Source organism: Rhinoderma darwinii, chromosome 1 (genome assembly GCF_050947455.1).
Source record: "Rhinoderma darwinii isolate aRhiDar2 chromosome 1, aRhiDar2.hap1, whole genome shotgun sequence".
Taxonomy (NCBI): Eukaryota; Metazoa; Chordata; class Amphibia; order Anura; family Rhinodermatidae; genus Rhinoderma; species Rhinoderma darwinii.
Genome location: NC_134687.1, coordinates 422,964,600 through 423,080,263, shown reverse-complemented (window position 1 = coordinate 423,080,263; position 115,664 = coordinate 422,964,600). Strand labels below are relative to the sequence as shown.

Sequence of the window (115,664 nt, the reverse complement as noted above, 5' to 3'; positions counted from 1 at the left end):
CATAGGGCAACATGATCTCCTTACGTATTTTTATATATTCAAACTGATCCATGATCCCTTGTATGCGACAAATATGCCCAACACCATGGTATGAGTAACATCCCCATATCATGATTTTTGCAGCACCACGTTTTACGGCTGTCAAAGTATACGGTCATTTGAATTCAGTGCTCGGGGGTTGTCTGACATACCGTCTGCGACAACTAGACCCAAAAAGAACAATTTTGTTTTCATCAGTCCACAAAATGTTGCGTCATTTCTCTTTGGGCCAGTCAATGCGTTCCTTGGCAAATTTTAATCTATTCTGGACATGTCTTTTTTTCAACAACGGGACTTTGTGGGGAGTTCTTGCAGGTAACTTGGCTTCACGTAATTGAACTTCTGATTGTAGCAGTACTCCCTGGTAACTTCAGATCTTCTTTGATCTTTCTGGAGGTGATTATTGGCTGATCCTTTGCCATTTTGGCAATTCTTCAATCCATTTGAACAGTAGTTTCCCTCTTCCTTCCGTGTCTTTCAGGTTTTGGTTGCCACTTCAAGGCATTTGAGATCAGTTTAGATGAGCAGCCTATAATTTGCTGCATTTCTCTATATGCTTTTTCCCTCTCCAGTCAACTTTTTATTCAAAGTCCGTTTTTCATCAGAACCATGTCTGTAACTACCCATTTTCCCCATTATTTCAGCAGGAAATGCACTATAACCAACATGTGCAACATTTGCCACCCTCCTACCTCAAATAAGGGCCACAATTGACAGCTGTTATTCCACAGAATGAAGGACTTCACCAATTTAACTCCTCACTGCTGTTATTTTGAACAAGAACCTTTCAATTATTCAATTCCTCAGAATGAGCGGCATGCATGTCCTAATTGTTGGTCTGCTTTTTTCTACTACACTTACAAGTAAATTATTTGCTATGTAGAAATATCACTTCAACCAAAAACATTGACTTATCAGGTTAATGATGTTGGACTTTTTTTTTTAACTACTGTATATATTTATTGTCTGATTTACTTATTTAACTTTTTGGCGGGATACCACATATAGTACTACTATTAGCAGTGATCTGAATACAGAATGCTGGTAGGACACAAATCATGTTCTCACAGCAGCCTCCTCTCCCATGTAACAGTTGGAGGCCCGATATATCATTGTAGCATCACAGGTTTTGATGGCAACGGCCCGAATGCAGGAAGGAGGCTTATTGCATTCGGTTTTCAGAACTAAACACTTGTGCGGTGTTTAGTGCTTTTTGTGAGAGGGAGCCCGTCACCTAAGGAGACTTGGATTGACAGTGTGAGCCCAATATCTTACAGTGCGATCTGCCATTAAAATTAAGACTGTAGATATAGGCCCTAGCGGCACGGCACATCGGCTAGGATGTAGATCTACTAACTGGCGGTGGGAAGAGTTTAAAGCTGGCCATATGCTTAAGAGAATTGTCCCTGACAATCTAAGGGCCTGTTCACATCAGCGTTGCCTTTACATTGAAGGGTTCCGTCTGAGGTTTCCATCGGGTTAACCCCCTCAACTGAAAGGCAAACGGAAACCTTAGCTTCCGTTTGCACCACTATTGATCTCTAAGGTGACGGAAACGGGGTTGAGGGGTTAACCCGACTGAAACCTCCGAAGGAACCCCTATAAGAAAAGGCAACGCTGATGTGAACACAGTCGAAGGCTAGGTCATACAACAATTTTGCTCCACAGTTGAGACATGCAGCTTATTTTTTGTTTTTTTTTCTGTGTACTGCAAAAAAACCATACTGCTATAACGCGATACAACTGGATGCCTATACAGTTGGATCCTGTTTACATATACGTCTGGATGTGGTTTTTGACCGGACAGAAAATGTAGCAGGCTGCACTTTTCGGTCTTGTCAAAAACGCAAGTCAGTTCATGTAGTGTTGCATGCTTCCAGAGCTATGGACCCCACAAAACCTGAAGATTGTCTACTATTTTATGTTAATAGGTGTTCCCAGGCACACTTTGGTGTCTTGAGGGATAATAAGAACAGCCAATCATTTCGTTTCTGGTTTCTAGATTTCTAGACATGCATTGGGTGCTTACCACTGGTATAGAAAATAGTAGAAATTGAAAAGACATACAAACATTAAAAGAACACTGCGATTCATAAATAAACCTCAAAAAGGTTACTCTGCAAAATTTGAAGGCTTTATTGCTCAAAAGGCAATAGTCTACAGTCAACAAGCAGCAGTTCCTTATAAAAATGCAATGTTAGGATGGTATCATCCCTTTATTCCTCTTCCGATCTGCCATGTCCCTGCGGTTGTGATTTGCTCGGGCTCCTTTATTGGCTTCTTTCTTTCTGCGCTCTTGTACCGTTTCGCGGCTTTGTCCCTGGCCCCGGGTTGTTCCAGTAGCAGCTGTACTGTTATGTCGGATGCTGGGGGGAAAAAAAAAACCCATTAAAAAAAAAAAAGTCTACACTACTACTTGATCCCATGGGCGCTTGTGAGGACTTGAAGTGATGGAGCAGTTAATTTTTTTTGTTAAAGGTGAGCTAGCCATCATGTTGACCCCCACCCTTGCCTTAGTTTATCTCCCGAACTCAGGTCAGGTCGTTTTTCTAAAGAGGGCCTAAACTTCTATCTGGGCCACACTTTTCTACCTGTCCATTCCATAGAATTCACAGGACCCTCCATGACCACCAGCCGGTGAATGCAGTTATTCTCTACACCTCACAATCCTACTCTAAAACAGATTACTTCGGTTTACTTCTAACTGGGAGGTTCTGTGACTGCTGGTGGTCTCGGGCTGCTATATCACGTCCAGATGTATTATGGCTTCAATTAAGGTATTAAGTTGGAATGTCAGAGGGCTCAATTCCAAATTTAAGAGAGCTCTTGTCTTTAACATTGTGAATAAACATTCTCCACAAATTATGTTTGCAGGAGACTCATTTGACCGGCGAAAAGGTCCCGGCTCTTAAACGTGCTTGGAAAGCGAGGGGATATCACTCCTCTTACTCTAATTATTCTCGTGGTGTATCACTCCTCACAGCCAAAAATCTGCGTCTGGAGGTGCTGCAAGTGGCCTGTGATTTTGGTCGTTACATTATTATGCATTGTTTAATACATGGGTCAGTTTTCAACATTATAAACTTATATGTCCCTCCACCTCTGGATCTTGCACTATTGGATTTGGTGGCTAGTGAATTATCAGAGTTTCCGGTGTGCCCGGTTTTGTGTGTGGGTGACTTTAATGCAGTGCCGGATGCCTCGGTGGATCGCATGGGGGGGGGGGGGCTTCGGATCAGGCATCTACCTCTCTCAATGCCTGGTCCTCAGCACTGCATCTCACTGATGTTTGGAGATGGAAATTTCCAACAGATAAAATGTATTCCTATTACTCCTCTGCTCATAAATCATTTTCTAGGATTGGTCTGGCTTTGACCTCGGGGGATTTCTTGCCTGCAGTGCCTTCCGTTACCCTCACACCCAGGGGTATATCCGATCATTCAGCTCTCCTTTTGACTGGACCCACCCATTGACTCTAAGGTCTGGAGGTTACATCCGGCATGGCTTACCTCTCCTGAGGTCGCATCGGAGGTCTCAGCCTCTCATGAGCTATATTGGGAGCATAACTCCACACATCCAGACCTGTTAATTGTGTGGGATGCCTACAAGGCTACAGTGAGGGGTGCATTTGCAGCTGGGGTGGAAAAATGTAGGAAGGTAGTCTAGGGAGGAGATTTTCCTAACAGGCGAGGTAATAAGGGCAGAGTAAGAATATATTGTGAATCCCCAGCCTGACTCCAAGAGCCGGTGGGCCGGGGCACAGAGGGAGCTGCTTCTATTGCATACTACACAGACTAAAAAGCATATGCTGGCTACCGAGGCATCCATATTTGAGTGTGGTGATAAGAATGGTAAACTCATGGATTATTTGTCGAGGTCGGAGCGTCCCTGTGTGTCTATTCCATCAGTTTTCTCTTCAGAGGGTACTTTGTGTACTGCCCCAAAGGACATAAATAAGGTATTTTGTGACTTTTATTTAGCACTGTATAGTTCAAAATGTTGTGTTTCATCTTCTATTATGGAGCAATTTTTACAATCACTTCCCTTATGGCGTCTGTCTGCCGTGCAGAAACTTGAGTTGGATGGTCAAATTATAGATGAGGAAATACAAACTGCTATTCATTCATTGCCGTCTGGGAAAACTCCTGGTCTTGATGGGTTGGGGGGTGAGTGGTATAGTACCAATTGTGATAGGCTGGCACCGAGACTTCGAGACGTATATTCTGGGGCTCTTGAGTTGGGCACTTTGCAGGCCTCCATGGCACTTATAGTGGTATTGTTGAAGCCAGGGAGGGACCCTGCTTTACAGGACTCGTATCGTCCTATATCGCTTATTAACTCGGACGTTAAGATACTGGCCAAAATTCTTGCCCACTGATTAAAAAAAGATTATTTCATCCTTAGTTGACACGGATCAGGCTTCATGCCTGGGAAAGGTACGGACATTGACTTACATAGACTGTTTTTGAATATTGATGCAGCACGCCATGACATGTCTCCGAGGTTCGTTCTCTCTCTGGATACATACAAGGCTTTTGACTCGGTTGAGTGGCATTACCTTTGGTCCGAGATCTTTGGCTCTTGTTAGTCTCTTATATGAAGGGCCTTGTGCTAAGGGGAGAACGAATCTGGATAGATCTAACTCCTTTTCATTGAAGCGTGGTATGCCCACTATACTCATTATTTGCCATTGCAATAGAACCCCTGGCAGTGGCTATACGCCAATCTACTGACATACATGATATCACTAGAGGCCACATAACGGAAAAAATCTCTCTTTATGCCAATGACACACTGGTATACTTGGCTGATGATGGTCCCTCCCTGGCTTCTTTGTTTGAACGGATTGCTGTATTTGGTAGCTTCTCTGGCTTATCGGTGAATTGGGCTAAATCCGTTTTGTTTTCCCCTTACTCCTGGCTATTGATCCCGACAGAACCTCCCTGTACCGTTGCAAATAGTCTCCCAATTTACATACCTGGGATTAGGGTCTCCCTTAATGTATCATGGTATGGTGAACGTAATCTTGACCCATTGGTTCTGGCAGCTGAACTCATGGAAGAACCTCCCGTTGTCACTGTATGGCAGAATTAACTTATTTAAAATGATCTATTTACCTAAATTTTTATATCTCTTTCGTGCCTGTCCTGTTGTGTTGTCCAAAAGATTCTTTAAACAACTTGATAGTATTCTCCATTCTTTTTATTGGCAGGTTGGCGTTCCTAGGTTCAGTCTTAGTCTGCTGCAGGCCCTTAAATGGATCGGAGGAATGGCGGCGCCAAATCTTTATATGTACTACTTGGCCTCCCAACTGGTGATTGCATGCTGGTGGATAGATATAGATCTGAGTAATGCAGCCACTGCACTGGCGGGTGCACTTACGACTTCTTATGAAAGTCTTACAAATTTGTTATATAGATTAAAATCCCCAGGTTGCATTCCGCTGCCTCTTCGGTGGCTCTGGCATGGAAAGCAGCTCATGCTCTGTTGGGGGTCCCTACGGTACCTGTATACTCACCTAGGACTCCATTATGGAATTATCTTTGGTTGTCCCATCTTGTGGCACTGCCGGGAGTGGTGATGTGGTCGGGGGTCAAATTCCTGGGTCAGGTGTTTACTGTTGACTCTGGCTTTGTATCCTTTTCAGATCTTCAGGAGAGGTTTAATATTTCGGGGACAGTTTTTTTTTTCATTACCCCCAGCTACGACATGCTTGGTGTGCCCAATTTGGTTCGCTGTCACCTCAGGTGAGTTTCTCTAGGTTGGAGGACCTTCTTGGTGCTCCAGATCTTTCAAAAGGTCCTCACCCAGGTAAACATCTTAATGACATCCCTTGGACATAGACCGTTTGATAAAGCATTTATACGATGGAGGGGGGATGTCCCTGACTTAGCAGAGGAGGACTGGAAGGAGGTGGAACTTTCCTTTTTTGATTCAGTGGTCACTGCTAGAGATTTTCTGATACAGTCTCGGTTTTTACATAGGATCTATTACACGCCAGTCAGACTTCAGAGGATGGGAGCATTGACTTCAGATAGTTGTTTTTGCTGCCAATCAGATGTTGGTACGTATATACATTGTTTGTGGGTGTGTCCCAGAGTTGCCCCCTTTTGGTCGGAGGTAGTGGAGTTCCTTCATACACACTTTGAATTTCCACGACTTGTTACCCCTCAGTTGTGCCTCTTGGGCATTTTGAATGAAGTTATACAGAGCCATTACAAGATATTTTTGTGCTTTGTTCTTTTCTGTGGCAGAAAGATTGCGATTATGGCCTGGAAGGATACGTAGGGTCCGAGCTTGTCTCATTGGAAGCAATACGTGAACCAATATATACCCATGTATCAAAAACAATATCTCAGCAGAAGATGCCCAGATAAATTTGGTCACGGTGGTTAGAGACTATAGAAACTGCGGTCTAATTGTTACTTATTTGAATGACAGTGGTTTGGGGGGTGGGAGGGTCAGGGCACTAGGATGAATGTGAGTGGATGTTAGTTTGTTTCAGTCAGGCATTACTGACTATATTTTTTTTTTATGTCCTGTGTATGCAATTTATCTGCTTTGAATTTATGTTTATTCACAGTGATAATGCCTTTCTGAATGTCTCGATGGTATTTACTGTATATTGTACGTGTTTTGTACAACAAAAGTTTTGAAAATAAAGCCTTTTTTAAAAAAATAAAAAAATTACTTCCTCCTGAGCCACAATTGTTCTATTTTGATGCCACGTCTATTGAAAATGCCTTCTCAGACCACGCTCTCATCTCCATCTTACTACTGACTGTGCCTCCCCAAATAAATGACTCACGTCTACATGACCCTCAAGAAAAATTTTCACCACCAATGTCAAATTGAGTTTTGAAATGGGAAACTCTTAAGTACTATATACGGGGTTCCTTTATTAATGCCTTAATAAGGAACATTCATTCCAAATAGTTACGTGCTCTCTTACATTCATACACTGTAACAAACACAGAAATCTCTTGCTGGATCTAAAGGGGAGAGCAGGGCCAGTTAAAGGAAAAAGTGCACTCTTTATTCTTTTAAAGGCTAAGACTACTCTGGCAAGGTTAAGCAGACACTTTGGCTTTGTTTGCTGCTAAACTCAAAAGGACTACAGGAGCGAACAACTACATTCTCCACATTTCCTTCTCTCCCTGGGTCACCACTATCTCACCTCCCACATTAAATCAAAGCTTTTTGATCTATTTACCAGTCGATCTCTAACCTCGCTCACCTCTCCTCAGCCTTGGCTAGAGCTGCTTGCCTCACCGCTATATATACGTACCAGCTATCCTAGATCACAAGATCTCTTCAAGTACTCGAATCATCCATTACTGAGAAGGAACGGTCAATTGCTCTTAAAGAGGCTCTGTCACCAGATTATAAGTGCCCTATCTCCTACATAATGTGATCGGCACTGTAATGTAGAGAACAGGGGTTTTTATTTGGAAAAACGATCATTTTTGAGCAAGTTATGAGCAATTTTAGATTTATGCAAATTCGTTTCTTAATAGACAACTGGGCGTTTTTTAACTTTTGACCAAGTGGGCGTTGTAAAGAGAAGTGTATGACGCTGACCAATCAGCGTCATTACACCTCTCCATTCATACTCAGCACAGCGTGATCTCGCGAGATCACGCTGTGCTGTCACATACACCCACATTAACGTTACTGAAGTGTCTTGAGAGTAAATAGACATCTCCAGCCAGGACGCGATGTCTATTCACACTCCCGACACTTCGGTCAAGTTTTTGTGGGACTTACTCACGCAGCGTGATCTCACTCACAGCGTGATCTCGTGCTGTGATTAAGTCCCACACAAACATTACCGACGTGTCATTAGTGTGAATAGACATCGCGTCCTGGCTGGAGGTGATATCTATTCACTCTCAAGACACTGCAGTAAAGTTAATGTGGGTGTATGTGACAGCACAGCGTGATCTCGCGAGATCACGCTGTGCGGAGCACAAATGGACATGAATGGAGAGAAGTGTATGACATTGATTGGTCAACGTCACACACTGCTCTTCACAACACCCACTTGGTCAAAAGTTAAAAAACGCCCAGTTGTCTATTAAGAAACGAATTAGCATAAATCTAAAATTGCTCATAACTTGCTAAAAAATGATCATTTTTCAAAATAAAAACTACTGTTATCTACATTACAGCACCAATCACATTATGTAGGAAATAGGGCACTTATAATGTGGTGACAGAGCCTCTTTAAAGTCTCAAACTGGCAAAGCCCTGGAAACCTGATGGTCTGCCCATATCGTATTACAAAGTGTTCTGAAGAACCCTGTCACTCCACTTTGACAGCATTTAACTCTCTATCTACTTTATTGTTGTTCTTTGTCTGGAACCCCTTTTGAGCAATGTTCAAACAAATCCTAATATCACTGGGGTTACCTTAAAAAGTAATTTGCGTAAGGTTACAGCTACTACTTTTCATCATTACTATTCACTTACTAAGGGGAGTAGACTGGTGCAGACGTAAGGAGATCAATAGGTAGCAGTAGAACAGACATTCATTCCCACTCCAAGCAACACAACGGCTTGGCAAACAAACTCTGGCGTCTCTTCTCTACCCTACTATAGGATCCAACTTAAAGGGAACCGGTCACCAGCATTTCACCTATTAAACCATCAATACCTGGTGGTAGTGGGTGAAAAATCATGTATATGTAACCTATAATTATCTTCTTAGTGGGCTCTGTACCTTTAGTATTCAGTTTTACAGTGTTCCTGCGCCGTATGCTAATGAGCATAAGAGAGTCCTATCGGCGTTTTAAGAGTCAGATCTTCATTCCTCAAGCATTTCAGAGTAACCCCGCCTCCTTACTTTTGATTGGCAGCTTACTTTTGATTGACAGCATTCAGGGTGGGTCAGTTTTCGGCAGTGGGCGGGCATAAGAAGAGGAACTAATGAGACTGCCGGATTATTACCATAAAAGGCGCAAAATGTTTGGAGACCGTTATTTATAGTCGGAGGAGGTGTTTAGGAGAGGGGGTGAACTTTTTACAGCACCGGCCAGCCAGGGGTGAGTAGAGTTCAATAGGTGAAATGCTGGTGACAGGTTCCCTTTAAAAGGTAGCCTCCACTGTCTTTCCCAGAACGGATGTTTGCCCCTCCCCATTGTATCCTGTACTGGGAACCCTTCTTTCCCTCCAATCCATTCCCGAAGCTGGGTGTCAAATACCAGACACAGCTTTTCCTGCATGATAGGAACTGGATATCCACTCATACCCTATCGATTAGTTTAGATCCGCAGCCTGTAGAAAGCTGATAAATTCTGACACTTCCTGGTCTCTCCATTACCTCCGTCAGAATACTCTCGCACTAAAACTCCATTTGAGCAACTTTGCGAATGGTCTGGTTTCATTTGTCATTTCCTTTGCTGCATCTACAGATTTTAAGCTCTCCAACTAACTCCCCATTTCCAATTCATTTGCTCAATTGGAAGTTAGTACTCTTCTCGGATTTCATCGTCAGAAATACGTTTGGTTTAGGGTTTTAATTGTTATGGCTTGCGAGACAATTAGTTCTGATTTATTTGTTCCTATTTACCTTTTAAAAAAGGTAAAGAATTTTAAAAAATAAACTACGCATTTTGACTTTTTAAAAGGGGTTGTCTCGACAGGACAACCCCCTTTCAGAATGCAGCCAACCCAGCGATCAGCTTATTACCTTGGGTCCAGCTGCTGAAAACTTCTGCGATCAGCTGAGATCACTATAGAAAGATGCAGGAAGCCACACAATTCAGGCTGCTGCAGGCAAAATGTAGTATAAAATGTCCCCCAATCAGAAGAGTCCTCCAGACCTGGAGCTGCTCATTAAAGAGGCTGTCCCCTCTGGCTTATAGAAAGTGATCCTGAGCAAGGGACTCCCTTCTATAACATCCATATGTCCTAAAAGGGCACATGGACAGGACTTGTTCTAATGGGACCACTCTTAAGTATTTAGCTCAAACTAGTACACAGCTGTTTCGCCATGACAAGGCCTAGGAGACAATAACACAATCTTCAACGCTTACCCTTTTCTTGCACAGTAACTTGCTCTTCTTGCCTCAGCCCGTTCTCGCAGTACTGCAGGATCCTGCACAAAGTGATCAGGCTGTTGGGAAAAACAGTGCTAGTTACATAGTCCGAAGGTGCAGAACATGGGTTCAAAACAATAAGGTAAAAAAGTTATTAAAATAATTAAGAGCTGAAGTCAAAGTATCAAAAGGTGGTCACACCGTATAAAAGTATCATAGATGGTAAATAAAAATCATCCTTCCCTCAAAAAAATTACATACATAAAGAGTTTCATTTGAAAGATCCATCTTTATGAGCTAGCCAAAGTCTTGTGCACATAACGAATATGTGATGGCTTATAAGTGGTCCCTTCATATACATAGGGCCTTACTGGTGTGCTTCATCCCACATATCATTTGTATTGTTATACAAGACGACTAAATATTCAGACTCATGTCCATGGTGTCTGCAGCACAGTTCAGATATAGATCTACAATACTGGTAGAATTCATCCGAGGAGGCCTACACGAATGTTGTAACTGCGGCTATTACTATGTAATGCAGATTTGCCAAGATTATAATTTGTATATAGCAAATTTCATCCACTTAGAAATACCCTAACAGTTTCCTCTTCGATCTCATCGTCTACAAGCACTTCTCGATCTTCTCGCTCTCGGGTCCTGAGCACTAGAGGTATAGTAAAGGGCCTGAGGAATAAAATATGCAGAAAAGTATAAACATAATGCTGTTATGAAGGGAGGCTTAGTATGTAGCACAATCACAAGAAAATCTACAGAAAAGCGAGATGGTCGAATATGTAGAGACACATTAGAAGGTTAATTTATACAGTTAACAGTACGGACCTGCGGCTAATGAGTTCATCATCAGAGTCGGCATCATTTGCTCCAACCTGGTTCCCATCATACGTATCATCATACTCATCATCATAATCCGCATCCACAGGGAGTTCTTCAGAGACCATGCTATAATTGGCATAGCGCTCTTTCTGTGCTAGTATTTCACTCTTATCGGACAGTATCTGTGCTGCCGATTCTGGTTTCCTGCAGAGAGGTAAAGGAACAGTTATTTTTAAGTGCTTGTTTCATCAATTCTGACAGCTGTCATGTCAAACTCTGATGCTGCTGCTCCCATGAGTATATAAAATACTACAAGTACTAACAGACACTTAAGATCACATTTTCAACTATTTCTCTTATGCTACATTAATGAAGAGTGATAGCCAGAGTTTGGGCAGTATGCTTCTTTTGGGATCCATATCACTCAAATCTCGAATAGACTGTCATTACATTACAAGTGGAGCTATGCATACTACCATGGTGGAAAATGCATGCAGGGTCTGCAATAATAATAATTTAAAAAAAATACATATTGCAGCATGCGCCATCGAATGCCAGTGCTTCAAGAAAATCTCGATCTGTGAAACAGAACCTCACTCAAGACCAAGCGGTTGTAATATGGTGGGCTAAGATAGTTTTGCACGACACATAAGCCAAAATGCACACGCACGGCTCTACAGAAAAAGACACGAAGTGTAGCCGTTGGTTGGCACTTTTAAATTAACTGCAAAAAAAAGACAAAATGTCAATGGGTCAGATTTACTAAGACTGGCATTTCATACGCCAGTCTTAAACAGTAGAGTGTTGGAGTAAAATGCGCAAAAATGTATTAATGGGCGCACGCCACTTAATAAATTTAGTGCATCTAAAAGACAGACATTAAAGTTTACACCTACGATGACCAGGCATAGATTTGTGCTATAATTTACACCAATTTCTGGCGCAAATTATGGTTTGTCTGTTGGACTGACAGAGCCCCACCACCTCACGCCTAACCCCGCCCACTTTTCTCAACACTTTTCAAAAGTGGAGAGAAAAGTAAAAAGTTGCACATTTTAGCGCAGATCTGACATTCACCAAAATTTGCTACTTTTCACCGCCGGATAACTGGCGTAACTTGTTAAAGAGGCTCTGTCACCAGATTATCAAACCCCTATCTCCTATTGCATGTGATCGGCGCTGCAATGTAGATAACAGTAACGTTTTGTTTTTTTAAAAAACGATCATTTTTGGCCAAGTTATGAGGCAATTTTATATTTTACGTGTTTACTTGTTTTACTAGCTGGGCGTTGTGAATAGAAGTGGATGATGCTGACATATGATGCTGACATATGATGCTGACATATGATGCTGACATATGATGCTGACATATGATGCTGACAAACACTTCTATTCACAACGCCCAGCTCGTAAAACAAGTAAACGCGCCCAGATGTTACAAACACAATACACGCCCAGTTGGAAATAAGAGAAAACACACTCCCAGTTGTCCATTAGAAAGGCTCATTTGCATAAATATAAAATTGCTCATAACTTGGCCAAAAATTATCGTTTTAAAAAACAAACAAAAAAAAACACGTTACTGTTATCTACATTGCAGCGCCGATCGCATGCAATAGGAGATAGGGATTTGGTAATCTGGTGACAGAGCCTCTTTAAATAAATTCCCCCAATTCTGTAAGTAAAAGAAACAGATTTACTAAACTTTGACTAACCAGTCTAACGAATATAAAGTAATTTATACATTTTGGTTAGAATTTAACAACATATAACATTGTCACATTTTGGATAAAATTAATTAACCCCTTCCCTTCGCAGCCAATTATCGTTTTTTAATTTTCGCTTTTTCCTGCCCACCTTCCAAAAGCCATACGTTTTTTATTTTTCCGTATGAGGGCTTTTATTTTGCGGGACGAGTTGCAGTTTTTCACAGCACCATTTATTGTACCATATAATGTACTGGGAAAATGTAAAAAAATTCTTTGTAGGCTGGAATGGAAGAAAAAAAGTGATTCCTCCATGGTTTTGGGTTTAGGTCGGTCACTATGTGGTAAAAACAACATGTGAACTCTATTCTGCGGGTCTTTTTTTAGGTTTTACTACTTTTGCAAGGAAATTGTTAAAAATAACATTTGTTTTGTGTCGCCATATTCTGAGAGCCATAACTTTATTTTTCCGTCGATTGAGCGGTGTGAGGGCTTGTTTTTTGTGGGGTGAGCTGTCGTTTTTGATCACTGTTTGGTCACTTTTTGTAGATGAGGTGACTAAAAGAACAGCAATTCTGGTGTTCAATTTCCTTTTTTTTTTTTACTGCGCTTAGTGTGGGGGCCCAATAATGTTATAATGCGGTAGTTTGGACTTTTACAAATGCAGCGTTACCAATTATGAAAATGTTGGTGTTTTTTGTTTTGTTTTTTACATAGCTTTTGGGGGGGGGGGAAAGGAAAAGGTGTTTTTTTTGTTTTTTTTAACTGTCAATATTTTTATTTTTTATATATAAAGAACTTAAAAAAAAAAACAACTTTATTTAACTGTATTTAACTTTTATTTTATTTGTCCCCCTAGGGGACTTGAACCAGCGATTGTTGGATCGCTTGCACGACATACTGCAATACTAATGTATTGCAGTATATCGTGATTTTTCCAGGCTCCTATTAAGCCCTGCCTCCAATATTGGGCTGCATCCAGATACCAGGTGTTCCAAATGTCCTGAGAAACATGCTGACCTACTACACATGCTATGGGCATATCCTGCTTTGCAAGAAGCTCTGGGGGGCGGTGTTTTGATTTACTCTCTTTAGTATTCCAAACTACTATGCACATAACTCTGTTAGTAGGAGTATTGGGATATGCGGAAGATCTTCCATGGTTAAACTTTACAAATTGGCAGCCCAAAAAAATCTTATCAGGTCAACAAACTTATAGCAGCTAACTGGTTATATCCAAGTTCTCTGAAATACAGAGAATTCATAAATCACCTTGATCAAGGTGTTCGTATGGAAAAGGATATATACTAGTCCTTCTCTATGAATTAGAATATCATCAAAACGTTAATCTCAGTAATTAAATCCAAAAAATGAAACTCATATTATATATTTAGTATGGTTGAAAAAAGACACATCACCATCAAGTTCAACCAAGGGATGGGAAAAGGGAAGGGAGAAATTATCTAAGCCTTTAACCCCTTAAGGACGCATCCTAGTTTTGGCCTTAAAGAGGCTCTGTCACCAGATTATAAGTGCTCTATCTCCTACATGATGTGATCGGCGCTGTAATGTAGATAACAGCAGTGGTTTTTATTTTGAAAAACGATCATTTTTGAGCAAGTTATGAGCAATTTTAGATTTAGTTTCTCAATAGACAACTGGGCGTGTTTTTACTTTTGACCAAGTGGGTGTTGTAAAGAAGTGTATGAGGCTGACCAATCAGCCTCCTACACTTCTCATTGTTCCAGCATGATCCACAGCACAGTGTGATTGTGCAGTGAAAGAAGCTGGACTGGAACAATGAGAAGTATGATGCTGAATGGTCACTGATTGGTCAGCGTCATGCACTTCTTTACAACACCCACTTGGTCAAAAGTAAAAACACGCCCAGTTGTCTATTGAGAAACTAAATCTAAAATTGCTCATAACTTGCTCAAAAATGATCGTTTTTCAAAATAAAAACCACTGCTGTTATCTACATTACAGCGCCGATCACATCATGTAGGAGATAGAGCACTTATAATCTGGTGACAGAGCCTCTTTAAGGCTCAGAGCCCATTTTTCAAATCGGACACATTTCACTTTATGTGGTATTAACTTCGGAATGCTTAAACCTATTCAAGCGATTCTGAGATTGTTTTCTCATGACACATTGGGCTTTATGTTAGTAGTAAAATTTGGTCGATATATTCAATGTTTATTTGTGGAAAATGGCAAAATTGAGAAAACTTGAAAAAAATTAAAATTTTCTGAATTTAAATGCATCTGCTTGTAAGAGTTATACCACCCAAAATAGTTACTAGTTCACATTTCCCATATGTCTACTATATGTTGGCATCATTTTTTTGAACATTCTTTTTTTTTTTGTATAGGAGAACATAAGCAGCAATTTCTCATATTTTGAATAAAATTTCAAAAGCCTCTTTTTTAGGTACCAGTTCAGTTCTGAAGTGGCTTTGAGGGGCCTATATATATTAGAAACCTTCATCAAACACCCCATTTTAGAAACTAGACCCCTCAAAGTATTCAAAACAGCATTTAGAAAGTTTATTAAGCCTTTAGGTGTTTCACAGGAATTTAATACAAAGTAGAGGTAAAATTTACATATTTCTTTTTTTTGTCAGAAAATCCTTGATATTCCATTTTTTTTCTGTAAAACAGAAGGTTTTACCAGAGAAACGCAACTCAATATTTATTGCCCAGATTCTGCAGTTTTAAGAAATATCCCACATGTGGCCCTAGTATGCTACTGGACTGAAGCACCGGCCTCCGAAGCAAAGGAGCACCTAGTTGATTTTGAGGCCTCCTTTTTATTAGGCACCATGTCAGGTGTGAAGAGGTCTTGTGGTGCCAAAATAGTGGAAGCCCCCCAAAAGTGACCGTATTTGGCAAACTACACCCCTCAAGGAACTTATCGATGGGTATAGTGGCCATTTAGATCCTACAGGTTTTTTTGCTGCATTTTGTGGAATTAGGCTGTGCAATTGAAAATCACATTTTTCCAATAAAAAGGTACGAATTTTTAATTTTCACAAGGAATAAAGGAGAAAAAGCACCCCAACATTTGTGAAGCAATTACTCCCGATTACGGCAATACCCCATATGTGGTCATAAACTGCTGGTTGGACTAACGGCAGGGCTCAGAAAGGCAGGAGCGCTATTTGGCATGTAGATTTTGCTAGATTGGTTTCTGGGCGCCATGTCGCATTTGCAGAGCTTCTGAGGTACCAGTACAGGGGAAACCCCTTAAAAGTGACCATTTTGGAAACTAGACCCCTTGAGGAATTCATTGTAGTTTTCATGGGGTGCATGCAACTTCTTGATCAGTTTTTATTCTATTTTTAAGAGGCGTGGTGACTAAAAAACACCAATTCTACTTGTTTTTTATTCTATATTATTAAAGCGTTCACCGTGCGCTATAAAATGACACATTCACTTTATTTTGCGGGGCGATACGATTCCCGCGATAACATGTATAGTTTTTTTTTCGTGGCTTTTGCGCAATAAAATATTTTTTATAAAAAATTATTTACTTTTTGTGTTGCCTTATTCTAAGAGCCAGAACTTTTTTATTTTTCTATCAAGAATGCTGTGACGGATTGTTTTTTGAGTAACGAACTGTAGTTTCGATCAGTACCATTTTTAGGTACATGCGACTTTTTAATCTCTTTTTATTCCATTTTTGGGGAGGTGAAGTGACGAAAAAATTGTGATTCTGGTATGGTTTATTATTATTTTCTTTTATGGCGCGGGATAGATAACGAAATACTTTTGTAGTTCAGGCCGTTACGGACGGAATTATGTATAGTTTGTTTATTTATTTTTATTAATAATAAAGGACTGATCAGGGAAAAAGTGGGATTTTTACTTTTTATTACTTTTAAAACTTTTTATTTTTACCCAACTTTTTTTTAACTTTGTCCCACTAGGGGACTTGAGGGCAGGAGGCCATGATCGCAATTCTAATACACTGCACTACATGTGTAGTGCAGCGTATTAGAGCTGTCAGCTACTCGCTGACAGCAAGCATAGAGGGTCCTGACTTTGTCCGGACCCACTAGGCTTCCGTAGATGGCATAGCCGGAGGTCATTATTAGGCATCCGGTTGCCATAGCAACCATCGCCACCCGCTATCATGTAGCGAGCCGCCGATGGTGGAGCCGCGACCGGTATTGAACGCGGCTTCTAAGGGTTTAATCAGCAGGGACACCGCGATCAGTCCCTGCTGAAGGAGCTGCGGAAACTGCTGTACGAGACAGCAGTTGTCACAGCTCCTGTATGTGTATGAGGACGGCCGAAATGGCCGTTGCTCCCGCGACGTACTATTCCGTCATGGAGCGCGAACGATGTGCTTACCATGACGGAATAGTACGCCAAGGAGCGAGAAGGGGTTAAAGCCATCTACTGTAGCTACTTTGACCAGCTTCCCGCGGTGGACTATTCCATAGATTCACAGTTCTCACAGTAAAGAATGTCTTTGAAAAGTCCAAAAACACTACATCCACAGCGGCCCCTCTGTCTAGGCTTCTACTCACCTCTTCATAAAAACAAATTCAGGTTGGTTTGACAACTTCGGTCCTTAGTAAAACCGTGCTGGCTGTTACTTATGATACTATTTTTTGTCACATAATCCTGTATATAGGCCCTCTATAGCCACTCAAACTTTTTCCCCACGATGGATGTTAAGCGAACTGGTCTATAATTACCCGGGGAAGACCTAGAGCCCTTTTTGAAAATAGGCACCACATTTGCCCTGCCCAGTCCCTTGGCACTATACCAGTCACTAGCGAATCTCTAAATATTATGAAGAAGGGGACAGAAATAACTGAACTAAGCCCTTTAAGAACTCTAGGGTGTAACCCATCTGGTCCCGGGGCCTTGTGCAAATTTATTTTATTTTATTTAGCTTGGACCATCTCTACATTCAGCTAATTCAGTATATCAACTGATATATTAACAACACTGACACCGGCTACATCAGCTGCTCTTTCTTCTGTTGTATAAACAGAGCTGAAGAACCCATTTAGTAACTCTGATCCCCTGTGACCAACTCCCCATTACCACTATCTAGGGGTCCTATATGTTCAGATCTTGGCTTTTTTGCATTTATATACTTGAAGAATCTTTTGTGATTTGTTTTACTATCCTTGGCCACCTGCCTTTCATTTTGTATTTTTGCTGATTTTATTACTCTGTTTATACAGCCGACCTATCTCCTCAGTTATATTGGGGGATCTTTAGATTACACCAAAAGTCATATTTTCAGTGTTTACCTCCCTTTCTAGTTCCACCCTCATTCTCCTCACAGTCTTCACCCACTGTTGTCTCTTTCACACTCACCTTCATATCACTTCTCACATATAGACATACACCACCTCCTTTCCTATTTGTCCCGAAACAGTATAAAACCCTGTAGATTTACAGCCCAGTCGTGTGAAGTCTAGTCAAGTTTCAGCAACACCAACTATATCTATATTTCCCCTCAGTAGCAAGGCCTTTCGCTCCCCCATTTTGCTTGCTAGACTTCTGGCATTTGTGAACATACTTTAACTTGCCTTTCAATTTTTCACTTTCAGTATCAGAAATGTGATTTGACATTATTTGGCCATTTTTATTTTCATTGCCGTTTTGTAACAAAAGGATCTCCTTATCCTGTTGTGTAGTCCTCTCCCCACAGTCTATTTATCCACCCACCAATATAGTCTCACCCCTCTAACCTAACTACCCCTTTCTTTTCTACATTGACCTCCCTTCTCAGCCCTAGTTTAAATACTCCACCACCCCAGCAAGAATGCTCTCCCCAAGCACAGTGGACCCCCTTCCATTTAGGTGCAAATCTGCAGAATACAGTTTGTACCCCAATGAAAAGTCAGCCCAGGGCTCTATGAACCCAAAGCCTTCTCCTCTACACCAAGACTTCAGCCATGCATTTAACTCCCTGAGCTCCCGCTGTCTTTCCTGTGATGCGCATGGCACAGGTAGTATTCCTGAGAATACTACATTGCAGGTCCTTCCCTTCAGCTTGTAGCCTAGTTCTTTAAAATTATTCTTACGGCTCCTCCACCTACCATTTATTCGGTCGTTGGTTCCCACATGGACCATGACAGCTGGATCATCCCCAGCCCCTCCCAGCAATTTGTCCACCCGTTCCACCACATGCCGAACCCTGGCACCAGGGATTGCAAACCATTCAGTATCGTCGGTCTTGGCGACAAATTATTCTATCCGTCTTCCCGATTATAGAATCCCCTACAACTACCAATTGTCTTGCCTTACCTGCATTACCATCCCACCAACTACTAGCTGGGCTTTTCTCACGGCTGTTCGGGAGATCGGTATCCACTAGGGCTGCAATTTCGGAGACCGACACCCTCGCATCATTACCCAACTTGGCAATTTTGCTTGGAATATCAGAAACAGGATTGGCCTTCCTTTTCTTGGACCCCTTTGTACTGCTCCTAACTACATTAATCCAGCTACTTGCCTGATCCTGCTGACCTATGTCTTCACCCTCCAGTTCTACCCCACTAACTGCTTGCTCAGTGAGCAGCATGCTCCGCTCAAGATGGTCTTTCCTCCTCCAGATCTCTAACGCGAGCTTCCAGGTGACCAACATGCTCACATCTGCCACAGAGGTATTCACCCTGCAACTCAGGCTCCAGTTGTGCATACATATGGCAAACTGTGCACTGAAGAAAACCTCCAATCTTGCTATCCATTATCCCAATTACAAAAAAAAGCAGGGAACAATTGAAAAATGTAAAGAAAAGAGGAGTACTTACAGGGACTTAGATTCATTACACACAGAGTGATCTATTTCCAGCATTTTTTTCTTTTAATGTTGATGATTATGGCTAACAGTTAATGAAAACCCAAAATTTTGTGTCTCAGAAAATTAGATTATATAAGCCCAATTTCAAAAATGATTTTTAATACTGAAATGTTGGCCTACTGAGTTGTACAGTATATGCCCTCAATACTTGGTCGGGGCTCCTTTTGCATGAATTACTGCATCGATGCGGCGTCGCATGCAGGTGATCAGCCTTTGGCACTGCGGAGGTGTAAAGGAAACCCAGGTTGCTTTGATAGCTGCCTTCAGCTCGTCTGCATTGTTGGGTCTGGTGTCTCATCTTCCTCTCGACAATACCCCATAGATTCTCTATGGGGTTTAGGTCAGACGAGTTTGCTGACCAATCAAGCGCACTGATACTGTGGTTATTAAACCAGGCATTGGTACTTTTGGCAGTGTGGGCAGGTGCCGAGTCCTGCTGGAAGAATGAAGTGCTCTAAAATTTCCTGGTAGACGGCTGCACTGACTCTGGACTTGATATAACACGGTGGATGTCAACACCAGAAGATGACATGGCCCCCAAACCATCACCAACTGTGGAAACTTTACACTGGACCGCAAGCAACTTGGATTGATGCCTCTCCACTCTTCCTCCAGACTCTGGGACCGAGATTTCCAAATGAAATGCAAAATTTACATTTATCTGAAAACAGGACTATGGGCCACTGAGCAACAGACCAATCCTTTTAAAGGCTTAGGAAACCTTTGCAGGTGTTTTGTGTTGATTCGCTGATTAGAGTGTCACACCATGAGTCTACAGTCTTCAACTTTTACCCAACTTTTACCCAATATTCTAATTTTCTGAGACACTAAATTTGGGGTTTTCATTAACTGTTGGAAATAGATCACTCTGTGTGTAATGAATCTATAGAATATATGAGTTTGACTTTTTGAATTAAATTACTGAAATAAAATTTACTTTTTGATGATATTCCAATTTATTGAGAAGGACTAATATATATATTAATAATAAAAGAATTTAACAAATTCGAGGGACGGTGGGCTCCAAAGCGACCCAAGGACTACCCTTATTCAGATCTGTTAAAAGAGGTTACGCTGCTTCCTCAATGCGCTTTACATTGAGTATAATTGCGGTTTCATTCTGACCACAGGAGTTGTTATAATGACTTGAAACTTATTTTTACCTGTATATGTCGATACTCTTTGCCTTTAGTGTTGGAGTGGGAAGGAGGGGAGGGACTGTATGTTTTGTGTATTGTCTGTTTGTATTATGAAAAACATCAATAAAAACTATTTGATTAAAATAAAATTTATAATATAAATTTAATACAAATATAAATTTTTACCTTCTTCCTTTCCAGATCCTTGAAGTGTCCACAACATCTCGACTGAAAACATCAAATTCGTCATCTGCAAAAACATTTGACCTCGAGGCGACAAGGGGACAGGGATTTACCTGCTCTTGTCTACAAAGTAAAGAACATAGATCATCTGGAGCTTGTAATGCAACATAAATGACTGACAACCACAGTGTTTACAATCCTTCATACAGATAATTCAACCGTCAACTGGCAGTGCCCATTTGCCCTAACAGTCTGTCCGCCAATTTATATGGCCAGCTTTAAAGAAAAACAATACAGAGCTACAGGACCTGATGGGATTCCTATTGAAATCTATGACAATTATAGAAGTATACTGTTGCCTCAGTTAATATCAGTGTTTAATTCTGCATTAGAGTTTCCTAGATCAATGTCTGAATCTATTCTAACTCAATCTTAAACCAGGGAAAGATGCGATGGCAGTGGACTCTTATAGACCGATTGCATTGTTGAACTCAGATAAAGTTTTGGCAAAAATAATGGCGAATCGATTATCAATAAGTGAAAAAAAATTGTGACTCCAGACCAGTCAGGATATATGTAGAATGAAACAAATTCTACTAATATAAGAAGGTTGTTTTTAAATATCCAAGCGAAAATGGATACTGCTGGTAATAGGGCACTGCTATCAATTGACGCAACAAAACCTTTGACTGTGTGGAACGGCCTTTTTTATTTGCTATTCTGGAAGAACCCCGTTTTGTACTGCAATTATTAACGGATTCGCATTTTATATAAAAGTCAACGTGCCTCCATCTTCTTTAACCAGGAAACAGAGCGATATAGACTAAGGGCCCTTTTACACCAGCCAATTATCGGGCAATTCATAAAACACTCGTTCCCGATCATTGCCCTGTGTAAAAAGGGCAATGATCCTTTATTATGAGGACACAATTTTTCTGTATGTTTTTGTAACGGTTTGTATTAAAACCAATAAAACTTTGAATTTGAAAAAAAAAGGACAATGATCAGCCGAATGAATGAGAAAAACACTCGTTCATCGGTTGATCGTATCGTTTCTGCAGGAGAAAACATTATCTTTGTTGGCAGCACATCTCCCTGTGTAAACATGATAGAAATGTATGGGGACGAGCGATCGTACATTACTGATCATAGCTCCTTGTGAAAGGAGCAAACGAGCGCAGATCAACAAGCAGTCTCGTTGATCGGCGCACGTCGTTTTACACCAAAACGGGCCGGTGTAAAAGGACCCCAAATAGGAAGAACCAGACAGGGGTGTCCACTGTCACCTGTTTGCCCTTATTGTCGAACCGCTAGAAACAATGATAATATGACTTTAACTATGGGACTAGGACTGAGAAAATAATCCTACATGCGGATGATTTTCTAATATTTCTTGGAGATACTAATAAATTGTTAAGTGCTATTGAAGCGTTAACCGCTAGAGGCTTTTCAGGAATTCGGTGAACTATGAGAAAGCTTGTTAATTACCTTTGGACCTTTCTCAACCAGTTAATTTTCTATTCTGTGTCAATATGGTTTTGAATATTTAAGAATTATGTATCAAGAGATGTGTCTGATCTTTTTTTAACTTTAATATAAATCCATTGTTAATTTTTGTTTTGGGGAAAAACTCGGGTCCAGGCTAAATTTGGATGTAGTGGAGACTAATAGCATTGATTACAATGGTTCTCCTACCAGAACTATTGTATAATTATGGTAATTCCCCAACTATAATCAGAGTATCCATAATAGTTTTGAAAAAAAGAAATTGTGATATCACGTGGAGAAATAAGACACTTAGCCCTAATGAACATGACCGTGTGTGCTGTCTGAGTCCCGTCCGTGGAGATAGGACATGTCCTATCTTTTCACGGATCGGTGAGTTGGGTCCGTTTTCACAGACCTGATTCCCCCACTAAAGTGAATAGATTTGTGAAAACTATCGGGTGCCACTGGGATGCTTTGAAAAACGGCCCCAGTGGCAATCGATTGTGTGCAAGAGGGCTTAGAATCTATAAAAGGAAAAACGCAAGGGCGGTTCTGAAGTTCCCATTCTCAAAAATTATTTTAATCGCTACTCAATTTAATATTTGCGACGTTGGGCTAAGGCCCAGGATCTAGTCCAGAATATGCCGCTTCGTTATGGCGATCGGTGGGGGTCCCCACCCTTCAAAACTTCTGACATGTCACTATAGAAGTTTTCTGAAAGTTTAGTTACCCTTTAATTATTCTTCTACCCATAGTGAATGCAGTAACACTGTATTGGATATATGTAAATTAATTATTAGCAGCTAGTAGGACATTTTCACAGTTTTGTATCTTTCACAAGATACCACACAATGGTTGACTCATTTGGGCAAAATTGCCTAAATTTAAAATATAGTATTTTGCCTGTCTGAATAACATGGACAAATAAGGGCATGCTGAATCATATGGCTGTGCCAGCCTTGGGGGGAGAGGGGAAAGCAAAATGTATATGTATGTGATTATTGAAGGGTTATTCCCAACTCACACATTTATGGCATATCCACAGCATGCGCAGCCCACTCTCCACCTCCGTTCTTGATATAGGTGCGGGTTACTTTTTGAGATACATCTACTCTGTATCCTGTATACAGAGCAGCTGTATCTTATGCTGAATCCTGTACCCGTCAGGTCAGTGGCAACGACAGGTCCAGTGACAGCAGGTCCTGCGTGATCATGCAGTTATCGATCACATCGAAGTTCATAACTTAGATGTGATCGATAACAGGTGGATCCTGCATGTCAGAGACACACAAGACCCGCTGTCACTGAACCAGTCAGTCCCGCTGACCTGACGGATACATTTTTCAGCGGTAGATACAGTTGCTCTGTATACAGGATACAAAGCAGCTGTATCTCAAAAAGTAAAAATAATTTTTAATAAAGTAATTAGAAAGTTGCACCAAACACCCCGATACATTTTTTTTTTACATTTTTTACTAAGAAAGTTTTCAAAGGTGTACATAGCTTTTAAACTCTTTTTCTTGTACACCAATTTTTGGGCAGTTACCGTACCAAAAAACATGACACTTTTGTTGGAACTCAACTTAATACAGTACCTGGGCATGAAACGATCTAGTTCCTGCAGATGTGGCGACAAGTTTTCCTCCAGCAGGTGGTTGATGACACATTCAGGATTGTGTCCATATTCTTCAAGACATCTTAAGATAAAGCCCTCACCTAGATCAGGAAGCAAATCTTTCACCTGTGACACTAAAGAGTCCAGCTCAACACCGGTACGAAATGAAGCCGCTGAAGCACCTGCACACTGAGTGAAAACAGTCTATTAATTCACATAAGATACCAGAGAACCTACACAAAAAGAGCATATTGTGGGGAGATGAAGGTAGTAGGAGGTGCGTTGAAAGTCAGCATGCTCACTTCAGGTTCTTCTGGGTAAGAAGAGTTTCGTTCACTGCTTGCACATGCCCCTTCTATGGTTCTGTCAGGAGTAGTCTGAGCTGGTGGCACAGAATTCGGCCGGTGTCTCTGAGCTTCTGCCCTTGCACTCTGCACGCCATTTAACAAGTACCTGGTGCGAGTTTCGTCACTGATAAAAAGTTAAGGACAACTCAGAAAGAAAGAGCGCATATGCTTTTTTTACTATTCTAAGAGTGCCGAAAGGATACATAGAAGGGGAGACTTGTTGTAGCAAGTGGATTTCATCTGCTACTGGAAACCGCTCATCATAGTCACATAAAAACCTTAATATAAAATAGATTACAAATTTGTTATAAATAGTGTAAGTAACTCAACTGGTATAGCGACACTACAACAAATCTTAAAATATTTTAATGTAAGAAAACTATGCAAAACAGACTTAAAAATTGAGAATTCCATGAAAACATTTGGCAAAAGCTATACAGATTTATGCTGATTGACACGCTGAAGACTCTGTCAGACGTGGATTCCATACCGAAATCAGAATTCGCTAACATTCCGCAGGTAATTCATTTGAATTGGGTATTTTATACCCTAATTCACACACTGAGGAAAATATCCGCTCGGAACAATGAACACATTTATATTATAATCCCCCACATGTTCACTGTTGCTGCAAATTCCCTGCTGAAAAGCCGAAGATTAGTGTAAATTAATTACAATGGAGCTAATCAACTCATGGATTTGCCCACGGAAAATCCATGCTGTGTGAACATGGCCTTATAGCCTAGATGGTGTAGACCTTTTCCAAATCTTTTTTTTTTTAATATATATCTAGACTTTGTCATGGAACAATCAGGGCAGTAGGTCTCTGTGATCATTGTGAGCAGGACAGCACCGGTCTCTGCAAAAACAGTGTATACACGAATAGTAATTAAAGGTAGCCTGAATGGTTTGTTGAGTGCTCTATGAATATTTCATGTGAGTGTCAGAATATACAAATAATTAATTAAAAAAGAAGAATGTGCCCATATCAAACCATTATAGAGCTCCTTCTACTACGTATCATATTGTTGTACTACATACAGAATGACTTTCACTATTCCACTTGTGACATCACAGTAAAACCCAGACCAGCGCCATTTAGACAAATTCATCACAATAGAACACAGACCAAAATCATTGTGACATAATCACAATATAATCCAGACAAGTTTCATTGTGACATTTTCACATGAGAAACCAGTTTAGGAACACAGACCAGCACCTCTATGACATCATAAAAGAAGCCAAAACGGCAGCATTGTGACATTATCACAGTAAAACCCAAATCAGAACTATTGTAATATCCCAGAAGAACCCAGCAGTAGGAACATAAACTAGAACCATTGTGACCTCTTCACAGAATAATCCAGCCTAGCAACACAACACCATTGTGACATCATCACAGTAGAATCCAGACCATTATTAGCATTGCAACATTATAAAAGTAGAACTCAGACAAGCACCATTGTGACAAAATCACAGTAGAACCCAAACCAGTTCCGATGAGACATCACCACAGTATAACCATAACTATAGTGACATCACCACAGTAAAACCATAACCAGCACTATAGTGGCATCACAGTAAAACTCTGCCTAGGAAACAAGATAAAAATTGATGTGACATTGTCACAGTGAAACCCAGACCAGCACCATTGTGCCCTCATCACAGTAGAATCCAAGCAAGCACCACTAGGACAACACTATTGTGACATCTTTCCACTGCAGGTTAAAAAAAATAAATTAGAATATGCTAATATTTCAGAAACCCTGAAGTTCAAAGTTTATTCCTTGCCAAGCTCAAAATCTAAAGTTTGCCTCCATCTGCCCATTCTTCAAATTTCCCACTGCCTTCCCTCTGTAGGTGGCCTGACTTTACTTCCGTGCTCCAGTTAGGCTGTAAAGGAACATGTCATGTGTGACACACTCGTTATGCCTTCCTTGGGCACCAGTGGAAGTGGCACCGGCTCAAGCTGCCTGCTGAAGGAACTTTTCACATTTTGGTAAGATAATAGTAAAGCTAGGGTCATACAGAATAGTTGTGGTATACATGTTTTCTTATATTTTTTTTTTTTTATCAAAAACGAATATTGGATCTATAAAAAAAAAAAAGAAAAAAGGAGGATAAAAAAAAAAAAAAAAAATGACTGAAAAAAATAGAATAAATCTAACCTTCCACCGTACAAATTAACTATGTTCTATTATTTATTTTTTTACACCGAATATATCCTTACCTTCTCTCTGGAAGTAAATTTGTTAATATTTGTAGAAATTCTTCCACGTAAGGTTGAATATTTTCTGCTCTGAAAAAAAAAAACAACAGATACTCAGGCTTGATATTGGGCCACAGTAGAGGAATGAAGGCAGGTGGAGGCACAAAAGGGGTTACATCTACCTGTGCTCAAGGATGGGCTGCAGACATGTATTGCTGATAATGATATGAGAGATTTCTAACAACTTCTTCAGTGAGTGAGATAGTCTCTTCCAGAGATCAAGCTGTATGCTGGCAAAACAAAGAAAAATCCACATCTAAGGGCTGTTTTATTTGGCAAATCGACGCATCCTCAAACTATGTGAGTCTATGAACAGATATTTTGGCATAGGTTTAGGCTTGCAGTATCACCTCAGTGACTGATTATTTCTGGTTTTAATATCCCATGAGATGTGTCATTATTTAGGTGGTATGTTAATGTTAGCCAAGTCCCAGGACTAGAACGACACGACCATTTGTAACTCCCATAGGGGAAATCTTAGCCTGCATTCCAACAGTGGTTTCCTAGTTGTGCATACATTCTTACACCTGACAATTAGACCATGGTATGAGTTAATACCTACGCCTAATTATTATGTAGCGCTACGATTTATAATGCTGATGACAAATGATCAGATGGCCAATTTCAATAATGCTGCTCGACTTCTCATTTTTTATTTTCAATTTAGCCAGTCTCTTAATGTAAAGGATATTATACAGTGAACTGATTATTTTTTTTTTTAAAGGCTATGGAAACCATTGAAGACTTATTTATTTTTTATTTTTTTTTTCAAATATATTTTTATTCAAAGCCAGAACAGTTACAAGTATGCAATGTGTGTCACACATACAATAATACGTACATCAGATAATAATGTGTTCCAGCTTCAAAATTATTTTCCATTTTCCTTGTCATCATTAAGTTACAAAGTAATTAATAATACAAAACACATCCAACAATTCCCTTCCCTCCCCCCAACTTCTCCCCCATCTCGGTGAACATTTTCTCAACTAGCCACCAGAATGCCTAGCGTGCCCTGGATACTCTGTGAACTATACCATGATGTGTGTCGAAATGTGCGCATGAACACCCCTATCTCTGCTGTGGGATAATGTTGCTCGATGAATGTACGCCAAGTTTTAAAAAATTGCTCTGTAGACCTTTCTTTGTGTCTTTCTAGGTCCGTTCTATCATATCCTATTAAAGTCTTGAGAGTGGTCACGACCTCCGCAATTTCCGGTACCGATGCCTGTAACCAGTGGCGCAAGATGCACTTCTTGATAGCCAATAATGCCATATGTACTCCTTTCCGGGCCACTATAGGTGGTCCCTCCCCCCATGGATCCAAAGGGATATAGTGAAACAACACTGCCTGTGGGTTTGCGTGGACCTCCTCCCCCCAGGTGTCTTTAATGAATTGTAGAGCCCGATCCCAAAACGTGCGAATTTGTGGGCACAACCACATCCCATGAAGTAAATTAGCTTTGTGTAAGTCGCATTTAGGACAACTACGCAGATAGTGTGCTGGAGCGTCCCTATAGGAAAAATTAAAGGCGTATGTCGCTCTGTGCATAAGCCGGAAGTGCATCTCCCGCCACTGTTCATTTACCATGACCTTCCTCACCCTCTCCCATCCATCTCGAATTTTGCTGGAGATTTCTGGATCCTCCAGCTCTACCTCCCACGTTTTAAAGCAAGAAGTACTAAAGGAATCAAGATGAGCATTCCGAAGTTTACCATATAAACTTGCAAGGCTTCTCCCCGTACCACCCTGCGGCACCAACCCATCAAATGCTCCCCGCATCTCCACTGCCTCAATATTGCAGACTTTGGTTTTACATAACCCTGTTACTTGAGCATATTGCAAATACTGGTTTCCCCTCAAATTATATTTGCTAGAAACCTCCTGCCACGTAAGCCATCTCCCCTCCTCAACATTCATGAGTTGGCCCAGGACATTGATCCCTTCATCTCTCCACTGCAAAAACAATTTATTCTGACTCCCCTGTGGGAACATGGGGTTATCCCACAACGGCCAGAATTTAGAGAGACCATACGGAAGACCAAAAAGCTTCCGCACCGCCTTCCAGGCACCGATTGTATCTTTCAGCAACAGACTTGACTTAACATTATTAGGCAGTTGAGCATACGGCAGATGTAGCAGGGCCTGCAGCGGAACCGATCCCGCCAAATCCTGCTCCAGCTGAACATTGGAGTACATATTAGTGTTATGTATCCAGTCCCCTATATGCCTGCAGATGGCCGCTAAATTGTAATATCGTATAAGTGGCAGCTGAATGCCTCCATCCACTTTGGGTAGAGCCAATTTTTTATATGCAATCCTAGGTCTCTTTTGCCACAAGAATTGTAAAAATGCTGTCTAATTTCTGGTTATCTAGATGCTTTATCAATATGGGTATGGTTTGCATTGGATATAACAGGCGAGCAAAGCTTATCATTTTTAAAAGAGCAGCTCTCCCAAACAACGACAATGGCAATGACGCCCATCGATTTAGTTCCTTATGAATTTTTTCAAACAAGGGCGAATAATTTAGCTTATAGAGGGAAGAGGGAAATTTACCTATCTTAATCCCCAGGTATGTGATATAAGATCTGGCTATTTCCACCGTACCCTGCAAGGGTGGTCTTGCCCCTGATTCCTTCAAGTAAAGTAGTTGACTCTTTTGCGCATTGACTTTATAGCCTGAGAATGACCCAAAGTATTTTAGCTTCTCCAGCACTCCCCCCAAATGATCCCCAGGCGATCTCAGAAACAACAGAAGATCGTCAGCAAAGCATGTTAGTTTGACCTCCTGACTGCCAACCATAATCCCTTCAAAATCCCTAGAGGACAAAAGATGTCTCGCTAGCGGTTCCAAAGCCAAGTCGAACAGCAATGGAGACAGGGGGCATCCCTGCCTTGTTCCCTTCTGTAAATGTATTGGTGCTGACAAAAATCCTGCAGTGAACACCCTAGCTAGCGGTTCTGAATATAATGCTTCCAAGTAATTCCTAAACAATCCTTGTACCCCAAATCTATCTAGAACTAACCTCAGCCACTCCCAGTGGACATTATCGAAGGCCTTTTCGGCATCTAGCGTTAAAAGTGCTGGCGAATCATGTCCCTCCATGTTAGAAGTCCTCATTGCGTCTTGTACCGCCAAAACCGTGCGTATGTTTTTGACCGCCGACCTCCCCTTAACAAACCCCACCTGGTGTGGCCCAATCAAATTCGGGAGAAACATAGCCAACCTGTCTGCCAGTATCGACAATATTTTAACATCCTGATTTATCAAAGAGATTGGTCGATAGGACCCCGGGTTAGCCGGGTCTTTCCCTTCCTTATACAAGACTTTGATATAAGCTACATTTCCCGATTTCAAGAATTCCTTATTCAACAGTATACGATTATACACCGGCAATAAAATGGGCGTGACTTCCTCCCTCATAAGTTTGTAAAAACCGCTAGAAAATCCATCTGGCCCTGGCGCTTTGTTATTCGTCAGTGATTTAATGGTCGATATGACCTCTTGTTCCGTGATCAATGACCTCTTGTTCCGTGATCAATGCATTTAATGCTTCTCTATCAGAGTCCGAGAGAGACGGTAACGTTAAGGAATCCAGAAACTCCCTCCCCTCAGCCCTCTCCGAGTTGTCCTGTGCATATAGCGCAGTATAATAATCTCCCAGTATATCATTGACGATCTTTGGATCCTTCTGTATTTCCCCGTTCCCATCTCTCAACCCCCCTATGTGAGTCGGGCGAAATTGTCCTTTCGCCATTTTGGCCAGCAGGGAGCCTGATTTGTTCCCATATCTGAAAAAATGCGCAGTTGTTTGTTCTCTCTGGAACCTTTCTTTTTTGTCCAGCCACCTTTCAAACTGTGCCTTAGCCGTGAGCCATTCCCCCCTAAGCGCTAGTGTCGAATTTGCCAAGTACGCTGTGTATTTCATGCGAAGATTCCTACCAGACTCGTTGTAATGCTTGTTGGTTTTTCGTTTAAGCGACGCCACATAAGAAATTATCCTCCCCCTCAGCACTGCCTTGGCTGTGTCCCAAAACAAGTGACTGTTCTCTCCATGAGCTTGATTTTCCTGACTATATTCCCCTAACCACCCCTTCAAGCATGATTGAAAGGATTCATCAGTGGCCAGAAACGACGGAAATTTCCACAATATATCCGACCCCCTTTTAAATGTATCTGCCAAGATCAGAGAAACCGGTGAATGATCTGAAATCACCAAGTCCTCTATTCGAGCACTAAGGATCCTAGAGAGGAGCACCGGAGAAGCCATAAAATAGTCAATACGCGACCATGCGGTATGCACATGAGAAAAATGAGTGAACTCTCTACCTAATGGAAATTGTGTTCTCCATACATCTACCATGCCCGTGGAAGACATTAATGGGGCCAAGACTTTATCGTGTGTTCTTTCAACCAACACCCTACCATCTCCCCTTCTCCTATCCTCTGTTGTGCATAAGACTGAGTTAAGGTCCCCTCCCAGCAGAATCTGAGGTTCTTTATCCACTAGCAGTTTTCCTTCCAGAAATTTAAAAAATACCCGATTGTTGTCATTTGGTGCATATATACAGTACAAACTCACTCTCCCCATGGCGCCCTCTAAGATCACATGCAAATATCTGCCCCCCTCATCCCGCTCATAAGTAATCACAGAACATTCAATTCTTTTGTGTATGAGCAGTAAGACGCCTGCCTTGCCATTAACTGCTGGAGAACCCATTACTGTGCCCACCCATAATTTACGCATTCTCTGGAAATCATGTTCCAATAGATGGGTTTCCTGTAAAATCGCTATATCCGCTTTCAGCTTTTTCAGGTGGCGAAGAACCATCATGCGTTTATGTGGGGACTGCAGCCCCTTCACATTCCATGTTATTACCTTAGGCATCTCACAGTAATGGCAAAGCAAACCTCATCCACCGAGACAGTTTCCCCCCCTCCTTCCCCCTCCCTAAACATAAAACAGAATTGAACCCCCAACAACAGATCATTACTAATTTCAGACTTCACTTTTTTCGCACATTTTAGCGTGAAATCTCTGTACATTCCACCACTAGAAACCCCTTGGTATACCATGACCTCCCTGTATACCCGGAAAGTATCAACAGCGCCTTACACTCCCACCCGACTCCTTGCAAAAATTTCCTCAAGCCTCCCTCAACTGGGCCCTCTCCTACCATTAACATCAGTAAACCTCAACCTCCGATGCACCGATAGGTATAACAATTTTGTCTCAAACAATGTGGGACTTAAAATAACATGAGTCTCCTTCCATCACCGCCTGGGCAGTTCCCTTCAATCCGGGGAAGAAGAGGTGAGACCCCTCCTGATACTCCTGTTTCTGGAACGTCCCCTGCGAGGCAGTCCGCCCCTGTGTGTCTGGCTATCACCATTGTTGTCTTTGGACAAGCTTTCCACAAACTTAGCCGCCTCCCCTGGAGAAGAAAACGATTCCATCCCACCACCGGGTTCGAAGATCCTGAGAATGGCGGGAAACATCAAAGAGAACCGAATGCGTTTCTGGACCAGTAGAGAGCACACCGTGCTAAAAGCCCGCCGCTTACGTGTAACCTCAGCCGAGTAATCTCCAAACATTAAGATTCTGCTGCCTCGCACTCTCACTTGTGCCGCTGACCTTCGGTAGGCCTGTAACACATTCGTTTTATCCACATAGTCCAGGTACTTCACAATGACTGGTCGCGGTCGTGCTGGGGCGCCATCTTGGGTCACACTTCGCACCGGTCCCACTCTATGAGCTCTCTCCGCTCTCAGCGGGGCTGGCAACCCCAGCGCCTGAGGCAACTCCACCGCACACAACTTTAGCAGCTGGCCTGCTGGTATAGACTCTGGGAGCCCAATAATACGTAAATTGCTCCTCCTCGAGCGATTCTCCAAGTCATCCACTTTATCAACCAGCTGTAGATTGCAAGCTATCACCTTCTTCACCTCCTCCTGTGTTCCCGCTAGCTCATCCTCCAATAAACTGAACCGTTGTTCCAAATCGTTAAGTCTTTCCGCCTGAGCTGAGACATCCGACTGAATTTGGTGCAATAATTTCGACACCGTCGCCTCCAGAGAAGCTGTGATATCTGGGGCTATAAGTTTCGCTACTTCCCTGGCCAAGACTCGACATGAAATGTCCATATTGTGAAACATAGTCTCAGGCTCACCTTCTTCCCCATCTGGCTGCACCAGAGGAGGTTGTGATGCCGAGCGCGAGCTCGTACTCCTCGTGTTCCTGGCCGGCTCAGGCGCCATTTTCCCCAGCGGCAGCATGTCGTCAGTCTGCAGGGCCTGTGTTTTTAATCCTGGGGTCCCGGTTTTCACCAGATATCTCTCCATACGCCGGAGAGAAGCCTGTACGTAGGGTTGTCGGCCAGCAGCCTCAGGTCAGGTATCAAAGCCTCGGGACCCCGGTTTTTGAGTCGGGTTAACGGAGCTCTCCTTACTCGCGTCTACTCATGTGCGCGCCGGAACTGGAAGTCGACTTATTTATTTTTTACACTAAAACAATGTATTATAGTGTTTAGCGCAACTTGTAAATTTGTTTTTATTTTTGAGATACAACGTCTATGTCTCCTGGATACATGGAAGCTGTATCCTGGGCTAAAACCCAAATCTGTCAGATCAGCGGGACTTACAAGCCTCTGACACGCAGGATCCACCTCTTAATAACTTAGATGCGATCAATAACAGGTGGATCCTGCGTGTCAGAGACACAGGACCCGCTGTCACTAGGGCTGGGCGATTTTTTTTCCAACAATTTGGCCAATTTTCGATTTATATCTCGATTCTCCTATTTTTTCTCTTTATTTAACAGTAATAGCAGGAGATATCTTAATAAATCATTTTCTTTATATACAATATATATTCCGGCAGGGAACAGGTTAACAGAATCTATAATCAATTATGCACTGCGTGCACCAACATCTCTCTCGGCCCGTCACCACCTCAGTTTTTCATGTCGATTTTGCATCAGTGTCTCAAAATTCTCATCCATTTCCCGTCCATTCGTTTTTAATGACCATTAAAAAAAAAAAAAAAAAAAAAAAAAAAAAAAAAAAAAAAAAGGGATGGATTTCATTAATCAGGGTTTTTTGTCCTAATCCCCTGAAAAAGCCAGTGTGCCCATGTAGATAGTGCCCACATATAGTGACAGTGCCTACATATAGTAACAGTGCCACATAGTGAGTGCCCACATTGTGCCACCCCCCAATTTAGTTCCACACCCCCTTGTAGATAGCACCCCAACCCTCCATATAGCTCGTACCCCACACCCCATTTCTCGTAGATAGCACCCCTACATGTACATCACACCTTCACCCCCCCTCCTTTGTAGATTACACCCCCCCCATGTAGATCGCACCCCCACTTGTAGTTCGCACCACCCCCTCCCTTGTAAACCGCACCCCCATCTTACCTTGTAGATCGTAGCACCTGCGATCTGCAAGGGGGGGTGGTGGTGTGATCTGCAGGGGTGTTGTCTACAGCGGGGCGGTATCTATAGGGTGGTGTGGCTATATACTAGGAGCCCCTGGTTCCCCACGGAACTGCGGTTCCATATTGTATCATTTTGTTCAGTACAGAACAGGAATTCCATGGGGAAGCAGGGACAGAACAAGGCACAGCTTGTCAGAAGGGGCGGACCAGGTGATGGTGTGAAGCTTCCTCCTGCAGCACGGCGTGACGGTGCCACTAAAGAACCAATTCAACGATTCTGTTAAATAACCGAACCGTGGGAGCCCTTGAGGGTGAATTAATCAAATGAATTTGATTAATCGCCCAGCCCTAATGGTCACTGAAGCTGTAAGTCCTGCTGACCTGACTGATTCGGATTTCAGTGCAAGATACAGTTTCTGTATCCAGGATACATAGAAGCTGCATCTCAAAAAGTAAAAAAAAATAAATAAATAAAAAACAAATTCAAAGTTGAACCAAACACTATAATAAATATTATTTTTTTTAAAATATAAAACAGTCTTCAAAAGGTTTCCATAGCTTTTAACCAGTTCAGGACCGGGCTATTTTGCGCCTTCAGGACCAGACACCGTTTAGCCCTTTTTAGCACGTGTTAGGTAAATGGCTATAACTTTTTTTATTTGTTGGGCTAACGACGTGATTTTTGCGAAGTTTTTTCCGTAGACAATGCAGGTTTCTTTTTTTATCGCTTTTAAACACATCCTTTTTGCCATGTTAGAATTTTTATTCTTAATGATTGAAAATAGTAAAAAAAATAAGCTTTTTTACTTTCAGCTATTTTTTTTGGTAATAACATAGTTTTACCCTAAAATAGACCTTTTATTTGTGATCGTCATTGTCTACCATAAATTTTAATATGACATGTTTATATTAGGGTAATTGGGTCAGCGCTAGCGTTACAACAATGATTGGTGGGGGGGGGGAGGGAGACGTTTCTTTTTGGGGTGGGTATATTATGTGTATTTATTTTTTTTTAAATTTTGCACTTTACTTTACTATTATTACTATGGTCTGTCCCTCAAAAGGTCAAAAAAGACCTTTGGGGAACTTTATATATTTTTTTCTTTCTTTTACACCATGTTTTACACCATGCACAGCAGCCCCAGTTACAGGGGAAATCAGCCCTCTCATAGTGACGATTGTCACTAATAGGGCTGTGCTGGGTCTAGTTAGACCCAGCAGCAGTCTCTCAGTAACGGCACCCGGCGATCATGTGACCAGTCACATGAACACCGGGAGGAATAGAGGCAGCGGCGCGGCCGCTGCCCCTATTCCTATACACAGCGTTCATTTAGCGCTGTGTACAAGTGATCAGAAAAGACAGAAGCAGCGAAAGCTGCTTCTATCCTCTCCTCAGGGCCCCCGGCAGTCACTGACAGCCGGAGACCCGACATTCAGCTGCCCGATCGCGCGGGCAGGAAGTTAAAACCCGAGCCGGAACAATGTATTTATGCTTTTTGTACATTTACTGTTGGATTATGTACTTCATATGTGCAATGCTTTGTTTTATGTACCCTTTATGTTATAAAATGGACCTCTTGGGTCAACAAAATAAAGAATTAAAAAAAAAAAACCCGAGCCGTAAAAAGTCTATGGCACTGGTTTTAAGGACCCTGACCGCCGGCCGTAAATACACAGCCAGCCGTCGGGAACCTGTTAAAGCATACAACTCTTTGATGCCTCTTTGGATAACTGTATAGTACATCTTTTGTCAAAAAGTCATTCTAAGGCTTCGTTCACACATCCGTCAGGAATCAATAGCGTCGTCGACGACGGTATAGATTCCGTCAAAACGACGGAACCCTTGCACAACGGAGACAAACGGAAGCCAATGGCACCGGATCTGTCACCATTGAAATCAATGGTGATGGAAACGGAAACCATATGTGTGTCAGGGCTCCGTTCCGACGGAAAGCTCAGACGGAACGGAGCCCTGACGCAGCCTTACATTCTTACTTTTTGATTTATATATAAAACGGTTTTCCAAATTATGTTACAAAGAAAACAAAACATAATTTAATACTTCAGATAAGAATATGATATATGTAATGATAAATCCCCCAATAATACAATGAAAATGGGAAACCCTGATTATAATGTTTATTTTACAGAAGAATAACTTGCATTTTCCGTTATTGATAGGTAGCATCTGAATAGGTTCAGCTTGCTGTCTAGCAATGTGGATGACATAGCTGGATCTCCAGGCTCCTGTGAAGTAAAGTAGCAGGATGGGGGGGACCAGTAGGAGACTATTGGGGCACATTTAACAGTAATCTTTTATATTCTTTAATACACTATTCTGGTGCGTTATGCTCAATAACCGTGCCCCATTGACTTCATGACAGAGGGTTTTTTCAAGTGCAAAGTCATCTTATATGTACCTCTTATCTTGAAATTTTCGTTTTATTATTGCAGATTCAAGCTCTGAGCAGCACAGCTCATAAAAGGAGCACAAACTGAAAAGCAAAGAACAAGACAAAATGCCAGTTATTATCCAGCAGTTTCAGTTTATGCCATCATAAAAAAAAAAAATGGTATATGTACACAAAAATTACGCATCATACACTTAACCTCATTCTGATAGCTGAATCCTACTGGTATGTTTTCTTGGCAGAATCAGTGATATTCTTTACATAAATTTGGTATTTAGGACTCGAGTCATTGATCTACACCTCATCATGTTGGTAAAATTGTTTGACAAGTGTTTTTGCTTTTCGTTGCGTGTTCTGCCTAGCAACAGTTGAGTATTCAGAGCAAGAGGGAGACCAAGTGGAGGGCGGTGATACAATAAGCAATGAAGTGAAGCATCAAATAAAGTGCTTAACAATCATTTATGGTACACATTTATGGAACATCACCTTTAGAGACAAGTATTTTTAGAAACATTTTTACCATTTACATCTTTGCTTCCTTGTACAATGATTGTTTGGTGGTAACATTTGCTTCTATATATATTTGACATCTGTATCGGTTTCAAACAAACACTTTACTTGAGGCTATGACTATCAGTTACTTGGTTTAAATGTTTTCCTTCGCATATCTGTTATAGGTGGCTCAATTTTAGAGAACATTGTAAAAAAAAAATCACCCATTCCATAGTTTTATGTTTAAAGGGGTTTTCCACAGGATAGGTCATCAGTTTATGATCGGTGGGGGTCCGACACCTAGACCGATCAACTGCTCCGGCTGCCTCCGGGCGCTGGATATTTTGAATGGTATGCAGTAGTTGGAGTCGGAAGCAGATGGCTCCGGTCACGGAATAGCGGTTGAGCAGCAGTACATTATAATATATCATATTAGAAAATGCCTCTTTCTGCTCAAATCTGGCTGTTTCCTGCTCCCCCTTCCTCTGTTAAGCGGACACTCACTCTGAAAATTCAGCTCTATCCGTCTGGAGTCGGACTGCAGCACACATGTATCAGATTACACATGCCTATGAAAGCCTATGGAAAGGAGAAGAATGAGCAGGAAGTGCAGTAGAGAAGAGCAGAACGACAGGCATATAAACTTTCTATCACAACCAAAGCACTTTATTCACAGGTCAATTCTTCTCTACATATGTCCTGATGATCCTGGGGCTGTTTCTGAGTGAGAGAGAAGGTTATGGGGAAGATTCTCCTCTTCTTACTGTGTGTAGTGTGTGGCTGCCAGTATCCACCACCCAGCTCAGAGATAAAGGCAAACAGATATAGCATGCAAAGAGGAAAACCACTAAAAATTGCAAAGTCATATAAATGGCCAGAAATAGTGCTGCTCCTCATGTACACACATATGACAGCTTATCCTGAAAAGTCAAATGAAACTAAAAGGTTTCCTTTAAGTGATTTTAATTTTGTTAATTGGAATTACGGCTATCTAGTTAAAGATTATTTTCCTATATACTTACTCATGTTAGGATCTTCTGCTGCTTTTTGGTGTAGGGCAATGTCTTATACTAAAAGTAATAGCTTAAAGGAAGTGAAGTTCCCCTGTCAACCTATATTCCCATACCTGCTGAGAAAGCGGTGTTTCTGGAGAGTGTCAGAAGCCATTGGAAAAATGTCAAGAAAAGCCCAAATTGTGCTAGAAGTGTCACAGAGATAAATAACCGCATCCTGCAGCTCCTGTAAATGGGAAATGTATAGAAACTGTAATGGTGTTTACACTGCATATGTCCGAAAAGAGCAGCATATAATGCGTCTTTCTTCACCTGTTCTGGCATATCCAGGGGTGTTGCCAGTTTCTGTTCTTCCAGCTTCAGGGGTTCTTTACAGTCCTCTTGCTGAAGCCCACAAACCTTCATAATAGAACTGAAAACCTTACGAAGATGGAGTGAAAGAAAATATTCAGCTTAAGTGAACATTTGATGGTTCGGGGCTGAAAAAACATGATTGGTGAAGGTCAACAAAGAATCTGATTATGCCAACAAATATGCCACATGAATAGCCAGATATAGCCCAATTACCAATTTGTCAAATACCATCCTTATCTAGTTCCAGACATGGCTATTTTAAAGGGGTTGTCCAGGATTAGAAAAACATGGTTGCTTTGTTACAGAAAGAGTTCCACACTTTGTCCATGGGTTGTATCTGGTATTGCAGCTCAGCTCTTAAGAAGTGAACGGGGCAGAGTTGCAATGCCACTCACAACCTGTCAACAGGTGTGGCAGTGTTCTGGAAAAAAAGCATCCATGTTTTTCTAATCTTAGACAACCCCTGTTAAAGAGGCTCTGTCACCACATTATAAGTGGCCTATCTTGTACATGATGTGATCGGCGCTGTAATGTAGAGAACACCGGAGTTTTCTTTATTTAGAAAAACGATCATTTTTGACGGAGTTATGACCTCTATTAGCTTTATGCTAATGAGTTTCTCAATAGACAACTGGGCGTGTTTTACTATATGACCAAGTGGACGTTGTACAGAGGAGTGTATGACGCTGACCAATCAGCGTCATACACTTCTCTCCATTCATTTACACAGCACAGTGTTCTTACTAGATCACTATGTGTAGCCACATACACACATTAACGTTACTCAAGTGTCCTGACAATGAATAGACATCACTACCAGCCAGGACGTGATGTGTATTCACAATCCTGACACTTTGGTAACGTTTTTGTGAGATTTACAGCAAGACAGACACACAGACACACACACACACATTCTGAAAGGTAATCAAAAGAACCGCCATAACAGGGGTGCAACAGCAATATCTAGACACAGGAGCGAGTTAAAAAAAAATAATTCCAATTGAATTGTTGTGTTTTGTGTGATCTAACAGAGAAATGTAACCTATAATTGTGGGACAACCCGTTTAAAGAGGTTCTGTCACCACATTATAAGTGGCCTATCTTGTACATAATGTGCTCGGCGCTGTAATGTAGATTACAGCAGTATTTTTTATTTAGAAAAACGATCAATTTTGACTGAGTTAGGACCTATTTTAGATTTATGCAAATTACTTTCTTAATAGACACCTGGACGTGTATTACTTTTTGACCAAGTGGGCGTTGTACAGAGGAGTGTATGACGCCGACCAATCAGTGACCAATCAGCGTCATACACCTCTCTCCATTCATTTACTCAGCACATAGCGATCTTGCGAGATCACGATGTGCTGTCACTTACTCACACATTAATGTTACTGAAGTGTCTTGAGAGTGAATAGACACCTCCAGCCAGGACGCGATGTCTATTCATAATCCCGACACTTCAGTAACATTTGTGTGGGACTTACAGCACAGCAAGCGGTCATACACTTCTCTCCACAACGCCCACTTGGTCAAAAAGTAAAAACACGCCCAGTTGTCTATTAAGAAAGTCATTAGCATAAAGCTACAATTGGTCATAACTCCGTCAAAATTGATTGTTTTCCTAAATAAAAAAACACTGCTGTAATCTACATTACAGCACCGATCACATTATGTAGAAGATAGGCCACTTATAATGTGGTGACAGAGTCTCTTTAAAGGGAATGTGTCAGGAACTAAACCTTTTTTTTCTTTTTTTTTTTTTTTTTTAAGTAAGTTACCTATTTCTATTATATTTTTTGCTGTATTATTTTTTCTTCCACATGGTGGAAAGTATCAAAAATGAAATAATAATTTGACATGTTTTCCTATGTTGGCCACCAGAGGGAGCACTTCCCAGAATTACAGCAAGGTGAATAACGCAAAGCATCCTGACTCAAAAGTGCCGTAAACGTGGGAGGGAATCTCACCCCCCCCCCCCCCCTACATGCCAGGAAAAGGTGTCTTCAAATTGCTAAGCAGTGTCCGGCTGCCGTTTTGGGTGCGATTTTTGAAATGCAGCTCGCAGAAGCTATAGGCTACACCAAAAGGCTAAGGGTATGTTCACACGCTTACTAAACAAAGGGAAAACAGCTCCTGATTTTCAGCCATTTTTTAATCAAACTCGCGCTTTTGGTGGCCGTTTTTGGAGCGGTTTTTCTATAGAGTCAATGAAAAACGACTCCAAAAACGTCCCAAGAAGTGACATGCACTTCTTTTTGGCGGGCGTCTTTTTACGTGCCGTTTTTGGAAAATGGCCGCGTAAAAAAACGCCCCGTCAGAACAGAACGCCGTATTTCCCATTGAAACCAATGGGCAGATGTTTGGAGGCGTACTGTTTCCGATTTTTCAGCAGTTTTTCGGGACGTTTAGGCCCGAAAAACGGCTGAAAACACTGCGTGTGAACCTACCCTTAGAATGATTAAAGTGAAGTGAATGACTTTTCAGTTGATAGGTTTTTGCGCATTTTACATGCCTCTCCTGCTAAATATTTTTATCCGTCCATCCTGCTGACAGTCTCCTCCAGGATCACCACCCAATACTGCTGACAGTCTCCTCCACAGTAGAGGAGACTGTCACACCATTCTGTGATAGGAATAACCGTCTGCTGCTGACAGACTCCTCCTTGACCTGATGGATACCTCACCTCCTCACCCGATCACAGTCCGCACACACTGACAATACATCTCACACTCAGCACTGCTACATACATACACACACTCCGCTCTACTACACAGGCACACACACACAGCTCTACTACACAGACACACACACACTCAGCTCTAATACATCTGACAAGCTTAGCTCCGCACACCGTCCACACTGAGACTACATCTAGCGGCAAGGGGGGGGGGGTGCGCGTCGGGGGTCACAAGAGCGGGGGTTTGTGAGAGAGAGGGACAGCCAGAGACACACACCTTACCTGCAGTGCAGCTAGTCTTCATAATGGCGCCTGCTATCTCCCTACAAACCGGCTTCTCTGCTGTGTGACTCTGACCTGCGTCTGCGCAGTCCAGAGCCAGAGAGCACAAGCAGTGAATGGCTCACGTTCATTGTGCCCTATGCACTGTAGCTGCCGTATTCCATCTGTGTATATGTCGTTAATCGACACATACAGAGATGAAAAAAAAATGGCAGCCCCCATAGAGAAGTAAAAGTATTAATACATTAACCCCTTAACGACCAAGGACGAAAATGAACGTCATGGTCGGCTGCTAGTTCCCGCACCATGACGTTCATTTTCGTCCGCATTTCAAACTGTCACTCTGTGTAAACACAGAGTGACAGACCCGCGCTGACAGTTGTCCCCGACAGCTGAGACATCAGTCTTGCCGGACAGCGGACCATCGCCGCTGCTTTCGGCAGTTAACCCCTTAAGTGCGGCGACGGATTGCCGTCGCCGCATTTAAGTGGTTTGAAGCACATCAGCAGCCCCCACGAAGTGATCGTGGGGGCTACCGATGCTTGTCACGGCAATCGGAGGTCAGATAATGACCTCCGGGTTGCCATGCACGGAAGCCTCGGAGGAACAGCCTCCGGCCGTTCCTCTGCTTCCTGTCAGTGTGACAGTCACGTCACAATGACAGTTAGAGTACATTACACTACGTGTGTAGTGTAATGTACTCTAGCAGCGATCAAAGCTGCAAGACTAAGTGTCCCCTAGTGGGACAAGTAAAAAAAGTAAAAAAAAGTAATAAAAATGTTTTAAAAAAAGTGTAAAAATAAAAGCTATAAACACAATGCTTTTTTTCCTATAAGACGACTTTTATTATAGAAAAAAAATGAACACGTTAAAAAAGTACACATATCTGGTATCACCGCGTTCGTAACGACCCCAACTATAAAACTGTAATGTTATTTTTCCCGCACGATGAACACCCCAAAAAAAAATCAATAAAAAACGACGACAGAATCTCAATTTTTTGGGTCACCACCGCTCCCTAAATAAAGAATAAAAAGTGATCAAAAAGTCGCATGTTCCCAAAAATAGTACCAATAAAAACTTCTATCCGCCCCGCAAAAAACAAGACCTTACACAGCTTTTTTGACTAAAAAATTAAAAAATTATGGCTCTCAGAATATGGTGACACAGAAATTTTTTTTTTTATAAATAAGTCATTTTATTGCGCAAACGCTAAAAAAAAGGACCAAACCTATATACATATGGTATCGCCGTAATCATACCAACCCGCAGAATAAAGTAAAAATGTCATTTATAGCGTACGGTGAGCGCCGCAAAAAAAAAAACTAAAAAACGGTGTCAGAATTCCTGTTTTTTGCTCAGGATTGCAAAAAAATTGAATAAAAAGTGATTAAAAAAAAAAAAAAAAAAAAAAAAAAAAAATCGCATGTACCCCAAAATGGTACCAATGAAAACTACAGATTGTCCCGCAACAAATAAGCCTTCACACCACTCTATTGATGGAAAAATAAAAAAGTTATGGCTCTTGGAAAGCGGGGAGTGAAAATCTAAAATATGAAAGCAAAAAATGGATCAGTCCTGAAAGGGTTAATTCATTTCTAATGAAAAAACGTATGACAACATGTGGGGTATTTCCGTACTCGGGAGAAATTGCTTTATAAAAAAATGGTTGTTTTTTTCCTCCTTTATCCCTTGTGAAAATGAGAAAATGCAACATTTTAGTGGAAAAAATGTTGATATTAATTTTCGCGCCCTAATTCTAATAAACTCTGCAAAAGACCCGTGGGGTGTAAATGCGCACTATACCCCTAGAAAAATTCCTTGAAGGTTTTTCCAAAATGGGGTCACTTTTGGTGGGTTTCCACTGTTTTGGTCCCTCCAGTGCATTGCAAATGCGACATGGCACCGAAAACCATTCCAGCAAAATCATAAATCCAAATGGCGCTCCTTCCCTTCTGAGCCCTGCTGTGGGTCCAAACAGCAGTTTATTACCACATATGGGGTATTGTCGTAATCGGGAGACATTGCTTTACAAATGTTGGGGTGCATTTTCTTCGTTATTCCTTGTAAATAATAAAAATTTCTATGTTGTTTCAGAAAAAAAGTACATTTTAATTCTTACAGACTAATTTCAATATATTTAGCGAAAAACCTGTGTGGTCAAAATGCTAACTATACCCCTAGATAAATACCTTAAGGGGTCTAGTTTTCGAAATGGGGTAGTTTATGGGGAGCTTCTATCGTTCTGGCAGCTCAAAGCCTCTCCAAATGTACAGTGGGGCCTAAAACATTTTCAAGCAAAATATGAGTCCTGAAAGCCTCCGGGCGTTCCCTTCCTTTGGGGCCCTGCCGTGTGTCCAAACAACGCATTAGGGCCACAATGTGGGTATTTTTGAAAACAGGAGAAAGAGGGTGATAGATTTTGGGGTGTGTTTCTTCGTTTTCATGGTCGCTTTACAAAGAAATCGGTCTTCAAACAAATACTTTTATGAAAAAAGTGAAATTATTATTTTTTTCACCTGATATGCATTAAATTTAGCAAAGAACTGTGGGGTCAAAATAATTACTATACCCCTAAATAAATACCTTATGGGGTCTAGTTTTCTAAATGGAGTCGTTTATGGGGAGTTTCTATCGTTCTGGCAGCTCAAAGCCTCTCCAAATGTACAGTGGGGCCTAAAACATTTTCAAGCAAAATATGAGTCCTGAAAGCCTCCGGGTGCTCCCTTCCTTTTGGGTCCTGCCGTGTGTCCAGGCAGCGCATTAGGGCCACAATGTTGGTATTTTTGAAAACAGGAGAAACAGGGTGATAGATTTTGTGGTGTGTTTCTTCATTCTCATGGTCGCTTTACAAAGAAATTGGTCTTCAAACTGATACTTTTATGAAAAAAAGTGAAATTATTTTTTTTTTCACCTGCTATGTATTCAATTTAGCAAAAAACTGTGGGGTCAAAATACTTACTATACCCTTAGGTAAATACCTTAAGGGGTCTAGTTTTCTAAATGGGGTCATTTGTGGGGGTTTCCACCATTCTGACACCTATGAGCCTCTGAAAACCTGGCTTGGTGCAGGAAAACAAAATGTACTTCAAAATTTATAAAATTATTATTCAATTTGTAAGTCCTCTAAATTGCTGAAAATTTATTTTATTTTTAAAAGTGCTGCCAAAATGGAGTAAAGAGATAGAAATATATATTGAATTAAAAAAATTGTACAGTATGTGTGTACATATGTGACATATTGCAGTTAAAAATAGGGGAAAATGGTAATTTTTACAAAATTTCTTCCATTTTTCTATTTTTTAATTAATTTCCGCAAATCGTATCAGTCTACTTTTACCACTAAAATAAAGTACAACATGTGACGAAAAAACAATGTCAGAATTACTTGGATATTCAAAACTTTCACAGAGTTATTCTCTGATAAAGTCAGACATACCAGATTTGACAAATCTGGCTTGGTCATTAAGGTACAAACATGCCCGGTCATTAAGGGGTTAAAAAGTAGAAAGTGACAACACAAATAAATAAATTTTTTGTTTACATTATATTAAAAGCAATATAATAAAAAAATCATGACATCTTCCCTTTAAAGCTTAGTCCTTCACGGACTGTTCTCCTTTGGCTTGCTCTACCTCTCGCCATGTGTAAAGCCAGACTTAAAACACCAGTGTATATGTAAAGGGAAAAGAATATGGTATTGCTTACTTGTTGTAATGTAGGCACAATGTCATCCAGATCCTGGTAATAGCTGGGTTGTTGCTGGAAAATATTACCTGTTAATACACACAGAAAAAAAAAACAGAAGCAAAACATAAGGGTAAAATATAACCAAGATGCTTTGGAAATAATTAATGATGCCAAGATGAGGCAATATTACATGAAAATGAATGCAGAGTGGGAACTAACATGCAAAATGATAGGTCATATTCACACACAGCTGTTTTGGTGCAATACTTCTTTTTGCTCGCTTTATAAACCCAGTTTTAGATCAGAAGGAAAAAAAAATAAAAAAAACAAGTTCGTCTCTGCTCACCAATCATCTTCTGCAGGAGGGTAGAGTTTCCTTTCCCAAAGAGAACACATATATCCAGAAGTTTTGGGATGTCAAAAAGGAAATTGTTGTACAAAATTTCACCAAACAGCGATGGATTGATATAATGATCCTGTAGGGAAAAAAAAAAAAAGCTGAGGTGAAGATATAAATTTTAAAGCCGATGTCACTGAAGCAATTTAGGCTGGGTTCACACAACCTATTTTCAGACGTAAACGAGGTGTATTATGCCTCGTTTTACGCCTGAAAATAGGGCTACAATAGGTCGGCAAACATCTGCCCATTCATTTGAATGGGTTTGACGACGTACTGTACAGACAACCTGTAATTTACGCGTCGTCGTTTGACAGCTGTCAAACGACGACGCGTAAAAATACAGCCTCGGCAAAAGAAGTGCAGGACACTTCTTTCAGACGTAATTTGAGCCGTTCTTCATTGAACTCAATGAAGAGCAGCTCAAAATTTACGGTTGTCAGAGAAGCCTCGCAAAATGCGAGGAGGAGCATTTACGTCTGAAACGAGGCAGCTGTTTTCTCCTGAAAACAGTCTGTCTTTTCAGACATAAAAGCCTGCTACCGTGTGCACATACCCTTACTGTGTCACCACTAGAATGGTTGGGTTTTTATTGAAGTGGAGTTCTCAAGTCAAAATGTATTGACTGTAAATACAAGGAAATTGTATGTGGCAGGGGTCAGCTAGGGTCAGATTTATAGTGTCATTTGAATCTCTGTGCAATCTTTACTTAAAATCCCTATTTGATGGAAAGTTGCATGCAGGCGGTTGAGAGTGTACATTTGTTGATTGTTTTTTTATAGACAGGATTTTGTGTGCTTTTTATAAAATGTTGATTGTGTTAGTACAGTAACGGTTTGACGTGTCCAACAAGAGAGCCGGAATACGGCAGCCAGCTCCTAAAAAAAGTGTCCGAATACATGGAATGGAGGCACCCCATTGTGGTCTTGCAGCGCTAGGAAGGAAGAAAAAAAAAAAAAAAGAGTGGCGCCCGACGCAGAAGCACAGTGAGGGGAGATTTGCCAGTGGAACGCCAGGTGCACGGTTCACTTGCAACAGCGGGGGGGGGGGGGGGGGATAGGTTATAATCACTTTTCTTGGAGTCTAGTTTACCAAACATTCAAAACAAGCAGGGAAGTCCTTCCGTGTGCCAGTGAGAAACAGCTCTTAGGCTGGTGAGCCACAGAGGAGCATGCGCTCTGGTCTTCAGTGTGGTTAGCGGACAACAGTGTGTGGGAACAGCTGAGAACCCGGCAAATGTTAGGGAAAGTAGGGGGAAGGCAACGCCACTGTTTCCCTGCTGGAAGGACGATGTCTGCATCCTACGGAGGCTAAGATAAGATTGACTAGCTCAGTGCCTGTAGGAGGGGCCAACACTTATTTTAAGCCACGGTCTGTGTCCCCCAATGAGATGAACAAGCAATTCCCCATGTCTAAGTCTGGTTCCACATAGTATGTTGTTTTTTCTCTCCCATATTCTCGGTTTAGTGCTGCCGAGGCGTGATTGTGGTGGAGGTGTCTACATTCCCTAAACTGTTTACAGGCTGCGGAAAACAATTGAAACCAACAACAGAGTTTGGAGTTTGACCTTCAGAGACCGGTGGCCAGTAGTGAAGGAGATTAGGAGCATTGGTTGCAAACACCAAAACGGGCTGAAGACAGGAAGATTGTGTAAACGTGGACCACACGTAATAGCGAAATCTATGCAAACTGACTATTCACATTCCATTGTTTGTAACTGCATAACTGATACCTTGGACTCTTTGTGTGTAGACATCCTCAAAAATGCGAGAAAAACATGGCGATGGAGTTGAGCTTGTACATGCTGCACAACAGGTGGGAAAGGGATGTGACGATCATATCTACGAGGTGCAAGGCTCAAAAAAGAGTCCAAGCATTTTTGCAGGGACTCGTCATATATTACCTGGAGAGACAAGCCAGAGAATAGATATTTGATAAAAAATAATGATAGCAATAAAATTGTAAAGGCAACTGTACATTAAAGAGGCTCTGTCACCAGATTTTGCAACCCCTATCTTCTATTGCAGCAGATCGGCGCTGCAATGGAGATAACAGTAACGTTTTAGTTTTTTTTTTAAACGAGCATTTTTGGCCAAGTTATGGCCATTTTTATATTTATGTAAATTAGGCTTTCTTAAGTCCAACAGGGCGTGTTTAAAGTAAAAGTCCAACTGGGCGTGTATTATGTGTGTTACATCTGGGCGTGTTTACTACTTTTACTAGCTGGGCGTTGTGTATAGAAGTATCATCCACTTCTCTTCAGAACGCCCAGCTTCTGGCAGTGCAGACACAGCCGTGTTCTCGAGAGATCACGCTGTGTCGTCACTCACTTCCTGCCCCAGGTCCTGCATCGTGTCGGCACCAGAGGCTACAGTTGATTCTGCAGCAGCATCAGCGTTTGCAGGTAAGTAGCTACATCGACTTACCTGCAAACGCCGATGCTGCTGCAGAATCAAATGTAGCCTCTGGTGCCGATATGTCCTCGCTCGTCCGACACGATGCAGGACCTGGGGCAGGAAGTGACGTCACAGCGTGATCTCTCGAGAACACGCTGTGTCTCTGCACTGCCAGAAGCTGGGTGGTAACGAAGAGAAGTGGATGATGCTGATTCGTCAGAACGCCCAGCTAGTAAAAGAAGTAAAAACGCCCCGATGTACACACATAATACACGCCCAGTTGTACTTTTGCAAGCCTCATTTGCATAAATACAAAAATGGTCATAACTTGGCCAAAAATGCTTGTTTTTTAAAAATAAAAACGTTACTGTAATCTACATTGCAGCGCCGATCTGCTGCAATAGCAGATAGGGGATGCAAAATCTGGTGACAGAGCCTCTTTAACAAAAGTACATAGTGATGGAGGAAAAAACACAAAATTTCCTCACCTGACACCAGAAAAGATCATGAGGCAGTGCCAACAGCCACTTTAGGTCCTTCAGAATAAAGTCTACCCTTTCCAAAAACTCCTCCAGGAGAGCAGGAGCACAGGACTCTGGCGGAGGAGTATATACTACAAAGTGTCTGGCTGTAACGCGGCTTGGATGCTAAAGTGTTTAAAAGGAAAAATAATAAAATTAGGTTGACCGAATAAAATGGTCGCCGTTGGGTCTTATTCACACGGACGTGTCAGTTTTGCGCCCCGTTCATTAACATAGGTCCGTGAGACGCACGTGAAAATCACGCGCGTATCATGGAGGTATAACACGTTCGTGTGAATAAGGCCTTAAAGAAATGAAGCCTACGTAAAGCAGGCTGCTTTACAGTACAACTACTTTTTACTCATGGAGCTAACATTAGCAGTACCACCTTTTTTTCTGCCATTACCATACCACGGGCAGTTGTTTAAAGGGGGTGTTGACCTTCCGCCAACATGGCAAAGGTAAACTACCTTGTCACTGTAGAGTTATATTTCTGTACTGTTGTGTGCAAACCAATCTAAGGGCCCATGCACACGAACGTGCTTTTGCGGCCGCAATTCCCCCGAAAATCCACGGGAGAATTGCGGCCCCATTCATTCCTATGGGGCCATGCACACGGGCGTGTTCTGCGGTCCAGGCTCATAGCAAATAATGGCCGCGGCCATGTGCAAGGCCCGCGATTTGCGGGCGACACTCCGCCCCCGGCCGACCCAAAAATCACGGCCGTGCACATGGCTACGGTCGTGTGCATGAGGCCTAACACAACTCAAGGAAAAAAAAAACAACAACTTAATCTTACCAGAGCAGGTATTTTACTTATCTTCCCAGTCCTCGGATCTTTGTGGGTCACTTGTAGCTCATCCAGCGGTAGGCTTGGCATGCTGAGGAGAAATGACACTGGTAACCATCCACAAGTACACACCTGAATGACTGGCTGCCACATTTCTAAATGAACAGGCCGATTGCAATATACCAAACTACCAAAAACGCAACTGCATTGAAAAACGCATCGAATAGCGTTAAAAACCCCATGCGGTTTTTGGCTGCATCGTCTGAATACACACTTAGGCCTGATTCAGACAAACTTGTTCGTTTTGCATCCACAAAAAACAGTGTACTTCATGCATTTCAGTTCCGTGTGGTATCAGTGTTCCCGTTTTTTCCCCCTCATCATTTCTTAAAGAGGCTCGGTCACCAGATTCTCAAATCCCTATCTCCTATTGCATGTGATCGGCGCTGCAATGTAGAGAACAGTAACGTTTTTGTTTTTTTAAAAACGTTCATTTTTGGCCAAGTTATGAGCTATTTTATATTTATGCAAATGAGCTTTGAAATGGACAACTGGGCGTTTTTTTTTTCGTTATGTCCAACTGGGAGTGTATTGTGTTTTTAACTGGGCGTGTATTGTGTTTTTAACTGGGCGTGTTTACGTGTATGACGCTGACCAATCAGTGACCAGTCAGCGTCATACACTCCTCTCCATTCATTTACACAGCAGCGATGTGCAGCCACATAAACAGAGATTAACGTTAATCAAGTGTCCTGATAATGAATACACATGAAATCCAGCCTGGACGTCATGTGTACTCAGAATCCTGACACTTCTGAATCTTTTCTGTGAGATTCCAGCAAGGGAAACTAAATCTCATTTACCTCCGTAATCTCGCAAGATTTCGTATCCGTTGCTGGAATCTCACAGAAAAGAGTCAGAAGTGTCAGGATTCTGAGTACACATGACGTCCAGGCTGGATTTCATGTGTATTCATTATCAGGACACTTGATTAATGTTAATCTCTGTATGTGGCTGCACATCGCTGCTGTGTAAATGAATGTAGAGGAGTGTATGACGCTGACTGGTCACTGATTGGTCAGCGTCATACACGTAAACACGCCCAGTTAAAAACACAATACACGCCCAGTTGGACATAACGGAAAAAAAACGCCCAGTTGTCCATTTCAAACCTCATTTGCATAAATATCAAATTGCTCATAACTTAGCCAAAAATAATCGTTTTTAAAAAAAAACTAAACGTTACTGTTCTCTACATTGCAGCGCCGATCACATGCAATAGGAGATAGGGGTTTGAGAATCTGGTGACAGAGCCTCTTTAAGCAAATGGTACATGAAAAACACGTACAGCACACAGATGTCGTCCATGGGCTGTCCGTGGTTTTCACGCACCCATTGACTTAAATTGGAGACGTGGTCCGCAAAACGCACCAATATAGGACATGCAGGGAGATTCAAAGGACACACGCTGCGTGGAAAACCACGGACGTGTGTGTGAATAGCCTCATTGAATTGCATAGGTCCGTGTGTGGTCCGTTTTTTTTTCGTACAATGGACAGCACGCGGACGTATAATATGCTCATCTGAATAAAGCCTTAGGAACACTGATGTGTGGAAGGAAGCACGCTGGTACAATAAAATACCAGAAATATATTTCACCTGGTATCTGGAGGTCTTTTGGCTTTAATTTGTACACATTACCCTTGAGCAAGTAGTGTGCGCGCGCTGCTGTGGCGTCACGCATGGCTTTGCTGGAACTCTGGTGAACTATTAACCCCATGAAACAAGTAGAGTTATCCCAGTGAGATCAGTGCACGTCAATACTGGCGCGTGCAGCCTCACATGTAGACTTTCTGCGGATTTTATGGGTGGCATCATGACGGTTTTCTACTGCATGAGGAGACCAGGGACCCCCACCCTGCTGGTGAGGCGGCCGCTGCATCCAGGCAGAGAATTAATGGAGAGGTGGCTTCGCTTGCTCGGCGGTTTCTGGAATACCTATAGAACTGAACCAAGAGGGCCCACACATGCACATAGCCACCTCTCCTTCATTCTCCGCCTCACCCTGCGGGATGAATGGGGGTCATGGGATCCCTGTCCTCCACATGTGTGCGGGTCTTGAGACCCGCACCTATTACACATATATGGCATGTGCCACGGATAGATCACAAATGTGTGAGTTGGGAATACCTCTAAGTTTTGTTGTGGCCACAAGCCCCAAAAACTTAGCTCAGTTTACAGCTCTTGAAAGGTGTTCTCCAATTAAAATAGTGTATATATATATAAAAATTCTAAAGATGAAACATGTAATGGTTATTTATCCAAAGAGAAGAACTTAGCATCAGTGATTCACAAGAAATCCACACGCGTAATGTTACATAGGCAGAAGAACGTTAGTGCTGTGTGTGACCACTGACATGCCAGTGACCGTCACACATGTCATGCGGTTTTTCCGGACAACACGTAGAAGTGACTCAACTAGGGCAGAGGAATAACGAACAGCGGGGACAACCGGTACCTGTCTCCTGGAACTTGCCAACAGCCGCACAGCACACCGAGACCAGAAGTGACGTGTGACCGTGACGCCACCGCCGTTCGCTAGAGGAATCACTTTCTTTGAGTCTTCTCACAGCCGCCATTTTACCGTAGCCAGTCGCCTTGGACTCTGATACAATGGCTGCCAAGCCTGTCTCAGGACTGTAGATGAGCTCGAGGAGCTAGAGCGGGGTCACACAATCTTTACAATAGACAACAGGCATGCAGGGCATCCCATTACTACCGTAGCGTCCACTGTTCCCTCTTTTCTCTCAGTGAGCTGGACATACATTTCCTTTTTTTCTTTATATATTATACATTATATAGAATATTGTTCTTTAATGTTTTTGGTAGAGGCACTAAGTTGCTGCGTCATTTTTTATTCTTCGCCAAGGACAAAGCTTATTTTTGTTTTTTCCTTCCTGCATTACAAGAGCCATAACTTTTTTCGCCATTGACATGAGTGCTTGTTTTTTTGCAGGGAGGAGTTGTATTTTTAATGGCATTATTTACTGCACTCTAATATGTACGGAGAAACTTTTTGTAATTGATTTTGTGCAGTAGAATGGAAAAAAATTAAGCAATTTCTCCTTTCGTTTTTTTGGGTTTCGTTTTAACGACGTTCACTGTGCAGTATAAATTTCATATTAACTTTATTCTGCGGGTCTACAAATACGGTGATATCAAATTTATATAGTTTTTTATATGTTTTACTATTCTTGCAAAATAAAAATGGTTTTGTGTCGCCATATTCTGAGACATAACTTTATTTTTCTGTTCATGGAGACGTGTGAGGTCTTGTTTTTTGCGGGACAAGCTGTAGGTATCGTTACTAATTTGAGGTATATCGAACTTTTTAATCACTTTTTTTCCATTTTTTGGGCAGCGAGGTGACCAAAAAACAGCAGTTCTGGCATTGTACTTTTTTTTGGACGCGACAATGCTTATTTTTTTATTGTTTACATTTTTTATCGTTCACTTTTAATGAAACTTTTTTTTCCTTTTTTTTCACACAGATGTTTTTTATTTTATTTGATTCCATGCAAATCCATCCGGAAAAGAAAAACTTCTGTCATGCCACTTTTGGATGTTTTTTTTTATTTTTCCTTTTTGTAGTACATTTACATCAAGAAAAAGTAAAGGAGGGGACTTCTATCAAAAAAGATCCCGCTTTATCTCTTCTGTCATTGGAATGGATGACCTTCCACATGATTTTAGACGTCTGGTGGGCCACGTGCTTCTTAGGGTATGTTCACACGGCCTATTTACGGACGTAATTCGGGCGTTTTTTCCCCGAATTACGTCCGAAAATAGCGCCTCAATAGCGTTGACAAACATCTGCCCATTGAAAGCAATGGGCAGACGTTTGTCTGTTCACACGAGGCGTCATTTACGCGCCGCTGTCAAAAGACGGCGCGTAAATAGACGCCCGCGTCAAAGAAGTGACCTGTCACTTCTTTGGTCGTAATTGGAGCCGTTATTCATTGACTCCAATGAATAGCAGCGCCAATTACGTCCATAATTGACGCGGCGTTCAAGCGCCTGCACATGCCGTTACGGCTGAAATGACGGGGATGTTTTCAGGCTGAAACATCCCCGTAATTTCAGCCGTTACGGACGCCCTCGTGTGAACATACCCTTACAACTAAGCTTCTGATTGCCAAAGCTTGGAAATCCTCCATGTTTCCTTCCTGTAGTGAAGTGATAGGAAGGGTGTCTAACCATTGTACCTATGAACGCCTATTTTATCTAAGAAATCATAGATATGTTTTCTTTTCTAATGTATGGAGCCCATGGTTACGTCGTTTTGTGGACTGTAGAGACCAATTGCGTATGTCAACCTGATTTTCTCCCCCCCCCCCCCCCTTCCTTCCCCTCCTTTACCTTTTGATAAGAAAGAATATGTTTGATATTTATCACTTGACTAACTGTACATTTATTGGATATCACGCTGTTCGGTCTCTGTGCATTGTGTATGACTGATGATGTACTATATGATGTTGAAAATTCAATAAAAATGTATGGTTTAAAAAACAAAGAAAAAGTAAAGGAATACATTCATTTTGAAGGGTTGTAAAAAGATGCCACAACGTTATCAGTCTGTATATAATATAATTAAATTTTATGGGGAAAAAATGCTGCATATTCAGGCCCCATGTGGAACCTAAATAGTCGAAACCCCCCCAAAGTGACTCCATTTTGGAAACTACACCCCTCAAGGCATTTTTCTAGGGGTATAGTTAGCATATTGACCCCACAGTTTTTTTGCAGAATTTAGTGGAATTAGTCTGTGAAGATGAAAATCACCTATTTTTCTGTGGAAACATAGAATTTTTTCATTTTTACAAGGAATAAAGGAGAAAAAGCACCCCAAAATGTGTAAAGCAATTTCTCCCGATTACGGCAATACCTCATATGTGGTCGTAAACTGATGTTTGGACCCACAGCAGGGCTCAGAAGGGAGGGAGCGCCTTTTGGATTTTGGAGCGCAGATTTTGCTGGATTGGTTTTCAGTGCCATGTCGGGTTTGCAACGCCCCGGAGGGACCAAAACAGTGGAAACCCCCCAAAAGTGACCCCATTTTGGAATCTACACCCCTCAAGGAATTTTTCTAGGGGTATAGTGAGCATTTTGGCCCCTCAGGATCTTTTTTAGAGCTAAGGTGACCAAAAAACAGCGATTTTGGCGCTTTAAATTCTTTATTTATTACAGCGTTCACCGTGCGCAATAAATTACGTTTTAATTTATTCTGCTGGTCGGTACGATTACGCCGATACCATATGTGCATAGATTTTTTAAAGTTTTGCAGCGTTTGCACTATAAAATTAAGTTTCTATAAAATAATTTATTTTCTGGGACACGCTATTTTGAGCCGTAACGTTTTTATTTTTTCGTCAAAAAAGCTGTGGGAGGTCTTGTTTTTTGCGGGACGGGTTGTAGTTTTTAATGGTACCATTTTGGGGTAAATGCGACTTTTTGATCACTTTTTATTCTCTATCTTGGGAGGGGTGGTGACCAAAAAATAGCGATGCTGACAGTTTTCCATTTATTTTGTTTGCGGCGTTCACCGTGCGGAAAAATTAACATTATAGTTTCATAGATTGGGTCGTTACGAACGCGGCGATACCAAATATGTGTACTTTTTTTTTAACGTTTTCATTTTTTTCCCTATAATAAATGACTTATTATAGGAAAACAAAACCTTTTATTTTTACTTTTATAAAACATTTTTATTAACTTTTTTTTACTTTTTACACTTTATATTTTTGTTTATTAACTTTTTTTTTTACTTTTTACACTTTCTTTTTTGACCTGCAGCTCTGATCGCTGCTAGAATACATTACACTACCTAGGTAGTGTAATGTATTCCAACTGTCAGTGTGACGTCACAGTCACTCTGACAGTTGGTCTACGAGGATCAGCAGAGGCTGATCCTCATAGGCTGACATACATGGCAGACTTAGGGGCCGTTGTCTGGCCCCCGGGTGCCATCACAAGCATCAGAAGCCCCCACGATTGCATGGGGGCTGCTGATGCGCTACAAACCCGCTACATGCGGAGATCGCAATCGAGCCCCGCATGTAACGGGTTAATTGCCGAAATCAGCGGCGATGAGCCGCTGATCGGCAACACTGGAGAGTGTCAGCTGTCGGGGACAGCTGATCTCCAAGTTCCCGATGCACACTGTCGCCGACAGTGTGCATCGGGAACGGCACAGTGACTTTCTGTCACTCTGACAGGAAGCCTATCAGGACCAGCCGAAGGTTGGTCCTGATGGGCTTCCGTCCATGGCAGACCCGGAAGCCATTGTTTGGCTTCCGTTTGCCATACTAACTATCGGCAGACCCCGCAATTTCGGACGGGGGTCTGCCGATATGTTAGAAACCCCTAAAATTTGGCGATTGCACCCGATCGCCGAATTTAAGGGGTTAATGCGCCGAAATCAGCGGCAAAGGACCGCTGGCCGGCAAGAGGGGAGTGTCAGCTGTCGGCGACAGCTGACCTCCCGATTCCCGGTGCACACTGTCACCGACAGTGTGCACCGGGATTAACTCAGTAACTGTACGTCCTCGTGCGGGAAGTAACCTCCCGCAACGACGGACAGTTACGTCCTGGTGCGGATAGGGGTTAAAGGGGTATTCCACTTCACCTCAGCCGCAAGACTATATATGCGTAGCATATATATGTATGTATGTGTATTGCTGGATTATCTACACCACGCTTTTCTATTAAGACATAAAAACCATGTATAGCCCCCTGATGTTATTTTGATACACTTGGCACTTGTTGTAGATAGTTCCCACACAGCACTATAAATGTACGGCACAGGGATGGTGCGGGCTCAGGAGCTGAGCCCGTGCCATCAACAGAGGGTGTCAGCAGTAACATAAATCTTGACACCCTACTGAAATGGCCGAGATTGGTGCTAACACCGATCCCGGCCATTTAACCCCTTAGACCGTGGAACCTTAATCTGTAAATCCATTTGCAATGCAACCGCGAGTGCCACAGGACCTAATAGACTGCCTGTCAGTATAACACTGACAGACATGATACACTGCAATACTGAAGTATTATAGTGTATTATCAATTCCCATAATGGGACTAAATAATTATAAAACTAAAAAAATTAAATGTAAAAATAATAAAAAACTACATATAATTGGTATTGCCGCATCTGTAAGGACCCAAGACTATAAACATATCAAGTTATTTATCCTGCACGGTAAGCGCATAAACAAAGAAAACATACTGCTGTGTTTTGTTTATCTTGCTTTCCATAAAGAGGAATTGGGAGTGACCAAAAAGTCATATGTACCCCAAAAGTCAATGAAAAAATAAAAAAAAATGTTTTTACTTTACAAAAGTAGTAAAACATAAAAAAATATATACATTTGGTATCGTCGTAATTGTATCGAGCCACAGAATAAAGTTATCATGTTGTTTTTACCGCGAGGTGAACACTGTAAAAACAACACCCAAAAAACAATGGAGTTGCTGTTTACAATACATTATATAAATCTCAAGATGGTGCCATTAAAAAAATACAACTTGTCCAACAAAAAACAAGCCCTCATATGGCTACATCGATGAACAAATAAAAAATTTAAGGCTTTTGGAATGCAAAGATGAAAAAGCTAAAAGAAAACAAAAACTTTTTCCTTAACCCCTTCCCGACATTTGTCATATGGATATGTCATGGAAAGCCAGTGCTTCCCGCAATTTGACAAATGCCATCATCCCCGGGTGTCAGGCACAGTTGACACCCTGCTGTAATGGTAGGGACCGAAGTTAGCTCCGATCCCCGCCATTTAGCCCCTTAAATGCAACTCCTATAGTAGTGAATGGCAGTTACGGAAGCAGCGTAGCATGCAAGCTACGCTGTTTCCGTAACTACCATTCAGTACTCTGGGACTTACAGAAACAGCGTAGCTCAGCAAGCTACGCTGTTTACGTAACTCACGACCATATAACCTTTTCATGGTCGGAATTCAACTCATTCAGCTGCAACACAGAGCAGCTCAACAGGGTCTAGGGGGCCCTGTTCTGGAGATAGGTGCAGGTCCCAGAGGTGGGACCTGCATCTATCTGACATTTATGACATATCCTGTGGATTTGTCATAAATGTCTCTTATGGGAAAACCCCTTTAAGGTGTTTGCGGCTAATCGCCACCCAGGCAACGAAATCATCGGGGTGTCGGTGGCTGCAATGGGAATCGGAGGCCTAATACTGGCTTCCCGGTCTGCCTGGTACGGAAGCCTTCTAGGCCCCGTCCTCAACAGACCTAAAAGGCTTCCGTAGCCGATGGCAACACCCTCCTGTAAAACGGCAGGAACCGTAGCTAGCCCTGATTCCTGCCATTAACCCGTTAGATGTAGCGAATACTGCCTCATATCGGTTGATAGCAAATCGGCAGCCCTGCATGCGATCGCAGGGCTGCCGACTGCTGCTATGGCAACAGGAGGCCTAACAATGGCCTCCTGGTCTGCCATTATTGAAGCTGATTAGGCCCCGCACGGGGACGGAGCCTTATCGGCTTGCTGTAAGTTAATGACTGACAGATCTAATACATTGCACTATATAGGTAGTGCAATGTATTAGAAAATAAATCACACTGTTGGACCTTCAAGTCCCCTAGTGGCACTAATAAAAAGTGTTAAAAAAGTGTCAAAAAAAGCTGTCAAAAATATAATAAAAGTTTCAAGTAATAAAATAAAACAAAATCGCCCTTTTGTGCTTTTTCAATAATAAAGGTCTCCCTGTAGTTAGTGCCACAGTCCCCTCTGTAGATAATACCACAATGCCCTTTTTAGATAATACCACAATGCCCTCTGTAGATAGTGCCACCCCCCTGTAGATGATGCCACACACAACCCCTGTAGATGATGCCACACAGCCCCCTGTAGATGATGCCACACCCCCTGTAGGTGATGCCACACAGACCCCCTGTAGATGATGCCACACAGACTCCCTGTAGATGATGCCACACAGATCCCCTGTAGAATATGCCACACCCCCTGTAGATAGTGCCACACACAGCCCCCCTGTAGATAGTGCAACACATCTCCCCTGTAGATAGTGCCACACACAGCCCCCCTGCAGATAGTGCCACACAAATCTCCCCTGTAGATAGTGCCACATACACCCCCTGTAGATAGTGCCACATAATCCCCCTTTCAGATAGTGCCACATACTCCCCATGTATATAGTGCCACATACTCCTTGTAGATAGTGCCACATGCTCCCCTTGTAGATAGTGCCACATGCTCTTCCTGTATATAGTGCCACATACTCCCCCTGTAGATAGTGCCACATACTCCCCCTGTAGATAATGCCACATACTTCCCCTGTAGATAGTGCCACATACTCCCCCTGTATATACTGCCACGTACACACCCTGTAGGTAGTGTCACATACTTCCCCTGTAGATAGTGCCACATACTCCCCTATAGAGGAGGAACGCCTGATTTCATTGTCCATATATGAACAGTGACGTCGTCAGTGGCCCCCTCTGTGAGCGGAATCCCCGGCTAGGTGTCGGCAATGCTCTGGCCGGTGATTCCGCTACAGGAGGTGCCCCTGATGTCACTGCCCTTATATGGACAGTGAAGTCATGGGTTACTCCTGGAGCTCCAGCGTTTTGAAATTTTCTTAAAAATGTGAGAAATTGCTGCTTAAGTTCTAAGCCTTGTAACGTCCTAGAAAAATAAAAGGATGTTCAAAAAACGATGCCAATCTAAATTAGACGTATGGGGATGTTAATTAGCAACTATTTTGTGTGATATTACTATCTGTTTTACAGCAACAACCTAAAGAAATGGAGTCAGAACAATACTATTGCTGATACAATTGTCATTTTTATTAATACATAACATAAAAAAACTCACATATTAAAATCAAAGATGACTACCACAGTGTGGAAAAATGGAAGCCAGACAACTGTAAGTAATTGGATATCTCCTAGCATGAACATTGAGTGTATTATACAAAAATAAATAGATGAATAAGTGACACCTGGAACAACTTCAGAAAGTATTCAATGTTCTATATAGTATATGAGATCCCAGGCCAATGTATACGATTATAAATAATAACGCAACTAAACACCTATCCCACACAAATCATTGTGTGAGAAGATGCCAATAGCTGTGTATTAGCAACTTACCCATGGTGTGTAGCACTGCTGTCTGGCGTCACACCCGACGCGCGTTTTGTTTTACAAGCAGATACATTTAAATTGAGAAAAATGCTAATTTTTGAAAAAAAACAAAACGCTAAACTTTGGTGTTTTTCACAATTAAATATTCAATGTATCGACCAAATTTTACCACTAACTTAATGTACAATGTGTCACGAGAAAACAATCTCAGAATCGCTGGGATAGGTGAAAGCATTCCGGAGTTATTACCACATAAAGTGACACGTTAGATTTGAAAAATGAGGCTCTGTCAGGAAGGTCAAAAGTGGCCAAAGAGGGAAGGGGTTAAGGCCCAAAATAGCTGTGTCATTAAGGGGTTAAATAACTTTCCAATTTTTTTTTAAAGGAAAACACCATTTGCCACCATCTACTACCTGCACAGCTATATTCAAACGAATTGGAGCCTATGCAAGTTACGTGAAACATGTTATTCCTCATTTGGCAGTCACATTCACGCAAACATCCTGTTGCCCACTGGATGTGCTCAGGATCTGCCATGCAGCTCATCTCACTACCTCAGCTTTCCAGGACCCAAGCAAAGGTATGGCATAAAAAAAAACCTTCAAATTGAAATCTTTCAATTGTATCATATTGTGCATGAAGCTATAATTCAGTGAAAATGCAAATTGCACTACATTTATCAAAATAAATTAGGCACAACTTGCGAGAAATGTTCCATACTTTTATCAAAAATAAAATATTTAAATGTAAGGCACGACCATTACAAGACACTGTCAACAGCTGAATTTATAAACTGACTGCGAAACAGGTATTGCAGGTGCAGTGTCTCTTTAAATGGTTTGTTTAGGTCTTAGAAAGACACGCTCACTTTAGCTCCACCCACAACCCGGAATAATGACAGTTCCAGGTAGAAGTCACAACTCCCTAAACTCCGCCTGCTAGGGACACACCCACCCCAGCGTCGCTGAGATTCGGTACAGTTGCGTCTACAAGAGAAGGGGCGTGTCCGCGCGTTCCCGCGTCTCCTTGTCAGTGGGTGTGTCCGCGTGCGTGAGAGTGTCCGCGCCCGTAACGGTCCACACACTCCGCTTCCAGGCCTTCAATACGTGCCCGCGCTTCCGCCATGTTGTTGTGGTTGTGAGGAGGAAGGAAGAACCCAGAGCTCGGACTGACAGCAACCGACAACGGGGAGGGGGGGACGAGACAGCTGACACCGGGGACTTCATTCCTCAGCGCCGCACGGTAACGAGACGGCCTGTTTATAGCGTGTCATCAGCTCGTGCATGTATAATAGCAATACACTGGGTTCTCTGGAGCGGTCAGCTGCTACTGGTTTAGTTTATGTCTTAGTATTTACCAAAATAGATACACGGTGTGTGTGTTGTGTAAACTAATCACATGATCAAACGCTTTGCCATAGTTCTTGAATGGTAATGGGGAATTGTACATTCATTTTTAATTCATTTTATGTTCAGTCCTAGTTAAATCATATATGTTCGCTTCGTTTAGTTTCTTTGTTACCCCCAGACTATGTAATCGGTCCATTGCTGACATTTTAGATAGTAAAATCTATAATTATGGTCAGTAACCCTGGTTATTATAGATGACCGGCCATGAGCACTGTCAGTGAGGTGTGTGTGTGTGTGTGTATATATATATATATATATATATATATATATATATATGTGTGTGTGTATATATAATGCGCATTTGTCCATCTATTTCCTTTAACACTTGCGTTTTAGACTTTTGTAACTTCACAGTCTACAAAACCCACATAGTATATGACAAACAATAAAATATTCCCTATGTGTTTGCCATGAAACACGCCGGTATCTTCTCCTGGTATACGTCTTCTGTGGTGTTTTGTATACCTTCTGTAATCCTAGTTTTGTGTTTGTTGTCGCAGGGAGTTTGCATTGCCTTCGTATTGTGAAATTCATCCACTTGTGTGTTGTATTTATATAGTGCCACAAATGCACACAGTATTATAGCATGAGCAAATAGCACTGTGGGCTTAACTCTTACTGCGCTGGTAACTCTGCCGCTTCAGTGGTTATCGGTATTATATATTCTATGTCCCGTAGTATTAAGAGGATGTTTGCAGCATAACCTATAGAGTATATATGTTACAGAATATGGCCGCAGTGTCCGCTGTAGAGGAGTTCAGAAACACTTCCTCAAATGCTGCTTGTAAGTCACCGCGACCTGTGCGGAAATCTGTAGCATATAAAACTGAATGAGTGGTAGTCAGGGCTTCAACCCTCTAGTGGTATTATAAAGGTGTCTGTCCCAAGGAGCAAATCACGATGGGGGCACTTCTTTACCAGTGTATATTGTAAAGCCTCGTCCACGCAGCCATAGGCTGTATTATATCGCCCTGTTGTAGCTGTATATTTAGGGTTAAGGACGGGATCAGATCCTGATCAAGAAAGCTCTACCCATAGAAGGGATGCGTCAATATCTGGCCATGTGCAGAAGTTTACGCTCAGCCCATGTGAGGTCTAAATATTTTTGGGGACGATACGGGAGGGGATCTTAATAAAAGGTGGGAAAAGATGTCATCAGAGGAAAGAAAAGCATTTTCTGCTTTTCACTGGGGTTTACAGTCTTCCCATGAACAGAAAATCTGGCTGTGTGACTGTGCCCTAATACATATTATACTTCTAAGCTATACATTGTATTCTTTTGATATTGTTAAATATTTTGCTGGTATACTACAAACACAACATAAGCTTTCTGTGTGTTTACTGGATCCTGTTCTGTGTGTTTAAAACTGGACTATAGGTCCCTTTAATAGCAAACTCCATTAGTTTAGTAAGTAGTCATGTGACTGAGAGGTGAGATGCAAAATCCGAATTCCGACAGGGTGAAGCACGCACTCTCTGGCACATCTCCTTACTGTGTCATACTCTGTGGAGTGAAATAAATGCCTTCTCTGTCTGGAATGTTCGCCATAGTCATTTTTTTCCCCTGCAGTTTAGTGTTCCAGTACCTGCCTAGTGCCATTGTTATGCCCCTGAGCATTCAACACTTGTCATTATTAAAATGCTAAGGAGTACGCTACATGTTAAATTACCATTAACTGGGTCATCGATGGAAATGACACAAATGTCATATCTTGTATTGTGACTGGTTGGGAACCAGATTTCTAAGAACGGAAGTTAAGAATCCACAACTTTTTTTTTTAGATGAATTGTTTATACGCGTCAGGTAGGTATAGACGGGTAAAGATCAACCTATGAGTACAGTGCCGCCCATAAATCTCAGGAGAACACGGTCTCTGTGGACTCTCCTTCTCATCCACCCTATTTTATTATATAGTACAAAGAGCAATCTGCTAGATATTCACCTCTATCAATCCATTAAAGTCCGACTGATAAAAATTGTAACCTATTGGATCATTTGCCTTTTAGTTCATGCTAAACTGTGGATCACATTTTATAAATAACAAACTCCATAACTTCCTTATCTTTGCCATTCTTATATGTATGATTGTAGAGGGTCTGTTTCTGTGTAGAATAGAGGGAGAGACTGAGCTCAGGAATATATAATTTCTTCGTTTTTTCATAAAAATACTGAATTAACCCCTTAAGGACACGGCCAATTTTAGCCTTGAGGACAGAGCAATTTTTTTTACATTTCCCTCTTTGCATCCCGACGCTCATAACGCTTTTATTTTTTTGTACGACGTAGTTGTATGAGACTTTGTTTTTTGCGGGACGAGTTGTACTTTATGTAGGTACCATTTTTTGGTACAAATACATTATCGTTTAATTTCTATACATTTTTAATTAGATTAAAATGCAGAAAAAAAGCAGTTGCGCAGCAGTTTTAATATTTTTTTTTTTTTACACCATACACCGATCATAATAAATAATGTTATACATTTGTTGTACAGGTTGTTACGGTCGTGGCGATACCAAATATGTCTATATTATTTCATGTTTTGGGACTTATATTTTAAAAAGTTGATTTATTATAAAAAATGTGTGTTTCTGTGTATTTTATTTACTTTTTATTTATTTATTTACCATTATTTTTTTTTTACATTCATTTAACTTTTTTTTTTAATCCCATAATTGGATTTATCATTTTGATTTTTATTTTGTAACTGTAATGTACTGGCATAGATCTATATGCCAGTACATTAGCCTGTTACTGATCGTACACAGGCAGTTGTTAGGGCATAACAGGATGCCCTAACAGGAAATATGTTCAGACAGCCCTGGGGTCCTTCACTGGACCCTGGGCTGTCTGGCCATATGAGTTGTTGGCTTTGATCGCGTCAGTTATTTTCTGTGACGCGATCAATGTGCAGTCCCCTCTCCTTGAACGCCGCGATCAGCTGTCATCGCGGCGTTCAAAGGGTTAACAGCGGAGAGAAGATGTTTCTCTCCTCTCCGCTGTCAGAGCGGGACCGTGGCTGTGTATTACAGCCGTTGCCCCGCTCTCGATCGCACACACAGAGACGGCAGGGACGGCTGTCACACAGGACGAGTATGCTCGTCCTAATGCGCGAAGTGCTCGCCGCTCAGGACGAGCATACTCGTCCTGTGTCGGCAACCAGTTAAACCAGTTTTAATTGCTGTCAGGACTCATAGAGTCTTTAAATTCTGCTTTCTCTTCCACCTACAGCACATTTGCTGTATGGGTTTATATATGAGAAGAGCTGTCTAACACACCCCTGTGTGGACAGTGAGGAGCAGGACCAAGAGCTGATATGGCTGACAGTAGATGTCAGCTAGCTACTTCCTGTCCCAGTGACTGAAGGCAGGAGGTTTCTGTAGCACAAACTGCTGAGCCTATAACAGATAGACACTCCACACAGTTATCATACATAGGGATTTGGGAGAACAGGCAAGTTTTAATTCTTTCTTGAAGGTACAGGTTAAACATGATATCAACCAGATCATTCTCTCTATGTACTTCCTATTATTTATAATGTGCCAACATTCTATTCTGCCGCACTTCTAATTACTCACATGATGACTGGTGACCACTGTATCTCTCATATGTCTTCTAGTACTGTTCAAATTAACATATTCCCACATTTCGCTAAAATCGCCAGAATCGGACTAGCCTACCAAAGTAGCAGAGGATCCAGCGGTGTGCGTAGGCCCTGACAATGTTGTACTACTAATCAAGCAGAAGACTTTCTTGGCATTGCTCACACTTTACATTGCATAATGTTAGTTGACTTCAGGTAACATAATAGAGAACAATAACCTATCAATAAACTACATGGCTTATGCTCTGCTCCCTGTTGCCATTCCTCTGTGTACTTGCTGCCATAATAAGTTATGGTCCGTGGAGATGTCATGTGACTGGCGGCCTATGCCAGCCTGCTGAGGTGACATCACTATGAATAATTTTTCAAAGGGGCGAGCCTTTGTTTTATTTTATTATTTTATATGACCATAAAACCCCTTTTAATCTAAATATTGAGCATTGATAAATATGTTCAATATATTCATAATTTAATAAGAAAAAATTACTTATTTTCCAGCTCTGCATGCAGCGCGGTGGCTCAGTGGTTAGCGCTGTTACTTTGCAGCACTGCAGGGAGTTCGTATGTTCTCCGTGTTTGCGTGGGTTCCTCACAGGTATGCCGGTTTCCTCCCACGCTCTAGAAACTTAGGGAATTTAGATTGAGCCCCTTGGGGACAGTGAGTGACGACGTATACAGCGCCACAGAATAGCTATTGGTTTCGTGATAAAAACGGAAACCTTACGGAACAGAGACTGTCTGCGATGGAAGCGTTACCATTGAAATCAATGGTAATGCGAACGGAAGCTCTGGTTTTCATTTGCCTTTCTACTGATGGGTTCCTCCGACAGAAAAGGTCTGGCGGAACCCATCAACGGAACATAGCGCTGATGTGAACGCACCCTAAGCAACAGAAATAAACCATTCAGAAGTGGTGAGAAAATGTTGATCCCTAACAAATGAAAATGTGTTTTCTATAGCTGTTATCTTGTCAAAGCCAGTGATAGAAACCTTTTTCTTTTTTGCAAGTATGATGCATAGTCTTATGATGGGAAATTCAGCTGATGCAAGCGTCCCATCATGCTCGTCCTTGAGACCGTCTAGGTTATGTGTAGCTAGACCCAGCTATTTGGTGCTTCGATCAATATTTACAATATGCCAGCCTGCTTCCGTCTGACTGGTGAGATAGATGTTTACAGACATGGGTGTCCGTGTAAACATTTTTAAGTAAGGCCCTATTCACATCAGCGTTGCCCTTCCATTGAGGGTTTCCGTCGGGTTAACCCTTCAACAGAAAGGCAAACGGAAACCTTAGCTACCTTTGCGTCACCATTGATCTCAATGGTGACGGAAACCTAGCTAATGGCTTCCGTCTGTCACCGTAGTAAACGGGTTACGTTGTTTTGATGGGATCGATATCCTAGTCGACTGCGCTATTGGTTCCGTCAAGAACAACGGAACCCTGTCACAACGGTGACAGACGGAAGCCATTAGCTAGGTTTCCGTCACCATTGATATCAATGGTGAGGGAAATGGAAGCTTAGGTTTCAGTTTGCCTTTCCGTTGAGGGGTTAACTTCGATGGACACTTCTGACGGAACCCCTCAACGGAAGGGCAACGGTGACGTGAACAGGCCCTTAGATTTTCTTGGGGTTTTTAGAGCTGTTGTCTGTGAAAATTGCAGTAGTCGTATAATGGAATAATGTCCGGATATGAAAAATATTAAAGGGGTTTCCGGAACCAATTAACTAATTTCTATTTCACTGCACATAAAAAAACAATGTTATTTGTAATATACTTACGTTTTTGATTTCGCTTTCTAGCACCCAATTCCAGCACCGGTCACATGATCAGTCTCCACTAGCAGAATCTATACTTCCGGCGCTACTCCGTACATGATCTTTGACTTCTGTTTTCCGGCCTGCTCTATGTACGGGAACGTCATTCCTGACGTCACTGCACACTGAGGGAAGGGGTGGACCGGATATTCTTTCTCCGAGCATGTGCGTTTGACCTGCCTTGCTCCTGGCGCATGGCATGCTGGGAGCGGACCGGAAGCTGTCATAGGAGGCATGTAAACACAGTGCGGAATGTAAAGAGAACATTTACAGCACGGAAAGAAACAAAACTTCAAAAAGTTATTTAGGTGGGTGTATTTAGAGCTAAAAAAAAACATCAGACTATTAAGAAAAATATTTTTTCAGATCCCGGAAAACTCCTTTAATGATGGACAAAATGTAGTACATTAGAGAAACGCGTTATTTTTGGTAAGTATTTTTTTGGGGTCCGGAACCTTCCATAATAAATCATCTGTGTCAAATATACTACAGATACAATAATGTCAGGCATTCACTTTACCTTTTCACCAAAATATTCTCTTCCTCCTGAACTTTCTAGATCCTTTCTGCCCCCCCCCCCCCCGGTGAGAATGAAAACTGAAGCAGGCTCTATGCCGAAACAGATACACAAATATACAGGCATGCAATGTTTGTGCGTTAAAGTGGAACACGGTGACTTATAAATGGCCACTGGCGCACATGTAGAACGCGACTCATTTGTCATACCTATAAGGTACATCGAGTGCCCTGATAACCAAGCTTTGTTACGACCCCTCACTTGAATTTAGGTTTTGTTTTTAGGAAAAAAACCAAAACTTTTTCATTTGTGCACCCCTGCAAACCCGAGTGTCTGCAAGGTCGACGCTTTGTGATGGTCCCACGCTGTTACGTATTCAGTGTTAATAGTCTTGTGATTTCACATCATTACACATGGAATGTTATTTACACATCTCCCCGGGATTACAATGATATCTATCTTCTGAACCATTTCACATGTCTGAATGGAAAAGTGGGCATTTCTGTCTCTGTGCCAGGTTCCGTGGCCTCGCTGGTTTTGTTTTGCTGATATCAGCCATCGGTTTTCTTTGATGGGATTAGACTGCACATTGTTCTCACCCATGTTTACGCTATCCCCTTTATGCACACTGTCTGTGTAAATTGAACACATCAGCTTGTCAACAGGAGCCTCCAGTGTTCTTTTCATTCATATATAGATTATTTTTGCATGCTCTTCTGCATCACTACAGTAGAGGCGGTTTATACAGGTGTTATCCCTATTTTCACATTGCTGTTTGATCCCTATCACAAGATCCCCCCCACTGCTATCCTTTATACTCCTCAGGGGCAGATATATTAAGATGTGTAGTTCAGCAGTACTCCAGTGTGTAAAATTGGTGCATTTCCCAGAAGGCATTGCACACATTGCTGTATTATGGCTGTTTTTACATGTTTATCATCACCTTATGCAACTGGGAGGTCATGCCTACTTTCCCCAGCACAAACAAAAGCTGTCATTTGTATCAGAAAAAATGTCGGGGCGCACAGAATGGCGTAATTGCATTGGTACATCTCCTCTTTTCGATGACTATTGTAGCTGTATGCAATCCCTTACCGTAATCTTCGTTACTGTGGCTGCCTGAGACTATACCTTCTAGTAATATTCACCCGGTTGTTTGTGTGGGTGTTTTTTGGCACCACTATATCCAGCTGTTGATGGTGCTCCTGTATTATGTATCTCCGGAACATTGGCGTTATGAGTGGTGGAAAATTAAGAAAACTTCATTATCTTTCTAGAATCGCGAGTACCAACTTTTTGCCATGAGGAAACCCTGTAAACCATATATCAAAACTGGTGCAAAGGAAAAGTGGAGTAATTACCAATGGCGATCTATCAGATTCCACCTCTTGTTTTGGACAATCAAAGCGGCAACCCGATTGGTTGCCATGGTTAACTACGCCACTTTTCCTTTGCACCAGTTTTAATATATCTCCTCCAGTGTGAGAGCAATATAAATATTAAATGGCTCACACTTGTTGAATGTATTGTCCACCTCAGGAAAATCCTCTTTGAATTAACCTGAAGATCAACCCACAATTCATTGCACCCAGAGAAGCTTTCTGCCAGGGGACTTCTGACTAGGTTCCACCGAACCTTGGTGGCGAAACACTGCTCTAGAAATATTTGCTATATCGGATGCCAACTGCAAATGTGGGATTTCCATGTTGGGCCACAGTCTTATTCACATTTGAGCTTGAAATCTGATATTTTTTTATTTTTCTTCAAAACAATGCTATGGTCTATACGGTTTTGCTGCAGTTTTTTTTCCAATTGAAGTACAGCATTGAAAACCACAAAAAAAACGTATGTGGCTTTCCCTCCACGGATGTTGAGCACAAGACTTTGCTTAGGGACACATTCACATTTTGAAGTTAGTGTGGCTTTGCAATCCCTCACAACAGAGGGGAAAATGGATGGCAAAACCTATTAGAGCTCTAGATTATACATATTTATATACAGTATTAGCTGGATGCTGCAGTTTTTCTCCAAAAAATAAATGTCAAGAATCGCAGCAAACCACTCTGTGAACTTGATGGGAAGATTCAGCCGACTATGCATTTGTTGTGCTACATGGCAGCCCTTCAGATGAATGAGCTCTATGACATCCATGTACCCTAATACTGCATATGAACCGAGGTTCACCTGATAGGACAACCCCTTTTTAAAGAGAATCTGTCGGGTCTCTTTTAGTAAATACCTGTATTTTCCATAAAATAAGGAATTCTGGGGCAGCTTTTCTTTTAGTTGATGATTTTTGATAAGTTGCACAGACAACTTGCATACATATAAGTTTTTTTTTCTGATGGTGATGTTAACACCAATCAGATCACTCATTTTCCAACCTGCATTTTAAGAGTTGATGCTGAGATTTACAGTACTTTGCACAAGTTGCAAAAGTGATCAAAATTCGTATGTACCACAAAATGGTACAAAATAAACTACAGCTCGTCCCAAAAAAAAAGCCCTCACCCCGCTCAATCGACGGAAAAATAAAAAAGTTATGGCTCTCAGAATTTTTTTGTTAACAAATTGTTGTTTTTCTGTGTAAAAGTAGTAAACAATAAAAAAACAATGTGTAAAAAAAAACAATATAAATTTGGTATCCCTAGAATCGTATTAAGGCACAGACTAAAGTTCAGTTTGTTTTTACCACGTGGTGAAGGCTGTAAAAACAATGGAGGAATTTTAGTTTTTTTCCAATTCCACCCCACAATTTTTTTTTTTTTTTTTTTCAGTTTCCCAGTACATTATATGGTACTTTTAAATGGTGCAAATCGAAGCTACAGCTCCTCATGCAAAAAATAAGCCGCCTTACCACTCCATTGACTGAAAAATAAAAATGTTATGGCGGGGAGTGAAAAAGTAAAACGGAAAATGGCTGGGTCGTTAAAGGGCTAATGACTATTTCATGAAAATGATGATCATTATGATCTGTTTGGTATAATTGTTTGTTCATACACCTGACTATAATCCTACAAAATCTGTGACTTTGCAAGTCTACATGGAAGAATTTGTTTTGAAGGCAAAGGGAGGTCACACCAAGTATTGCTTTTATTTAGATCTCTACTGTTCGCTTTGTATTTTGTTAATTGATTAAAAAAAGTAACTTATTTTGAAAGCATTCTTACTTTTCAGCATATTTCTACAACGACCTAAAACTTTTGCACAGTACTTTAGTTTTTCCTGCACTGTGCTTTTTTTTATGTTCATGAGGCCCACCCTGATAGGTTTATCAATGTGCTTTGACAATTTTTTTTAAAATATTTGCATTGATAAAGTGTTCTGCACAAGTGTCACATTTATCAATCTCTCCCCACTACTTTTGTGAAACAGATACTTTATGTACTGTGTTCTTGCTACACTGCAATTACTGGTGCAACGGGGAATACCACTATTGGTAAGGATGGCACCTTTTCAGCATAACATAGGCATAGTTCAAGGAGTCATGTGATTTTAAGACGACGTAAAGATGACTTTTTTTTTTTTTTGGTTCTCCTTAGTTGAAATAAGAGTCCAGAAGGAGTGGCTTGTTTTAACTCAGACGTGTGTGTGTGTGTGTGTTGGCAGTTACATGTGTGTTGTGATACCTGATCTGTTTGGCATGGCAGTCACATGTCCTTCTGTAGCTTGGTCTGTGTACAGGCTGATAGCATGACCGTATGGAGCAATAGTAACAGGCTTGACTTATCAGTCAGTACCAGCTGTCAACACCAGAGAAGCTTCTTGATGCTGTTTGTCTAGACGTAGGTAATAAAGTCTGAATTCTTGCACAGACCAGTAGCTCTGCAATGCAACCTATGATTTACCTGGTTTTGTTCCTCCCCAAGTGTATTATTAACCTTTTCTCTAAGAGTGATGATTAAAAGGCCTTCCCTTGTTACTTATCTTTCACGTTTCAAGATCTGTCCTAGTAAGCACATTATCACCCGGTTGGTAGGACTTTGAGCTATCCCTGTCACATGTTGTTAAACGGTCTCTGTTTTATCTTTACACTGCAGCAATGGGGAAGGTTTATCGCCGTTTAGAACTTGACTAAGCGGGTGCTCATAAGTAGAAAAAGTCCTGCATTGTCACAGCATTGATGACTCTGCCACATTGTCATGCTAATCTTCATGTCTGTGTCTTTACAGGCGTTTTCTGATCTAGCACAGAGATGCATTTCCAGCTAAAGCTAGTAGAGTTTTACTACCAGGCTACATCCGCCTTCTGGGATGTTAAATGATTCATTCTTTAGCCATCTGATGATGAATACCTGTCATTGTTTACTACCTGCGCTGTCTTTCTGTGTGTTGCGTCACTCCAGGTGTGACAGTCACCTGCTCTACTTGTGAGCTTGTCTTTTTGCTGTCAGCTGATTGTGTTAATCTTAAAACAATGTACATATTTGTTATCTTATTAGACCTATAAACGGGCTTACTGTTCTTTAAAATGATGGTATTTATCATATAAAACACAAGTCAAGGTTTATATTTAGTACATCTGACTAAACAGCATGTAAAATATGTATGTGTATATATATGTGTGTGTGTGTGTGTGTATATATTAGTCCTTCTCAATGAATTAGAATATCATGAAAATATATATATTTTTTCAGTAATTCAATTCAAAAAGTGAATCTCATATTATACAGATTCATTACACACAGAGTGATCTATTTACAGCATTTTCTTTCTTTTAACCCCTTCCCGACATGCGCCGTACATGTACGGCGCTGTCGGGAGGTGCTTCCCGCAAAGCGCCGTACATGTACGGCGCAGTGATTGTGCGGGCTCAGAAGCAGAGCCGGCACCATCACCGCGGGGTGACAGCTGTATTATACAGCTGGCACCCTCCTGTAACTGCCAGGACCGGAGCTATTCTCCGATCCGGTAGATTAACCCCTCAGATGCTGCGCTCAATAGGTTTTCACCCGATCGGCAACCCAGTGATGCAATCGCTGGGTTGCTGTGGCAATCGGACGCCAGAAAATGGCGTCCGAGTCTGCCTTGTACGGGAGCCCATGAGGACCCGCCTTCGGCGTGTCCTCATAGGCTTGCTGTCAGTGAATAACTGACAGCGCTAATACACTGCACTACGTATGTAGTGCAGTGTATTAGAGTAGCGATCGGGGCATCAGGCCCTCATGTCCCCTAGTGGGACAAGTAAGAAAAGTAAAAAAAAGTTAATAAAAATGTGGTAAAACAATAAAAACACACACATTTCAAATAAAAATAAAGCTAAACTGACTTTTTTCCCATAGTTAGTCTTTTATTATGGGGAAAAACCGTAAAAATTAAAAAAACTATACATAATTGGTATCGCCGCGTCCGTAACGACCCAAACTACAAAACTATTATGTAATTTATCCCGCACGGTGAACGCCGTAAAAAAAAACCATGAAAAACAACGCCAGAATCTTTGTTTTTAGGTCACATCTCCTTCCAAAAAATGCTATAAAAAGTGATCAAAAAGTCACATTTACTCCAAAATAGTACTAATTAAAACGGCAATCCGCCCCGCAAAAAATAATCCTTGACACCGCTTAGTGCACGCAAAAATAAAAAAGTTATGGGTCTTAGAACATGGCGACACAGAAAACAAATGATTTTATAAAAAGTGATTTTATTGTGCAAAAGCCGCAATACATAAAAAAAACTATATAAATTTGGTATCGCCGTAATCGTATCGACCCGCAGAATAAAGCTAACATGTAATTTAGGGCGCACTGTGGATGCCGATAAAAAAACCAATAAAAAACTATTCCAGAATTGCTTGTTTTTGGTAATTTCCTTTACCAAAAAATGAAATAAAAAGTGATCAAAAAGTCGTATGTGTTCTAAAATGGTACCAATAAAATCTACAGCCCGTCTCGCAAAAAACAAGCCCGCACACCGCTCAATCAACTGAAAAACAAAAAAGTTACGGCACTAGTAATGCGGTGATGAAAAAACATCTCAATGCGCAGGCCGGAGGGGAACATTCCTGCAGTTTCAGAGCCCTAGTATTTAGGAACTAGGAAAGGGAAGGGACATCCGCTGGAAGCGAGGGCGCCCGTATTATACCAGCGCAAAACTTTCCCAGTAATATTTCCCAAACTACGAAGGAGAAAAAGTCCCCGAAAGGTGCAGAGCGTTACAAAAGGGGGATAAGAGAGAAAACCGTTTATCAGTGCGACACCGGCCTGTGCATAACGGATCGCTTCACAGCGTAACACACATCTATGGATAATTGTATTATTTATCCCATTATTATACCCTCTTATTATATACCCTGATATCCTCCGCACAGATTACATATACCCTGATGTACTCTGCGCAGCTTACATATACCCTGATGTACTCCGCACATATTACATATACCCCTGATGTACTCCGCACAGATTACATATACCCTGATGTACTCCGCACAGATTACATACGCCACCACATTATAAACTGAAATACCAGCAAAACCCCAAACAGAACTATTACCAAGCAAAATCCATGCTCAAAATGGCGGTCTATTCCTTCTTAGCCCTACAGTGTGCCCAAACGGCAATTTATGTTCACAAGTAAGGCATTACCATACCCGGGAGAACCCGCTTAACAATTTATGGGGTAAGATTCTCTAGGGGCACAACATCTTGTGCGGTGAATGGGCAGATCAGTGGAAAAATTGCAATTTTCACTTTGCACCATCCACTGCGTATTCATTTCTGAAAAACACCTGTGATGTCTAAATTCTCACTACACCCCTTGATAAATGCCTTTAGGGGTGTAGTTTCTAAAACGGGGTTACTTTTGTTTGGTACATCAGGGGTTTTGCAAATGCAACATGGCGTCCGCAAACCATTCCAGCAAAATCTACGCTCCAAAAGATAAATACCGCTCCTTTTCTTCTGAATGCTCCCATATACGTAAATAGCTGATTATAACCACATATGGGGTGTTACCGTACTCGGGAGAAATTACTTTACAAATGTTGGGGTGCTTTTTCTTCTCTATTCCTTGTAAAAATGAAAAATGTTGATCTAAAACTACATCTTGTTGGAAAAAAAAAATATTTTTCATTTTCATAGCTTAATTCTAATTAATTTAGCAAAAAACCTTTTGGGATCAAAATTTTCACTATACCCCTAGATGATTCCTCAGGGGGTAGAGTTTCCCAAATGGAGTCACTTTTGGGGTGTTTCCACTGTACTAGTACTACAGGCAAATGTGACATGGCGCCCAGACACTATCCAAAATCCAAATGGTGCTAGTTCCATTCTGAGCCCTACCGTGTGTCCAAACAGCCGTTTATGACCACATGTGGGGTATTGTTTTACTCGGGAGAAGTTGCTTTACTAATTTTACGGTGATTTTTCTCCTTTAGTCCTTGTGGAAATGAAAAAAAATTAGCTAAACCTACATTTTATTTGAACAAAAATGTAGATTTTCATTTTCATGGCCTAGTTCCAAAACTTTTTGCAAAAAAACTGGCCGGTCAAAATGCTTGCTACACCCCTAGATAAATTCCTCGAGGGGTATAGTTTCCAAAATGGGTTCACTTGTTGGGGGTTTCCACTGTTTTGTCCCCTAGGGGGCTTTGCAAATGCGACATGGCCTCCGCAAACCATTCCTGCTAAATTTGAGCTCCAAGAGCCAAATGGCGCTCTTTCCATTCTAAGCCCTGCCGTGTGTCTAAATAACCGTTTATTACCACATGTGGGGTATTGTTTTACTCTGGAGAAATTGCTCTACAAATGTTCTGGAGCTTTTTCTACTTTAGTTCTTTTGGAAATGAAAAAAAATTAGCTAAACCTACATTTTTTTTGAACAAAAATGTAGATTTTCATTTTCATGGCCTAGTTCCAAAAATTTTTGCAAAAAAACTGGCCTGTCAAAATGCTTGCTACACCCCTAGATAAATTCCTCGAGGGGTGTAGTTTCCCAAATGGGGTCACTTTTGGGGGGTTTCCACTGTTTTAGTTCCACAAGACCTGTTCAAAGCTGACATGGTGCCTAAAATATATTCTAATAAAAAGGAGACCCAAAATCCACTAGGTGCTCCTTTGCTTCTGAGGCCGGTGCTTCAGTCCAGTAGCACACTAGGGCCATATGTGGGATATTTCCTAAAACTGCAGAACATGGGCAATAAATATTGAGTTGCAATTCTTGGGTAAAACATTCTGTGGTACAAAAAAATGGATTCAAAATGAATTTCTGGAAAAAAATAATGAACTTTGTAAATTTCACCTCTACATTGCCTTAATTCCTGTGCAATGTCTAAAGGGTTAAGAAACTTTCTAAATGCTGTTTTGAATACTTTGAGGGGTGCAGTTTTTAAAATGGGGTGACTTATTGGGGGTTTCTAATATATAAGGACCTCAAAGCCACTTCACAACTGAACTGGCCCCTGTAAAAATAGCATTTTGAAATTTTCTTGAAAATGTGAGAAATTGCTGCTAAAGTTCTAAGCCTTGTAACGTCCTAGAAAAATAAAATGATGTTCAAAAAACGATGCCAATCTAAAGTAGACATATGGGTGATGTTAATTAGCAACATTTTTGTGTGGTATAACTGCCTGTCTTACAAGCAGATACATTTAAATTGAGAAAAATGCAAATTTTTGCAATTTTTCGCTAAATTTTGGTGTTTTTCACAATTAAATACTGAATGTATCGGGCAAATTTTGCCAGTAACATAAAGTCCAATGTGTCACGAGAAAACAATCTCAGAATCACTTGGATAGGTAAAAGCATTCCGGAGTTATTACCATATAAAGTGAAACATGTCAGATTTGAAAAATGAGGCTGTCAGGAAGGTCAAAAGCGGCCAAAGAGGGAAGGGGTTAATGTTGAGGATTATGGCTAGCAGTTCATGAAAACCCAAAATTCAGTGTCTCAGAAAATGTGAATATTATATAAGCTCCATTTCCAAAAATATTTTTAATACTGAAACATATGTACAGTATATGCCCTCAATACTTGGTTGGGGCTCCTTTTGCATGAATTACTGCATCAGTGCGGCGTGGCATGGAGGCGATCAGCCTGTGGCACTGCTGAGGTGTAAGAGAAGCCCAGGTTGCTTTGATATCGGCCTTCAGCTCGTCTGCATTGTTGGGTCTGGTGTCTCATCTTCCTTTTGACAATACCCTATAGATTCTCTATGGGGGTTTAGGTCGGGCGAGTTTGCTGGCCAATCAAGCGCAGTGATACTGTGGTTATTAAACCAGGTATTGGCACTTTTGGCAGTGTGTGCAGGTGCCAAGTCCTGATGGAAAATGACATCAGCATCTCCATAAAGCTTGTCAGCAGAGGGAAGCATGAAGTGCTCGAAAATTTCCTGCTAGACGACTGCGTTGACTCTGGATTTGATATAGCACAGTACATGTTATACTATACACTCTATGGACAAAAGTATTGGGACACCTACATGACCGCTTATTCTATGTCCATAGGCATTAATATGGAGTTTGTTCCCCCTTTGCAGTTAAAACTGCTTCCACTTGTCTGGGAAGGCTTTCTACAAGATTTTGGAGTGTGTCTGTGGGATTTTTTTTGCCTTTTCTTCCAGAAGAACAATTGTGAGTTAAAGAGGCTCTATCACCAGATTTTGCAACCCCTATCTGCTATTGCAGCAGATAGGCGCTGCAATGTAGATTACAGTAACGTTTTTATTTTAAAAAAACGAGCATTTTTGGCCAAGTTATGACCATTTTTGTAGTTATGCAAATGAGGCTTGCAAAAGTACAACTGGGCGTGTTGAAAAGTCCAAGTGGGCGTGTATTATGTGCGTACATCGGGGCGTTTTTAATACTTTTAGTAGCTGGGCGTTGTGTATAGAAGTATCATCCACTTCTCTACACAACGCCCAGCTTCTGGCAGATCACGCTGTGACGTCACTCACAGGTCCTGCATCGTGTCAGATGAGCGAGGACACATCGGCAACAGAGGCTACAGTTGATTCTGCAGCAGCATCAGCGTTTGCAGGTAAGTCGCTACATCGACTTACCTGCTAACGCCGATGCTGCTGCAGAATCAACTGAAGCCTCTGGTGCCGATGTGTCCGACACGATGCAGGACCTGTGAGTGACGTCACAGATCTGCACTGCCAGAAGCTGGGCGTTCTGAAGAGAAGTCGATGTACGCACATAATACACGCCCACTTGGACTTTTACTTTTAAACACACCCACTTGGACTTTTGCAAGCCTCATTTGCATAACTACAAAAATGGTCATAACTTGGCCAAAAATGCTCGTTTTTTAAAAATAAAAACGTTACTGTAATCTACATTGCAGCGCCGATCTGCTGCAATAGCAGATAGGGGTTGCAAAATCTGGTGACAGCCTCTTTAAGAGAGCTTTGCTTGTAATCTTCATTCTAGTTCGTCTCAATGGGTTAAGGTCAGGGCTCTGTGCGGGCCAGTCAAGTTGTTCTAAACCGAACTTGCCCAACCATGTCTTTATGGACCTTTCTTTGTGTACTGGGGCACAGTCATGCTGAAACAGAAAAAGGCCTTCTCCAAACTGTTCCCACAGAGTTAGAAGCATACAATTGTCCAAAAAGTCTTGGTATGCTGAAGAATTAACATTTCCATTCTCAGGAACTTTGTGGCCTAGGCCGACCCTTGAAAAACAACTCAAGACTATAGAAAAAAAAACCATAGCATTATCCCTCTTTAACCAGACTTAACAGTTGGCACCATTCAGTGAGGCAGGTAACGTTCTGTCATTTGTCAAACCCAAACACTTCCATTAGACTGCCAGGTAGAGAAGCCTGATTCGCCACTTTACAGAACCACTTCTCGAGTCCAGTGGCAGCGTGCTTTATACCACTCTATCCGACGCTTGGCTTTGTGATGTAAGGCTTGCATGCATCTGTTTAGCCATGGAAACTTTTTATTTTTTGTGGATGTAAATACCTGAGGATGTTTGGAACTCTGTCGTTAAGTCAGCAGAGCGTTGGAGACTTAAATGCACTATGCGCCTTCGCACTCGGCGACCCCACAAAGTATCTTCACGTGGCTGAGTTGCTGCAGTTCTTAAATACTTCCACTTTTCAATAATACCACTCATGGTTGATCGTGGAATGTTTAGAAGGGAAGAAATTGTGCGAACTAACATGTTGCAACTGTGGCATTCTATTATAGTACCACACTCTAATTCAGTTACCTCTAAAGTATTCCCCATTCTTTCACAAATGCTTCTAAAGGCAGACTGCAGGGCTAGAAGCTTGATACTATACACCTGTGGCAATGAGACTGAATGAAACATATCAATTCAATGATTAAGGCCCCGTGCACACACAATACGGTCCGCAATTACGGACCCGCCCGATTCTATTGGCCGCGGACACCTTTCCGTATCACTACGGATGGGTGTCGGTGCGGTAGAACCGTGCCGGGAATTATGGAGCGTGTCCTACTTCTCTATTTTTACGGGCCGTGCTCCCATACAGTCGGCAGCTGGCCGCGCTCAATCATGGGTCGTGATTACTGGCACGGCTGTGTAGGGATGTCACGATACCAGAATTTGGACTTCGATACGATACTTAGTTTAGTATTGCGATTTCGATACCAATTTAGATACTTTGCCAACAGTAATAAAAAAAAAGTTCTTCCGTTTTCTGATGAGGCGCGAGGTGTGATGAATTTTGAATGTGCCTCACATTAATAGTAATTAATCCCATGTTTCTCGGTCATGGGTTAATGTATGAGGTACATGATGGGGTTAATTACTATTAATGTGAAGAACATGGAGGTTAAATTCATCACACCTCGCGCCTCACATTAATAAGTGAAATAAACCAGTGTTTATTTTTTTACAGCGTACACATCATAAATGATGCAAAAAAATTGTTGTGCAGGTTATTACGGCAGCGCCAATACTGAACGTGTGAATATTTTATGTATTGAGACTTATTGTAATGTTTATTGTAAAAAAAGGTGTTTTTTTTTTTGTTTTATTTAACATGACTTTGTTTTTACTTTATTTTTAAACTTTAATGTACTGACATATATCAGATATGTGCCAGTACATTAGCCTGTGTACGGATAGTACACAGGCAGTTGTTAGGACATAACTCAGTATGCCCTAACAGGAAATATGGTAAGACAGCCCTGGGGTCCATCAATAGACCCTGAGCTGTCTGCCTATATATGGTATGGCCCTCGATTGCGTCACAGGAATTCCCTGTGACGCGATCCATGGGCATCCCCCTTCTCATTTTCTCCTGAATGCTGCAGTCCGCTTTGATGGCAGCATTCAGGGGAATAACGGCGGAGATGAGAGGTCTCTCTGATCTCCGCCGTTAGAGTGGGGCTGCGGCTGTGTAATACAGCCATTGTCCCGCTCCTGACAGGAAGTGCGTGCGCGGTCAGCATGAGGTGATGCGTCCAGCACTGCACTAATGAGCGGCGGTTCAGGCACTGAAGACAGAACATGGGGGTGTTTTGTAGAGTGCCCGCCATGTTCTGTCTTCAGTGCCGCCACTCATTAGTGCAGCGCCGGCCGCATCTCATCATCCTGACAGCGCGCACTTGTTATCAGGACTCAGGAGCACGGCAATGGCTGAATTACACAGCCGCAGCCTCGCTATCATACATTCATGTATTACTATACTTAGCTGTGCGGCTACGCAGCTAAGTATCGAAATACAGGAAATAGCGGTATCGAACCGTTTGGGGATGCAGAGTATCGAAACAGTATCGAAGTTTCGATGCATCATGCATCCCTATGGCTTTGGGCATCCCAATACTTTTGGGATTCTCTAACCCCTTAACGTCAGCCGACAAACTATTACGTTGCTGTCGTTAAGGACCTAACACAACGTAACTGTACGTTGTGTTTAAGGTACGGGCTTAGAAGTTGAGCCTGCACCACCACCATAGCGGGTTTCCGCTGTAGATTACAGCTGAAATTCTGCTGCCAGGACTGGAGCTAGCCTCCGATCCGGCCGATTAATCCCTTTAAATGCAGCGCTCAATAGCGAGCGCTGCATCTGTGGGGTTACAAGCAGATCGGCACCCCGCGATGTGATCGCGGGGTTACCGATGGCTACGTTGGCGGATTGGAGGCCAAACAATGCCTGCCAAGTACAGAAGCCTGTTAGTCCTTGCCCAGAGGTGGGGCCTAAAAGGCTTCCGGCCGCGAAAAGATGGAGCAGGCTCAGGAGCTGGGCCTGCGCCATCAGCTGCGGGTGTCTGCTGTGTGTCACAGCTGACACCCTGCTGCAATGGCAGGGAACAGAGCTAGCTCAGATCCCTGACATTAACCCCCTAGATGCATCAATTAAAAGCGATCGCCTAATCTTCATGTTAAAATATTGGCATTGCCGCAATGCGATCGCCGGGGTGCCGATGGTTGCTATGGCCAAAAGGCGGAGGCTAATAGGCTTGATGTCAAGTGAATGACTGACCAGGTTAATGCATTGCTCTATATGGGTAGTGCAACTTATTAGAATAAAGATCAGGGGTGCAGATCTTCAAGTCCCCTTGTGGGACAAAAAAAGTGAAAAAAAGGTTTAATAAAAATGTCCTACAGAAGTGTAAAAATAAAAGTTTTAAGTTAAAAAGAAAAAAACCTGAAAACTGACACACTAATAAGTCTTTTACAATAGGAAAAAGAGTAAGTTAAAATATGTACACATTTGCTATAGCCGCGCTCTTTAACGACCCAAACTGTTATTTTCCCCGCATGGTGGACACGGAAAAACAAAATAAATTAAAAACCAATGCCAAAATCGTAAAATAAAGTAATTTACTTTATAGGCCATGGTGTAAAAAAATCCAAAAACCCGCATGTACCCCAAAGTGGTACCAATGAAAACCACAGATTGTCCCGCAACAAATAAGCACTCACACAGCTCCATTGGAGAAAAAATAAAGTTATGGCTCTCAGAACATGGGGACGCAAAATGTGTAGTGTGTTCCAAAAGCGGATAAGATTGGGCACCATTTATCAGCGCGACACTGGCCACACGTCTGACGATTTTATTTATTTACCGCATTTACACCATCTTATTATGCCCGGAAGCACTCTGCCCAGCTTACATATGCCCCCACACAATAAAGTCAAATACCAGCAAAACCCCAAACTACTACCAAGCAAACTCCAAATGGCGTGTCATACCCGGGAGAACACGTTTAACCGTTTGAGATGTCTAAAGTGGCACTAACTGGGCACAACATATTGTGCACTAAAATGGCATTTCAGTGGAATATTGCAATTTTCGCTTTACACCATCCCTTGCTCATTAATTTCTAACAAAAAAACCCCAACACCAGTAGGGACAAAATGCTCACTACACCCCTTAAAATGCCTTAAGGGGTGTCGTTTTCAAATAAGGGTCACTACTTGGAGGTTTGTTTTACTATTTGACCTCTGGGTCCTGCAATTGTGGACCAATGGTGTGAAAATCACCAAATAAGGCCTCAAATGCGCATGGTGCTTTTCACATCTGAGCCCGGTCATACGTCAAGGCAAATGATAAATGCCTTGAAGGGTGTAGTTTACAAAATGGTGTCACTTCTTGGGGGCTTCCACTGTACCCCTGTACCTCAGGGGTTTTGAAAATGCAACTTGGTGCCTGAACACCAATTCTTTAAAATCTTTATGCCAAAAAGCACTCCTGCCTTTCTGAGCCTCACAGTGTGTCCAAACAGCAGTTTATTACCACATGAGATATTGCCGTACTCAGAAGAGTTTTCTTTACAAATCTTGGGGCGCTTTTTCTCATCTATTGTGAAAAAATTGAAAAAAAGCCGAGCTAAAACTACATTTTATTACTAAAAACTTAGATTTTCAATTTCACGGCCTAATTCCTCTAAATTCCACAAACTGTGGTCAAAATGCTTCCTCAATAAATTTCTTGAGGGGTGTCGTTTCCCAAATGGTCAGAAGGCGATACTCTTCAGCCTGGCGCCGGTACCCGTAATTACACTGCATTTTTTTTCTTCTCACCTTTTGACTCTTACCATGTCCCAGGTACTAAGGATTTAGCACCAAGGGACTGCAGTGGGTGGCAGCCGGCAATCTACACTTCACCTCCATAATAGTCTCGGAGGAGCGCCGCCATCCCCTCACCTTTTTGCTGTACTAACTAGTTTCCCAAATGGGGTCACTTTTGGGGGGTTTCCACCGTTTTGGTCCCGAAAACCATTCCTGCAAAACTTGACCTCCAAGCCAAAGCCAAATGGTGCTCCTTCCCTTCTGAGCCCTGCCGTGGGTACAAACAGCAGTTTATTACCACATATGGGGTATTGCGGTGCTCAGAAGAATTTGCTTTACAAATGTTGGGGTGCTTCCCTTTTTTTTTTTTTTTTTTTTTTTTTTTTCCCTTTACTTTTTGTAAAAGCTGAGAATTTCCACGTTTTATCAGAATAAAATGTAGATTTAAATTTTCAGAGCATAATTCCACTAAATTCAGTAAAAAACCTGTGAGGTCAAAATGCTCACTATACCCCTTTTGATAAATTCCTTGAGGGGTGCAGTTATTAAATTTGGGTAATTTATTCAGACTGTCTAATATATAAGGCCCTCAATGCCACCTAAGAACTGAACTGGTCCATAAAAAAAAAACTTTTTACAATTTTCTTGAAAATGTGAGAAATTGCTGCTTAAAGAGGCTCTGTCACCAGATTTTGCAACCCCTATCTGCTATTGCAGCAGATAGGCGCTGCAATGGAGATTACAGTAACGTTTTTATTTTAAAAAAACGAGCATTTTTGGCCAAGTTATGACCATTTTTGTAGTTATGCAAATGAGGCTTGCAAAAGTCCAACTGGGCGTGTTGAAAAGTAAAAGTACAACTGGGCGTGTATTGTGTGTGTACATCGGGGCGTGTTTACTACTTTTACTAGCTGGGCGTTGTGTATAGAAGTATCATCCACTTCTCTTCACAACGCCCAGCTTCTGGCAGTGCAGCACTGTGACGTCACTCACAGGTCCTGCATCGTGTCAGATGAGCGAGGACACATCGGCAACAGAGGCTACAGTTGATTCTGCAGCAGCATCAGCGTTTGCAGGTAAGTCGATGTAGGTAATTAAAAATCACTTTATTGGGGGATAGATACAAAAACATTTGAGTCGCACAATGTTAAACATGGCGTCCGCCTATGCAGGAAAGGCTGTAATAGTCACGACATATACATGCATAAATTGGAGTATACAGACATGTGGATACAAGAGTAAGTGGAAGGCCAGTAAAAACACCTAGCACATCATATGTAGAGGTATACTGCAGTCAATAACACTGTATAATACTAATGATGATGGCATAACAGTTGGAGAATATATATGTGTATGACAAGAAACCGCATTATCCAAAAGCATATCAAATCACCACCGGACGGAGGCATCCGCTGAAACGCGCATCGGGTTCTGGCGCGTCTCCTGTGCAGGAACATGAATATAGGTATGTACTCCACTCTGTAGGGCCTTTGTTGTTCTTTTCAGCCTTGTGGTTATTTTGATTTGATATGCTTTTGGATGATGCCAATGCTCTGTTCCTTGTTATACACATATATATTCTCCAACTTTTATGCCATCCTCATTAGTATTATACCGTGTTATTGACTGCAGTATACCTCTACATATGATGCGCTAGGTGTGTTTATTGGCCTTCCACTTACACTTGTATCCACAGGTCTGTATACTCCAATTTATGCATGTATATGTCCTGACTATTACTTCCTTTCCTGCATAGGCGGACGCCATGTTTTTTACATTGTGCGACTCCTCTTTTAAATGTTTTTGTTTCTATCCCCCAATAGTGTTTTTTTTTTTAATTACAACTCATGATTTTTTTTTTTGTGCTAGTATTGACCTTTTGGTTGTAAGTTTATCCATATGTTTTTGGTCAATGCACCAAGTCACGCTTGATCTACATGTTTGGACGTGTCTATTTAGATGCACGTGTACTTTTCTCTTTATTATTTCTTGATACATGCTGCATTTTTGCATCTTGAGGCAGTGCTCTAGTTCCCTATATGTACATAAAGGTTGTGTCTCCATTCTCTAAAGCTGGAAGAATCGTGCCTCACTTAGGAGTCTTTTTGTTTGTTTTTTTTCCCCCCTCATTTTTATGGGCATCCCTATATCTCTATCCAACGAGAAACATTCATGTTCAATCACTTAATGATTACGTTAATAGATTCGTTTTCACTAGTGAGTCTGGAGCCTTGTGCTATTCTCTGTCTAATCCTGTGATACCTAAAGAAGTTCTGAAGGCAAGAGTCATACTAAGGGCCCCATTTGACCAAGGAGCTGGCCAGACTCACAAGCAGGTCCTTTCTATCTGGACTGACCGTTCATCCAGGAGTGAGAAACCTACATATGTCAGCCTGCAATAAAAATAATTCTGAAAAACATGTCTGATTCAGATAGTTTTCGAAAACCGCACTTGTCCTGCTCAACTAAGGGCTTGTCCATGCGTAGCGGAATTGCTGTGTTTATTCCGTCCGGTATTGCGGACAAAAAAGCAGCAGAATACAGGAGCTGCAAAGTGGATGAGATTGAACAAACCTCATCCACTCACTGCGTAAATACTGAGCGGAAAAAAAAGAAAAAAACTCTCAAATGGATTTTGCGGTGAGGAATCTTATTCCGCAGTATGTCAATTGTATTTGCGTAATCGCTGCATATTTGCTGCAGGTTTTCCCCATTGAACTCAATGGGGAGGTAAAATACGCAACAAATAGCAGTTATTTTTTTGCGGCGGGTCCCAATCGAATTCTGCTTCAAAAAAACGCAACTCTGAATAGAAAAAACTGTGTTACTTATATAGGAGTCTGTTTCTTCCTCCAAGCTGGCCTCCTGGGATGGAATCCCAGGAGGCCGACTATTCATCCCATGTGACCACCGCTGCAGCCAATCATAGGCCGGTTAATGTAGCCGTTTTCCACAGCGGATATTCCGGGTGAAAAACTGCACCAGTTTGGTTTGCTTTTTCGGCCGGATTTCCCTGGAGCTCACAGGGCGGATACACTGCATGATTTTACGCAGCATAGCCACCTTGTGTGAACATGGCCTAAGGCTCCATTCACATTTTCGTGGTGGCATCTGTTTTAGCTGAGCCGTTAAAAATAATTAAAAACAAACAGACAGACTGAATGCAACTGAAGGTAAAATGTTGGTTTTTGACAAATCGGTTTACCGGGTCTGTAAAAGAAACCTGACTTTCATTTCCGTTCGTGTTAGTTTGTCATCAATAATAACGTATCCGTTTTTAGTATTGCATTTTTCTTGCTTTGATTTTTAGGCTTCATTCACATCTGTGTCGGGACTCCGTTCGTAGGTTCCGTCTGAGTTTTCCATCAGGGGAACCCATGAAACGGAAACCAAACTGAAACAAATGGAAACCATAGGTCTCCGTTTGCATCACCATTGATTTCAATGGTGACCGATCCACTGCACATAGTTTCCGTTTGTCACCGTCGTATAAGGGTTCTGTTTTGACGAGTAGCGGAAACCTATGGTTTTCGTTTTGTTTCCGTATGGATTCCGTTCATCGGTTCCCCTGACTGATCGCTCAGATGGAACCCATGAACTGAGCTCTAACGCAGATGTGAACGAAGCCTTAGGCCTCATGCACACACCCTTCACCGTTTTCATGTCCGTTTAAAACTGATCAGTGCGTCCATTGGGACAGCCGTGTGGTTTCCATTGTCACTTCGTTTCCGTTACGTTTTAAACGGATGCTGTGCTTCCGTTTATCTTGCGTTTTAAACGGTCCTTTAAATTCCTTGTGTGCGTGTAGGGAACTTTGGCGTGACTTCCGTTTGCCGTCCATTTTTTTGACGGACCCATAGACTTCAATGGGCTCCACGGTCACTGAACGACGGGCAAAAGTAGGACATTCACTACTTTTGATGGAACGTACGAACGGAACTGTCAAAACAATGGAAGTGTGCATGGCCCCATAGAATTGAATGTGTCAGGGTGCTATCAGTTAAAAAAACGGATAGCACCCTGAAGAAGATAACAGAGGCCCAAGTCTGTGCAAAAAAACCTGATCCTTTAAACTTAATGCATAACTGATCTAAACAGATGGCATATCAATTTGTATCGGTCATTCATTGACTTCAATGTTCAAAAAAAGTCTGCCAGGTTTGTCATTTTTGACAGAAGAAATACCGTAGTCTGCTGCACTATTGTTTCCGTCAAAAAAACGGAAACCAGACAGAGCAGAGCCTAAGGCTCTGTTCAGTTTTTTGCAGCGGAAACTGAGACAAAACGGTTGAAACTGCCTCCCATTGATTTTAATGGAAGGTGGAGGCTTTTTTATTTTTTTTCCCCCGTGAGCGGGGGAAAAAAAACTCTTGCGGGAAGAAGTGACATGCACAATCTTGAGCCATTTTCCGCATCAAAAACCCCATTGAAATAATGGGAGACGGAAACATACACTGCGTACGGACAGATTTATCGAACTCCTATGTAGTCGGAAATCTATCACCACGAATGTCAAAAAAGCAGCAGTGTTTAAATTTTGGGGATAAAATTTCACTTTTGATTAAATGTGGGCCTGACTAGTCATGTCTCATTTATACTGGATAAAAATGTTTGGGGTCTATTCATCAGTTTTCATCACTGCAATTCTTTTTCTATTAGCTTGCGTTTCTTTAGACATGCAGCTCTGCCCACTGAACACCAAGGTCTCTAACCTCCTACAAGATCAGCATACTCGAGCTGTAGTGATCATTTTTCATGATCTGTTTGGCTACAGGCTGTTCTGTCCCTGCTGTCCGCATAGCAGGGTACACGAAGAGAAACCAGAGATCAAAGCTAATAACCACTTTCATCTAATGTGACATGGGTGCAACTGTAAGGCTGGGTTCACACAACCTATTTTCCGACGTAAATGAGGCGTATTATGCCTCGTTTTACGTCTCAAAATACGGCTCCAATACGTCGGCAAACATATGCCCATTCATTTGAATGGGATTGCCGACGTACTGTGCAGACGACCTGTCATTTACGCGTCGTCGTTTGACAGCTGTCAAACGACGACGCGTAAATTGACTGCCTCGGCAAAGAAATGCAGGACACTTCTTTGCAAAGTAATTTGAGCCGTTGTTCATTGCATTCAATGAAGAGCAGCTCAAGATTACGGGCGTCAAAGACTCCTCGCATAATCCGAGGAGCTTTTACGTCTGAAACGAGGCAGCTGTTTTCTCCTCAAAACAGTGTCTTTTCAGACGTAAAAGACCGTTCTCGTGTGCACATACCCTTAGGGGTAAATCGAACTTCAGTCTTCAATCTTGATCTCGGGTTACAAATTCTGCAAAAATCACACCCAAACACAGTCCACACCCCAGATACAGAGCTCGCTTCCGATACTTATCAGATATGGGCGCAACAGATGCACACACTATTTTCCAGCAGTCAAAGGATTAAAACACTGAAATTATTTGGATTCTTCAGTTTTAAGTAAAGATGAGTGAACTTCCGAACATTTTGTTTAGATCAGAATAAATTTGTCTCAAATCGCAAGTGACCTGTTTGCACTGACATCAAAAAGTCAATCAGGGCACTGCGGTCCAGGCTCCTGGGCCTGCTATGTGGAAACCACGGTCTTGTGCATGGGCCCATAGAAATGAATGGGGCTGCAATTCTCCCGTGGATTTTCGGGGGAATTGTGGCCACAAAAGCACGGTCGTGTGCATGGGGCCTTAGGCTACATTCAGATGAGCGTAACCAACCTCTAACGTGAAATACCGCATTTTTTTTCACGTCCGAGGTGCACCTGTGCAGGTCGCGATGTCAAGGATCCCCCATAGACTAGTCTATGGAGAGATGCGTGACACCCAGTAAAATAGGACATGTCCTATTTATTTTTCACAAGACATTCACACGCTCCGTTGAAATACAGGAGTCCGTGTGACGGCCGTTATTCTAACGGATGTCACACAGACTACATATGTGCTCGTCTGAGCGAGCCCAAAGGGTCTTTTTACATGGCCCGATGTGGGACCTGTAAACAAGCGTTGATCTCTGAGACAGCTCATTGATCGGCACTCGTTTGCTGCTTTCACAAGGAGCAATGATTGTTGACGAGCGATGGTTTGTCCCCATAAGTTTCCATCATATCAACCGCACATCTCCCTACCCTATTTACACAGTGAGATGTGCTGCTGACTAGCAACATTTTTTTGGCTGCATAAACAGATGATCAGCCTATGAATGAGCATTTGCCCGATCATCGGCTGATCGTTGCCCTGTTTACGCAGGGCAATGATTGTGAAGGTGCGTTCATATGAAAGGTTGTTAGCCCATTTATTAACCCGAGTAAAAATGCTTTTGAGGGCCTTTTACACCAGCCGACAATTGGCCGGTGCAGCGAGCGACGATCAACGAGACCTCGTTTAACGGCGCTTGTTTGCTCCTGTCACAAGGAGCTATGGATGGGGACGAGCGGTCGTTACTCCAATCGCTTGTTCCCATACATTATTATCATGTCCGCAGCAAGTCTCCCTGTGTACACAGATATTTAACTTTTTTTAAAACTATATGATCAGCAGATGATCGAGCGTTTGCTCTTTCATCTGCTGATCATTCCCCTGTTTACACAGGGCAACTATCAGCATCGAGCATTATATGAACGCTCGTCTGCCCGATTATCGCCCGGTGTACTTTAGATCTGACCCCCCCCAACCATGTGAAACAAATTTCAGTGTCTACATCATACTTTTATAGCTTCAGTCTGTGGGTCAGGTTTCCAAAGCTGTCCACCAATCCATTTGGCAAATTCATTGTTTGACTGGACAGTGAGGTGAGGGGGGGGGGGGGTAAAATATTAAGTGGTTCATTGTCCCCCAATTCATTTCAATATGGCTCCTAAGTTTGAATAAACAGTTGGCTTTGAAGTCTGTACAAACTGGGCCTAATATTTCAAGTCACACTAGGTCTCTCCAACTGATAACCCCCCAGCTTTTGGTTCTGCTGTCCATGATACACCGCAACAAACATGCAATCAAAATTCCTGCCCACTATAAAGGACTTTACTCTAGAAATTAACTACATTGTGGCCATTTACAGATCATACTTTTTTTCATTAATCACAAATATAAGTAATATGTCTATATAGCTTTGAATAGAGCTATGAACACTAGCAGCATGTACTCTGACCCCCCTACATTATGATACTTACAATCACAATAATATAAACAAGCTAATCCACTTTAAAAATATTAAGTGCGTCAGTGTTTTTTGTTTCTTTTAGGACCCTAGAAAAAGTGTCCTCATTTTTACGGACTGTCCAGGACATACTTATTGTGTGATCAAATTGCATGGACTATTTAACACAGGCTTTCCACAGGGGGGCATCAAACTCCTATTATGTTGGAATGACACACGCAGTTTTCTTGGCAGTTTTGGATGCTATTTTTTGAGCGAAGCACATGAGTGGATACAAAAAAGTATGAATAGTTCCTTCGTATGTGTTTCCAGCCTGCTGATGATTAGATAGGCTCCTGTCACACTGTTAGAACGGGGAAAATCAGTTCTACCTCCCTGACTACTTGTTTTTTATTTCGGAAACTTCTGAAAGTAGGATAACACTGTCCTCCCAGGGTGCAGAGATGGTACTGTTCTCGCTGCTCATGCGACGCAGAGCTGAGACGACATGGGATTGAAAGCATAGCACAGAAAGTGATGAAATAGTTGTTTCCACTGGAAGTCTTCTTTTTTTTTTTTTTTGACCTGAGTAAGAACACTGTCGTACAGGTGTTGCAGATGACTTTCTCCATATTTATCAAACAGACACTTTTTAACACCTAAGGCACTTTTTAATTCTATCCCTCAAATAGGCTTTTTAGGGAATTTGGCTTGTTATTCACAGCTGGGAGGCATAGAGTGCTGTGAAAAAGTATTTGCCCCTCACCCGATTTCTTCTTTTTTTTTTCTTTTTTTTTTTTTTGATAATTTGTCACCTTTAAATTTATTAGATCCTCAAACGAAGGGCCTGTTCACATAAGCGTTTGGTTTCTGTTCATCGGTTACGTTCAACCTTTTAGTCGGAGGAACCGATTAACTGAAAGCGGGATGGAAACTATAGCTTCTATTTGCATTACCATTGATTTCAATGCTAATTCTTCTGTTGCAGTTGACAAAATAATGGTTTATTCGGCAGCACAGCTCCCTGTGTAAAATGGGAGATGTTCTGCAGACGTGATGCAAATGCATGGGGACGGGCGATTGTAGGAACGCTCGTTCGTCCCCATACACTAAACGATCTTTGCTCTGTTTAATGAGCACGTATCAACAAGCAGTATTGTCAATCGGCACTCGTTTTAAAAGTGGTAAACATGAGCGATATCTGCCGTGTAAAACCACATTTAGCCATTGCCTTGTAACACTTTCCAGGCTGGTAGATTTCAATTACCGTTTGGCACCTGTATTTACATCTCTTTAGGGCCCATGCACACAACCGTATTTTTTCCCTCCCGTAAATACTGCCATAAATACGGATCCTTTGTCACCCGTATTTACGGACCCGTTTTCACTACTTCTCTTTACACGTAGAGAGAGATATTGCACTGCACTAATCGGCAGACCCTTCTCTCTATCCAGCACTGATCGCCAGCCTCTTCTCTCTATCAGTGCTGGATAGAGAGAAGGGGCATACCTTTCAGGCAGTTTCCATAGCGGAATGCATCGATAGAAAGAAAATGTTCCCCCCCTCTTTCCACTCTACCCTTCTTTCCCCCTCCCTCACGCACATTTTAACGGTTTGGGACTCTATCAAATATTCTAGCAGATTAATCTCCCCGCATCTTCCCCTCATCTCCCTATGGCATAACCCTCTGTTCTCTCCGGGCGCAGACAATTATCAAGCCTTTAAATGGTGGTGGTCTCATGGTATACTCAGGGTTCATCATCTTCTCTCACCCACTTACTCTCAGATTCTCTCATTCTGCGAACTCCAGACCTCTAGGCAGATCCCCAGTGGTGATTTTTTCCGATATCTGCAACTTAACTGGATTACTTCTCTCCTCAGCAACCAAGCTGCATCTGACTCTTAGGCTGGGTTCACACGACCATGTTACGTCCGTAATGTACGGAACGTAATTCGGCCGGAAGACCCGGACCGAACACAGTGCAGGGAGCCGGGCTCCTAGCATCATAGTGATGTACGATGCTAGGAGTCCCTGCCTCTGCGTGGAACTACTGTCCCGTACTGTAATCATGATTACAGTACTGGACAGTTGTCCTGCAGCGAGGCAGGGACTCCTAGCATCGTACCTCACTATGATGCTAGGAGCCCGGCTCCCTGCACTGTGTTCGGTCCGGGTCTTCCGGCCGAATTATGTTCCGTACATTACGGACGTAACATGGTCGTGTGAACACAGCCTTATTCTCAGTTCGAGAGAATCTGTGAAACCTGTCCAACCTCTAGAGGTGTAATATCCATATTATATAAATGGCTCCTTAGAAATCCATCCCCTACTCCTCATACATATGTTGACCGATTGCACCGGGACTTGGGGACAACGATTGAACCAGCAGAGTGGCGTAATATTTGCAATACAGTTTCACACTGCTCTATTAACACGACTATTTTAGGTTCTGCCTATAAAGTCATGATGCGGTGGTATTTGGTCCGTAGCCGCATTGCACGCGCATTCCCCACTTGTTCTGCCTCCTGCTTTCGTGGTTGCCCCTCACCCGGTGACATGCTCCACATATGGTGGTCCTGTCCTAAGCTTACTAGATTCTGGAGCAGAGTCTTTGGCCTTGCTCAGTCTGTTTGGTATAATTCTACATAAAGATCCCAAGTTAGCTCTCCTTCATCTCAAACCCCCTGAGCTCACGCACGCACAATTTCGGTTGTTTTCCTACATTCTTCTGGCCGCTAAAATGACTATTGCTCACTCCTGGAAAAAAACGCTCTATTATTTTTGCAGATGTCAAATCCAGAATGGATCAAATATTTGTTAATGAAAAGCTTACGAGCATTCTACTTGACAAGATTGCCAGATTTGAGTCGCTCTGGCAGCCCTGGATCAATTACGCCTACTCTCACCTGCCCGCCGCAATAATGACTGCTTTTTAATTTAATAATTTTTATTTTTCTAGACCTCTGACCTCCCCTATACCCCTCCTGGTTTTCCATCCCACCTTTCCACTCCCTCTCTCCACTTACTAATTATGATTTTTGTTTGTTCTTATTATTGCTTTGATTATACGATATATGTTCTGGCTCACTGATGTATCATTCGATGCATGTTGTATACTTTTCTTTTGTGTTCATGACTTGCATTTCCCTATTTTATTGTAAAATCTCAATAAAATTTGCTGAAAAAGAAAAAGTTAATTCCTTCCCCTGGCCGTTGTCTTGGTGGCGCGTCCCTCTTTTGATATCAAGTCCGACCTCCCTCGATAACGTGGCAGTCCATGTGACCGCTGCAGCCTGTGATTGGCTACAGCGGTCACATGAGATGAAACGTTATCCCAGGAGGCCGGACTGGAGGAAGAAGCAGAGAGTTCTGGGTAAATATGAACTTTTTTTGTTGCAGGTTTTTGAAGGAAACTTTACAAATCTATATTGCGAGCACCGCGCATTGTACTTGCTGTCCAGCGGTAGTCACTATCCAGGGTGCTGAAAGTTACTGCAGACCAGTGCAGCCCCTATGCTCTATCCAGCACTGATCGTTTAACTCTTTCAGCACCCTGGACAGTGACTACCGCTGGACAGTGAGTACCATGCATAGCAACGCTCCCGTAATTATGGGTGCACACACGTAGCCACCCGTAATTACGGGAGTCCCATAGTCTTCTATGGGCCTGCCCGTGCCGTAATTACAGCCTGAAATAAGCAAACTGAAAGGTACCCGTGGCCAATAGAATTCTATCAGCCCATAATAACGGGCGTTTTAACGTTCATGTGCATGGGGCCTTAGAATGTGGCATCAATAAAAAAAACTTAATGAAAAAAAACAAAAGAATGTGGCATCATGTGCTGCTTTTTGACCCTTTCTAATAATCGATGGGTGTAACTAGTAAAACTGAACCCATTTGTCTATTGAATTTGGTTAACTGGTGTATTTAGATGCTAAGGGGGCAATCTCTTTTTGCATATGGTCAGGTAGGGCTGAATAGCTTTTTTCCTTCAAAACATTCAATAATTTAAAACCGCATTTTGTGTTTATTTGGGTTCTTTGTCTAATATCAAAAGTAGTTTCATCTGAAACATTAAAGTGTGACAAATATGCAAAAATAGAAGAAAATGGGAAGGGGGTAAAAACTTTTCAGAGCACTTTATTTGTCCACTGTGTTAGACAGTTGCACTTAACCCCTTCCTGCTGCAGCCGGTTTTTATTTTTAGGTTTTTACTCCCCGCCTTTCAAGTAATAATTTTTTCTTATTTTTCCATGGACCTAGCCATTTTTTTTTATTTTTTTTTAAATTTATTTATTCTATTTTTTTTGGTGTCGGGGAGGGGTTGCTTTTACAGCGTTAACATGAAAATGACCACGTTTATTCTGTGGGTCAATACGATTGCAGTGATACTACTACTTTTTATAAAATAAAAACTATCTGAAAAAAATCTTGGCGCCATATTCTGAGACTCACAACTCCTTTTTTTTTTTTTTTACTGGAGTTGGCGATTAGGGGATGTCTCTATTGAATGCGGTATCTTTGTGGTGAAACGGCTAGGATCAGAGTTTCAGCCCATGCAGTACGCATGTTGAGGAAGGGGGGGGGGGGGGGGTCACACCTGGGTGCTATGATGCTTTTAAAACTTGTGATGTGAAAGTATTTGGCTGCATAAATGATGATCTTTGATGCAAAGACTAGAAGTTTCCAACGTACTTTTGTCACTAAATATATTCTGATCAAAATGTGTTCTAAGAGCTTTTGGGTGAATAGAGCCTTGCCAGTAATTTGGTGCACACTACCTAAAATCTAGTCACTGACTTTTAGAAACTAACCGTTTTTGTCCCCTCTGACAATTGCTGTACGTACCCTCTCGTTATATTCTGTGCCGCCGCTCCGGACACTGGCTATTGGAAGAGGTTCCAGGTAACTGTCTTCACGACTAACATGGCCAAATAGCAGGGATAATTTACTCCGGCACCCTGTCTGAGGATCAGGACCATGTAGGTTACGTTAAGTAAACCTTGTTCAGTCCCTCAGTGGAGTAGATGACTTAACCAATAGTGTGCTGTGGAAATAGAAAGTTTCTATTTTCTTGGATGGAAAGTGAAGGTACGTAACTCAAGCTGTAAGGAAATCTGACAGTCCTGCTTTCTGGACACAGAACAGGTATTTATTACAGACAGAGCTCGCTTTCTGTTTTTAAGAGCTCACCCTGACTGCCATATTGTAACTTTTTCAGATCTTGACACTTATTGCAAAATAATTGAGAGGTTTTTATCTACTACTGTGACTATATGGGGAGAATTGGGCAATTCTTCACATTCTCCAATCCGCATGATGTCTGTCCTAGCTAGTAAAACTTTGTACTTCACAAGCACGGTAATGTGAGAAGAATCTTGTAAATTATTTTTTCTTGATTGATTTTTTTTCTGACGTATCTTAAGGCCTCATGCACACGAACGTAAAAATGCCTGTAATTACGGGCCCATAGACGTCTATTGGCCACAGGTATCTTCCCGTTTGCTTTCGGGAAGGTGCCCGTGCCGTTGAAAAATATAGAACATGTCCTATTTCAGGCCGTAATAACGGCACGGGCAGAAGTCTATGGGGCTCCCGTAATTACGGGAGCGTTGCTAGGCGACGTCAGGGGATAGTCATTTTCCAGGCTTCTGAAAGAGTTAAACTATTGGCAGTAACTCTTTCAGCACCCGGGACAGTGACTCCCAATCACAATATAGATCAACCTGTAAAAAAAAAAGACGCTCATACTTACCCAGAACTCCCTGCTTCTTCCTCCAGTCCAGCCTCCTGGGATGACGTTTCAGCCCATGTGACCGCTGCAGCCAATCACAGGCCAATCACTGGCTGCAGCGGTCACATGGGCTGCCGCGTCATCCAGGGAGGTCGGGCTGGATGTCGAAAGAGGGACGCGTCACCAAGACAACGGCCGGGTAAGTATGAATTTCTTTTACTTTCACTGCGGAAAGGGCTGTCCCTCCTCTCTATCCTGCACTGATGGAGAGAAGGGCTGCCGATTTCAGTTCAGTGCAATTTTGCAGCGAAAACGTGCCCGTAAATACTGGTGCAATATGGGTCGAACACGTGTGACCAAGGACCCGTATTTACGGGAGGACAAAAATACGTTCGTGTGCATGAGGCCTAATAGAGATGTTTGTGAAGCTTGTATGGAACAATAGTTAATAACTGGCGGGATGTATGGGAAAAGAAGGAAGAAGACTTAGTCCATCAGGATCTAATTTTTATAGGACATTCACCTGGCGTGATACATGTGTATATTTCATGCAAGTCAAGAACTTTACACATCAAATGTTTCCATTTTGTGTGATAGTGCAATTGAGAAATCTGGAAGTACTTTACTAGTAGATTCTCATCTGCGTTTAGTACCTATTTAGTGTGTTCCTGTTTAGTCACTTAAAGGACCAGTAAACCTAAAACTCAAAATTGTGAACCAGAGTATCATGAACAGAAACAAGACAAACTGTCTGTCCTGTAAGTTTAAAGAGGCTCTGTCACCAGATTTTGCAACCCCTATCTGCTATTGCAGCAGATCGGCGCTGCAATGTAGATTACAGTAACGTTTTTATTTTTAAAAAACGAGCATTTTTGGCCAAGTTATGACCGTTTTTGTAGTTATGCAAATGAGGCTTGCAAAAGTACAACTGGGCGTGTTGAAAAGTAAAAGTACAACTGGGCGTGTATTATGTGCGTACATCGGGGCGTTTTTAATACTTTCACTAGCTGGGCGCTCTGAAGAGAAGTAACATCCTCTTCTCTTCAGAACGCCCAGCTTCTGACAGTGCAGATCTGTGACGTCACTCACAGGTCCTGCATCGTGACGGCCACATCGGCACCAGAGGCTACAGTTGATTCTGCAGCAGCATCAGCGTTTGCAGGTAAGATCGACTTACGCCCCGATGTACGCACATAATACACGCCCACTTGGACTTTTACTTTTAAACACACCCACTTGGACTTTTGCAAGCCTCATTTGCATAACTACAAAAATGGTCATAACTTGGCCAAAAATGCTCGTTTTTTAAAAATAAAAACGTTACTGTAATCTACATTGCAGCGCCTATCTGCTGCAATAGCAGATAGGGGTTGCAAAATCTGGTGACAGAGCCTCTTTAAGGCCCCACGGAGTAGCATTGACGCTGCCGACAGCCGCACCGGCACCCTGTTCAGTTGCTAATTAATGGCCATGCATTGTTACGGGTAAAAGGGCTGTTTACCTGCAAATCCGTGCGTCCATAAAGGTTGTATTCGTTTTTGGCCGCACCATTTTGCAGGTAAACGGTCCTTTTACCCGCAACAATGTGCAGCTATTAACTAGCAGCTTCACAGACGATCCGTGGGGCCTTACCCTTAGGCTGGATACGCCATACGCGCACATTTAGGACTTGAAAAAAGCCAGGAAAAAACGTGTTAATAAAACGCCACCAAAAACGCATGTTAAAACGACGCAAAAAAACCTGTCGCATTTAAAAAAAAAAACAGCAATTTTTCCATGCATGCGAAGGAGGCCTTAACCCATACACGCCGCAGCAGTATTGTTTTTCTCCCTGCATTCCTAGGGCCATAACTTTTATTTTTTCATAGACCTGGCCGTGTGAGGGCTTGTTTTTAATGTACCATATGTACTGAAAAGCTTAAAAAAATATTTGTGGGGTGGAATGAAATCGATTTGTTTTTTCAGTTTTCCTATTACAGCGTTCCCAGTGTGGTAAAAATGAAGCTAATTGTTACAAACAAAATTTGTCGCCATGTTCTTAGAGCCCTATAACTTTTTTTATTTTTTTTTTATCAGTCAGGAGCTTTTTTCTTTTTTCTGCGGGATGAGCTGTAGTTTTTATTGGTACCAATATTATTATTTGGGGTGTATACATTTTATTTTTTCTATTTTTTTGGGGGAAGGTAAGGTTACCCCAAAAAAATAAATACGGTTCGTTTTTTTTTTTTTTTTAAACTCTTACCATGCAGGATAATTAACGCTATATTTTTAGTTCTGACTTTTACGGATGCAGCGATACTACTTGTGTTTATTTTTTTATTAACCTTTTTCTTTTTAAAAATGGAAAATGGGTGTGTTTGAACTTTTGTAACTTTTTTGTTTAATGTTCAAAACTATAAAATTGACACTTTTTTTTTTTTTTTTTTTTTTTTTAGCCAGGTAGACGTGCTGATGACAACGATAATATTTTACTTTTTTAAAACTTTATGATCAGCAGATGATCGAGCGTTTGCTCGTTTGTAGGCTGATCGCTGCCCAGTTTACACAGGGCAATTATCGGCAACGAGCGTTCTATGAAGAATTGTCTGCCCCATAATCGCCCAGTGTAAAACCCCCTTAACAAAAGTTGTAATCAATTAGATATACATTTTTCCAATTGTATTTCTGAATAGATTTGCAGAGGTTAAAAGTTATGAAGTAATGTACAATTATTATAGTAACGTGTTACAAAGTTATTTATAGGAAGAAAATTATTTTATTAAATTATCTCTTGCTATTTTTATCCGTTTATTAAACCGTAATAAGAAAATAGAGCTTCAAATCGAAAATTGCCCTTAGGGTGGAAAAAAAAGAATCTAGATATTTTTGGGCAAAATCGCCGAGCCCCACACAGTATTGGATAGAAATAAGTTGTTTTAGAATATTCTATTTTTTTTTTTCCTTATGGATCCAATTCTAGCTTTGGCTAAAAAAACTGACCAAAAAACTTTGTGTGGCCCTGGCCTTAGTGTCTTTTGCCATTTCATGACCTTTTTTAGAGGTGCGCTCTGGCTCTTGTAGCCCAGTTTGCTCACGTGGGGGATCATTGTGAACGTGTGACTATTACAGATATCACAAGATTAAGACTTCACGTATTTGTAAGCTGAGCGTTAGAAAGCTTGTTCATTCATACATATATACGTACATCACTATCTACCATAAGTTAAAGCGGAACCTTGGACCTCTACTCTTTTCCAAAATGAAAGGACCTTATAGAACATTTAAGCCCATTTGGCACTGCAATTTTGTTACTGGAAATCTGATAAGACCATTCGAATCAATATCTCATCTGATTTTCTAGTAACAAATCTATAGATCATTTACATTGTGAAAATTGGCAGTGTTTCCAGATCTCTTTCTTCACCAATGTGATCTTTTTACAATTATCTATGTAATGACAGGTGATTATTTTGACTGGATTCCCTTTGCATATTTGAATGTAGATTCTGAGTTGAAGGCAGCAGAGAAAATCCAAGCACACTTCCATATTGACTGCAAGTTTGTGCCAAATATGAGAAAGTGTCGAGTCACACTAAATTGTGACCAACATGCCTCAGTTATTGGTATGTGACCTGTCGGCTCTCCTAAAATGTTTGTTTCAGTATATCTTTGTATTCCCCATAAAATGATTCTGGAGCATCTTTTTAGAACTCTTGTAACGTTCCTCTTCGTTGCAACAATAATTCCTACAAATTCATAAGAAAATTGAAAACTGGGTGTTACAAGTTGGGGGTGTCCACAGAGTCTTAGTCAGCACTGATTGGACAGTGTCTCTCTGTAGGTACACACCCCTAACTGGTAACACCCAGTTATCAGTGCTGACAGTCTCCGACTCTGTAGGTACACACCCCTAACTGGTAACACCCAGTTATCAATCAGTGCTGACAGTCTCCGACTCTGTAGGAACCCGCCCTTCTGATAACGGGGATGGTAACACCCAGTTGTTCGTTCATTCATTCGTAAATTTCTAGGAGGAATAACTGAGAAACTGCACAACGTAGAGTTCTAAGAAAATATGCCTCAGAATTGTGATTTCACACGAAATGCAATTATTCATTAAAACAGACATGTCAGAAGAGTTGACAGGTCCTCTTTAAACTATCACGCTCTCAATGGAAATTGGAGACAGATCCCCCTGTGAGTCATTAGGCTGGGAACTCACATCGAGGTTCAAATGCTTTTTTTTTTTTTTTGCTATGATTAGCACAACTTTGCTACTATTTTGCGGAAATTGGGGCAAAATGGAATTTTTTTTGCAATCAGCGGTAAAAAACGCATCTAAACTGCAATGTGAGATCCCAGCATAAAGGAATAAAATTATATTCTGCAATGAGCAATTCGTTGTTTTTAAAGGATGTAATAAACCCTGAACTATATTTGATGATCTTTCCAGAATTAATATAATTTCACTATTTCATGTATCATAATGATGAATGCTTTCAGATGCATTTACATTCAGATAATTAGGCAGTGAGAAGCTGTATTGTCTTCGAAATGTGTCTGATCTATTTTTGACAGATTAAATGAATGTAGAGTTAAAGGGGTATTTCGGTGAAAATAATATATGATCGGTGAGTGTCCGACTCATCACCCCCGCTGAAAGGCTGTTTTGGAGAAGCTGTGGCGTTTATGTGAGCGCTGCTTCCCCTTCATTTCTGTCACTGCTTGTACTGTGAATCATAGGCGGTTGACCGTATTACAGGCTGAAATACTGTGAACCGCCACTATAAGTGTGTCGGCGATTCACAGTACAGAGGAGGTAAGGAGCAAAGGGAAAGCAGTGCTCACATGAGTGCTAAGGCCCCTTCAAAACAGGTGATTTTCTGGGCTGCCGAGTCTGACCCCTCGGTTCAGATATTGATGGCCTAACTTGAAGATAGGCCATCGATATCTTTTCACTGGAAAACACTTTTGTAGCTTTCAAACAATGCTTTATAATTCCTAGTGTTGCTTTCAAATTCTACTAGTGGCTTAGCTTTTATCCAATATTAGATGCCTCCTTACTAGTGCCCAAAGTATTCCATGTGTAGTGTGGGTAGTAATTTGTATAGAGGTAAAATTGTGTACTAATCGTGTGCATCTACATGTATGCATCAAGTACATGATGTCCGTTTTTAGTAATGTTCAAGGCTTCTGAATAAGCAGTGAGGACTTCTGTGAAATGACTGAACTATGTTTTGTGATTTGATGTAGAGTGAGTGGACATGGTAATGTATCCAGTTTGCCCCTTTCAGTTTTCGTGCCTGCAAAAAAAATCTGCCTCAAAATTCCTTCAAGCAGAATTTTACCTGCCTGCGTGTTTTTTGCCTGCGGCTATTGAGGACCATGGGTAAAAAAAAAACTCAGTGAAAGCAGCTTGGAAACAAGCGCAGCTTTTTTTTTTTTTTTTTTCTGCCAAGAAAGCATATGCTGCTTTTTTTTTTTTTTTTTTTCCCCCCCCCCCTTTACCCCCTAAGTGGCTAATAAGCTTCCTGGGGGAAAAAAACCCACCTGCCTCCCATTGAAATCCATGGGGGGTGATTTCGTCCACTTTTTTGGGCGCTGATTCAGACGTGGCTTCCACGTCAAAATCCGCGCCAAAAAAACTCGGTGTGAACTGGGCCTAACTGTAGTGGCTAGCTGAAGCAACTGTAAAGCATTTTAAAATTCTTGTCTGCTTCCAATGTTTGATATGTGAATCGTAATGGAGTAGGCTAACACCATGTTTTATGCTTGCAGATCCTCTGGTAAAATGTATTAGAAAATAGTTTCCCAACGGGCAGACATTTTTGCAGGTAAGTGGGCTTTATGTCATTGATTCTGTCTCTTCACAGTGCCTGTCATACATCTGAGATATACCTCAGTATATACCTTTTTTTTTTTTTTTAATTGCTAACTAAAATAATAAATCACACAAAGACATAGAAATATTGTGGTAACTAAAACAAGTCCTCTAAGAGGAGGGATGTAAACAGTGCTAACTTCCTTGTTCCTTTTACACTGCAAATAAACTGCCTGCAACGAGCGCCAATCGGTGATCTAGAAAGTCCATCGGTATTCTAGAAAGTCCATCGGCACTGCTTTACTTCCATTTTCACATAGCAATAATCAATAGGGTTTTCGTACGAACAATCGTTTGTTCGAAACCACTCTCATATACTTTACGTTATAGTCGGCAGCACATTCCCTGCTTACCCGACAAACAATTTTTATATGCACATAAAAGATGCGACCAATGAAAAACAAGCTTTTTGTCATTTGATCGGCGAGCATGTTTAAATTGGGCATTGATCGAGACCGAAAATTCCTATGAACACTCGAATGATCATTACCCCATGTAAAATGGCCTGTAAGTATGAATAATTCAAGCAGTTCATAAAACATGTGAAAGATTTATGGTACTCTGATTAAGATCTGATCTTTAACAGTGATTTCCCCACCAGGCCTAAAGCTGGCCATACATTTTAGATAGCTGTTGGCCAAACGATCATTCGGCCGACAGCTTTTCCACCCCACTCCCTCACGCTCGACTTTGACACATGCACGCTGGGCTCGGCCGAGCAGGTCTTCTCAGGGAGACTGCAGCTGCCAGTCGGGGCCTTAATGACCAAAGAAAAATTAGCAGTTTCATTGTCTTTTTATTTAATTGGTTGCAATGTTTAAATTTTGTGCAAAAAAGACAAAAGTATAGTAGGTTACGATACCTTGATTGGCTAACCATAAAAGTTCTATATGCAAGGTTTCAGAGCGCAGAGGCTCCTTCAGGCAGTTTACAATTGAATGAATGAGAAAAAACAACGTTTAATATGTTACACACAGACCATTAGTACATGAGGTGATAAATCATTAAGATAAGCCGGGGCAGTAATACTGAGGTTATTGGGGTGATGACTTAGGAGGTAAGGGATCTGGAGTCAGTCTGATGGGGGATGTGACGTGTGTCCATGTAGTAACTCATAGATAGTTAGATTGAGGCCTTGTGTCAATGACTGGCATTTTATCATCATCTTGAATTCCCAAATTTTTCTTTCTCTGTTGTTTTTAAAATGACCCTTCAGTATTAGGACCTTTAAATCTAGAAACAGTTTGTAGGAGGAATCTTCCAGCTCACCTTTCAGCAGGTTTTCACCGCACACTGCACCTGGATCGCCGTGACGGCACACGGTAGTAAAGACAGGAAAAAGAAATAGGCAGATGAACCAGCGCAGTAAGGTTAAAATGGAATGTTGTTCCAATTTTGTTTCGACTACTTTAAAAGGAAATCACTCCCAGATGCAAGGGTAAACACATTTGATGCCTACGCGTTTCAGATGTATACAACGTCCTTCCTCATGGCTTGTTTGCTGGCAGGATGATGTTAAAACGAGGTTTATATCCGGTCATCAACAGGTGGAGGTGATTGCGGTCCAGCAAGATGGTGCTGAAACGCAAAACACATCCAAGGAGGCCACATCATCGTCCCAGGACATGGCAATATGCTCCACCAGTAGAAGGTAAGTATTTAGCTCTAACTGTTTATTGACACATAATATTGTATGTTCACGTTTTTATAGTGGACAAAAAATGTTCTTATTTTGTGATCGGATATAAACATCGGCGACAGTAATGCTCACATCATATTATTAAACTAGATTTAACGCAAAAAAATACGTAAGTCTATATTCTGTTTAAACAAATTAAATTAAAAACAATGTATATACTGGAACGAACATTGGTATTGATTAGGTTTAAACCTTTGGGGAACCTGGTCTTGAGTGTAAATATTCAGTAGGCTTCCCTTGCTAGAATTTTATGTTTAATGTCCCCCCCCCCCCCCCCCCTCGACTTGGGGTGTTGACTTTCTCTATAGCATAACATCCAAAAGTTGAAATAGATCTATTTATTTTTATTACAAAGTGTTTTGCAGCATTTGAGATATTAGTAAGGATTGGATTTCTTATATAGCCCAGATGCTCTAAAATTCTTGTTTTGAACTTTCTACTAGTGCATCCTACATATAGCAAATTACATTCAGTGCATTCAATAATATACACCACCGCCTCACTGTTACAATTAATATATGTTTGAATTGAAAAAGTCGTGGTTTCATCAGAGTCCCTAAAGACTTTGATGGGTTTGGCATAGGAACAGATTTTACATGGGTTGGAGCCACATTTATAGAAGCCCTTATAATGAAGCCATGTCATTTTGGTCACATTGGAGGAAAAGAGAGGGGAAAAGTGAGTCGCCTAGGGATGGGGCTTTTCTTGACCGATATTCTTAGGAATGGTTGCCGTGTTGTATCAACAGGTCATCCTCCATCAGAACGGGTAGATTTTTAAGGATGATTTTTTTTTATTTCAGAAAATTGGTTGCTGTGTTGTAAAATTAGTCGGTATATTTAGATTGAATCAAGATCTTCCAGTAGTCCCAAAGAGTAAAAGGTCTCGTTTTTTTTTTTTTTTTTTTAATCAATAGATGTCGCTCTTTTGAGGGTCCACTCTGCATATCCTCTTTTGCGTAGTCTTTTGAAAATTTGTTGTTCTACACTGTAGCTGTTGTCACTGCTACAGTTACCTTTTGCTCTGTACATTTCCCCCACTGGAATTGATGAAATAGTTTTCCTGGGGTGGCTAATTCTTTCCCCCTCATTTCCCCCTAGTTCTAAATCCAGAAACTGAATGGTGTCTTTTTCCAGGGAATAGGTGAATCTAAGGTTAAATGGATTGTCATTGAGATAATCTATGAATCTCGGAACGACAGATACATCGCCCTCCCAAATGAACAAGAGGTCGTCTATGTATCTACCTTACCAATTAACAGACCCTTCAAATGGATTATCTATGGAAAAAAGTTAGTTCCTCCCACCAAGCCATCACGAGGTTAGCCAATAATGGTGAGAACTTGGCTCCCATTGACACTCCCCTTAGTTGTAAATAAAACAAGCCATCAAATTGAAAAAAATTGTGTGACAGGAGGAACATAACTTCTAATATATATAATTGTAACTCATGGCAATAGGTGCTATGTATGGAGAGATGATGCCCTACAGCTCTAAATGCTACATCATGTGGGATGCTTGTATAGAGTGAGATAACCTCGCAACTAATGAGCGTAGAACATCTCGAGTATCACGTAGATGACCAGGGGTTCCCAGTGTAAGAGGCTGTAAGAGAGTCAAGCCATTCTGATAACCTCTACTGGTGGAGCATATTGCCATGTCCCGGGCCGCTAATGTGGCCTTCTTGGATCTGTTTTGCGTCTTCACCATCTTGCTGGACCGCAATCACCTCCACCTGTTGATGACCGGATAGAAACCTTGTTTAAACATCAACCTGCCAGCAAACAAGCCATGAGGAAGGACGTTGTACACGTCTGAAACGCGTAGGCATCATCAAATGTGTTTACCCTTGCATCTGGGAGTGATTTCCTTTTAAAGAAGTCGAAATAAAATTGGAACAACGTTCCATTTTAACCTCACTGAGCTGGGTCATCTGCCTCTTTCTTTTTCCTGTCTTTACTACCGTGTGCCGTCACGGCGATCCAAGCTCCGTGTGCGGTGAAAACCTACTGAAAGGTGAGCTGGAAGATTCCTCCTACAAACTGTTTCTGTACTTTTACGGCTATATCTATCCGTGCACACCTATTGCTCGCTATATAGGGCTATTTGAGATAAGCATAATCTCATATCAATTGATACCAGATTGCTAAGGAGTTTTACACTATAAATTAAACTCACATGACCACTTAATTTTTCTCAATTTTTTGGCTTTAAATACTGTTTTTAAATTGAACTGGAATTTGGTCATAGTCACAATAAACAGCCGTCCTAATGTCTCAAAAAAGCAAGATGCTCTAGAATTGGAATGGCTGCCCTGGTGTTTGGCAACAATGACACTCCAGCAGGAAGCAACGGTGCACTACAAGAAATGTTTCGTGAACTGGAAAAATTGTCAGCCCTTGAAGCAAGAATATGGTGGGACTTCGCAACTTTGCGTGATTTATATCGCTAAATAAATGATCCCCAGAGGTCTTCAACTCAGGAAAAATCCTGCATTTATTTACTCTGAGGAATTCAGCACACAATGGAATTCTACACTAACAGAGTGCTCCCTAACATTGATGGAACTTATAACCAAACAAGAGGAGGTTAAACTAATAGAAATAGAGGCGGATATCTCTGCATTGAGAATACAATTGAATGCTTCCTCCAGCTCACCTGATTTTGCAACATTGGAACAACGTACCTCTCTATATAGCGAGACCTAAGAGACTATGCCAACAAAGAACTCCTATGACTGGAACAAAAGAGACAGAGTACGCAATAGAATTAAACCCATTTTGAAAAATCGCAGACAAGAGGAAATCGGGAGGCAGTCTGAATGGAGTCCGTTTCAGTTCTACTTAGCCAGACTCTATGGACGGAGGAAATTAAGGATCAGACCGCAAGAATTCCAGAAACAGATACTCCCGAGGCTATAAACCAGATAGCAATTACAATAAGTCAAAAAACGGGGGAGAAGAGGCGACAGGAAACCTAATCCAAACAGATCAAGAACAAGGCCGCCGTCTACGGAATCGCAGGAACCAGTACCCAGTATAAACGTGATTAATCTTTCTTCATTCAAACTTACTCCAGCACAAACCAAAGTGCTTTCCTTGGGCCTTAATTTTGCCCCGAATCGAAATTTTGATACACTTAACACAGATGTCAATAGATTCGTACGGAATTTGACAGTAAAGAGAATTTTTTTTAAATTCACAACCAGTGACCATCAATTCTGAAAATACTAATTTTAGTGAATTAAATATGAACATCTATGACCATAGGTCTTTATCGTTCCAGGAACATAGGACCCTGCAATGCCTGGAAAGTTTGAACCCAGAAACACCTATCCAAAATAGTTTATATACGGACTTTGTCACAACGAATCCAAATTTTTATCCTTTTGCACCAAGGACTGAATCGATGGACGGATTCCAATGGGCAATAGAGAGACCTTCAACAACTTTCTGATGTTTCCAGACAACAAAAAGGGAACTTTAACATCTCTCAACAGTTTAACACTTCCATAAAATCCTTGCAAAATAATAACGACCTAATTAAAATGTCAGATAAGGGGGGCAGTATAACTGTAATGGATAAAGATATGTATAAGCGCCAAATCCTGAAACCTATCAGATACAGATAAACATTTAGACCGTAATCCAACTACCACCTTTCAAATGAAGTTAAATAATCTGATAAACGATGGCCTGGCAGGCGGCTTAATAAACAAAAAAAGTTGCATTTCCCATAACTCCAATTATGCATGCCTTGCCTAAAAAACACAAGGGCATCAACCCTCCACCCATGCGACCAATAGTCTCAGGGATAGGATCTCACGGAGAGGTTATCCGAATGGCTTGACTCTCTTACAGCCTCTTGCACTGAACACCTGGTCATCTACATGGTACTCGAGATGTTCTACGCTCATTTCACGACAAAAAAATGGGATAAAAAATATTCATGGCTTAGTTGCGATATCTCACTCCTATACAAGCATCCCACATGATGTAGCATTTAGAGCTGTAGGGCATCATCTCTCCATACATGGCACCTATTGCCATGAGTTACAATTATATATATATATATATATTAGAAGTTCTTCTGTTCCTCATGTCACACAATTTTTTTCAATTTGATGGCTTGATTTATTTACTACTAAGGGGAGTGTCAATGGGAACCAAGTTCTCACCATCATTGGCTAACCTCGTGATGGCTTGGTGGAGGAACTAACTTTTTCCATAGGTAATCCGTTTGGAGGGTCTGTTAATTGGTAAGGTAGATACATCGACGACACTCTTGTTAATTTGGGAGGACAATCCATTTAACCTTAGATTCACCTATTCCCTGGCAAAAGACACCATTCAGTTTATGGATTTAGCACTAGGGAGAAAGAATTAGCCACCCCAGGCATACTATTTCATCAATTCCAGTGGGGGAAATGTACAGAGCAAAAAAATACTGTAGCCGTCACAACAGCTACAGGGTAGAACAACAAATTTTCAAAAGACTACGCAAGAGAGGATATGCAGAGTGGACCCTCAAAAGAGCGACATCTATTGTTTAAAAAAAAAATCAGAGACTTTTTACTCTCTGGGACTACTGGAAGATCTTGATTCAATCTAAATATACAGACTAATTTTACAACACAGCAACCAATTTTTCTGAAATCAAAAAAATCATCCTTAAAAATCTACCCGTTCTGATAGAGGATGACCTGTTGACAGATATTCTTAGGAATAGTTGCAGTATTAAAAAAAGCCCCATCCCTAGACGACTCACTTTCCCCTCTCTTTTCCTCCAATGTGACCAAAAGGACATTGCTTCATTATAAGGGCTTCTATAAATGTGGCTCCAACCCATATAAAATCTGTTCCTATGCCAAACCCACCAAAGTCTTTAGGGACCCTGATGAAACCACGACTTTTTCAATTCAAGCATATATTAATTGTAACAGTGAGGCGGTGGTGTATATTAATGAATGCACTGAATGTAGTTTGCTATATGTAGGATGCACTAGTAGAAAGTTCAAAACCAGAATTTTAGAGCATCTGGGCTATATAAGAAATCCAAACCTTACTAATATCTCAAATGCTGCAAAACACTTTGTAATAAAACATAACAGATCTATTTCAATTTTTGGATGTTATGCTATAGAGAAAGTCAACACCCCAAGTCGAGGGGGGGGACGGGGACATTAAACATAAAATTCTAGCAAGGGAAGCCTACTGGATATTTACACTCAAGACCAGGTTCCCCAAAGGTTTAAACCTCAGAAAAGAATTAATGTTTCACTATTAACCATGAATTATCAGATATTACAATCCTATTTAATCTCGTGTACCAATTAGCCATTCAATTACGTATCGACTATTAGTGTCTGCATACTTGTATTGCTAGTTGAATACTTTTCATCAATACCAATGTTCGTTGCAGTATATGCATTGTTTTTAATTTAATTTGTTTAGACAGAATTTAGACTTACGTATTTTTTATTTTTTTTCATAATTTGGATTTTTATTGCAAAGTTTACAAACGAACAAGAACAAAGTGCATGAATACTTTCGTAATCAATCATAACATATCATATAGATAGAAGCGAACGCTTATGTACATCAATATCCTTGTTACTCCGGGGCGGTTGTCACCTACATTTAGAAAAGTATACAGTCGGGCAGGTGGCATATGAGGTAGAGAATGCCCCTCTATATTCGCAAGGCACATAATTCCTGACTGGAAACACATTGTGGAAAGTGACCAACCCCTCCCTTAACAGGTAAAAAGAGGAAAGATTGAGACAAACCAAAAGAAGACAAAAAGAAAGGACGGACAAAAGAAGAGCGGGGGAAGGATGATGAGGAATATTAATGAGTGCTAGGAGCAGAGACATTACCACAAGAGGAATATTGAACCGCCTCTATTTCTGATGAAAGCCCAATCAGGACCTGGCTATACAGACCACCATGTGGGATTCTCTAGCTCAACCAGTCTGCGAAATGAGGACCAGATTTGAAGGATGACCAAGTTTTCCAAAGAGAGAGAACCGTGTCATAGCAGCCCCTTTCTTCTGCAAGAAGAGACTCCATTCTACACAGTAGGTCCATTTCTGCAACCCATTCACCAATCGTAGGCACAGCAGAAGTCTTCCAATATCTAGGAATAACTGTCCGTGCTGCTGTCAGAAAATGCCTGAGTAGGCCCTTTTTTATGCCTGGCAGAGGACCCTGAATCAACGATAAAAGAGCCATCTGAGGAGTGGGTATGATAGGATCACTCTCCATCAATGCATAGATGTCAAATACCGCTTTCCAAAAAGTCTGCAACACTGGGCATGACCACCAAATGTGCAGCATCGTGCCGGTCTCGTTGCCACACCGCCAACAGACATCTGACACTTCTGGGTACATTTTATGCAAAATCTGTGGGCAACGGTACCATCTGGTCAATATTTAAAAAATGTTCTCCTGAGCGTGGCAAGCCATTGGCATTTTATGGGTCAGGAGGAAAACCCTGTCCCAATCAAGCAAAGATATGGAGAAACCTAGATCTTCTTCCCATGCGCTAACATATGCAGGTGGCTGATTGACAGAAGTCTCCAATAGGATGGCATACATCTTGTAAATCACACGAGTAGGTGACTCTTCTAAAAGCAACAACGACTCAAAGGACGTGGTCGTGGAGATGCACATACCATCCGGCAAGGCCGAGTGCAGAAAGCTAGACAATTGTGCATATTCCAACCATGAAAGAGTCCTCTCCAGGCAGGTCTTTCTCAACATATGTAACGGAGGGAGGCGACCCCCATCCGACATCACCTGACACAGCCCTAGTATCCTCCGAAGCGGTCCAGCTCAAAAAGGTAGATTTGTTAACAGCCGGTGGAAACTGAGTTATCAAACAGTGGGCTAAGGAGTCCCGGTCTATGGGAAAGCCCCTTTCGAACCATCGATCTGTCCCAAAGAGTGAGAAAGTGATGGGTAAGCATAGGAAGTGTCGAGAGGTCCGGTCGATGGTCCGGCAGGATCCACGGCAGCGATCTCAGAGAAAGCGCCACGAAGGACCTCTCAATCCCCACCCATTGTTTATTGGTGCCATTATGAAACCAATCTATCACTCTAGAAAGAACAACAGCTTGGTGATACAGCCCCAAATCCGGGAGTCCCGCTCCACCTTTCAGTTTAGGGCGAGACAGTGAGCTCATACTGATGCGAGGCTTCAGAGTGCCCCAGACGAACTTACGAAATGCTACCTCCAACGGCTTAAAATATGCCCTAGGAACCAGAACAGGGATTGCCTGAAATAGGTACAAGAACCGAGGGAGGATATCCATTTTGATGGCATTGATACGCCCAAACCATGACAATTGTGCTCTGTCATAGGATTGTAGCTTTTTCAGCGTGCGTTGCATTAAGGGAGGGTAATTAAGGGGGTACAGTTCCGCCAGAGTGCCAGGAATCTGAACCCCCAAGTATTTGATAGATGTCGCTTGCCATTTAAAAGAGGATGATCTTAGAAGATCGACCGACTCCTGTGGAAGAGATACATTTAGCGCTTCCGTCTTGGTGTAATTGACCTTGAAATTACTGACCCGTCTGAACTCCTCAAATTCCCGAATGAGCACCGGGAAGGAAATTACAGGATTAGTAATGAATAATAAGAGGTCGTCTGCATAGAACGCCAGCTTATGATGTTCGCGACCCACCCGAATCCCAGAAATATCTGGAGATTTACGGATAGCCACTGCCAGATGTTCCATTGTGATAACATATAGTAATGGGGACAGTGGGCACCCCTGTCTGGTTCACTTACGGATTTTTTTGCGTTCAATCTATCTTAATAATATGATGTGAGCATTACTGTCGCCGATGTTTATATCTGATCACCAAATAAGAACATATTTTTTGTCCACTATAAAAACGTGAACATACAATATTATGTGTCAATAAACAGAGCTAAATACTTACCTTCTACTGGTGGAGCATATTGCCATGTCCCGGGCCGCTGATGTGGCCTCCTTGGATGTGTTTTGCGTTTCAGGACCATCTTGCTGGACCGCAATCACCTCCACCTGTTGATGACCGGATATAAACCTCGTTTTAACATCATCCTGCCAGCAAACAAGCCATGAGGAAGGACGTTGTACACATCTGAAACGCATAGGCATCATCAAATGTGTTTACCCTTGCATCTGGGAGTTAATTCCTTTTAAAGAAGTCAAAATAAAATTGGAACAACGTTTCATTTTAACCTCACTGCACTGGATCATCTGCCTCTTTCTTTTCCCCGACCTTTTAAATCTGTCAAACTGTGATAAGGTCCAGAGAAGTGTTTTCCCATGGGTGTAATCACCTCCTGTTTCATTGTATGTCTGTGGTTTATAGTTTTTGTATTGTTTCTCCAATGTAGACTCCTTTATTGATGCACCTTGTACACAGGATCATGTACACTACATTGGAGGATGTACAGGAGAACGTGCCAGTGATTTTATAGTCCTGCTGCGTGTTTGGTATCTGGATGGTGTTTGATGACAAGATGTTGGTACAGGTCTTGCATTTTCTACTGTTGCAAGGAAAGGTGCCAGTGTCTGATGGGGATGAAAGGGACTTCTGACCAGGAGATTCCTTAGGTTTGGTGGCTGTTTGTATGCAAGGAGAGGTAAATCCGGGAATATTTCCTTCAGTTTATTGTCTTTGTTAAATATAGGTTGGAGATCAGCAGCAATTTTCCTCAAGACGTTCATTTGGGGGTTGTATATGACCACTAGGGGCACCCTGCTGTTGTCTTCCTTCTTTTTGTACTCCAGAACATTGCTCCTTGGAGTTGTTGTTGCTCTGTAGATCTGATCATCTATAATTTGTGGATGGTTTCCCTGTTTGTAAGAATGTATTTCTCAGTGATAGCAGGTGTTGTTTTCTGTCTTCACTGTCTGAACAGATTCGTATGTAGCGCAGAGCCTGGCTGTAGATGATGGATTTCTTTGTGTCTCGGATGGAAGCTGTTCCATCTCAGATATGCTGGACGGCCTGTAGATTTATGGTAGATTGTTTGTATGGTATTTTCTCATATATATATGGTCATGTCCAGGAAATGTATTTGAGATTTTGAGTAGTTGAGAGTGAGTTTGATGGTAGGATGGAACTTGTTGAAGTTTTTATGGAAAGAAAGCAGTTAATGTTCAGAGCCTTTCCAGGTTATCAACAGGTCATCAATGTGCCGGAAATATGCTAGAGGTTTAGTTGCGCAGGTTGATAAAAACTCCTCCTCTAGTTTGGCCATGAACAGGTTAGTATATTTTGGTGAGATTCTGCTTCACATACACTGCAGATATATATCTTTGTCAAATGAAAAATAATTGTGATGGAGTACGAACCTGATGAGTTGTAGGGCTGGCTCTGTCGCTAGATTGTTCTTTTGAGGAAAGTGTTGGCATGTGGCTTTGCCATCCTCATGGGGGATGTTAGAATACAGAGACTCCACATCCATAGTTGCCAATATTGTTCCCTCTGGTAGTGGACCTAGGGCTGAGAGTTTGCACAGTATGTCTGTGGTGTCCTGGATAACTGAGTGTGCACCTCACCAAGGGCATTAGAAGATTTCCACCCAGCCAGAACTGTAGGAATCTTACAAAAATGGCAAATATGGGAAAAAAAAACCGTTTTCAATTTTGTGTCAAAGTTTTTAAATGTTTTTACTTTTGCATGCCTCTAGATTTATTTCTGAATTTGTTCTGATTGCATGGATACCAAATATGTTGGTGTATGTTATATTACTGGGCACTTGGCAAGGCCTCAAACTAAAGGTGTTTAATTTGGCCTAAGGATGACTTTGTTTCCAAAGCTGATTTTTAGGCAATCGTGTCTTTTGCAGAGGTGGTGGCGGATCATAAAAATACACCTCAAATGACCCAATCTGGGAATGAAGACCGCACAAGGTTTTTACCTATTGGTATAGTTTGCCTAGGCCTTTCAAATTTTTTTTTCACGTTTTTGATGAAATGTGACATAATACAGTGTCATAAACATTTTATATATTATAGACCTGAAGATATTCATCTAGGGGGTATAGTGAGAATTTAAAAAAAAAAATAACATTTTCCCTAACAAATGTACAGAGGTTTTGTGGGCATCCTGGGGGATTTATTTCACGGCCTCTGCCCTCCATATATTTATTGAAGCCTCATGTGTAACCGGTCTTACACTCACATTTTATATAGCTTTACGCCATACCTCGCTCTCTTTGAAGGTATGTACTTCCTAAAACACCATCGCCCTTAAAACTGACAAGGGATTCATCCACACTCAAGTTCATGTCAGGAGTGTAAGATTTTAGAAACGAGCCTTTTAGCAAAGTAATAAAGGGCCTCAGCTTGTGAAGGCGATCGTGCCCGGGATCACTTCTTGGCAGGCTTTCTAAGTTGTTACTAAAATGCAGGAAATGGATTAATGCGTCGTACGTGCTCTGGGACATTATTGAAGGAAAAACTGGGGTTACATGAATAAGACTTGCTGCCCAGTAAGAACGGGTGGTTTTTTTTTAAATTTATTTTTTACAATGCCCATATTCAGAATGAGCCCTACATTGATATTATTTTTTTTTTCTGACGGGCATTTGTAGGAACCCAGACCCTTGCATGACCACATGTAGGCTTTTCCGTCAAAAACTGCCTCGCATAGAGGTTCATCTGGTCCACAATAAATTTCAAAAGCTCATCCATAAACAAATGACAAATTGCGTGGGGTAAAATTTGTGGTGTCAATGTATATGCCCGAAGTTGACCTAAATTGGGGCGCCTGAAGGATAAAGTTTGCTGCAGGATCCCTAAAAATTGTCGGTACTATAGGATTTCTAGTTCCCGCAAGTGCGCCTGTGGCTTTGGCAGTAGCGGCATCTTCCATAGGGGAAGTTGTTGCGGAAGCATCAAAGCAGTACTGGTAGTGTTATCATAATATATTTCCGCTTCTGAAGCGGCTCCGGTGTCACTGCCTGAGTCAGGGCACAAAATAGCATAAGCTTGCTGTGCGTTGTACAGTTTGCGTGCCATTCTAGTAAGTATCCTAATAACCGCTTTTTAAACTAAATATTTTTTTTTTTTCTGAGATTTACTGGAAAAATTGAAATTTAGAAACCAACACTAACTAATAAAGGGGGGGTTATTACAGTGTAATATAATGTCTTTTGTGTGTTTTACACTTTGTAACTATTCTCCCCACAGCTCTCTCTCTCTCTCTCTCCTCTCACAAAACCACAACTGGGAAAAGAGGCGGAAAGCAAAGGAGAGAGCACACTGTTTACATTCAGCGGGTGATGATCGCTATGATAGGGTGTTCACGGCGATCACCTCCTATCGGAGGGTCCCCTATTGTCTCCAAGCCCCCAGCTGTTTCCTAACGACTGGGGTTTCGATATATCAGCCCTGCTTGCAGCGCGATCCCATTCTAAAGCACCACCGTGAAAAGGCGCTCTAGAAGAAAGCCCACTAATGACCGCCGTGAAAAGGCTTCTCGGTCATTAACCCCTTAGTGACCACCAATACACCTCTTCACGGTAGTCACTAAGGGACCTTTTCACGGCGGCCCAATCGAAGCCTGCTCGGGCGTCTTACAGCCGGGCTCCTGCTCCAACGCCCGCGTTGGAAGTTTACCCCATTAAATGCTGTGCATTTAACTTGTTTACAGAGGGACTGAGCTCCCTCTGTCACCCATCGGCGGCCCACAAATGCTTCGCGGACCTCCGATAAGGTGCCATGGCAGCCGGGGGCCTGATAAAAGCCCCCAGGTCTGCTCTGGGCATGTGCCTATTAGTGTAACTGACAGGCAATCTATTAGGACGTGCCCTCTGACAGGCAATAATGCTTTGGTATACTAAGTATACCAATTTATTATAGCAGCGATCTGAAGATCGCATAGTAAAGTCCCCTAGTGGGACAAAAAAGTTAAGTGTGAAATTAAAATTATTAATAAAAATTACAGTAAAAAATATATATTTTTTTTCCATAAAAAGTGGTTTTATTTAGTAAGTGTAGAAAACAAATAAAAGTACACACGGTATTGCCGCGACCATAATTACTCAAACAGTCATTTAAACTGCAGGATGAACACGTAAAAAAAAAAACGCAAAAAACTGGCGAAATTGCTTTTTTTACCCATTGCCCCCCCAAAAAATCACAATAGTTAATCAATAAGTCCCATGTACCCAAAAACGGTACCAATCAAAACTGTCTTGTCCCGCAAAAAATCACTACATTCACGGAAACATAAAAAAATTACGTCTCTGAAAGCGACGATGCAATAACAAATAATTTTAGTTTAAAAGCGGTTTTATTGTGCAAAAGTCGTAAAACTAAAAACCTATACGTATGTGATATCGTCGTAATCATACCGACTCGTAGAATAAAGGTAATGTGTTATTTACGCCGCACAGTAAACGGCGTCCATTTAAAACGCATAGAACAATGGTGGAATTTCAGTTTTTTTCTATCCCCCCCTCCCCCCCAAAAAAAGTAAAGTTAATCAAAAAATTATATGTACCCCAAAATGGTGGCATTAAAAAGTACAACCAATCCCGCAAAAAAAAGTCCTCATACAGCTATGTTGACCGAAATATAAAAAAAAAGTTAGGGCCTAAAATAGGCTGGTCACTAAGGGGTTAAACCACTTTAAAAAAAACAAAAAACAATTCTGCCCAAATTATTACTGTTTTGCCTAGTGCAGGCCTTATGGGACCGTGCATGACTGGTATGCTCTATTTAGTGTTCGGCTCGGTTTTCACTGGTGACGTGGCTTCCGTCTATAATGAAAGCCATGGCGCTGTGACGGAACCATTTTTTCTGCTTGGAAATTGACCTGCGGCGTGAAAACCATATAAAATTCTGCAGGTTACACATCACAGTAAATTTGCGGCAAAATCCACAGGTGGATTTGCAGCGGATATTTCTAAATTTTCAGGGGGATTAAGTATTTTTTAATTTTTTTTTTTTTTGTCATATTGCTAATTTTATTCCATAATTTTGCAAACACATTAGCGTTGTATTTCCGTTGAGGGGTTCTGTCAGGTTTCCATCGGGGGAACCCCTCAGCGGAAAGGCAAACGGAAACCCTCGCTTCCATTTGCATCACCATTGATCTCAATGGTGACGGAACCGTTGCTAATGGTTTCCGTTTATCACCGTTGTGACAGGGTTCCGTTGTGTTTGACGCAATCCACAGCGCAGTCGACTGCGCTATTGTCAGAAACAACGTAAACCTGTAAACGGTGACAAACAGAAACCATTAGCATGGTTTCCGTCACCATTGAAATCATTGGTTATGCAAATGGAAGCGAAGGTCTCCGTTGAGGGGTTCCCCCGACGGAAACCTCTGACGGAACACCTCCTATGGATAGACCACGCTGATGTGAAGACAGCCTAAAGTTTGAAATTGAAGGATTAGGTTGCACTTATAGGGGTTATCTCAAGATAAGCATTTATCACCTAGCCACAGGATAGGTGATAAATGATTGATCGCTGGGACCCCTATAGATTGCTAGTGAGAAGGATCTTGAATGGAGCCGTGTCAAACATGCGCTCTGTCACTCCATTCGATGTCCGAAACAGCCGAGCACTGTACTCTGCTTTTGCCATCAGTCTCGTTCAAAGTTGTTCTCACTGGGATTGTGCAGTGAGGTAACAATGGTGGAGATCTCAACGATCGGACATTTATCACCTTTTCTGGAAGGCCGTTGACACTGGGCAATTATCGTGTCAAAGAATCAGAATTAAATAAAACGATTTATCGATAATC

The 115,664-nt window shown here is 41.6% G+C and overlaps 1 protein-coding gene and 1 long non-coding RNA gene across 2 annotated transcripts; one reads left to right on the top strand and one right to left on the bottom strand.

Moving 5' to 3' along the window:
- Window positions 1-2,151: 2,151 nt before the first annotated feature.
- Window positions 2,152-51,597, bottom strand: ASCC2 (activating signal cointegrator 1 complex subunit 2). Its single transcript, XM_075829763.1, has 19 exons — window positions 51,488-51,597; window positions 48,979-49,060; window positions 48,147-48,305; window positions 46,995-47,165; window positions 45,212-45,341; window positions 44,884-44,951; window positions 38,172-38,279; window positions 37,973-38,085; window positions 36,364-36,438; window positions 26,621-26,728; window positions 26,460-26,528; window positions 24,430-24,504; window positions 24,182-24,350; window positions 23,860-24,068; window positions 20,780-20,899; window positions 10,923-11,120; window positions 10,676-10,766; window positions 10,077-10,156; window positions 2,152-2,405 (listed from the first exon to the last, which is right to left on the bottom strand). Exons 2-19 carry the CDS (start codon window positions 49,057-49,059, stop codon window positions 2,237-2,239), a joined length of 2,193 nt encoding a protein of 730 aa, XP_075685878.1. The 5' UTR covers window position 49,060; window positions 51,488-51,597; the 3' UTR covers window positions 2,152-2,236.
- LOC142655519 (uncharacterized) lies at window positions 25,546-36,533 on the top strand. The gene is made up of 2 exons (XR_012849510.1): window positions 25,546-25,953; window positions 36,398-36,533. It is a non-coding gene; the product is annotated as an uncharacterized LOC142655519 (long non-coding RNA).
- Window positions 51,598-115,664: the final 64,067 nt, after the last annotated feature.

Coding starts and splice junctions, on each gene's coding strand:
- ASCC2 (XM_075829763.1), bottom strand. CDS start 49,059: ATGCCAAGCCTACCGCTGGATGAGCTACAAGTGACCCACAAAGATCCG. Junction 44,952..45,211: donor CCTCCTGCAGAAGATGATTG/GTGAGCAGAGAC, acceptor GTGTATTAACAG/GTAATATTTTCCAGCAACAA. Junction 20,900..23,859: donor CTAGATCGTTTCATGCCCAG/GTACTGTATTAA, acceptor TTTACTTTGTAG/ACAAGAGCAGGTAAATCCCT.